The sequence below is a fragment of the Lytechinus pictus genome, chromosome 2 (assembly GCF_037042905.1).
Source record: "Lytechinus pictus isolate F3 Inbred chromosome 2, Lp3.0, whole genome shotgun sequence".
Classification (NCBI taxonomy): Eukaryota; Metazoa; Echinodermata; class Echinoidea; order Temnopleuroida; family Toxopneustidae; genus Lytechinus; species Lytechinus pictus.
Genome location: NC_087246.1, coordinates 20,287,156 through 20,405,744, shown reverse-complemented (window position 1 = coordinate 20,405,744; position 118,589 = coordinate 20,287,156). Strand labels below are relative to the sequence as shown.

Sequence of the window (118,589 nt, the reverse complement as noted above, 5' to 3'; positions counted from 1 at the left end):
GTCATTTGTCTATTGTATTTGTGATTAAGTTATGATAAATCATTGATAAATCTCGGTTTCGTTTTTTGTGGGACGCACTGTAGAGTAGATTGATAAAAGACCCACAAATACATTTATTACAGGTCCGACATCTCTCTCCATGGAGCTAGAACAGCTCCATGCTCACACGATGCCAGTGGCTCTCTAATCTACTGCGAAGAGAACAAAACTTTGACACAGAGCCAGAGGTGAAATGCCAGAGCTCACTTATTGGTGATGTCCCCCCCCCCCCATAGTGTAATTTAAAGGACAAGTCCACCCCAACAAAAAGTTGATTTGAATAAAAAGAGAAAAATCCAACAAGCATAACACTAAAAATTTCATCAAAATCTGATATTTTGAAGTGATGTGCACATCCTGGGTTCCGTTTCATAAAGGACTTGCAACTGTTGTAACTTTGCTACTATATGGCAACTACCATTGGTAACCTTGATTCTGATTGGCTGATGAGCCCTGTTACCATGGTAGTGGCAAAGTTATAACAGTTGTAAGTCCTTTATGAAACACGCCCCAGGTTGGTAAATGAGGTGACTAATGATGTCACCCACTCACTATTTTTTTGGTAATTTATTATATATGAAATTTAGGAAAGATTAAAATTTTCTTATTATCCTGTGAAACAAAGTTTTGTTCCCTTAACTTGTTGTATACCAATGTTTTAACCTTTAAAAAAAATTCATGGTTCAGTCAAGTTGGTCCTTATTGTCACATCGGTAAAAAATGAATATTGTATAATTCAAACAATACAAGACAAAAGAAATAATGAGTGAGGTATATCATGAACTCTGTTATTTGCATAATCACTCTCTCTTTTGTGAGAAATAAGCAACACTTAAAAATGTCATAACTTTCTTATTTTATAATCCGATTTGATGGACTTTACAGTGTTGTCTTTGTTTGATTTTTTCACTATTTGTTCAAATCAACATTTTTCTGGGGTGGACTTGATCTTTAAAGAAGGGAAGCATTTTCCCTGGTTGAATTACAGAGCTCATGAACAGACTGAGCACAGCAAAGATTGTAGAATACTGTCCTGTGTGAAAGGAAAAAAATGCAATGAGTGGAAAAGACATCACTGGTGTTGTCCATGTCATTTGGTTTCCTTTCCTTGTCATTATAGCTGGCAATGAAAACAATATCCTGTGCTAAAGTACAATGTTAGAGACCTTCTGGCTGGAAGAAAAATAGGCCACAGCTCAGTATTAGACTGAAAAGATGGAGTATTATTTGATTGTTATGTTGTGTTTATTGCTACATGTTTTATTAGATTATTGTTGTGTATGACATTATAATTTTCTCTGAAAATATTCAAAATACAGTGTACTTCTTGAAAAGAAATATGGCCATTTTACTAGGCCTACTTCCATGTGTATTTGAATAATTCTATATGAATTAATAATTTAAATTGTAGTAGCAGCATGCACTTACTTTTAATAGTGGACAAGTGCAGAATTCTAATTTTTTCATACAGAGTACATATAGTTGGCAAATTTTTGCTGATGACATTGGAAGCCACAACCTCTTCTCATTTGCAAAAAAATGTTGTTAAAAAGATGATTGTAAAAGAAAAGAAGCTATCATGTAAGTGTACAATATTAATCCTACATGCACCTACCTGTAAGACCCCTGTTACATCTGAGAGATTCCCTACCTCGGGCCGGCCCGGGGCCTACCTCGGGTCGGAAAGAAATCAGATGTAAACATCCCAAACCTACCTCGGGCCACCTTTTAGCAAACCTACCCGAGACCACATCAAGAGGTAGTCTCGGGTAGGTATCGGGCCGGCCCCGGTCCACCGATTCGTAGATGTAAACGCACACAAGCTTTCAAACCTATCTCGGTCCGTTCGCCAGCTGTCAAATTACGTCATAGCGCGCGCTATCCCCTCCCCAGCCCCGTCGTTCTTCGAATGTTTTGCGGCTTTTGACATGTGAATTGTGATTGATAAAGTCTTTGATTTTAGTGGAAAGAAGGAAGCACTTTAGACGTATTCTTTCCAAATCGATCATATCTTCAACGACTGCTGGGATCATCAGCATGCTTCCAGAATAACGAAATGTAAACAACTTCAATTAGCGCGCGCAAATTATTCAGAGCCTAGATCGAGAGTGCCCTTTGGTGTCAGCAATCGGATACCGCTCGAAACCGTACCGATAGGGGAGGGAATGAACGCTGTGATGTAAACAGACCACATTTCGGACTCGGTCCGTTCGCGAAGCTAATCCACCAATAATCCAGTCAAGGTTGCAAGTGGACTCGGTCGGGTCTCGGGTAGGAAACTTTCAGATGTAACAGGGGCCTAAGTTAAAGTGCATAATTAGATCTATGTACATGTACATGTAAAGCCCAGTGCACACTTTGCGACGGATTGCACCAAGATCCAAATTGCAATTCAAAATCACAGAGTGTGCGTGCCAACCTACATACAACACGTTACAACTGCGACCCGCTTTGTTGCAGTAGGATCTCAGACCAAATCTCAGACATTTGACATGTCAAATGTTTCTGCAATTTTTCTGCTATTTTGCTCATTTCAACCACTCAGATTTGTCCTAGACGATGATGTCATGGCCAGTTTGCTGCGCTACTGCAGCGCAGGCAAAGTTCTTGCGAAAGAAGAGTCGCCGTGAGATGCAACGTGCTGTAGAGCTGTTGCAAATGTGTGCGTTGACAGGTCAGCAATGCAGTTGCACGAACATGCGATTGGCAACTTTGTTCCTATCGAATCTAAGTGCAATCGTGTTGCATAATGTGTGCTGGGCTTAAAGGAGAATGAAACTCTTGGAGCAAGTTAGCTTTTGTGAAAGCAGAAAAATCAAAGAATAAGATCAACAAAAGTTTGAGTAAAATAGGACTAGCAATATAAGAGTTATGAGCATTTGAATGTCGAGATCACTAATGCTATGGAGATCCTCCCATTGGCAATGCGACCAAGATCTATGATGTCACAGATGAACAACTCTCCCCTTTTGGACACTGAAAATATACCCCAAAACATCTCTTTTTGCTCATTCTAATCATATGACAAACGATTCATCAATGATATAATGTTGTGAAACCTCTGTACTTGTCCTCTCATAAAGAGAACACCTCACCTTGTGATAGACTCTATAAAAATGAGAATATAAGTGAAATATAAGTACTAAAGTAATGAGGGAGTTGTACATGTGTGACATCACAGATCTTGGTCGCATTGCCAATGGGAGGATCTACATGGCATTAGTGATCTCAATATTCAAATGCTCATAACTTTCTTATTATTCATTCGATCTTCCTCAAACTTTCAACAATATGTTTCTTTGATATTTCTCTTTGATATGGATTCAGCTGGTTTCAAGGGTTTCATTCTCCTTTAAGGTTCATGCATTAAAAGAGACGAATCCATTTTGTGAATATTGTAGAGGGCACATGTACATGTACATGGAGGTCTTTCAAAATGTTGCTCAAATGTACCTGTAAAAGTATTATGTTCAGTTTTTCAGTGACACCAATTGTTTGTGTGGGCTGACGATCTTACAATGTTTTCATATTTTCTTTGATTGCTCTCTTTTTTTAACTTCAGCATCTTTTCTTTGCTTTCGGCGGGACTAATAAAGGAATTACTTTCAAGGATCTGTTTTGTGGACTTGTCTTGCTGACAAGAGGAAGGCAAGCAGAAAAACTTAGATGTAAGTATTATCCAATTTTCTTCTGAAAAAAAAAAGTAAAGAAAAACTAATAACTTGGTATCTGTGTGATTTTTGGCTCAAAATGTTTTTTTTAACACTTTTGCAGGCTTGGGAGAAAGTGGCCTAATTGTTTTAGTATTAAAAGGAGTTGAGAGCACACAAATTGTGCAGTGTTTATGTACATGTAGGCCCAGGTGCATACCGTACAGGCCTATGCCTTGAATTGTTGTATTAAAAAGTGATGTCGCATCAATACACTTTCCTATTTAAACAGGCATGTGCTTCTTTAATTGTGTGTGTTAATGAGGCCAATATATGAAAATGAGAAAGATTGTAAAGTTATGTTTTTTTGAACCTGAAAGGATATTAAAACATTACACCATCTTGCCCACCCCCAAGTTGAGGCAACACACGTGTACTCAACATTACCTTTACTGAGCAGCAACTCGTTCTGTAGCTTTTTGAATCAAGGGATGGAAGGGAATGACAATGCAATCACTTGTCTGCAAGCGTCCTTTGCACACTGACCACTTATCAGACCTGTCTGATCATATTGACTACACGACTTAAGGCCTACACATGTATGAAAACAGGTACAAGTCTTAAACGCTCCCCATAATATTCCATGTTCTCACCTGCCTGAACAAGAAAAGTTTTCATAAATATGAGGAAGCAACGAGATTTGGATTCCAATAGCATTGAGGTTCATCACTCTTCTCTCACATGAAAACTTCTTTTTCCCACTTCAAATATCCCCACAAGTTTGGAAGAAAAACCCCTGCAGAAGTTCTTGTACTTTCAACAAGTAGGCTGACATGTACGTGTAGGCCTACCTACTTTCATTAACATTCATTCAGGGATATTGCAAATTATACATGTAAATAATATATAAACTCCCAAGATAAACCTGTCTCATTGTCAGATTTTGATAAAAATACTGATAAAAAATTATCAGGTGATTTCTCTTATTCTGTATCAATTGGATGTGAATATAAAAGTAATTTTTGTGTCTAAAAACTATGATAGTTAATTATGGTGTGCACTGTGCAGAGAAATTAGAATGGTCTTGCAGATTGCGGATGCTTTCTCAACAGTCACCCAGGTGGGGATACTATTAACATTCCTATAACAGAGGACACTTCCATCTTGCATGATAGTTACTGTATAATATGTAGGCCTATATTGACTGCCCTCACTGCAGACTGATGGATCGTGTTGACCCCACCATGCCCCCTTTTTGGGGGTCACTTTAAAATCTTCAGGTGTTGGGTATTGCTGGGAGTATGATTTTGAATCCGGGGGGGGGGGGGGGGGGCGACTTTCATTGACGAGTGGATACCATGCGCGACGAGAAAAACATGTAAAAAGGATGTCTTTTTCAAGATAGGGCATGTTACGTACGCAACGTAATAAGGGTGTCAAAAACACTAAAATAATGAAAAAAGGGTATCTATTTTCGCTAGGAAAGCTACGTGTTTAGGGTCGAATTTGCGAGGGTGTGAAAAATTAAGACTAAAATGTTTTGTAAAGGATGTACTTTTTGCCCCAAGATTTAACACTACTTTACGTGTTTAGAGTACGATTTTTGCGCGAGATGTGGGAGGTGGGGCTGTACTAAACCCAATCAGGTATAGGTAAATCCGACGACAGTGACATAATAATAAAAATATCATTGTACTTGTTTAGGGGGTCAATTCAGGGAATACTTGCCAAGAGTATCGTTTTGTTTCCAATACTTGTTAAGGGTAGGGTTTCACACGCCAATACTTGTTAAGGGGTGCATTTTCTGAATATGGAAAATATGTGTTTAGGGTGCTTTTCAAGACCCCATGGTCGCGCATGGTATCCACTCGTCAATGGAAGTGGCCCCCCCCCCCAGTTTTGAATGTAAATTTTACCCTTAACTATCTCATTTCAGGTGCCGTTTTTATTGTACTCTTCATCATTTTATCTGACAATTAATTAGAAAATGAATTTTATCTTAAGATGTTTTACAAAAATATAGACCTACTTAGTAGGCCTGCAGGCTTTTTGACAATCATACATGTACATGTACTTGTAGGCCTAAATGTAAAATTTTATGCAGAAAAGTTAAATGTTCCTGTTGGATACAAACTGATGTTTGTGCAAAAGAAAATGAAATATTATAAAAATTAACCAAGAACAGAATTCTCTTGGCCATACTGCATCACTGATTTTTTTTTTTGCATGCAACCCCTAGAATAACAGGCAAAACTTGTATTGGATTTCTTTGGAAATGTACTGCTTCTCCTTTTTATAGAATATATATGCTCTTTTCCGCTGACCTTTTCGTTTCTATTTTTGAAAGCAAACACATTATGAGGGTGGGCTTCACCTTTAATTGGGAACCACGTTTAATTGGCCCGTCATATAGTATCACAGCTCATCATGACCTTCGATGAAGGAATGGGAAACAAACTGGCAGTAATCCATGGGATTCCATGCTGGTAGCTTGCCAGGCTTTGAACATGGAAATCCCAGCTTTCAATTTCACCCTAACTCTAATCCATGCTTCACAATTCCATGTACTGTACGTACAACGTTTTACCATTCTGCATAACAAGATCACTAGGTCCGTCTGCACCAGCCTGAGTTTTCAAATAATCATGCTATTTCTGATCCACCAAATTATCCCGATCATGGGATCTGAACAATCTCGAGATTATTTGTAATGGAGATGCAATCATCGGGATGTTCACTGGATTAATCTAAAGATTGCAATCCCAAGACAACTTAGGATTATTTGCATAATAGCGCGGTATTTTATGAAATATCCCGCTGATTCACAGGTGCAGATGCACTCGGGATTATTCATTCATGGCTTCAGACCATAATGCATTGATGCCTCGCTCGAGCAGGAATTGCTCTTCTTGCGCTGGTGGAGATGGGGTTTCTTGAATTCAATTCAATTCAATTCAATTCAATTTTATTTTCCACATATTGAGTAAAAAACATGCAATCTCAAGATTAATCGCAATGAGGGCTGATCGGGCTAAAATCCTCGAGATTGAGCAAGCTCGGGCTGGTGCAGCACCGCCTACTATGTTGTGGTAGGACTGTACTAATGTGGATCTTGGACATGTGCATCTGGCCATGTTGTGATTTGAATTTTTGTGAAACGTGCACACACTGGAAAAGTCAGGTTGGGGCTAAATTCTGGACCACCTGTAATAAGGATTGGGGAGGAAGAGGAGGAGTTAGGAGAAAATGTGGTTTGTGAACGAAAAATGTATTCTATGAATGAGATAATGGGATTTTATAGCAAAACAGTACTTTTAGACATTTCTTCTCCTTGTTTCACGCAGTGTTTTTTTAAGACCATTTTGGACTGCAGAATGTACAGATCGCATTTTGTTGAACATGTACAAGAATAAACTGGGACACATTCTTTTAACAATGGAGATGCACCCTGCGTTATGTATTGTGTCACGTTTATTTTTAGACCAATTCTCTTCAATTGCTCTCATAATCACAACACAATACTCATGTGAGAGTCTACTGTACATGTTTTAACATTTCTTGCTGTGATATATTCATTAGTTAATTAAAATGTGGTCTCACACTTGATCATTCTCCAGACTTTATCTTCTTCTGTGCCTTTTATCTTGACACCATGTTGGAGGCCATAAATTATTATATTTTAAGGGCGAGCTTCCACTTTTTTGTCTGCTGACACTGCATGTATAGACACTCTTCATATAATCACAATAGGGAACAACAATGACACAGTTCATTCATTTTCTTAAAGTAAAATACAAATGAAATTGTGAGTTAGTGACATTATCTGATGTTTATATTTGTAATTCATGTTTAATTCATATTAAAAGAATGAACTGCAAGATGTGATGTTTTCAATAAAATCCATTTATCTAATAGGCCTATCTCCCGGGGGGCCTATCTACATGTATAATCTCAGCAGTTCCCTATATGCCTGTAACTGTTATTTTGATGAAATTTTCAGTGTTAAGCTTGTTTGATTTTATTTTCTATTCAAATAAACTTTTTGTTGGTATGGATTGCCCTAAAAAAATAAGTATTCATACTTGTCTTCCAGCTTTATTGCTTGGTGGAAAAATACTGCTAAGACTGGCTTTGAGTAATATCAGAGTTTAGGCGTGCAAAAGAGTGTCTTGTATACTTTGAAAAATAATATCAAGAATATGAAGGGATCTCTAGACCTTGCATGCCCATAATCATCAATATTTGGTCCTTGAAAGTGTGTTTTTCACATTCTAATTTCATACCGAACACATACATGTAGGTCACAATGGATTGGAATATTTCAAAGCATGATGAATGTTGGTAAAACAACTCTAGCATGGTACTCAAATAGACAAAACAAATGGGATTGTCAAGTCAAATTACACCGACCTTTGATCTGCTACATGCCATATTGCATAGTGTTCGTTTGGTTTTTCAGGAGTGCTCCGTGTATAAACTCCAAAGGTCGTTGGTGGAAGTAGATTTTTTTTCTTTCTCTTTTCCTTTGAACTGAAATAGGAAGGGATCTCATTTTGAATCACTGTCAAAGACAACTAATGCATTAATTTGTTGTACATGCACTAGTATTAAAGGGAATGAGATTAGTCAATGTTGTTTTTGGCAACCAGAGCTTGTTTCAATGGCCTGTATTCTGAAGTCGGGTTTAACTTAAACCTAGGTTTAAAGTTGTGGTTTAAGTATGGATAGCCAATTGTTACATAAATCACTAACAGTAGAGATATCATATTTCAGTTCATTTGGCTCTCAAATCATTCATAATTGTCTATAAAGTATGAATAAATTAATATATTCACCATTGAAGAATCAGGAAAGAGCACAGTAAATATGATAAACATACAACTTAATAAAATTTTGACACTTTTGGCTTCCCATAAGTTTAGCGCAGAGTTAGACCATACTGTGTTAAACCTGACTTCAGAATACGGGCCAATGACTCTAAAGAGGTCAGTCCAATCTAGAAAATTTGGTAACTGTGCATTTGTAGGATCTTTTTCTTAGTAGTTTTATGCAGAGCTGATCACACTGCTCCATACTTGGGCCACCAATTAACAAAAGTTAATCTATACTTTCCAATTTCCATGTCCCCTATCATACTGAGCAAATTAGAAAACCCAAATTGTGTGTGCGTTTGTGAGAATTTTATCCAATGAATAACTTTAAACTGATATCAACTTGTATAGCTAATCAAAGACCAAGCATCACTAAACACCATTGTGATTTACAAGGAACACTTCCTCTGCATATTATTGAATAGAATGTAATTATGCCTTAAAGAATTTGCTATTTCAAGGTCAACCCCAACAAAAAGTTGATTTGACAAAAGAAATTATGAATCAGCTTAATGCTGGAAATTTCATATCATTTTAAAATGGGAAAGATATGAGATTTTAAAATTTCACTTATTTTTTATGAAAAGATTATATGTATGCACAACATGATGTTTATTAGAGAGTCAATATCACATACTTTAAAATATTTTGTATTTTATTGTATGAATATACTAGTATTCTAATTTTGCAGATTCTGTTTTAAAGGACAAGTCCACCCCAACAAAAATGTGATTTGAACAAATAGAGAAAAATCCAACGAACATAACACTGAAAATTTCATCAAAATCGGATGTAAAATAAGAAAGTTATGACATTTTAAAGTTTTGCTTAATTTCACCAGGGAAGTGTTCCCTGATTTCATAAAACAGTTATATGCACATCCTAGTCGGTATGCAAAGGAGGAGACTGATGACGTCATCCACTCACTATTTCTTTTGTATTTTAGTAAATGAAATAGGGAATATTCTATTTTCTCCTTATTGTCAAGTGAAACAACGATTAATTCCTCCCTAAACATGTGAAATGAGCATTGTGTAATACTACATTATTCAGTCAAGTTGGTCGTCATTGTCAAATCTAAAAAAAATGAAATATTGTATAATTCAAACAATAAAACACAAAAGAAATAGTGAGTGAGGGACATCATCAAGTTTCTCATTTGAGTTGTGCATATCAAAGTTTTGTGAAAATGAGCAAAACTTTAAAGTGTCATAACTTTCTTATTGTATATCCGATTTTGATGAAATTTTCAGCGTTTCGCTAGTTTGATTTTTCTATATTTAATCAAATCAAAATTTTTCTGGGGTGGACTTGACCTTCAACCACGAGTTTAAAACATATTGAATCACAATAAGTCATCACAATGGCAATAACACAAATTAAGAAAGCTATCAAAGTTTTTTTTTTCACATTGTAAAGTACAACATGAGGAAAATTGAAATATTTAATACTTCATATAATAAAAATATTAAAGAAATATTGGGTGATTTCATTAGTTCCTTCATTTACAAGATGTGCACACAAAGTTCTGTTATTTTGCTTTTGATTTTGATGAAATGTGAAGTTTAATTCTTTCTCTATTTATTGTTTTTGTTGAAGTGTACTTTTAAAACAAAAAAGAATATTTTCAAGCACTTTGATTTAATTTACTCCATGTACAAGTATGTTCAAATCAGAAATACTATTCTTGAATAAAATACAAGACATGATGGGAAATATACAGTCTTTATTCCTGTAATTTTTCAATGTTCACAAAAAGGCAATTTATTAATGGAGCCTGTTGTAGAAAAAAAGTTATACTGAGTCTCACAATCCCATCCCTGACTACATGGTCTTAATTTTGAATTATTGTTTTGTAATTTCTCATGAAAGAAACCTAAAATTGGAATACCTCAAGTACATTTGGACCAGGTAGTAAGAATCTTCAATAAACTATTTTTTTATTTCATGACTTGTGTTTAACAAAATAAGTTTGACTTTTTTTATATTCACTTCACTTCTTGTAGGCCTCAAATACGTACATGTATGTGACTGTATAGATTTTTGTGTGAGAGTATGAGGCTATCTTTGTGGCTGATAAAAGCTTAGTCAGCTTATCGCCTCCATCTTAAATCAGTTATCACCAAACAGTGATGTGAATCTCGAACACATCACCCCTATTCTCCGATCACTTCATTGGCTTCCGGTTCACTCTCGCATAACGTTCAAAATTCTACTCATTGTATACAAAATTACCCATAATATGTCACCCAAATATCTCCAAGACCTTATTTCCCTTCGTTCTTCCTCTTCTGTCAGATCCTTACGTTCATCATATTCCAATAATTTAATTCACGGCCCTCGCACTAAGACCCGATATGGTGATCGTGCATTTTCTGTAATTGCTCCCACCCTCTGGAATAAACTCCCAATTCATATCCAAAATGCTCCCTCCGTAGAAATTTTCAAATCGTCACTTAAAGCTCACCTTTTCTCATAACTTTTTTTTTTTTTTTTTTTTTTTTTTTTTTTTTTTTTTTTTTTTTTTTTTAAATGTATATTATTATAATCTGCCAACCTGTGCGCTTTGAAACACCAGTATAAAGCGCCCTACAAATGTTATTATTATTATTATTATTATTATGAATCTTCATCAAGAAGGGAACTCGGTAAACCATCCAAAGCAGTGTGCACAGCGGAGAAGACAAATCGGCTCTCTGTCTGATATTCGATCATGAATGTTTAACAGTGGCATATTGAGAATCTGATTTTGGGGAGTGTTTCACAAAGAAATGTATGTAACGTGTCGCTGAAGTCACACTCCAAGTAGCCTTCAGACAAGGCTCCATGTCTGTTTAATATAATTTTAGGCCTAGATATCAAATGCCTACCGACTATTAAAAAAAAAGACTTATCGCAAAAAGCTGGGTGGATGCTAGCTCAGCCACATGGCCTTTACGAACCCGTTTTTTATTCAAAGATGTTAACCATTGTTTCCGACTGGTGATCGCTACGTGAGAGGTAGCGGCCAATCAGTGAGCATATCAGTCTCATCAATAAACCCTGTACCACAGAAGCGAACATACATGAATACCAAATTAGACCAAATGATTTAATTCTGCCATCTGGTATTAGAAAATCTTTGAATAATCAAATATAATATTTCTGTAGTACTACCATTGTATGAGGTTTTATTAGGAAAATGTCATGATTTGCAAAAAATAACAGGTATAGTCTCCCATCGTGTTATTGATGTGATGTAAAAATGGTCAATTGATGTTCAGTACTACTGTATTATTAAGGAGTAACTTGAGGGGGTAGGTCTGTGTTTTAAACTATCAAAGAGTACCGACAAGCCTAAAATTGTAAACAAAAAGAATGTGTGGTATTAGACAATCTTTTGATATTTCTGTAGTATGCAGTACCATTGTATGAGGTTTTATTAGGAAAATATCATGATTTGCAAAAAATAACAGGTAAAGTCTCCCATCGTGTTACTGATGTGATGTAAAAATGGTCAATAGATGTTCAGTACTATTATTAAGGAGTAACTTGAGGGGGTGGGTCTTTGTTTTACACTATCAAAGAGCCTAAAATTGTAAACAAAAAGAATGTGTGGAAACATAGCTGGAATAGTGTTTTCCTTTAATAATAGCTTTCGGTCTTATTTGCTTATCCGTCTGTAAGTAGGGGAAAATTTGTCCCCCCCCCCTTCCCCCTTGCCTCTCTTATCCCCTTGGTGGCTGAAATGAATTCATCTGCACTTCCGCAGACAGGATTGTATTGATTCAGGGAGATTCAGAATGGATGTGAAAGAGACGAAAGGGTTTGTGACTGGAATTGATGGTCGGAATCTCTAGGCTAGATTTTTTTTCACCGCTCTCCTGAGAATATGACTGTACAGCATTGAAAATCATACAGAGCCTAATTACAGGCACCAGAAATTTGAAAGAAGTCTGTGAGATTTCTCCATCTCTAATTCAAATACTGCTGCTGTATTGAAGCTATTTTTGGTTAATAGTGATTGATGGAAACACTAGTCAACACTGAGTAATGCATCTCTTTATGAAACTTCAATTAATGATATCAAGGTCTAGTTATATTTGTCCTACAGATGCCCTGATTACATATCCTTTTCATTGTAAGTCATTATGTGACAGGGGTTGATTTTCCAGGTGAAAAACATACAGCAATATATTACTTCGCTTCACAATTTTTATTTTCATTGCCACAAAAGTGTACACTCTATATTCATTTTCAATTCTGATGAATGCATAATCCTTTGAGATAAAAAAAAGGAGAAATTTTAGGTTTCATATAATTTTCCAAATTAGATTGGTCCTAGATATGACCACAGTCGATCTGGATTATATTAACATGTAAAAACCTAGAGTTCTATAAAGCGTTAGCTATTGGTCTGTAGGCTGCAGTGAGCTCTTTGTATGGAGGATGTAGGCCTACAATGTACACTCAGTCCTTATTTTGCTTTTAAGGGTAAAGTTCATCCTGAAAATGCATGAATTTCAATTTTTTAATGGTCCATGGTGACTAACATATTTTTGTATATCATAAGAGGATGTGAAATGAATTGTCAGTTGAAATACTGAAGGTAAATAAAAACCATAGTAAATTTTTTTAGGAAATTATATTTTATTGATATTTTTAATTCGCCATACATGGAAAGCTGCTAGCATATGGCATCACAAATCAAGAAATTAAACTTCTAATTTTTGTTTAAATCTTTGATGGATTTTCCTCAGACCCTCAACAATATTCTGTAATCATTTTTTCCTGCTATTTTTACTATAAAATTTTACTAGGGGCCCAGGGTGAACTTCCCTTAAACCTGTGGGAATTGCCATAAGTCTAGCACATGGTTAGGAGGGTAAAGGCCAAAGTACTAGTACATGTTTCTATTCAGCTCCAGTAGTCTGTAAATTCAGATTATATTGTTTTGGGGCTTTGTGAATATAAAGTGCCTTTGCTGTGAGCAAAATTTGTAATTATTTTGTTCAGAAATGGCATCTATTTATAAAACACATGCAGATTTAAGTATTAATAAGATAGCCTGTGTAAACCAGTTTAGTTGTTCTAATGCATTTCAGCCTTGCCTTCTGAAATACATGTAGTTAGGACAATACGATAATTGTTTTTAATACAAATACATGTACAGTGTACAATATAACATGAAACGTTTCAGATGATATACAAGTACATGTATAGGCCTACATAATGTATTAATACCCCTAATGGGTACACAACAAACAAGTGGTGTTTGATTGAATGATAAGAAAAAAAGGCTGATAAAAAAAAAGATCAAAATCACACATAATCACACAAAATCACACATAAGATAAGAAAAGTTGTTTCAAGACATTGTCATGCATGTATCTCTGGCAAGATGGATATCTGATGGGATTCATCTAAGAAGGGGGGGGGGGGGCTATATGCTCAAGAATAAATATATTAGGTCACAAGAGGTCTTCACCAAATTAACCAGCACCCTCCAAGGCATTGGGGTTGACAATAAACCAGCATCGCGGTACCTATACGCTGGTGAGGGATGGAGCCTGATCGTTATTGTCGCACCGCTCTCCGGTTATTGTTAGTCGGGGGGAAAATTGAACGTGGTGTTGCCCTCAGCTGGTCGTTTGTTGACAAGTCCGCTATTGATGTAATGACAGGATCAAAAAGCTAATAATACGTGTGTGTGTGCTTGTATGAGGGAGAGATCTCAGGGTTTTGAGTCCTGACTGAGTGATAGAGATTCCACCAGTAAGATTGAATTCTAGATTCTCGATCTCTCCCATCAATATTGACTATGCATTTGATTACTTGTGTATGTATTGATTGTGTTTCCAGATAGACATACATAAGTATGATTTATTGTATTGAGGAGCAAAATATTTTGGAGTTTGATTTATTCTGAACATTGCACTGAGTACAATACACATTTAAGCCAACATTACATGTACATGTGTATGTATCATATTCCATTATATTAAATTTATTGTTTGTTGCCATATGGTGACTCCTCAATTTTTTAAATGGAGTTATTGAGGATCCTTATATCGGGATAGTTCTTATGAAAGGAAAAGGATGCTTTTTTTTGGGTGATGAAAAAAATCAAAATGAAAATCCACAATTTATTTTTCAGAATAGAAATCTTAGAATAGCAATATTCAACAAATTAATTTTGTCCAATTGATCGTGGGCATGGCAGCCACTGTGCAGCACCAGTTCGACGAGGCTCATGTCATGTGATGCCATGTGAACTGCTCTCTGGTAGAAAATTCCATGAATGTTTTCAGAATTTGAATTATTCGTACATATATGCGCAAAATAAAGCACAAATTATTGTTACTATTACAAAAATACCAGCTCTCAAAATACCACTAAAAAATCATCATTTTATGGAATGTGCAATATTTAGCCAAAGGGAGGTAGACAACATAAGTGATGTCACAGAAATCTAGAACAAAAATTCATAACATTGTTATCCTTTGATGGATATTTTTCCAGAATACCATGGATTTTTTATTTATTAAATAAATATATAACTACTCAACTCAAGGGTAAACACGGGTTTTTAACTTTACATTGTTTTTTTTTTGTTTTCAAACATGAAAAAGGCAAATTCTTTCAGTTATTTTATAATTTATGAATGTTTGCTATTGATTTCCATTTTTTGTCCAGTTATATTTGGAATGTGCGCAAACCAGGAGAATGGCCTGTATGTTACGAAGATGGATCTCAACAATTTCATCGCAGCCTGTGACGGTAACACCCCTGCCACAGACCTCATGGGGTTATTCAGAGAGGTAAGGGAATGGTCTTCAGGGCTTCTTTACGTATTATTAAGATGAACCTACATGAATGACATCTTTGCTATCAATAGAAAGTTCATGCAATAAAACTTGACATATTCTTCGCGCTCCCTTTGACGATAAAGACATGAGGTGGGTCCTTATCGGCCTAAGTTTATAGCCCATGCTCGAGATTCTAGTCCAAAAGTCTGGATTTACATCTCTGTGCTTATCAGCCCAAGTGAGGCAATTCTTTATCGAGTGTGGGAAGTGAACTTGGGCTGCAGAGCAATTATATTGTATGTAGCACGATAGTGATATGCCAAATTACTTTATTATTTTGCAAAAATACTTTGGCTTTAAAATTTTTGAGATACTTCCCCCCCCCCCCCCGGCATATGCCTTAATGATATCTTTCCAATTTGTGTCAAACAAAGTGTGTTGTGACCTAGTTCCAGGGGATCGAGTTTTGACATGGGGAGCGGTGTGATGGACTGGTTTGGTCCTCATCGCTAGGATTCAGTAATAAAAAATCCCTGAAACTTGATGATGAGGACTTGGTGCTCGCGCCCTTGTTCTCAGAGATGGTCCATGCTCAAAACTTGATCTTTCATATTTTGTTATTATTGTTTGGGGGCCGTTTTATAAAGCTGTTCGTAAGTTAAGAGCGCCTATAAGAATGACTGGTGATACTTTCTTATGCGCCAAAGCATTGCCAATGAAAATACCATTTATCACAAGAAAGGATCACCAGTCATTTTTAAAGTCGCTCTTAACTTGTGAATAGCTTCATGAAACACCCACCTGGGTTTATTTTCTTTTTATTATGTATGCACCTATGTTCCTTTGTTTGATTTTGAGTATTGAATAGAGTGATGATTAAAAAAAAATCATTACAAAGCAGCTCAAGGAAGTTCCAACAGCGTTGGTTGTCATAGATCAGGGGCATAGTTTTGAAACCAAAAAAAATTTCCACTGACTATTTGTAATAATGTACCAAAATTATTGTCTCTGATTGGCTGAGAGTAAATTAGTCAGTAAAAGTCACTGATATGATGCTTTATGAAACTCTCCCAAGTCCCAAGGGGAGCTTGTCATATATCTGTTGTCTGACAAGTCGTCAGAACTGAAGACTCTCCCTGGTCTTGATTGGCTGAGAAGCACGGTGACATGACATTTGCTCCTGCAACATTTGCCCCTGCGACATTTGCTCTGAGGGAATAGAGTTAGAGGCTTTAGGATTGTAATAGAGTTTCAGAATAATGTGAAGATAAGGATGAGGGTTTATTTAGTTTTGGAGCTTAGGTTTTATGTTTTGCTTTATAACGTGCATTCCTTTCTTTGGAGCAATTGTCGCTGGAGCAAAAGTCATGGAACCGATGAGCACGAGACGACAAGTGTCTGACTCCTACTGTGGTAACTAATTGGATAATGACAACTTTCATGAACAGAAATAGTGGACTATCTTTTGGAAAATCAGGCTGATGAGAACATGCCAAATATCAATTATCAGATTGCCCTTCAACTTGGCCAGGATATGCCAGAATTTCCTCCCATGCCAATACTTCTTAACCACAGTGAGCAATCAAGAACTATTACAAGACACTTGTTGTCCCATTTTCCTTTAACCTCACACCAATTCATGTTTAGGTTGGGAACTTCAGACGCTTCCATTCCCACTAGATCACAAAAATAGCATTAAAGTTTAAAGGTAAATGCTAGTTTTGGTAACGATATCAAAATGAGTTCGTACAGAATCCAATGAAATGACCACCAAAGTGTCTGTTTGTATAAAAAAAACGCATGTGCCAAAGGATTCTGGAAGAAATTGTGTAATTGCTGAGAAATCAGCAAATAAGCACAGGATTTGGGTAGAGCCTCGGGCCCGACGCTCAAAGCAATAATTATACACAGTCCCATGTGCGCTTATCTGTGTTGGGGAAGTTCAGTCTGAACATTTTTCAGCGTAGATTTCAAGATTTCACAAAGTTCAGTTTATGTAACTGTACCAGATCTAGATCCTCGATGATATACTGACAATTAAGCCTGGTTTTACAGACTTTCTCATGAAATCAGTGTTTACTGCAACTACTGGAATTTCTCTTTAATAGAGAAAATAATTGTTAGGCCTCAAAATACCCGATTTCATTTTGTGCATTCCCAGCCTTTTACATGTATCTGAGCCAGAAACGGCCTCATGCATGGACCAAGAATGTTCCTTTTTTTGCATCATATTTTTTCATACTTGTATCAATTTGTCTTGTTCCTTGCATCAAATCTTTCATTTCATTTCAACGTTTTTTCACAAGCCAACTGAAAAATCTCTTTAAAATAAAAATAAGTACAACTTGAACATTTTAATGATATAATGTATAGCAGCTAATTGCAGAACATACCGGTACATGTTCCATAATGCAGAGAGATACGTGTAAAACAAGATAGACTTATCATTACAATGGAAAAATCACAAAAATGTTTTCTGAAAATGAAATCCATCATATCTTATTAAAGGGAGTACCCACATTCATTTAATACTCGTCCAAGTTATCATTTTCTTTTGGTAATTTAAAAAAATTCATAACATAATATGGTGCAACAAAACTAACTTGGGTATTTTGTCCACCCCTGATAAACCATCTAGTGCAACACCAGTTGTTTTTTATGGGGTGTATCACAAAAGCATCTAGAGTACTTAATATTTGGTAGACTACTGTATGCAACAAGGATACTGAGTTGATTGGTCGTTGTGCATGTGTAAGATTGAACTTTGCACAGTAATATTTCAGTTATTAATGAATAAGGACTGACTATTTGAAATATCTCCTTCATTGGTACAAAAAATATGTCTTCATTACATTGCACTGTACTACAGTTTTTCAGGCAATTAGAATTGTGCTCTTATTAATGAAAAACAAAGCCAAACTTTAGGCTATTAAAAACATGATTTTTTTTTTTTACATTTAGTGCCTACTATACAAACCTTCATGCACAGCAATGCATATTTTCTCCCTCAATCATGTAGTCATATTGGAATGTATACATGCCTGTACATATGCAAGCGCATCGTATTATTTACACTTGAAGAGGGAATATGACAAGTAATATTGATGTGTTTTTGAGTAGAAAGGGAGCCTAATGTGCCTGAGATGTATCACCAAAGTATAAAGCCATCAATAAGAATCCAGCATGTACAGTACACAAACCTGACCGATGCAAAGGCAATAGATGTAGATAAGAATCTTAACCCATAAAAGGGAAATGATAACTTTTCTTAGGTTTGATTGGCCTTTACTCTTCAAATGAGCCACAATTATGATTTTTTTTTACCAATTTACATTTAATATACATGTAAAGTAATTTATTTGTAGGGGGGAAATAAAACAGATCTAGACCTACACTGTATGGCAGTTTTCATTAAAATTGCCAGTTTGCATTTTCAACAGTGATTTCATTGTTTGTATTGCATTTCCAATTCAGAAAAGTGTGATGATACTCAGTTTTCCATTCAGCATGTGCAGGAAATTATATGTGATTGATTTCAAAGTACGGTAAAAATTTCACTTTGATTCCATCTAATATTTAATACTGTACAATTATAGGATGCATACATGTACAGGAGGAAATTTTGGGGAATGCTTTAGTTTATGATCCACTTCCTTCTTGCAGAAAATTAACCAGAAGTTGTACACATACATATGTATTGTAGGCTTGTTTACTCTTTCCGTCTTTAAAATGTTTATTTTTGACAATTTTCACAAAAAAAAATCATGAAGAATTCAGTGTACATTTGTGATAGCTTGCTATCCTTTTTTCTGAATGTATGGGCAAATACTTTGTCATGTGACAAAAATTGAAAACTCTTGTAGGCAGAAATTTACATGTGTAACCCTACAGGCTAACATATAGGCCTAATGAAAAACTGCACCTGCATGAAATACATCATTTCATGAAGAATGTTTCAGTTATTTTCACGGACTAATTTGCTCTCCGTCGATAAGATGCAAGGATTTTCAATACCTTATACCAGTCATCAATGAAAATTACTGACAAATCTCTTGAAAATGAAATGCATACTCTCTTGGAATCACCCTTTTACTATCTAAGGAGCGAGTTGATGCGGTAGAAATTGTTGTTATTCCAAGTTTGCCATTTTTGCAAGTGCATGAATGAGGATATTTTATAACAAAGTAAAAGAAATAACAAAATAATACACCTTTTGAATTTTAAAGCAGAAATATTTCATAGACAAATGGCAATGAGCTCAAGATGAATGGTATCCATTGCTCAATATATCCTGTTACAGATCCTTCTACTGCGTGTATAACCACAACATGAAGAAGTGATTGCCTATTTCAACAACCTGTTTCCAATTTACTATTCACATTGCTAGTGGTTTCTTATTGAGGCAGTTCAATCTTCTATCTGTGCTAGCAATGTGTGTGTGTTGATGGATATGACCTTTTGGAAGTGCCACAAGTTCGTCTCGACCACTCACGATTAGTCATAGTCTAAATCCCATGTGTGGAGGAGATCTTTCTCTCACTGATGTTTGTTTACATAAATTCATAAGAAGCATCATTATATACTATTCTGTAGATTGCCATACTGAATCGTAAGGTCTGAAATATACTTTGCATACTATTTACTATTATGTGCATGCATTTGTGCAGATTGCTGATTATTCGGTGACATGACATACGTTCCTGCAACATTGAATAATCAGAATACATTATTTATTAAAAAAAAAACAATTTTTACATGATTGCAAATTACCCCAATTTTTAGAATTTGGGTTTAATTTTTAAGTGACAACTAACAAATTATTTGTCCTTTCTTGAATTTAATTTGAATTTAGTGGTTTGAAATTTCACCAATTATTAGCTCATTCACTGATATAATTTGCACCATGATGAATTTGGTGTTTTATGAAGTTTGTAGTTGTATGAAATGAAATTTAAAAAATGGTTTGATTTCAATTCAATTTTGTTTTAAAGTCAGCAAGTTGTGATAAAACATTAATTTCATATTTTAAAAAAAATATTCAATATAATAGATTAAATATGATTTCATACTATAGATTTTGATTTTATGAGCTTTATCCAAATATTTTGCCTTTTTGATTTGTTTTATCCAATAGTCTGACCGTGTCTCTTATGAGCAATTTTGTACCTGGCTACTGAAGAATAGTGATGTTATGAAGTTGTCGGCATGGTTACTACAGGACAATAGCAAACAAGGTCTGCGTCTATCTGATGAGAGTGACACACCCACCTTTTACCAGACACTAGCTGGAGTGACGCATTGTAAGTTACATGCTGTTCCATCTCATTTTTATAATAGATGTACATCATGTACTATTCTTACCAACATTCTATGATCAGATATATAGAATTTCTTTCCAGATTATTTTGAGCCCTTATTTTAATACCCTAAATTCCAACCCGAGGCCATAATTGCTGCTCAAAATGGGATGTGGCAAAGAAAGTCAATTACCTACAGTTTTTATTTATTCTTCATGTAAAACATATATGTAGTGTTTGACTTAAAGGAGAATGAAACCCCTTAAACCAGTTGAATCCATATCAAAGAGAAAAATCAAAGAAACATATTGTTGAAAGTTTGAGGAAGATTGAATGAATAATAAGAAAGTTATGAGCATTTGAATATTGAGATCACTAATGCCATGTAGATCCTCCCATTGGCAATGCGACCAAGATCTGTGATGTCACACACGTACAACTCCCTCATTGCTTTAGTACTTATATTCTCACTTTTATAGAATCTATCACAAGGTGAGGTGTTCTCTTTATGAGAGGACAAGTACAGAGGTTTCACAACATTATATCATTGATGAATCGTTTGTCATATGATTAGAATGAGCAAAAAGAGATGTTTTGGGGTATATTTTCAGTGTCCAAAAGGGGAGAGTTGTTCATCTGTGATATCATAGATCTTGGTTGCGTTGCCAATAGGAGGATCTCCATAGCATTAGTGATCTCGACATTCAAATGCTCATAACTCTTCTATTGCTAGTCCTATTTTACTCAAACTTTTGTTGATCTTATTCTTTGATTTTTCTGCTTTCACAAAAGCTAACTTGCTCCAAGAGTTTCATTCTCCTTTAAATTGCATTTTTGTTTTATGTTGGTCTTTTAGTGGGTTTTTCATTTTTTGTGAATTGTTACATTATTATTTTACTTTTAATTCCTGTTTTGTTGTGAACATTATTTTCTTTAATAGATACTTAAATGAAAAGAAAAAAAATATTTCACATTCTAATTTCTTGCATATGATTCATTTGCAGGTCAAGGGTGGGGGTAAATTGAAATTCAGTAAAATACTAAAAATATCAAAATTTGAATGTACATCTTGATTGCTTTCAAGGAATAAATTTGAATTACAGTAAAATTATATTCCTAACATTTATTTCCAATTTGTCTAATGCCAATTTGTCCAATTGCCAACTCGTCTACAACCATTTGGTCTATCATCAGTTCGTCTTCTCACCACATGGTCTACTTTCATTTAGTCTAATGCCATTTCGTCTAATAACCAGTTGGTCCAATAGCCATTTAGTCCATATACCATTTGGTAAAGTGTTAATTGTGCAAAATGAATGAAAAGAAAATGGGTATTTGACCAACTGGTTATCAGATGAAATAGACAAAATGGCGATTAGACGAAGTGATGATTAGACCAAATGGTAATTGGACCAAATGGTTATTGGACCAAATGGTTGTTAGACGAAATGTTGATGGACGGAATGGTATTAGACTAAATGAAGGTAGAACATGTGGTGAGTGGACAAGTTGGCAGTGGACGAATTGGCAATTTACCTACTTGGGGCCTGCATATTATCACCTACACAACAAAAGCAGATGACAAAAATAATGATTGCTGTAAATAAAAGGAACATCTTTATTAGGATATACATGTTTAGGAAATGTGGTGAAACATTCACTTTCAGTTTTACCAATATACATTGTACCTGTACCTGTATTTTAATGTTCAGTTCGACCTATCCAACTACATGTATGCATATTACTATATAAAGTGCTCTCTGTGTTTGTATTTGAAATGAGCAAGTGAATTGAAATCCAGTATATAACTGAATTATGTTGGTTTTGTTATGAATACCTAGTCTATCCCAGCAGTGTGTTGTCTCAACCAATAAGATTAAATCCAGGAGTGGAAAATGGAAAGAGACGTTACCATGGTTACAATCATGTGCATCAAGTGGGGGTCATCATTGTCTGTCTCGGAGGCTCAATTATACTATACTGTTCTAAAAACAGTTGCACTGAATTGATAGGATTTTTTTTCCTGTTGGGTTAATTACCTTACTTTGCCAAAAACATAGTTTTGCAAAATCTTGTTATATAAAATGAAAATCATGAATAAATTATTTTGAGCCTGTCCACGGCCTTGGGTTTATTGATATGAATTATATCGGAGTATATTCCAGTCTTTAAAAAAGGTGAAATGATCATTGTTAATCTTTTTCCCCAACTGTTAATTGATCCTTTGTGAAAATTGAAATTGAATCTAGTTGAGGATAATATGTCACTTGCCCTTTGCATATTGGATCTTGGTTTGGTGTGGATTTGTTCACTATGCGGTCATTCAATTGAAATTTTGTATGAAAATTCCTCTGCAGTACATGCACCTCTACCATTGCAGTCACTTTTAATAGTGATGGCCGTGTGTATATTGACTCTGTCCATGAAATTGGATTTATCATGAGTGTGTTTGAACAATGAAACTCGTTTCTGGTGATGGCGTTAGCTTTATCAATGACAAATTAATTATGTGTTACCAGGAACAGTACTGCAATCATTTTATTTATCATGCATACATGTACTTGTATATTGAATTTGTTATAAATTCATTCATTGCAATTGTACAAGCCTCGCCTCATTAAACCGATTGTAATAGGACAATGCATTTTTGTAGCTTTATGGGATCAGCTTTTGTTCCTGAAACTGGCAACAGTCCCGGGCAACAGTAATATTTAGGCCTACCTTTTATCCTTCACTGCTGTATTTTTTGTATTATTTTTGTTTGCTTTAAATTGAATCTAGTGGATTTTAATAATAAACAGTGCAGTTCAAAATTTGGAAAGTTTAGCATTTTCCTGTTTAGTCACATGTAATTGTAAAACTTACAATTTTATTGCTTGTTTTTATTCATATATATTTACCATTGACTGCAGAAGAATGACACTTTGTACAAAGTTGCATGTGGGGGGGGGGGGGGTTACAACTTATGAAGTTCAACAGTGTATGACTACGTGTATACAAATAGCTTTATACATGTGGTCAGTATCCATGGGTCCTGAATAAGATGGAGCTCAAATCAATTTTTTTATTATTATTATTTTATTTTTTTGGGGGGTGGCTTTGTTTTTTGCTGTTCAATAATGTGAACAAACATGAATAAAGAATGCTGAGAAATATTCTCCTTAAAATGAGACTGTGAGGTAAAGTAAAGTTTTTTCCCCACTTGGCCATTATCTATAAGGACGTCAACATCTATTATGCATGCTTGTTCAAAATATTTTCTAGCTAAGATGTATATTAATGCATTAATTCTCTTTGTTTACAAAAGACATTGTGCAAATTTCCTGTAGAAAAATGTATGACCCTGATGGATTTCCATAGAGTTATGATTGATTGGATCAATCGTAACTCTTTGTAAGACGGGCCCCAGACCCGGGGGGGCCACTTACATTGACGAGTGGATACCATGCGCGACCCAAAAAACATGTAAAAAGGATGTCTTTTTCAAGATAGGGCACGTTACGTACGTAACGTGATAAGGGTGTCAAAAACACAAAAATATTGAAAAAAGGGTATCTATTTCGCTCTGAAAAATATACGTGTTTAGGGTCAAATATGCGGGGATGATAAAACAAAATCAAAATGTTTTATAAAGGATGTCTTTTTTGCCCCAACACTACGTGTTTAGAGTACGATTTGCGCGAGGTGTGGAAGGTGCTGGGGCCGTACTAAACCAAAATAATGGTGTCTAAAGGTACGACCGCTGACGCGTGACATAACAATAAAATATCTCTGTACTTGTTTAGGGGTTCATTTCAGGGAATACTTGCTAAGAGTATCGTTTTGTTTCCAATACTTGTTAGGGGGTGCATTTTCAGAATATGGAAAATACATCGCTGTACTTGTTTAGGGGCTCAGTTCTGGGAATACTTGCCACTAGTATTTGTTTCCAATACTTGTTAAGGGGTGCACTTTCAGAATATGGAAAATACGTGTTTAGGGTGCTTTTCAAGACCCCGTGGTCGCGCATGGTATCCACTCGTCAATGGAAGTGGCTCCCCTGGGGCCCCAGAACTAAATTCACACCTTCTTTAGGCTCATATCTACAATTACATGTAGATGTATTCAACAAATCAAATTTACCGATCACTTTGGGATTGCGTGAAGGGTAGGGTCAGTTTCTTGGTTAAAGTACTGTTTTGTGTAGGAATGATACCATAACTTTATACCGTAACATGTAAATTGTATGTTCATAGTCTACAGAAATTATGAGAAGACTGCATGTAGATATTGGCTGTGATCCCAATTTTTCAAACTTATTAATCTCAGTTTCACAAGTTCAAACTTCCTTATTTTTGGTGCATTTCTGCAGTGACATTACAAAATTGCATGCCATAGCCAAGAACTATCTGTTGTTTGGGATCGGTACAGCACAGTATGCAGATTATTCATCAGATTCTGTACCTGTCCAGTTTGTCTACAGTATTGTCAAAGAGTTTGAACAAACCTCTCAATCACATGTCCCGAGGTGTCAAAAATGGCTGCCACAAATGTGAAGTCAATGAGCTGTACTGTTTCGAGGTGGGAACCACTCTGGAAATTTACTAGAGCAGAACTGATGTCGCTGGGATGGTGGATATCTGGGGGGAGGGGGCATCTTGGGGTTGGATATCTTGGGGGATCAGTGGTCAGTTGTAAAGTGCATGGCAATGTGGCAATTGGCTAGTAGATATCACTGTTGCATGCTTATTTTGAACAATAGATTGATTGCAATTCATTGCAAACGTTTATCTCATCTCACAAGGTTTCATATTATAAAAATGTGAAAACAATGAGATAAAGGGCTCTTACGTAGAAATGGTACTAATGTAGAAAGGAAATCTTTTTTTCTGGAATTCAAACTCAAAGACCCGTATTCCAAACTCTGGTTTAATTTAAACTCTGGTCTAAAGTTGTGGTTTAAAATTAACTATGGATAGCTGATTGTGACATCAAATTTCTGACAGTACAAGCTCAATTTGTAAACTGATTCGACAGCCAAATCATCCATATCTGGCTGGGAATAATTACTGAAATACAGTAGTTCTCCTCTTCATAAAAATTCAATGAAACAGCCAAGTAAAGATAGGAAGCACAATTGTGTGAATGCATTTTTTTAAATTATGGCTTCCCATAATTTTAACTCAGAGTTAGACCATGGCCTAGTTAACCGATCTTCAGAATAATGGCCTAAGTGATGAGGGATGCTAGTCCCTGTTGACCCCTCCATGCCCCTTTCTCTTTCTCTCTGATATGTACATGTACAGTGTATAGTACAATTTGGTCAGAAAATATGAAAGTAAGAGTGTGATACAAATTTTCTTTTACTTTTTCTTATTGTTTCCCTTACATTTATTCTCATTTTCTTCATCTTACATGTATGGAACCTTGATTCTGCAAAATTTTGAAGATATTCCCATAGAAAAACTTGTTACATTAAAGAGATTTTTCTATACAATTTCTTCTTTTTCATTTTTTTTTATTCAGTGGAAGAGGCAGATATAATTGAACTAGAAAAGAAATATTGGGTACTACAAGCACAATCAAAGTCAGGAAGACTGGATCTTGATACCTTCACCCCGCTGATTGCACCACCCATGCCTGCAGAACTTGTGGAAGGTAAGTCGCTAAAAAAAGATCACCAGTCTTAATATACATGCATGTGTTTGTGTTTTTATAGAAGCTCATTGATTACACTGACATCAGCATGATTGTAATTTTTACTGAAAAGGAATAAAATATCCCAAAACAACAATGAAGCGAATCAAAATTGAATATAGGTGATGTCAACAATGTACTCTCATTACATATACTATACTTAGGATTAGCTGATTGATATTGGTGTGTGTTTATCTTGAGTTATTAAAAGATTATATTAACATTTGTACATATCAGCTCATGATGCATTGAAATCTTGGAACAAATATTAAAATGCATACTCCAAATTAATACAGATTTTGACAATTCCTAGTCACATACATGTATCACATCAAATATGCAAAAGCATAATAGCACTACAGGTATGTACAATACAACATAGACATGTGCATGTATGTTCATTAGTGTGGAGCGTTGTGGCCCAGTGGATTAGTCTTCGGACTTTGAAACAGAGGGTCGTGGGTTCGAATCACAGCCATGGCGTAATTTCCTTCGGCAAGAAATTTATCCACATTGTGCTGCACTCGACCCAGGTGAGGTGAATGGGTACCCGGTAGGATTTATTCCTTGAATGCTTTAGCGCCTATATGGCCGCTCAGCTACAGCCGGGGTAATAATAATATACCAAGTATATTTCAGCGCCTTGAGCACATAATCAATGTGGATTTGGCGCTTTATAAATACTCTATATTATTATTATTATTATTATTAGGTTTTTGTAATTCAAATTAGATGGCAGGTATTAAAAACAGAACGAGTTGATTACCCTGAAACTAGGCTCATGGCTCTACTTCAGAAACCGCCTCATTACTGATTTATTTTCCCAGTAATGAGATTTTTATCCAGACCTGTTAGTATGACAGTCATTGTGCCTCAAGTAATCGTGCCTTTGAGTTCATCATAATTGGATTTATGGTGGAATGAAATGGGATTGATAAAATATAAATGAGCATTGTTCATTGTAGATTTAGCTTTACTGATATAGGCATATATAAACAAAAAAGATTAAAAATTGAGGCGACGATAACTCTTTTATACTGTGGGATGTTGGGTCATCATTGTTTTATGTACTCTCTATTATCTTGAAAGTTCATGCATAATATACATAATAAACCAAAAACAAGAACTTAAGATAGAAATCAAATAATATATAAATTTATTCAGTTATTGCACCACAGTGCACTATGGGACAGGATTCTATTATTTGATTATTAAATTAAATTTGGTGTATGCATTGTAAAATTTCAAAGTGGGTTCTGATTTGACTATATTTATGTTTGCATAGAATGTTTACAATTAGTTGGCCATTGATGATTGGCACTACTTCACTTTTATTTTCAAATGAGAATTAGCTTTCATAAGCCCTCATAGACCTTCACTATGAGTTATCAAGTGGGAATTTCCCTAAAAACACGATTTGTACTTGTGGAAAAACCACACATCTAATGTTATTTAGTATTTTCGGTCTATTTCAGTCTTACATCCGGCTCTAACCAATCTAGTCTTTTTTTTATTTCCTTCCCATGTTCTTAATCTTCTTCTTCTTCTTTTTTTGTAAAATGCTTCTTCTTTATTCTTCTTTAACTATTCTTATTCTTCATCTCACTCTTCATCTTCTATTTATTCTTCTTTTTCTCTTTCTGCTCCTTATCCTTTCTCCCCCACTCTTCATTTTTCTTCTTTTGATAGATAGAAAGTGACTTCCGGTAAACCACAAATCTACCCCCCCTTTTTTGTTAATTAGATATTGATGAAAATTTTTAGTGTTACACTTGTTTTATTTTTCTCTATTGAATCATATTCACTTTTGATGAGGTGCAATCGCCCTTAAAATACGAAAGGCATGCTATCACTATTTTCAATCACATATACTTTGCTCCCAAATACTTTTCATAGGCTTTAAGGATCAAAACCAACTTTAAGGCTCTTCATGATGGAACATTTATTTTATTTTACTCGTCAGGCAAGTGATAATCACAATGTATTGCAACTATCATTGTATTTTCAGGTGTATTTAATGCTTTTGATGAGAATCAAGACAACCACATTGACTTGAAGGAAATGGCATGTGGACTGTCGGCATGTTGCAGAGGACCACTTGCAGAGAGACAAAAGTGTAAGTTCAACCTCTCGTTCAGAATATATCTAAGGGTGTGTTCAATGTCGGTTTCAATATTTAAACAGCAACATTGAAAATGTGGCTAAAAAACGCAGATATAATGAGAAATAAAGGGTGTGTTCAATGTCCACTATTCCCAGTCGTAAAAGTAAACGTCTTTCAAGTCACGATTCAGAGAAAAATTTTAACGACGAAAAAGATGCGTTTGTAAACGCGATCAGCTCAAATTTACGACCTTGAGCACCGCGAATGCTACATTTAACACAATTGCGTTTTGAAACGTCTTTAAATTTGCTTTCGCAGTGGAAGCCTACATAAACAGGTTCCAGAAGTGACCTTTCTTGTGATGGGTCAAACTGAGCACTAAAGCTGCGCTAACGAAAGCGGGAAATTTAAAGACGATCAACATATAAACGGCTTTATATTTTCGACACTGACGGTGCACCGCTGATCGTGTTTGTGTTCGGTGTTTTGGAATTGAGTTTTCAATCATGATTCATGTTGATGTTTAGATTTGAAAATCGACATTGAACACAGCGTAAGGATGTTATCTCACTGAGCCATGAATGCTTGTGACTGTCACTGTTGTGATGTTTGGATTCTCCAACTTTACTGATGTGTGTTGCAATCTCTAACGGATGTTTGTTAGTGACATCAGAAGCTATTTGCAAGCTGTTTCGTGATGGACAATAATATGTTTTCAAATGTTTGACACATACTTTCTTTGTTGGTTGAGTTACATGTAGGAGCTATAGGTACATTGTATTTGATTGATTGTACATCGTCTTATTGAACTGTGGGAGCTGTATATGTACCTATTGCAGAACATCAAAATACAATTTTTAAAAATTCAAGCATTTAGATTCTGTAGGTTTGTAGTTTCCATTAAGTATGTACAGTGTACATACTTTTTTGTTAATTGACCAACACTCTTTGTAATAATGTATGTACATGTAATGTATTTGTGGAATAGTGGTAGCCATTCATGAGCACTTACATGTATCTCTGATTGGACGAGAGCGCTGGCTCCATTGCCCCTAAAACTTACATGGCGCGCTATCCTTGACTTGGCTGAGTTTTATTTTCTCACGATAAGTCTTAACCTGGACTTTTATGTTTAACTCTACAACTGCTCCGCTAACCCTGCTATTTTGCTGGGCCAAATAATCCTATACGAAAGGTGGAGTTAGCTCATTTTGCCAAAATGTTGTGAGAAAAGAAAGTGAGCTAATCCTAACTTGCTATTTAGCTCCACCGATCGTACAGGGTTAATGAAATTTTTCCTGTGCATGAGAAAAGGTGTTCTGAGTAAAAAAAAGATTTGTATGTGATTATAAAAATTCCTTCAGATATATCGGATGAACTTTGAATCAACCTCTAATTTTTTATACATGGGCAATTAGGCATGTAATGACCATTAATCATTGCAGTTATTATAAATAATTACCCATTCACTATTAAAATAAGGTTCCTCATCAAAATTCATGGTTTGGAGTCAATACATCATTAGTAACATTTACATGTAGGTTGAGGTAATAGACATTGTTTGTTTCGCAACAAAAAGTTCTTGACTACTCAGGATGATGATGAAACTTCATTTCATGACGTTAATGATAGATTATGATGCAAGTGCCAAGTGGAGGTTAATCAAATCATATTTGTGTGTACTGATTGCAGAGAATAGAGAAAGATCTGTAACCTCTCACTTTCATCCACTCTGAATTTTGAGTCATTTCAAAGGTGATTTAAAGAAAGAATATTGACACTCCCTTCACCTTAACTATGAAAAGCCTGTCCTTTGAAATAAAAGAAAAAGGATCCATGTAGGATCTCTTATTTCTCTTTAGAAATCCAGTCACTATGAAGAGAATAGACTAAGAGATGGTCCGTCTTTCACTTTCATATTATGAACCCCATTCTGAAATTCAGTAGTTATAAAGAGAATATAAACAGGGGATGGTTAAAGGTAAAAGACAGTAGTTGCATCAAACAATTATTTCATGAGAAAGTCTTTTAAATCAAGGTTAATTGTCAAAATATTATCATACATGTACATCTAAATCTGGTACATTAATGTAAACTTATCTTTGTAAAATCATGAAATCTTAGCTCAAAGTCGATAATTCTGATAGTCACTAACACAGAAAAGCCTATGTGGGATAGTGTATTGTATTATAAAATTTTGCTTAGAAAAATACCCGGTATTTGATGGAATTCCGTGCCTTTTTTGCTCTTTCCTCAGCAATTACGCATATTCTTCCAGAGCTATTTGGCACTTTTTTTTATTTATCCATCCAAACACTTTGGTGGTTATTTCATAGGATTTTGTTCGAACTCGTTTTTGAGATCGTTAGCAGAACTGGTATTTATCTTTAATTAAAGGTACCATAAGTTCAGCAAAAGATAGAGCTATTTTTTTCAGCAGGAGTCCCACAAGCATTTTTTCACCATTAATCCTCACATATCATAGACCACACGATTGGGGATGTTGTAAGGCAGGTGTAATCTGTATAAGTTGCATAGCACCTCTATAGCAGGATGTGGTATAGAATTTGGTTGAAGCAGGTCCATGGTTGAAGTGCTCAGCTATTTCTCTCTCTCTCTCTCTAAGAACCCAGTTACAAAAACAATTAATACCACGGTCATATTTGCTCTATGGCAGCCGTACGGCGAGTCGAAAACAGCCGTTTTATTCATATTTAAACCACCTACTAGTATATTCAGCTGGTACAAAAAATATTAAAATGGCTGTTTTCGACTCGCTGTATGGCCGCCGTAGAGCAAATGTGACCGGAGTATAATACCCCTTTCAGACTGGCCTCTTCATTTTTCCCCGGCGAACTTCTGTGGCACGCATTCCTCTCTTCCCCGGCGAAGAAAAAAATGTACCCTTTCGCACTGACATCTCTTCCCCTGCAAAAGTCGACGGGTGATTTTCTCAGGAGGAAGTAAGTGCAAATGAAAGCGCGTGTTTTTTTTTTTTAAATTTTAATCGTACTATTCCCTTAATAATTGCAGATACCTAATTACTTTAATCAGTGAAGTTTTGGAGATGACAGCAGGTAGACACTTCTCAGCAGCTGCTGCTGATCAGCTCACTCGGCACGTCCATGCAGAATTAGAACAAACGAAATGAATATTGTAAACATTGCTTCTTACTGATTACAAAAAGGTGTAAAAAAATTACAACATATTCTAGAAATATTAGAAGCAAAACAAAAAAAGAATCAAAGTATTTTGATATATTAAGCGCATTTTCAGCATGTAAGTAACGCTTTTATAATAATAAATATCGTTAGTGAAAAAAAAAAAAAATAGTATGTTCGAGGGTATTTAACTCTATGGAATGATCGAATCGCTCATAAAGCATGGCCTTCTACATTTAGCCACGGAAATAATAGCTAGCTAGCGCGCGAATTCTCAGTTCAGGGGATTTCGGGGAGGGGAAAAAATGACCTCTGATGTCATTAAAGAGGAGAAGTTCTCCAGTTTGCTTTCATACTGGCTGTTTCACCGGCGAACTTCTCCGGGGAAAAGTTTCACCGGCGAACTTCGGCGGCGAAGTTCTCCTGTGTACCTTTCATACTGGACACTTTCCCTTTCGCTGGCGAAGTTCGCCGGGGAAAAGCGCAATATGAAAGGGGTATAAGATAGAGATGGATTACATACTTCTTTCACTTTTTGTCTCTCTGAAAATCCAGTCATAAACAGAACCCTGAAAGAAATGGGCTCTCATTCGTTTCTCATTGACACTAGCTATGCTGGCGTCTCATCAATAGCAAGGATGCACATAGCCCCGGGACGCTATGGGAGCTGTATCAGGCTTTCAGCTCATATCCATCTTTTCAGTGGAAGAAGGGCATTCACAAGCTTTCAATGAGATGAGGTTATGCCCTTCTCGCAATGAGCGGATCTTAATGATGTTGCCGAGCTGGCTGATGACTGTCTGACCCTAATGATAGTGCTTATTGGGGGGTGTTTAGACTTGATTTTCAATGCAGGATCTTAGCGTTTTGAAAGATGCTTGCTAAAATTGGATAGTACTTAAAATCGAATAAAAAACTGCAGTTTCAATGATCATAAAGGAGTTCTGTTTCTTTTTTTTCATCAATCTTTATTGACTCAACAAGTCCAGAGAGTTTTGAGATCCCACATTACTAGATATTTTGAGCGATATGATAAAAAAATAATGTCAAGTGAAGACATGAATGCATAAACTTGATGCTTTTATTTATATGCCTTTTTTTTACACAATTGATTTTATATTTGTGTGCTATCTTATTCATAGATTTGTATAAACAAGAAAATGTTTGTTTTTTAACTTAACAGAGAAACATTTTATAACAATATCTACTTTGCCATGTAGTATGAATGTACCCTTTCACATACATGAATGTAAATGATCGTGAGAATGAGAATGAAATATATTACTGGAGCACCGACAGAGCAATCAAAGAGATTGCACTGCTTCATTACCATTAAGCTGGATCAGGCACCAAAGAGCAGAATGTTGAGATAAATCCATCATGCTAATTAATGATTCATCCATGGAGAGTAAGATAGGGTAACTTTCTCATGTGAAATGAAGGTTTTCAAATTAAAAAAAAAAAAGAACATGGAGATGTGATGAGATTGTAAAAAGGGTAAGGTTGAATGATAACCTGTGAATTGATAAAATATGGTAATTTGTGTTTCTTATTGTAATCACTCAATTGTCAGTTTAAGTTAAAGGAAGTACAATTTACTTTTATTCTATATCTTATAGACATGTAGACTATGCATTATGAGATAAACTTGCTTCAGATATGCATACATAATTAAATCATGTTTTGTAGGATATGATTTCTAAATTAAATGAAGGAAATTCACTCCAGAAAGAAAAACTGATCATGTATTTGGTAGCATGAATCTAATGATAGTGAGCTGAAAAGCAAAACGAATGCTGAAATAAAGAATCAGTGCAGAGAAATCTGTAGACTTTGATTGAACATTCAAATTGGCTGCCAATACATGTACTGTAATTATAAAGTTTAACATGAAGTTTGTCCTTCTACATGTACATGTATAAAGTACATTACATAATCAAGATATATTCGCACAGTGAAAAAAAAACTCATCTGTTGAAGGCAAGGAATTTTGTTCTTGTAATGCATTCTTTTTTTAAAATGAGAAACCATTGAAAATAATATCCATTGACACAGGTTTTTTGAGATGTTGTTAAAGACACTGTACAGTCCGTAAATTAATAGATATTGGAAAATGTGCTTCATTTGTTTCTTGTAGTTTTTAGTGTATCGTGTGATGATATCTGTCTTTATTAAGCAAATGAATTTATTTTTCAGTATTTATTAATCCTTTATTTATCTCTTTTCTCTCTTTATCAATCCTTATTTTCCCCACTATCCTGTTATTCCATTCTTATTCTTTCATCTACCCGGTCCATTCCTCATTATTTTTTAATACCTCTACCATATTTATTGTTCCATCTATCTATCCTTGTCCTTATTCCTCCTTATTACTTGTCTCTCGAACCTTATTCATCATTCTAATCCTGTTCATCAATATTTTCTGAATCATCCCTCTATCCTGTCAATCCCTCGTCTTTTATTCGCTACATCCTCCCTTTCCACTTTTCCCCCTCTGTATTCTGTTTATCTCTCCTTTCCATGTTCTATCCTCCTTTTCACTCCATCTTCTTCAAATCCCTCCATCTCTCTATATATTTCCTCTTCTGTCAATCCTGTCCATCCCTCGCTGTTCTTCCATCACTCTTCTTCCTTCCTTCCCTTATCTACAGTCTACTTCAAGATCTTTGATGCGGACCGTGACGGGAGACTGTCCAAGACGGAGCTGGAGAAGATGTGCACGGCTCTTCTCAACGTTCGTCGAGAATCCAGGGTGGGGCTTGAGATTGTGAGTTTGTTATATTCCATGTGTGAGTGATGATGATATGGGGAAAGTGGATGAGGTCGTACCCCACTCTGGTTTAGCCTTCTAAGATTCAACCTCCCCCTGCAAAAAAAAACTGAATGTAATAAATATTTTAAAACAAATTTATATAAAAAAGAATGACAAATTATTAAGCGAAGCAATCAATCCGTGAACAATTAAGTACGGATTACAGAATCTTGATAATCTTTCAAAATCAGTCTTCTGTTTGCCTTTCCTATTGAAATTACATAAAGTATATAATACAAACTAAATATAGTTGTTTGGAAAATGAATAGAAGAATAATTGATTAATAAATAAATTAAGAAATGTAGTAGGGTTTTTCCAAGATGCTGATTTTGTCAAATTTTGAATTATGCGGGTAGAGAGGTAAAATATATGATAATATAATGACCACGATAGAAAAATCAAATGCCCCTGCTCTTAGTTTACTGATGTATTCCACATAAACATTCAGTTTTAACTCAACCATATTACTTTCTTAGTGTGATTAATGCATACTCAACCATTCTAAAATCCATAAATTTCATCTGATTTCATTGTTCAATAACTTTAACTAGTCAATTTTTTCCACTCACTACCCCACTAATCCATAGGTTGCACTTTTTCTTTACAAAGTAAATTCCAAAGAAAACAGACTAAACACAAGGCCAGAGTGGGTGAAAACCTTTATTCCTTCCCCTATAAGCTAGATACACTGTATGACTGGCTTGGAATTCTGTCTGCACTACTACTACTAGTACCATCATGGTGCTTTCCTTTCTGGGTTGCTGAATTTGGAGAGTGTGCCTTTCTCTTCTAATTTTCTCATGACCACTACCATCACTATCACCATGGTAACTGTCATCTTCATGGCTTCAAAGTCCTCTTGAGCATCTGTAGATTGCGGTGTAGCATCTGATACTACTTCTACTACCTCTGCTGTTTCTCACTCTGTTATAGTCTTGAGGTCCATATTCATGAAGGTGGGCTTTGTGGCGTGTGCCTGTAATCCAAGCTATGTGAGCAAGTTACAAATTGATTCAGAGGTTCGAGGTTCAAACTCTGGTCTTTCGGATGGTGATGTTAAATTTCGGTCCCAGACATAAATAATTGTAAAAATTAAATCACACATATCATGAAGGTGAATCAAGTGTTTCTTGACCATCAGTAAATGCTATGAATTTATGACACATTTGCTCCCCAGCAATAGAATAAGAATAATTTCATTTTCATTTTAATTCATACATTGGAATAATCATCTTGTAACTAATCATTGTGAACATTTTATATGAAGGAAATCGCCAGTGACACTATTTCAGTCATTAATAATATAAAATCACTTGCTTTTAACCTTTTTTGTGCACAGGGATATCAATGTAAAAAGGATACCAAGAAGTGAAACAGGAAAAAAAGGTTTAAGGATGTGGGCTAATAATTAGATGACCTTTACTTGCTAAAGTATTCAGTATATAGATCTCTAAAAAAAAAGCAAATTTATTTCCTTCAGCTTTGTCTTTCTATAGTAGAATCCATATTATAACATCCTTTATTACAATTTTCAACTCACAACGAACCTCGACAGTGCAGTGCAAATAATGCTACCCTTTTTTTTAATCAAAGACAAAAATTTAGTCTGCCTTCATGAATAAGGGCCTTCTATAATGTGAGTGGTGTAAGTAAAGTGCTTTCACAGAGCGTCTACCAAAATTGTGTAGTATGGTGACATCTGCATTGTCATTCAAATGGTTTGTCTGTCAATGTACATGTATGTGTGTGTCTGTTGTATTTGTAAGTTGAAGTTTGTATGTCTGTACATTACCGATATTTGTGCCTTTTTTTGCTTTGGTGCCATAAAGTGGAATCCAACCCCAATAGGTTTTTATTTCAAAATAAGAAAAAAAATCAGATTGGAGGTGAAAATCTGAACAAAGATAGAAATAAAGGAAGTTGTGGATATTCAAAAGTTGTAATCTCCATACATGTGAGCTCACATTCTATATAGTCCTAGAGTTCTTAATTCTTATTCCAGGGCCTGATGCGTAAAATTATTATTATGCTAACTTTCATGAAATCCTTGGTATCTTTTAATCATTGTTACCAGGGTAGTTGGTATTTATTGTATGTTAAACTTAATATTCATTATTTTTTTATGGATTCTGCTTAAAGTGAAATTTATAAACCACTTTGTAGTACAGGTTGTAGTGGGATTGCTCCCCGTGTCATTTTCCTACCAAATATTATTTCTCCATAGTTCACACAAATGGGATAAGGGTCCCATAACACAAAGCTCAGCAATGGTCGTAGCACAGTGTGTAGCGATCAATTGCATTGACTACAGTGCGCAATTAATCGAGAAAATCAAGTTTACGATTAATTGCCAACTTTTGTGTTGCGGGACCTGAGAGCCCATAGTGAAGTCCTTTATTGCTACCAATAGATGTTGGATCTGGCTTTTGTTAGTCACCCTAAAGCACAAATTAATATTACAGGTAGTCCTCACTTTCAAAGGTGTAGTGTTAATTTCTTCTTTTCTGTTAAGGTGCAAAGAAATTCTGTTCAGTGCTTTCTAGTTATAGTAGAAAATAACAAAATGTAGCAAATGCTATTCATATTGTCTTCAAAGCTGTAACTAGATTTCCGTTTATTTATCCTTTTAATTCATATCATCTTTTAACATGACACTTATGTTTTCATAGAAAGTACATGTATGTTTAGGTTTATACATGAACCATCACTAACCTTCAGCAGCATATTAATTCTTTTTTTTTTCTAAAGGCAAAGTATTGATACTTTCAGACCGTTTCAGGGGACTAGAATTACTTTATTGATCTTTCTCAACCATATCCTCTTTAAATATCACTTATAACTCATGTAAAGTTCATATAGAATTATACCTAAACCACCACTTATAGGAGGCATTTATACTTAGACTTTTTTTAAGGTACTAGAGGGCTGATCCATGAAAATGTTTGTAAAGATGCAAAAAAATGTATGAATGGCTGGAATACGTTAAAATGCATGTCTGAAAATTAATTTGAATCACTTACCTAAATTTAAATTATGTGTATATTATTTAATATTACTTGGATCGTTATAACAAAAGTATATAATTTGTGGTAGTGTAAGTTGTAAGCTACATCGCATGGCTTGAAATAACTGCATAGCATTTATATTATATGTAATGAATTTGCTTTGAAAACCAACATCAGCTTATGTCTTGAATGAATGCAAATTTCAATATATAAGGCAACAGTAATAAAAATGTTAGCAGTGCTCAGTCAATTACTAAATAATACTTGATTGATATTCTAATATGGTATCACCTCTTTCTTTTCACAAAATGCTTCGGTATCGTTGCGGCGGTCAGGACTTCAAAGCCGTTGAGAACCTGAATCCTGTGGATATCGCTGGAGACATCCTTTCAAAGCATGCTGGAGACAGTGATCAAGGTATCACCGCCGAAGAGTTCCAGGTGTGGGCCGTCAAGAACAGCCTCCCAGATGACTTCAATAAGTTACTCTTTCAGGTAGGTTGCCTCGTTTGGCGACTGGCTGGAATGCTCCTAAGGGAGTGGAGTATGTGCGTGCGTTGTAGGCGGGAATGACTGATTGAATCCATGACAGGGGTAATAATAATCTGTTGGCGCTATAATATGTAAGTGCCTTGCAGATAACCAGCTTATTGTTGTTATTTATAAAGTGATGTCTTTGGAGATCAAGAACATGACTGTATATCATGTAGGGGGCAACCCATAAACATAAAAAAGCCACCTTTTTGCAATGGAAAATATGATGAAAATCCATATAAATTCTGTTTTTCTTAAAGATTCCATTTTTGTCTCGCCTGCGTAGCGGAGCGAGACATAGGTATCACTATTTCCGGCGTTGGCGTCGGTGTCGTCGTCGTCGTCTTCGTCAACAATTGTGTTGTACACCTGATAACTTTCTATAGCTTCGAGGTGGGATCACCAAATTCATACCAGAGGTCCATCTCCTGAAGGCACAGGTCAAGTTCGAATATGAGTCAAATTGGAACAAGGTCAAAGGTCAATGAACTTTCCATGACTGGCACTGTGCTGTGTTGTACACATAATAACTTTGTACACCCAATAACTTTCTATAGCTTCGAGGTGGGATCACCAAATTCATAACAGAGGTCCATCTCCTGAAGGCACAGGTCAAGTGCGAATATGAGTCAAATTGGAAGAAGGTCAAAGGTCAAAGGTCAATGAACTTTCCATGACTGGCACTGTGCTGTGTTGCACACATAATAACTTTCTATATCTTCGAGGTGGGATCACCAAATTCATACCAGAGGTCCATCTCCTGAAGGCACAGGTCAAGTTCGAATATGAGTCGAATTTGAATAAGGTCAAAGGTCAAAGGTCAATGAACTTTCCATGACTGGCACTGTGCTGTGTTGTACACATAATAACTTTCTATATCTTCGAGGTGGGATCACCAAATTCATACCAGAGGTCCATCTCCTGAAGGCACAGGTCAAGTTGGAATATGAGTCGAATTTGAATAAGGTCAAAGGTCAATGAACTTTCCATGACTGGCACTGTGCTGTGTTGTACACATAATGACTTTCTATATCTTCGAGGTGGGATCACCAAATTCATACCAGAGGTCCATCTCCTGAAGGCACAGGTCAAGTTGGAATATGAGTCGAATTTGAATAAGGTCAAAGGTCAATGAACTTTCCATGACTGGCACTGTGCTGTGTTGTACACACAATAACTTTCTATAGCTTTGAGGCGAGATCGCCAAATTCATAACAGACGTCCATCTCTTGAAGGTACAGGTCAAGTTCGAATATGAGTCGAATTTGAATAAGGTCAAAGGTCAATGAACTTTCCATGACTGGCACTGTGCTGTGTTGTACACACAATAACTTTCTATAGCTTCGAGTTGAGATCGCCAAATTCATTCAAGAGGTCCATCTCTTGAAGGTGCAGGCCAAGTTCAAATGTGAGCCGAATTTGAATAAGGTCAAAGGTCAATGAACTTTCCATGACTGGCACTGTGCTGTGCTGTACACACAATAACTTTCTATATCTTCGAGTTAGGATTGCCAAATTCATACAAGAGGTCCACCTTTTGAAGGTGCAGGTCAAGTTCAAATGTGAGTTGAATTTTATAAAGGTCAAAGGTCAATGAACTTTCCATGACTGGCACTGTGCTTTGTTGTACACATAATAACTTTTTATATCTTCGAGGTAGGATTGCCAAATTCAAACAAGAGGTCCATCTCTTGAAGGTGCAGGTCAAGTTCGAATGTGAGTTGAATTTGATTAAGGTCAAAGGTCAGTGAACTTTCCATGACTGGCACTGCTGTGTTGTACACACAATAACTTTCTATAGCTTCGAGGTGGGATCGCCAAACTCGTAACAGAGGTCCATCTAAGTCATATAGCATACATGTAGTTTTGACATGCAGTCTCTTCATGACTGCAATATGCAGGCGAGACAACGCTTGGCGTTTGCCTTGTTTTTTTATTGACACTTTCTTTGTTGTTGAAAATATAAATGTGGAAATATTCGAAAGCATGCTCATGTAATTTTTATTTCTTGTTGTTCCAGATCTGTCATATCATACTTGGTCTAAGACCGCAGAGTACGGTGGAGGAGAAAGAGGTGATTATGGGATGGGTAGAGAGAGAAAGAAGGAGAGGACTGAGGCCGGCTCAAACCTGGTACCTCATCTCAGCCCAGTGGTGGAAAAGCTGGAACGACTATGTCAACTACAAGGTGAGAAGATTCTCTGTGATTGCTGTTGCTTGTGAATGCTGGGAATAGTTGGGCTGTATTCACAATGTGTTAACAAAGTGTATTGTGCAATATAAATGTATGCTTAGATTACCTTATCCCTCGCATTGATCATCATGTGAGACAATTAACTAAAGGGCGAATAAAGAAATATTTCTTGATCTTCAGTTTTTATTTTGGAAGATTGCTTTCCTTTGGGAGTTTGTCTTTCTCTGTCGCTTGAGCCTATATGTGAGCAAACCAAAGTTTGATTCAATTTTGATTTGATTTGATCTGATTTATTTACAACACTCACTCAATTATGGGTTATAATAAAGAGATTACAGAAAGGTTACGCATATTAATTAGTGATTAAAAGGACTTCTTGTTTTTACTTTCCTGTAGGTAGGAACTTCTCCATTTCTATGTGTACATGAACTGACTATACATTCCTTTGTTATATTTCACCCTATACATATTCATGATGTCTTTTGTTTGCAGCCAACCAGTAGTAGTGGCCAACAAACCTCAAGACATGCTGGTGTCCAAACCAGCCTATCTGCCCTCTCCCCAAACCACACCACCCCGTCCTCCTCACCGTCCTTTACGCGTCGCACCCAGGGCAACGGCAGCCAGGCTTGGGGCGACTCCCGCCAATCCCGCTCCTCCCCCTCGTCCCCGTCATCCAATCAGAATGCAACCACCATCTCGCGGCCGGGCACGTCGCATTCGCTCCCACGCCACGCCTCGTTGGGTGGATCTACCAGCAGTGTGAAACCTCTGCAGCATGCGTCATCATTCAACAGTGCTAGCCCGTCTAGGAAGAGACCTGGACATGCTGTAGCCGTTCCTACCAACTCTATTCCATGCAAGCCCGGCCCTATTGATAATACATCTCTTGTAGCAGCTGATAATAAAAAGGTATGTCGATCTTTATTAACCTTTAGTCTTCTGGAACTGGGTGATCCCTGTACAAAGCCTATGGGAATGACAGAATTCATTAATCAATGGGTTTGCCATTGCCTAATATATCTGGGTGGCCATTGTTCAAAGCCTCCATGAATTTAGTAGGTAACAGATTAATCCATTGGCTACTGGAATTGGCTGATCTCTGTATGGAGCCAAAAGGACTTTTTGAATTCAGTAGTGAACAAAAGCTAAAGAACTGCCCTATGTGTAGGCCATGCATCTTGGCTCTGCAATGAAAAGTTATATTTGTTTCAAGTTAAAATCTAATGATGACTAGTGACCTTTTGGATGCTTCATCAGATAATAATAATTTTGAATCCTGTCGCAAGCATTTGATTCAAAGTTTGCGATTTGTAGAGATTTTATTAGGTTCATAGAAATAGAATATTAACTCCCACTATGTTAAATGGGAATATTTTTGTATCTCATTTAGCACAAGAACAGATCACCAGTTGTGCGTAAAATTTATGAAACAACTCTGGAACGTTTCAAATGCCTTCTTTAAAATAAATCTTGCTTCAACTTTGCTTTCTCTCATCTTACAGCAAGTATCTACCCTGACTAACGAGGGCGGTAGACTAAGACGGCACCCTCCAATCGCACAAAACAAAGACTATGAAATCATTCCGGACCCCGTCTGGAAAGCCCTAGCTCTGTGGTATGCTGGAGGACCTGCTCTCCCTAGAAATGTAAGTACATTCAAATCTGCAGTCAAAATTTGTCTATAAAGACTGCATCTTGATTCGAAGGGAACGCTTACATTTAAAGACCACCTTGTGTCTTCTTTGTGAGATTTTTTGAGATGGGTCACTGTTAAGTATCTTTACATGTGCCGTTCCCTGTTTATTTGGCCCTTTGACTTTGGAATTATGTTAATAATCCATACTTTCCATGTAGGTAGTGTTTAAGATGGCAATGATACATGTATATTTCATCACCTTGCTGACAGAAGTGCGGTAGATTGGGCATGCATGGCTATTTTCCGTTCCTGTGCAGCTTGAAAAAGTGTGTTCCTAATGGAGTGCTACGCAAAATGTACAGTGCATGTGAGACTTATCACCCTTCTGCTAGCCAGGTAATGATTTGTCATCCTAAAAACTGAGGGAAGGGGGGGGGGGGCAGTCAACCCCTTTTTTCCAATTGCAACATGTGAACTTTTCACTGTGATCCAGTCGTCATCAAAATCTGATAACAATCTAAAGAAACTGATCATTTGCTCTCATCAATTTCTGTGTAATCTGATACATGGGATGATATGAAAGATCACATTGTCGTCTTGTATTGTAAATTGGGCCATTGTACTTGACTATGTTTTTATTATGTATTTATATGACAGTGATGCTATCACATTTATCTTTCTCGTGTGATCAGAGTCATGGATGTTGTGATTTTTTAAAGGTTTGTATTTAAAGCATGATCCATTGATTCACGGAGACTTCATTTCAAGAAATAATTTTTTGTCATCATATAGATGGGAGAATCATTAAGGAAATTTTCACCATTATCAGATCAGTTGCATGAAGGATTTCAGATATATGCAACCCCCAAAAGTCAAACACCACTTTAAGTACATCTGTTTGTACAACATACTCAACTGATTATATCTGAATAAAACCCCACATAACATGTGATTCATTTTTTATTTTGACAGGTGATCGTTCAGACGTCGTCGCAAGGAAACACGTCCTGCAAGTTAGAACTGTACCCTCTGTGTGTAAAGTTACTGAGACATCAGACCCCTCAAGCTAAGCAGAATGGGTGGAGTGGTGTTAATCTTGGATTAGGTAAGGAATCCTTTCCAGTCAATCAAGTATTTGGTACAGCACCTTTTCCATGTAGTTACAAAGCACTTCACAAGTTGCTCTACCAAAGAAACACTCTAAAATCTCAGCTTTTGAAAATGAAAATCCATATCTTATTTTTCGAAATAGACATCAGAAATGAAATACTCGGAAAATTTGTTTTGCCCAAATGATCATGGGCCTGGCAGCCGCTGTGCAGCGCCAGATCGACGAGGCTCTATCCCTTTAATGGTTGAACGCCAAACAGGGTAGCAGCAACTCCCATCTTTTAACGTCTTTTGGTCTGACGCGGCTGGGGTTTGAACTCCCGACCTCCCGTTTGTGATACGGACGTTCTACCAACTTAGCCAACACACCGGTCTACAATTACATACACTAACATATTCATGGTATGTCAAAAAATAAAAAATAAAAATAAATAAAATCAGAACTCTTTATCAAGATTTTTTTTAAACACCATCTTGTCAGACTCAATGTAATAATCAACAAACTAATGACTCTAGTTATATCTAGGAATATCTTTAAACATGCCCCCTTCACCTTGCACGTAATTTATTGCGGGTTGCCCAGGGCTCTGTGTGCACTTCTGTTTAAACACACCCACCCTTCTCTTTACAGGCAATATATCACTAAGTTCCTCTGGACTCGGTATCAACATCTCAGGAAACAGCGGTACACCCCAAGCTCCCAAGCGCTACGTGGCGTACATGGCATGCTTCAGCAAGATGCACACCCTTCAACAGGTCCATGAATTCTTGTCGGCGAGGTTAAGGGTCAGGATGGAGGAAATGAGGTTATGGAACCTCAAAGATGAGGTAAGATGGCAATACTGAGGCCTGACTTCACAAAGGTGGTTTTGAAAACCATCGGTGGAACCCATGGTTTATGCAGATCTCTTGTATAAATTATGCCTCATTTGATTTCATTAAAAAATGGCCAATACCGATGCGCATTTTTGTCACAGTGCGCAAATTGGCGTCTGTTGCCATGGTTAAGCACGCTATTTTATTCATGAGTCCATTGTTTTATAAGAGTGGATTAATTAATTCATGCATTTTCCCTTCTTCCCTTCATTCAATTAGCTATCAATTTGCTTATCTCTTAAATTTATTCCCTACCCCAGAACAACCCTGTAGTTCTTGAAGACGATTCCAGCGCATTGGATCAGCTTGGCATTGCCGATGAGCAGAGTTTACTAATAGAGATCAGGAACAAGGATCTTAGCTGGCCGGAAGAGATGTCATTATTAGCCAAGAAGAAAGCAGATAGGCAACAGAGTAAGTATCAGGAATTACCCACATTCTCAAATGTTTACATCATTAAAATTTATGGTTTAACTTTGGGTAGCCATTTGTGACAAATTGTTCTTTTATGTCCATCAGTTTAACAATTCCATAAAGTCTGTACAAGGCGCTAACCTCAATAGCCTTTGTGAAATAACAGATAAATTAGCATTTTCCTCTATTCCATATTTAGGTGTGCGAACAGATAAAGGTGTTACCGGTCTCAGTAACCTTGGTAACACGTGTTTTATGAATTCTGCCGTCCAGTGTATCAGCAACACTCAGCCTCTCAGACTCTACTTCCAAACAAAGTCTTACCTCTACGAACTCAACCCGTAAGTTGAAAGTAGAACCAGGAGTTCTTTTAGAAAGAATTAAAGGAGAAGGTCATCTTGACTTAGATAAGAATATTTATGTTTGACAAATTCTATCAAAGAATAAGAGACTTATGGGCCCGAATTCACAAAGGTGGTTTTGAAAACCTTCGGTTGAATCCATGGTTTATGCAGATTTCCTATATAAATTACGCTTAATTTAGCATGTATCGGGCGCGTGTATCAAAAATGTCCCATGGTGATGCGCGCTTTTGTCACAGTGCGCCAAATTGACGCCTGTTACCATGGTTAGATACACTATTTTATTCATGAGTCCAATGTTTGAAGAGTGGACTCATGAATAAAAACAGTGGACTCATGGATAACCACGGCAACAGGCGTCCATTTGGCGCACTGTGACAAAAGCGCGCATCAGCATTGGACATTTTTTATACACGCACCCGATGAGCGCTAAATTAAGTGTAATTTATATAGGAAATCTGCATAAACCATGGACTCAACCATGGGTTTTCAAAACCACCTTTGTGAATTCGGGCCATGATGTTTGTGAATTCATTGTATATGTAAGTGAATGTTGAAATGTGTTGGATAAACACAAGAACTGTATGAATACAAAAAAAAAATAAAGTGCGATGCTTTGAAATACAAAAATCTGTTTGAATGGCATATCCCTTACGCTAGATTTAGCCATCGTTTAACACACGTTGCAATAGAGATTCCGATGTTTGATGAACCACAAGGAGTGATTCAACATGTTTAATCACAATTAGACAGTAAGATTGTGGCACAAAAACATCCCCAAAACTAAATTTCAGGGTTGGTAGCAAAATGTATGTTAATCTGAAACTGACTAAATAATGTCAGATTTGTTATTTTCCTCCAATTTAACTATTATCTCTCCAAACAAGTATTAGGTGATGATGTGTGAAATAGATTTGGCTCTTGATCGATATATACTTTGAAATTTAATCATGAAGTTTTTTGGTTGGAAGTCCGAAAGGTTCGAATACGAAGTCTTCATTATCTTTGTTTATTTTCTGTATCTTGTTCACAGGACAAATCCACTGGGGATGAAAGGTCATCTTGCCAAGAGATATGGTGACCTTGTCAATGACCTTTGGTCGGGTACAGCACGGAGTATAGCACCTCTTAAACTCAGGGTGAGTATATTAAACCCATGTCATACAGCGAATGTTTTGTGAAACAAGCAGTGATTTTCACGGAATATTTGTTGTAAGCTACTGAAATCCTTAAATCTGATTGGCTGAGAGAAAATTAATCAGTGAATGATACACTCCCCTGGTTTCATTTTTTTTAAGCACATTTATATGATAGAAGAAAATTTTGTTTACATAAGATTGAACACACCTTTTGAGCTTGATTCATTTGTTGCATTTAGTCTTTTAATGTAGAATTTGAATTGATGACGTGTGTGTATTTACGTTTTCTGATGAGTTTAGACAGAGACCCAAACTTTATAGTGAGAATTAATCATTCATTTGTATGATTTTTGGCTAAAATCACAATTTAAAAAAATATTATTTATGAAGTAGTGTTTGGAACAAATTTTAGCCTGACATTTACTTTGGAATGTGCCTTGATTTCGAATCTTGTGTCTGGAATAAGTGAATTAAGTCTCAAAAGAGGTGCGAAACTTGACACTCCCTGCCAGCTGTGTTTTTGTGTTGTGAAAATATTCCACAAGATGTTTGAGGGGGTTGATTCTGCCCCCCCCCCCCTCTCTCTCTCTACCATACTGTATTTGGGTCAACAGAAAGAGTAAAAAAAATTGCTTTTAAATAAAACATCTAGTGTTCAAGATTGTATTAACATTTTGCCAACCTGAGTTAGACCATAGATCAAAATACAGGCCCCAATACACTCAAATTGTTAACCTGTTCTCTCTTGCCTTCTGTACCCTTTTTCTACAGTGGACAATAGCCAAGTATGCACCTCGCTTCAGCGGGTTCCAGCAGCACGACTCCCAAGAACTATTAGCTTTCTTACTGGATGGTTTACATGAAGACTTAAACAGGGTCCACGAGAAACCTTATGTTGAGCTGAAGGACAGTGATGGCAGGCCGGATGAAGAGGTCGCAACGGAGGTGAGTTTTGTTGTGCTTTTAAAAAGAACTTCAGAGTGAATTAAATTCTAGATGTAGAGTCTTGAATGATTTACTTTCTTCAGAACTTTTCATATAAAATTTAGAAATGTGAATAAAAGTCAAATGTCTTGGGACCAAGAAATATCTTCGACCTAAGTGAAATTGGACTCAGAAAATGTCATTCATGTAATATTATGGATGGTCAGTGCATGCAGACCCTACAGTATCACAAAAAATTTGATGTCTTTTGAGTTTTTACACATTTTCACTTTATCTTATACATCTATTTAATGCGAACCTGTACCTATTACCTAATCTTTTAAATGTGCAGGCTTGGGAGAACCACATGAAGAGGAACAAGTCTGTGATTGTGGACCTGTTCCAAGGCCAGCTGAAGTCCCAGGTCCGGTGTAAGACCTGTGGTCACATCAGCGTGAGGTTTGATCCCTTCACCTTCCTCTCATTACCACTCCCGATGGAAAGCTCCATGCATGTAGAGATTGTTGGTGAGTAACGTTGGATGCCTTTCATTCTCAGATCAAAGTAAGAGAGGTTGATGAATATAATGGCACTATCAAATTTTATGATCATGATGATCGTGATGAAGAGGAGGAGGAGGGATGGGGGGGGGGCAGAAGGGATGAGAATGAAGCTCCATGTACATAGGGATTGTTGATAAGTCAAAATAAGAAGCTTTTAATCTCACCTTAAAGTAAGAGGAGAAACTGAAACTTGATGATGGTGAGGAGAAGGAGGAGGTAGGGGAAGGGGGGGGGGGGAATGGATGAGAAGGAAGCTCTGGGCATGTTGTGAATGTTGGTTAGTAACATTAAAAGTTTTTAATCTCGGATCCAAGTAAGAGGAGATTCAAGATAGGATCACACAATGAAACTTGATGCAGGAGAGAAGGAGGGGGGAGGAGGAGGGCACAGAAGGGGTTTAGAACGAAGCTCTCTGCATGTTGAGATTGTTGGCATGTATAGTTGGAAGTTGATCTAAAAGGAGGAGGGGGGAAGTTAATGTTGTGCTTGTGGGTGATGTTGATGTCATTTTGTCACTTTGCTGTTAAAAGCTAGTAGCAAAGTTTGTTTGTGAAAAGTAAAAATAAAGATAATTGACAGAAAATTACAGGATGACAGAATAAGAGTGAAATAATTCTAATATGCATTGACTCCTGGTTGTGATGGGGGGGGGGGGGATATTCAAAATCATATTGTTAGTAATAAATGCTGATGTCCAGATAATGTACAAATATTAATGTCTCCTTGTTTTTTTCTTGTATAGTTGTTCGACTTGATGGAAGTGTACCTGTGAAGTATGGCCTCAGATTGAATACCGATGACAAGTACAAGTCTTTGAAGAAGCAGTTAGCGGATCTTTGTGATATGAGATCAGATCAACTTGTCTTAGCTGAGATTGGAGGAGCTATGGTTAGGGTAAGTAGAATCTTGATTACTTACTATGATTACGCCTACGCAAATCTACATTATAGTTGTTGGAAAGATGACAAAATCACTGTGAGGTTTTAAAATTCTGATTACCAAGCAGAATTTTTGTAAACTGTTTAAAAGACTAAACGTAGGAAAATATTACACAAATAAATAAATATTTTCCACTGATTTAAGTTGAAATATATAGATGATTTTCTTTTCATGTTTGTTCTTTATCCTTTGTCTCCTGACTCATATGTGTTGTCCATTTTGTTGCCCATTTTGTTTCTTATAAATTGGATGACAACAACCAATGAGGAAAACCTTCAAACAGACTATTTCTTTTAGGTCAACCTCGGGCATTGGTACTTAATTTTTTTTTTATGCATATTGTCGTTGTTTCTGAAAAAAGATATGTTGTCATGTCATTTTACGTTGCTATGTACTTTCATAAACCTAGAATTTATTGTCTCTGGATTGCAGAGTTTTCCGTCCGAGTCCCAGAAGATTCGCACAATGCTAGGAGGCATCCTCTACGCTTACGAAGTTCCGCAGACGTCGTCATCAGGGATCTGCAAATCAGCAAGTCAAGTATCGATTGGCTCAGAAACTAATGCTAGCCAAAGTAAGTCAAGATTCATTCCCAACTTCAGGTTGATCTTGTTAATTCTTAGTGGGAAATTCACCATGACAATAGAGGCATTTTGATAAAAGAAGCTTTTATGTTTAGTTTGTGATGTCATATCACAACATTAACAGGAAGTTCCCTCCTAAAAAAGCATCAATTCTTCCAATGTAATAGATTGTTCAAGTTTGAACCAAGCATGGGGTATAGCTAAGGTTGTTAGGAAGCGGTTTTAAGAAAATAAGCGACGTACTTGACATAAAGGTCAAGTCCATCCCAGAAAAATGTTGATTTGAATAAATAGAGAAAAATAAAACTAGTTAATCGCTGAAAATTTCATCAAAATTGGATGTAAAATGAGAAAGTTATGACATTTTGAAGTTTTGCTTATTTTTCACAAAACAGTGATATGCACAACTCAAATGAGACAGTCTATGATGTCCCTCACTCACTATTTCTTTTGTTTTTTATTGTTTGAATTATACATTATTTCATTTTTTATAGATTTGACAATAAGGGCCAACTTGACTGAATCATATAGTATTAAACGATGCTCATCCACATGTTTAGGGTAGAATTAATCGTTGTTTCACTTGACAATGAGGAGAAAAATAGAATATTCCCTATTTCATATAATAAAATACAAAGGAAATAGTGTGTGGATGTCGTCATCAGTCTCCTCATTTGCACCCCACCAGGATGTGCATATAACTGTTTTGTGAAATTAAGCAAAACTTTAAAATGTCATAACTTTTTTATTTTACATCCGATTTTGATGAAATTTTCAGTGTTATGCTTGTTTGATTTTTCTCTTTTTATTCAAATCAACTTTTTGTGGAGGTGGACTTGTCCTTTAACAGCTGAATGAGCACTACATGAACAACAAAATATTATACTCTTTCAAAAACTGCAAATGTGCTGTAATGAAGTAAATATATCTTTCGGCTTGGTTTGAAATTTGGGCTTCAGATGTTTTCATCATTCTCCCCTAAGATATCACAATGGAAGTGCATGATTTGGGCGGTATATTTTTTACATAACTTTTTATTACTCTATGGTTTCCAGAATTTTGTATGCATATTTTATAAAAATTATACATTTCTAAAACCTGTCATCTCCCAATACCTTGTCAGCTGCCATAATCCATTCCGAATCCAACCAGCACCCTCTTCCTCCTATCAACACGGTGACCAAGGAGAACTCTGGGGTACACAGACCACCTGCCAACGGGGACATCCCCAGGGCAGGAGGGGTGTCACCAGACCCCTCGACCACTTCAACGGGGGCACTCGACAAGAGGAGAAGATTGGAGAATGGAACAACTGCCAAAGATGACAAGGGTAAGGCTTCAGTTTGGTTCTTCGTCTGGTAAATTGCCACTTGGTCTACACCCAATTTCATCTACTTTCCATTTGGTCTCATCCCACGTGGTCTAATCCTAGTTTGTTTGTACTGAATTTTGTCTACACACCACTTGGATTAATTGACATTTAGCCCACTTACCATTTTGTCTAATTTCCAGTTAGGCTATACTCATTTTGTCTCATATTTACTTGGTCTATTAACCCTAAACTGACCGGGGGGGGGGGGGTTGAATCAACCCCCCCTCAACATTTTCTGCGATCATTCCGCCGCGCGAAATTTTTTGACCGCGCCACTCACAGAGTTTATACTTTCAAGTCTCGCGCATCTTTTGAGACCAAATTTGCGATGCCCGGGTACGCGGTTCCGAAATTACGCAACATTTTGTAAGGGACCGTATTTTTATTATTGAGGTCCGTTCGCATGCAGGAGAACGCTGGACAGTTTCAAGAACGGGTTCCGACGATTTGTGGGCGTGGCAATGAACTTGTGGGTGTGGCAATGAACTTATCGGCGGAACGAAGCGGAATGGTGATCGGCGGAATGCAGGAGAATGGTACCCAGTCACATCCTGGCGTCAGAGATGTGAGAATCGGCGGAACGAAGCGGAATAGGACCTAGTCACAGCGCACGAGCAAAACTGGTGCGCCGAGGATCTCGGCGCCGGCCGGTATAGAATGCTCGCTCAGCTTAGCTCTCAAGAAAACAGCGGCATGAGTACAAGTGCGCTTGCTTTAATTTAATCTAGAAGTAAATTATCAGTTGATGCTTTACCACCATTATCAATATCCTTTCTTCCCTTATTCCCTTTCTCGTGCATGTGATATGTGTGACACTTGACTGAGGCCCGTATTTTGTTTTGGATTCGAGTACTAGTATGGAGGCGAAGTGTGTTCGAACATCCAACCTCCATGGTTCAAAGTAACTACCGGTAGTTGTGTCGCGTCGGACGTGATTTTGGTTTGTTGATTGATAGTATTTTTTGCAGAGGGGGGGGGGGGGGGGGGGGGGGTCATTAATTTTTTTTCTCCCATTGCCTGCATTGTGATATGAAATGATTTTGTTACAATTATTTTCTGCATTTGATGAATCATTGTATGCCTTTCTTCAATTATTATTTTGACATGAATTCATGAATTCTAGATTTACTGTACTCCAACGGGTATGAATTGAATTAATTACCGTAAGATGAAAATGGGCCATTCCGGTTAAGGAGAGAAAACGGCAAGGTCAAAATCGAGCCCCTCCCCCAAAAATAGATATCAACATAAGAAATTTGTAGTGAGTGAATTATTATTCACCAGTCCTGTAGAGATAGCAGTGATAACTTCAAGACGGAAATTTTTTTCATTGTTGAGAATCTTACGATTTAAGTATGAATTTCTCCCCAAAAATGTACTGAAAATTTGGACAAACAGAATATATACTTAAACAAACTGGAATAAAACAAAATTAAAGACAAACGTGATGGAGTTGGATTACCATAAAGAAGTCTGATGTGTATGTTTGTTGATAATTCCAACTAAATTGTTGACATGTTTTACGTTTCAGAAATATTGCCGTTTGAAAAACTAGTATTGAGACGTTACCATGTCCGTCCCCTGATATTAGATTCATTAATCTCTTATTATATCGAGCCTGTAAATCATCTTGTCTTTCTTAACCTTATCATATTATACACTCATGAGGACTCTTTCAATCCCATATGGTATGATCAGATATTCCATGTACGAGAGATATGAAAATGTACTTTCAAAAATCTGATATTTTTGTCCGTCCCCTTCGTAACGTCCCAACTTTCAAGTTTCTACCACACACACGATACGAGATTCATCTCAAAAGTTCTTGAGCACGTGCGCCGGTCAACCCTGTTCATACACATACAAAATTTTCCATGTGTGTTTTCAGTCACGTAGTCCCAGGGAGAAAAAAAGCATGTCCGTCCCTTCAATATGTTTGCCGTAACGTCTAAACTTTCGTGCTTTGTCTTGGGTGATTGTTATGTTTTGGTGTTGATTTCTCGTATTTTGTCGCGGTGTGTTGATTGATTAGTGATATTTTTCCGTACTACCCTCATTTCTAAACGTATTTGTAAAGATATCCAATGATTTTCTTTCTTTATTAGAATATAATTTGCATTTACTTGAATATATGTTATCAAATTACGACGACCTAAATATTGATGATTATTACAAATATTAAGGAAAAATCTACGTAATTCTAAAAATGGCCGGGAATGTAGTAATCAAGAGATGTAGTCTTGTTGGGAGTTTCATTCTGAACAAACAAATAAAAAAAATATATATAGTTAAGGAGATAATCCGGACAATTATATAGATATCATGACGACGTTACTCATTTGATGTGGACATGATTTGAGGGTGTCCACCGTCGCGTCTCAAACTAAAAAAGTTTACTTACATGCATAATCGATACTTTTATTTAATTCTGATCTACAATCATATCTAGTTGGCAAGATTATCGAATTCTTATTCTTCATAATACTGCAAAATAAAGCAAGAAGTTTTCTTACCTTTTTGCCATGCTTCACCTTCGCTAGGACGTTATTCTGAATCACAAAGACATGTCCAATATTTTATCCAATGACGTCCAAATTGTAAAAACGGCACATCGTACATTATCTACTCTTTTATAGATAAAATGTGTATTTCCATAATAAATCTTACGACTGCCCATACCTTCCGAGACACTTAAAAAGGTTTTATAAATTTTACATGTAAACAAAATGATGTAAAAGGCACTAGAACAGACTAGACGTTATGATCTCCATGAGGACACTGTAGAATTAAATGTCCGCAATAACGTCCTCGTAACAATTATGTATTTTACCATATTTAGTTTTATATTTATTTCAAAAACATATCAAAATCTTCTAATCGTTCTCAGAAAAAACGTTTAAATCACAATCAGGCTTTACGTTTATAAAGTGATCACCGTATGTGATGTTTATGGCTGCTCTCTTTACTTCAGACGTTATGATTTTAAACGACAATGTCTTCCGTAACGTCGCACGACTTTTACACCATAATTTGTTGCTGGTGATTCTTTAGATTTAGGTGGTTGTTTTATTCACATGAATTCATGAAATAGTGCTTTCAAGCAACTTTGATTTTCTGTTCTAGAATTAAAAAAAACAATCGAAAGATATAAAAACTACAAATTAGACGTTACGACTTTGACGATGGACATTGCCAAAAATGTGTCGCATATATAATTTTAATAATGCTTGAAATTGTCTTTATTTTCATTTGTTTTACCTCGCAATAAACTAGTATTCAAGAGTTGAAAAAAAATGTTAATTTAGGCATACAGTATCAAGCGATGCACGATGTGACAAGTGTCCTTTTAAGACGTTATTTATTCTTTTTAATATTCCACAATGTCTCATATAAAATTCAGGATTTTTGGAAAGTGGCGGCTAAATTTTTTGACATCGAGGGCTGTGAAACGGGATGAAAGTCGGGGGGGGTGGTCGACCATGCAAAAAAAAATCAAAATCAGATGTTTTTTTCTGATGGGATAAAGCCATCCCAGCGCCCCCCCCCCCCCCCCCCCCCGTTCTGGGACCCCTGGTATCAGCGGCGGTTTGGATTTAGGTGCCCAAATTATGTCAATGTTGTGTGGCCAATGTTGTAATTCGAATTGTGACAGAATTCCATTTTCTTCTCTTTTGACAATAAAATTATAATCTTGCTTTAATCAAATGTATTTTATTTTATTTTATTTTGGATTCTGAAACAAATGTATTGAATAAACATATTTTAATGGTTCGCTACCTAAAAAGATATTTTATACGGTTTCATTTGTTCCTGAATGTACCATGCGGCGGATCCGGATATGACAAGGGGCTCAAACTGATGACTTCCCAACAAAATTGATATTTTTTAATGTTCTAAAACTATTCAAGTTGGTTTTTGGACGTTTTGTGTAAACATTTTATGGACGTCAACATGTGGTAGGTTTTAGACGTTTTAACACCTTTTTTTAAACGTCAAAATAACCCCCTCCCCCAAAAAAAACATTTAAAAAACTTTCGGAAGTTCGATGAGATGATGATGGTGATGATAATGATGATTGATGGTGATGATGATGATAATGACAATGAAGGTAACAATTTTGCACAATGGAGATCCGATTAATGGTCGTAATGACAAGAATGATGTGAAATCATTTTAACAAGCTTTCTGCCTTTTTATTGCATCCCCGATTTCCTATCAATTATCTTTCAATTTGTATGAAATATGTGCCAACAAATAATATCACTTTTGTTTAAATTTATTAGATTTTTATTCTCATTGTTATATTCTCGATCTTTGTCTGATGATTATTTTATCACCCAGTACTTTTAATGAATTTGAAATAAATGCTGAATTGATATTGACAACTCATTGTAGCATGAATAATCGGCATTATAGGCCTACGCAATAAAAAAGATGGTTCATTGAGGGCAGAAATTCTGTCAAAGGATGCATTTATAAACGATACAAGACACAAAATTATTTTTTTAAAGACACATCACGCGAGACTTTTTACCTTTTATTATTTTCTTTTCCAATTTCATTCAAGGATTTCATCACGAAATTGTTATTTAAAAAAAAGACACATCACGCGAGACTTTTTTCCTTTTATTATTCTCTTTTCCATAATTTCATCACAGCATCAATCAATCAAAACATTCACAACCTAAATTATAAAAAAATAAAAATAATTCTTATCAGGCGCTTTTCCAAAAGTTGAAAAGTGATATACATCAGCCATTAAAAACAAATTGATTGCATGGATGTAACCACGTTATTTTGATATTGTTCCTATTTTCAATCAAATTTATTTGTTTATTCTATACATTATATTTCATTAGTTACTTTTAGTTCTTTCGTTAGAATTTATCTATTTCAATTTTATGATTATCAATTCTCCCCCCCCCCCGTAATGTTACCGTGTCATTAATTTGCGTTGAAACAGTCACATCGTTTGTAAAGCCGAGAAAATTTCCTTTTCTTTTTTTTTTTGAAAATTTGTTCCTTCATTAGCACCGTAACGTCTCAACTGGGGACACGCGAATTGTCTTCGCCACAGCGAAGAATTGCTGCACAAAACTCGATGTTTCTGTCTTTTATTTACTGGTATTTCATCAAATATCAGAGATGTTTGTCATTTAAAGGCACTTTCAAGTCATATTTTGGAATTATGCAATTTATTTCGATATCGCTTAGAGTAACGTCCCAACATACCGGCGTATCGAAGATTGCGCTTGCTACTGAGCTTGGCAGCGCAAACTAGTGCTTCGATCACCTCCGAGTTTCTTCTATGATCGACTTTATGCGTAAAAACAACGAAAATTTTCCTTATTTATTCATTTTTATGCATGTCCACTCGGGAAGAGTAACGTCCCAACATTTTTAGAAATCAGGTGATATTGTGAAATAGACATGCCAGCTTATCTTTTCCTTATCTGAACCAGTTTACCGATGTGTTGGCCTATCTAAAACACATGAAAAACCAAGCCTAGCGAGTACTTTATTTTTCGACCCCTTTGTCCAAGTCTTAACCGGAATGGCCCAAATACGAATTGGAATATAGCGAAATTCCATAAAGATTTGACCCAACATACCGGTACTAAGAATATCTGGCTTCCAATGCCTAGAAATGGGCCACATCACGCGTCTTCCAAATGAGTGCCAGTTGGTAAACTGTCATAAAGTCATTTTCATAAGGTGTTAATTATTTTGAAGTCCACCTATATGTTTTAAGCAACCTCATAATAGAATAGCCTTTAATTAAAAAAAAACCCAAAACAAACAAACAAACCGTTCGGCAGGAGGCAAGGTCATGCAGGGCGACCTGACGGAGGGAGAGAGATTAGAAGAGGGAGACGGGTGGAATCGACTAGAAGTGGTGTGATTTATTGATTAAAAAGTGAACTTTTCTGATTTATTATATTTTGTGTGTGTGTGTTGGGGGGGGGGGTGACTGAGGTTGACCAACGAGTATTAGACCCTTGTACTATTTTCGTTAAAACGTAGTCCAACACAACTGCAGGCAAAAAAAGGCTATCTACGTATAACTCGACAATGAAAAAAACACCAAAGAATAAGTAATTTCACAGAAGGTTTAATGGCAATTTGACAGATTTATTAATTTCCTGATAGCATACATTATCCCATCAAATGACAATGTGTTTATTTTTTTCAACTGTTGAACATGTCGCTCACAACCCATGAACGAGGCATGAAGACGGCATATCATATATCAAGCCATTTTCCAGTATAATCTGCTCATCCCCACTCTCTTTCTCTCTCCCATCCCTCCATGGTTTGGAGATCGAGAGGCTCTTATCACCTTTGCATTACTAACTTACGCTCCAGTGGGACTTAGAATTTGCACAAAAGACTACTCTGGGATATCGGAGGCCGAGGTTGACTAGAATTTTGTCAACCTGGGGGGGGGGGGGGGGGGGGCTGGGGTTCATAGGCTTATTTTGTCTTACATGTAGAAATCAATTTACATCGCCAGAATGTAATCCAACGAGAATAGGGGAACGGAGCTTTAAGAAAAGATTCCTTCGTGATATTAAACAAAATTATTTATTCCTTGATAGCAAATTTAACGTTTCTAGTAGTTCCAGCATAACCATGGAGTAAAAGTAGTTTTATGAAGACATCTCGAGTGGGAATTTCCACCCCGGCCCCCTCTCTCTCCCTCTCTTTAATACATCTTCAGCTCGCCCCTTGGAGTACGGCTGGGGGTGTGTATTGACGCAAAAACTCTTCCACACTCCGTCATGAAAAAGAGAATCAATGATACAGGTTTGTGTCGAATGAACAAAACAAAAATAAACATTATTCGGCCGATCGGTCAGACCATAGATAAGCATAGCAACATACATTTAACAATACTAAATCATATTCAAGAAATGCATGCAAATGAAAAAAAAATTGACAAAGCGTCACTCAATTATTATGACAGCAGCAGCCGGGGGGGTACCCATTCTGCTGTGTCCGAAATTCGTCGAAAAGTCAGTTATAGAATTGATCATATTCTGTCAAATGAATCTAAAACTTCGAGATAATATATTCAAAACGCGACAAAACCCGAGTGATCACAATGAGAGGTGAAGAGGTGGGGGGGGGGGGGGGGTACGTGAGATCGAGTATCAACGAGAAATTAACCCCTGCGAGTGTGCTCCACATGCATTACTAATAGTATGCATTACACGTATCGTGTGTGTGTACGTGTGCATACAGCATGCAAAGCTGTGTATACGCGCTCTATCTATAAATAGAAAATATGAATACTAATTAGGTGAAATCGTATGCGCGTACACCGTATACGTGCATGCTATGATTGCATACATAAATGCATACACGTAGATATTCTATATGGAGCTAGGGCCAGGGGTTTGATTTTAGTGCCCATGTATATATGGGCATGGCCTGCATGTATTCGCCCTAAATTTAATCATCTATTATATTTTGTGTTACCCTCATACACTACATTTCCTAGTTTTGCAATAACCAAGACGTGCCATTTCACTAAATAAGACCTTTGTATATTTTCCCTTTATTCATTCATTGAATTAATTAGCTTAATGCAAGTTTTATTACCCCTACAAACTGACACTAAATAATGTTCCTGTAACATGATCATTAATTTATGCATTCTGCTCTTGCTTCGCTCTAGCTCTCGCATTATTTATTTGAGGCTATATTTTTTGGGAGGGCAGTTAAAATCTCAAATTTTCATAAGACATAACAAAAAGCCTTATATGCTTCCCACTTGATCATTAATTTACTTTCTTAGACTTTCTTTAATTAATGCACTGTATGCACAAACGTATTCATGTTTACCGTTTTTCAATGCATGTGAATAAAAATGATTTAGAATTTATATTTTATTAATCAGGAATGTTGCACGAACAGTCCATCTACATTTCAACCTTCATTCATCGTCACTCCTGTATAATTGGAAAATATGTCAAATGGTTCAGTTGTCATTTTAAAAGATGTAAAACTAAAATTAAGGACAACCCAGGGCCTTAGGCCCTATCTTTATTTGCATACTTGTTCTTATTGATTTAATTCATTTTCGATTCTTGTGAGATCTCATTTCATACCATTATCATTGTTGCCATTATTACACGATGGATCATTGGTCTTAACTAAGGCCCGTCGATGGATCATGAACTAAAGGCCCGACGAAGGATCATTGGTCTTTTATAAGGCCTGACGAAGGATCAGATTGCCATTGATAAAGTAAGTACATGTACCAAAGGGTGGGGGGCTGGGGGTGACATTTGTGTAATAAGAATTCACGTACGTTTTAGGGGGCAAGATGGCATATAAAGGGCAAGATCTGGAAGCTTGGAGCGCGCGATCATGAACATCATCAAAATGGAGATTCACGATCGACAGTAAATTATAATTGGGGGGCCGGGGGGGGGGGGGGTATGATAGCGCAGGCCTTTCCGTGACCCTTTATGATCGGAGGGTCGTTAGTCGTAAAAGTAGAGGGTCGTATCGTTCGTTTAAGGACAAGCCTACCCCAACTAAAAAAAATATTTGAAAAAAGAGAAAAATCTAAAAGCATAACATTGAAAATGACATCAAAATCGGATATAAAATAGTTATGAAATTTCAAAGTTTCGCTTAATTTCACATAACACTTGTATGCACATCCTGGTCGGTATGCAAACGACGAGACTGATGACGTCATCCACTCACTATTTCTTTTGTATTTTATTATACGAAATATGAAATATTCTAAATTTCTCCTCATTGTCAAGTGAAACAGTGATCAATTTCTCCCATGTGGAATTTGCATTGTTTATTACAATATGGTTCGGTCAAGTCGGTCAAATCTGTAAAAAAAAAAAATAATTATTGTATAATTATTCAAACCATTTAGTGAGTGATGGACATCGTGGACTGACCCATTTGCATGTCACCGAGTTGTGCACATCACCGTTTTGTGAAAAATAAGCGAAATTTTAAAATACCACAACTTTCTTATTTTACATCCAATTTTGATGAAATTTTCAGTGTTAGGCTAGTTTGATTTTTCTCTATTTATTAAAATCAACATTTTGCTGGGGTGGACTTCACCTTCAATTATAAGGAAAGGAGTGTCGCTAAACAAATAGTAGAGGGTCGCCGGTCATAAGAGTGTCGCTATAAAGTACGAGAAGACTGTTACATAGTCATCATCATGTTAAAGGGGGTCGCTATTCATAATCAAAGAAGAGGATCGCTAGCATACAGTTATAACATGGAAAAGCTTAGCTAGGTTTAATATTCATAAGGGTCGCCAGTAGTAAAACATAGACACGATAGACTCGTAATATATAGTCATAACAGAAGAGGGTCGCAAGTAGAAGGGGATCGCAGGTCATTAATAGTATTAGTAATGCCAGAGGTCACCAGTCACAATATTTATGGGGGTGACTTAAACTATATTTTCCCCAATAAGACATCTCAAAAGGTCTAAGTTAATTACAAATGCAAGGTCAAAGCGCGAGCTCTTTTTGGATACTTCATTTATTCAGACCTGAAAATTTGAAACAACGCAATTGGCCGTAAATTCTTATTCATAGACTTAAAGACATTATGAAGAGAATAACCATTGATATGAGCATGAAGAATAATTAGGGATGCACCATTAGATATCCAGGGGGGCTGGAAGTTAAAAAACAAAACTTGTTAAATGAGCAAAAAAAATCTTGACTCGCCATCAGAGTAAAAAAAAAATTGGTCCACTGATAAATCATATGAAAGGGGCAAAAACTGCTCGTGCTTCGCGCTCGCATTATTCATTTATTTGAGCCTAGTATTTCGGGGGGGGAGGGGGTTACTCAGTGTGTTCCTTATGTAAAGGCGCTTAAAATCTCAAATTTTCATATCACATAAAAATCGTCTTATAGGCTTCCCATCACTTGCATCAAGATATCAATCCTTTTCATTACAAAAAGTACATAGAATGTCCTGTTTGGGGGTCTAAACCTTAAAAAATAGCACACACTTTCCGCTCATATTAGATCATGGTTACAAAACTAAGTGTTTAGAATGTCCGGTCATGCAATCGAGTTTTCAAAGGAGGTAAAAAAAAAGGTAAATTGCCGATTCGTCCATTGCCAACACATCTTCTCACGTCCATCAACATTACGTCTAACAATCATTATAGGTCAATGACCATAATGTGCTATCAACATTTAGTCTAATCACCAGTTAGTCTATGACCATTTCGTCTAACCAGTTGGATTAATACTCGTTGATTTCCATTTGTTTTGCCGAATAAACATTTTAGACCAATTGTATAAAGAAATGACTTTTGGACCAACTGGTTATTAGACGAAATGGCAATTATACCATGCGTATATTTTGACAACTGATGGTAGACAAACTTCTATTATACGAGTTGGTAATTTGACGAACTAGTATTTGACTTAATGAAATTTTTTTTTGACTAAAGCTACTTAGCGCCCCTCTTAGTATAATGAGCAGTGACCCTCTTCATTGATTATTATTAAAGGTCAAGTCCACCCCAGAAAATGTTGATTTGAATAAATAGAGAAAAATCGAACGAGCACAACGCTAAAATTTCATCAAAATCAGATGTTAAATAAGAAAGTAATGACATATTAAGGTTTCGCTTATTTTCACAAAATATAGTGATATGCACAATTAAGTGACATGCAAATGAGACAGACGATGGTGTCCATCACTGTTTTTTTATTGTTTGAATTATACAATATTTATTTTTTAAACAGATTTGGCAATAAGGACCAACCATATAGTATTAATCAATGCTAACTCCACATGTTCAGAGAGGAATTGATTGCTGTTTCAGTTGACAATGAGGAAAATAGTTCATATAATGAAATACAAAATAGTGAGTGGATGACGTCATCAGTCTTCTCATTTGCATATCGACCAGGATATTTTTTTCGTAAAATTAAGTGTAACTATAAAATGCCACAACTTTTTTTTTACATCCGATTTCGAGGAAATTTTCAGTGCTATGCTTGTTTGAATTTTCTCTTTTTATTCAAACCAACTTTTGTTGTGGTGGACTTCTCCTTTGAATAAAGATCATTATTAATTTCGTCTCCCGAAAAATTCCCTTTAAAAATGTCAAGCTCATCAGAGAGAGAAGGGAGGGGCAACGTCTTCCGTCCCAAGTGATCGCAGTTTTGCACTCGAATGGGGGCCCGGGAATGGGTGTATATTTTTTTCCTTCAAATTTACGGGGTGTGCCTCCCCCCCCCCCTCCCCCTCCTTTGATCCGTGCCTGCAATGGAATTTGTCATCTAGGGCAAAAAGATGTTGAAATAATAAAAAGTGTTCCTGTCAGCTGATGATTCCGAACAGGAAAATGACAAGCCTTCATGTTGTTTCATGTTGTTTCTTACCTCAGAATGTCCAGTGGAATCTGTTCCTTCCCCGTCGTCGAACCAGGGACGTCTGTTAGTCCCTGGTCTCATGTCCCCGGTTACATGTAAATTAATGATCCATCGTAGGGCCTGAGTTCAAGCCAAGTAGATAGGATAGAATTGGATAGTGGACAACATCCGCGAGAAAAAAAAAATCATGAACAAGGCTTATAGCTGTTTATCGTTGTTAGGCGGGTGCACGAATTCAGCCAAAACACAAAGAACGAGAAAACAGCCCCGGGCTGAAAATATTTAGATCTAGATGAATAGAATAAAATTCAGGGCCAAATGCTGAAAAGTTCATTAGAATCGGATAAGTTATTGAACTTCAACGATTTGCATCCCCCGGGTACTCTGGTGAAACAATTCTTGGCATGTCTTCATGAATATTCATTCGGTGGGCTGATTATGTCACATACTTTCCTTTTTCTTATGTCATTACATGAAATCATAATTGTTTCATTTTTCATTATGTAAATGATGTGTCTCAATTATTATGAAATACGTTGCAGTAAGAAATACATAATGCACGTAATCAGTTATCAGTCCAATTGTTTAAGTCCTTGGTAGGAAACTTTTGAATTTATAGTACACCTAATTTTCATATAATAAAATACAAAAGAACAAGACAGTGGGGATATGGCATCATCAGCCCAAGGCTAATGAATATTCATGAAGACGAGCCTAGAGCTGTTTCACCAGAATAATGCAAATCTTTAATTGTTATCTGATTTTGATCAAATTTTCAGCATTTTGCTATTTGAATTTTATTCTTTTTAGTGAAATATGTCCAGCCTGGAGCATCCCTTCAATCACGAAGGCCTAAATTGTAAATAGAGGACGTCATTTGCAAAATTGATGGAAGCGTGGCATTTAGTTTATTCTATCTTATACCTCGGTCACATTTGCTCCACGGCGGCCGTCGAGAACGGCATTTTTATTCATACCACATATGTAGCTATTCCAAAAAAATGTGACCGAGATATTAATCGTAATAATGGCAAAAAAATGTGAGGTACTAGTGATAGGCCTGGGAGTAAACATCGATTGATCGAATGGTTCGAATGGCTTGCCGCCAATCGCTAATCGATTAGCAAAATTTACACGAATCGAATGTAATCGAATTTAATCCCACCTGGCCTTCCATGCCCTTGATACACAATGTATGTTGTATGCATAGGTGTATAATAACTCTATGGTTGCATGTCTATGTGCTTAAAACAAAAAGTACACACACACAAGGAGCTGACTTGAGCCAATATGTGATTGGACATTCAATGGCCAATGAAACTTCTGGGATCGAGGTCGTGACTCCAGAAAAAATTGACCCCTCCCCCATCTCTGTGTATGGGTGAGCATGGTGTGAGTGAGAGAGAGAAAGGATAGCGGTGGGAATTCTTTCACGTTTCAAAACAATGCAATCTCTTTTAGCCTCTCCCTCACACAATCAAAATAACATTCCAACACGCGCCATCACCTAATTCTAGATGTCGACTAGTTTCCCAAAACAGACCCAGTTATAGGTTTAAATGATCAGAAATTGTAATTCTGAGAGGTATTTCAATTGAAAAATATTTTGCAAAATATTTTGAACATCATGGGCAGAGTACCACATGTGAGGGTTGGGGCGAGGTATGGGCAATGAATGAAATTTTACAATAAGTAAAAAGCACCACATGCGTGTCTGTCTCAAAGAATACTTCATGAATGAGTTGTTTACAGAGATGTAAATTGGACCCAAGACTATATAGGCTGATTCATTCATATGCAGGGGTGTTGCACTTGGAGGGATGCATAATACAAGGATTGATTTGGGATAGATTTTCATTGGAACAATAAAGTGAAAGTTTTAATCTAATTCCATATAGTTTCTTTTGAAATAGAAATCAAAGAGAAGGGGGAATACTTGGCTTACTTTAATTTATAAGGAACAGATGTACTCTACCCTACATCAGATGTTCAATAATTGAAAAAACCTATTCGGGAGGTCTTCACAAGTAGGTCAACTAACTATTGGCTTAGAAGACGTGATTTCCGACGAACAATCGAATGGTTCGATTGTTTTTTCAGGAACTATAAATCGAATACTAAAATTGACATTCGTCCCAGGCCGAAACTTGTGGCTCGTCAGAGTGCCCCCCTGCCCCCCCCCCACCCCCGTAGGTACGCTAGTGATTACGATACGTAGACTGCAAAAGAGTAATATTCAAAATTCAAAGATAAAATGCCAAATTCCAACGAGGATATACCGGTATTTTAGAGTCGGAAATTAATAGAGGAGTGATTGCATCTTGGCCTGAGCTAACAAAGTCAGGGAATGGTAGGCAAGTTTCTTACAATTGCTTTATTATTGGTATTCGAGCCAAGCGATTGTCATCGCCTTTGAATTGATATGGATTGGGGAGCGACTACATAACAGTGCAGTACTACGAACTAGCTATAGCGCGCGCTAGCGTCGAATCCATCGGTACTGCAGCGCTAGCGCTGTGCAGCAGGCCTGGCCTCCCGCTGATATCTGCTCAGTGCAGTGCATGCAGAGCAGATCGGCGGATCCGGAACGAAGCGGAAAAAATTAGTGCAGTAGCGTACTACGAGCTAGCTAGCTAGCGTGGAATCCATCGCTACTGCGGCGCTAGTGCAGCAGGGCTGGCCTCCCGCTGATACCTGCTCAGTGCATGCTGTGCGTGCAGATCGGCGGAACGAAGCGGACAAAATTAGTTCTCCATCGTTCCGCCGATTTTTGGCTCCTCCCACTTTTCGACTCTGCCAAGGAGGTGGGGCTAAAATCGTCCACCGTTCCGACGCAGGATCCTGCAGGCGGATGGAGGAGAACGCCATCGATAATAAAAATACGGTCCCTAAGTGCATGTCAGACCAAAAATTGTTCCAAAACGTGATTTTGTGTACAAAGTCAATGCAAATTGAGTTTTCTCATCTTATTCATAAAGATATGATTATTTTTGCTTTAAACAGCTGAAATCAATTGATTTTAGCATGATTATTCTTCAAAAAGGTTTTGCAATAAATCTGGTGAAAAAAAAAAGGAAAAACAAAAGGTTGAAAAACAAAGAAATACATAAGAAATTCATAAAACAATAAAATACATAAGAAATTGATTTCCAAACTGAAGTTTTTTTCAATTGCGATTGTTAAGAATGCTACAAAGAATATTTTTACTAAAAATTAGCATTCTAGGAGCTTTATTTAGTGAATTAGAGCAAAAAGTATGATTTATGCATAAATTAGCATAATTAATTCATATAAAATAAATCTCATTATTTTGGAAAATTTTACCAAACAGCCTTGTAGATTACATCACACACTACCAGCGTGCAAATTTTTGCGGTGCTCGCGCGATCGGCGGTCGAGATCTCAGGGGGGGGGGGTTGAATCAACCCCCCCCCCCCCCCCCCGGCCACAGTACAACCAAAAAAGCCCGGCCTAGTTAGGGTTAAACACCACTTTGCCTATGTGATGAGATGAAGTGTTAATGAACTAAATTTTCATATCATAACGTGTAGTATACACAGTGGATTCCAGACCATCTGGGAATTATAGTAAATGAAAGTACATGTATGACAAAGTGAGTATTAAAGTGGTGGCTGGATCAAACAGTAATTATACCAAATTGATAGAAAAAAAAACAAGACTTATCCACTGATCCACACCTTTTTCTCCATATTTTTCTTTTAATTTTATTAACTTTTTTTCCATGAGTATCAACTTATTTTTACCTTCATTTAGTAATTGATGATTCTCTAACTCTTTTTAATTAAATATGTGCACAGACAATGACACACCAACAAGCAGTACCCCCGAGTCTGTGGTCAGTTCCAGTCACTCGCCGTCCACTCCCAGTCAATCCCGAGTCCTTCAGGCCCAGCACAGCCGGACCCCAAGCACTGCCAGTGGTACCAGCGCAGTCACCACCTCCCCCGTCATGCCAGGGGCAGAGTTTGATGGCTTTGTGGTGGCAATGCATCGGAAAATGGTATGAGAGTCAGCCTGTTTTGACATTCTCAGGAGGAGGAGGATGATAATGATGATGATGAAAGACAATGAATAAGATGATGATGAAGACGATGATGGTGATGATGGTGATGATGATGATGATGATGATGATGATGATGGGGTGTTGATGATATTGATATTGATGGTGATGCTGAGAAATGATATGATTATGACAATGTTGATAGTGATAGCAATAAATATAGTTCTAATTGAAATTATGATAGTATGAAATGCAAGGTGGGGTAACTTAACAAAAAATGCATCCAAAGCTTTGTTATACACATGAATTAAGACCGTCTTCCCTAACACCCCGACTGTTTTGACTATGTAGAAATTGGAAGATGCGAAGAGAAAAGTCAATTAATGTGGTTTAGCCCTTTGTTAACACACTTTACCCCGCTTGAAAATGGACTGGTAGCTGTAATTTGCTGTATTGAAGATGCTATTGATCTGTTTCCCAACTAGATACGAATGGATATGTACTTCCTAGCCTGGCAGAAGAGTCGGCCATGTCTCTTTGGCTTGCCCCTCATCCTGCCCTGTGTGCCCTCGACCACCAGGGATGACCTGTACAAGGTGGTCTGGACCCAGATTTCTCGACTGGTCAGCCCCACCAAACCAACTGACCACAACACCGGTCATAACAAGAATCATGCGGAGGATTGGTGAGTCACCAGTGTTCCTCTTATTCCATGTTTATCTGAGTAGATGTGTGACTTTAAAGAAATATTATTTGGATGGGAGAAAGATGTCTAGGAAACCTTGGGGGTGTTCCACAAAGATTTAAGTATGACTTAGAGTCGCATTTAAATGCCTACGTGTATAAATTGCGATATGCAATGCACAATCTTATTGATTAATATGTAATAGTGCACGTCTTCTTGGCATGATCTGACTGATGCTGTCATGCCTTTTATAACGCACGCAACTAGGCATTTAAGTGCGACTCTAAGTCATACTTAAATCTTTGTGAAACACCCCCCAGAGAATGATCTTGAAGAGAGGCATGCTGAAGATTTTATCTACACTCGGCAGTGTGATCCGCAAGAATGAAAAGAAATCTTACATTGAACCATATGAATAGAAACTAAGGGAACAAGTGGTGTGAAAACAAGATTCAAAGTTCTGATTGGATATCTGTTGTGTGATTTTTTTTTTTTTTTGCAGGAGTTTCTGCATTTATTGTAAAGTCAAAATAAATTTACAATACATAAACATAATCGTACGTAGTATAACATGAAAGTACATTGTAATGTGACAAATTTATAGTAGTGTCATAACAAAATTTAGACATGAATACAATTTAAGGATAAGACAAAGTAGTGAAAAACAAATGCAGTGGCAAACTATATAAGCAAAAGCAGCCAAAGGGGGAAAGGGATATGAGATGTTTACTTTATTTAAAAAAAAAGGTAATATATGACCTTCACTTGTATTTTACCCAGTGACTTAAAAGATATACAACCATTAATCAGTGGTAACTCTTTAGCACATGGTTCAACATGGATGTATGTTGGCTGTCAATCCTAATATTACTTGTATATGTTATGTTTTAGGGTATAGAATATTCAAATCAATACTATGTTTATATGAAACTTAGTACATCTGTTATAGTTACAGTTAATAAAACAGTTTTACTTACGTGTAAATAATGCTAATAAAGATAAAATCGATAAAGTCTTCAATCGATAACATCAGTTATCTTAGTAATAGAATGAAGTGGATTTCTAACTTAGAGCAAGTAGACTATTGCAGTATTAAAAAAGTTGAATACAGACTTGGGTTCCGTAACACAAAGGTTAGCGATTAATTGTACGCTTGATTTTGACAATTGATTGTACATTGTAGTCAATGGAATCAATCATAGAAAAATGTTCTATGATCAATTGCTAAGCTTTGTGTTACGGGCCCCAGTACAAATATAAAGCATGTATTCTTATCATCCCTGTTCCATAGGATGAAAGAAATTTAAACTTTCCCAAATTAAAGACAGTATATACCTTGAAGTCTATTTTGTATTCGAAATTCATAGGACCAGTAATTTCGATATCAAGAATATGAATGTCAGATTATCTATTTTCCATTTTGAAAGTTTGATTATAAGCTAGGGATTTTGCCTTGACACCCTTTTGTATTTAAAAAATTTACTGATTTTGACTGGGTATAGTTGCTAAAGAAAAATTCAACTTATTTGAATTGTTTGCATGAAATGAACGACTTGACCCCTTACATAGCACTAGTTGTAGAGGTAGTTAGGAAAAAGAGGGTGCCCATGAAAACCCCCCAAGTGCAATATAAAATATGTCATTTGTGTTTGCTAGCGACAGCCCTCGTCAGAAGTACCCGTTTACACTGAAGGCAGTGCTGAAGGACGGCTTGACTTGTGCCTGGTGCCCGTGGTATAGGTACGTATCACCTCCAGACGATAACAGGTTTGGCTATTTTTTACATATCATTACCAGCATTGTATTCAGTCAATTATCTAACATCTTATGTTATCACTTCTATCTCTTCATTCATGTTCTGTATATATATTTTCTTAACGTTTTCTCCCATTCTTATATGTTTCTGCATCTGAAGGTGGTGCTGTTCATGTGTTTAGGGTATTTTAGGGTCAATTTTATTCCTTCAAATTATCATGTATTCATGATGATTTTTTTTTTGCAATGACAATGCATGTTTGTATATTAATAATTATATGTTTATATTTATGGGACTGTTTGGGTCATTTGTCAAGAATCACAGACTGACCAGAATAACTATATTGCTTGATTCATATATAGGTATTTTGATACAAAGTGTTTGATTTATAACACCTTGTCTCTACCAATAGGCACTAGGCGTGAATTAGTCGATTTTGGGCCTGTGACATTGATACATAAATTTTAACGATTATAATAATGAAATCAAAAGATAGCAATTAGAATCCTTAATTTTGATTGGCTGATAAGACCAGTTGCCATGGTATTTGTCATTGATGGAAAAATTGCAACTGATAGTGAATTTTTGTTCAAACTGAGTCTTTCCAAATTGCATCAGGCTCATTAAGAAACTAGACATATCCCACTTTGATTTTTTTTTGTCCATTATTAGAGTTTTATGGGGGGGGGGCTCTTCTTTTGAGTCAAACCAAATTTGCAGCACTTGGATGACATTGGTTGTAATAAGGAAGTTGAAGATATTTTGCAATCATTTTCCAACAATACCTTTTGCTATTACCATCAAGAGCAAAGATTCAATGAAAAACTATATTGCACATTCATCTATCAGAAACAATCGCATAACTACCACTCTCTTTTGTTTCACCAATTGTTTTGTTTCTTAGGTTCTGATCAACTCTATTGTTCTCTTTATCTTTTAATATTATGTTAACCATTCTTCTTTTTGTATTCTCTTTCAAAGTTTATCTAACATGAGCATCTTTTTCACTTTTCTTCAATCAAAATTTGCATGTAATTTTTCTGTATGTTTCTAGTTAAGTTATTCTTACATACGGTATGGTCTTTTGAAATGTTTTTTTAAGAATATTGATCAATTTGATCATCATTAATCTGAATTGAACTTGCTATTCTGTGTGCATAACGCTCATTAAAATCATAGCTTGTAACTTGCATGTTCTGTGGTTTCAAAACAAGAATGAGCATGAGTAATTTACGCCTTTTAGAATTACAACACGTTATAAGATGTATTCTAGTTATCCTGTCTGTATTATATGATTTTGATACATATTGTGGCTATGTTTGTGATGTCATTCACAGAAAACAGAGCTTATTCATTTAAGTGATTTTGCAAGTTTAATGTCTGTATATTCATTTTTCATACACTTACCCCCAAATAGTGTTATAGCAATCCAACTGTTCTATTAAGTCTGTTGAAAATAGCCAATTTATATTACTACCCTTTAGTTCAACTGCTTTTCAATATAAGCCAAATGTACTACATATTGTCAGTGAACATGAATTTCATTAGGTGTTCAAATAGATTGCTCGAGTGTAAAGGTACGTTTCAAAATATATGTATTTCACTAAACAGCAGAATTATTCAATTTTGTTTAATTAGTCCTGTACACATTTCTCCTATTCAATTGATTTTTAGATAATGTTAATTTTAGAGTGTTTGCCCTTGAAAATATGCCTTCAAGAATATTGTCCCCCAATATTATTTGGATGGGATCAAGCTGGTTGCTTTTAGTAATGATGGTCTAAATAGTTCATAAGCAGTAGTGTGATTGTATGCTCTAAATGCTTATTCCCCTCACTTTGTATATTTTGATTGTGTTTTTTTTGCATGAAATTGTCTTTTCCATCAATTAGATCATTCAATTTATACACTCATTTTTATTAGACAAAAATTAATGTTATTCTTGTTTGCCACTCTCGAATTGTAAAATGAATGTTTAGTTATCGTAAATATATGGAAATGGCATTTGTACAAACATTTATTGGAAGAAAAAAAAAAGATACAGCAACAAATAAGTTTGGAAGATTCCTCGTTATTTAAAAAGAAAGAGACAAAAAGTGTACCTTTTTGAGAAATAAAATAAAATTGAAATTGTGATAAGTATTTCATTTGCAAATGAATTTATATCTAGCAAGTGTAGGATTTCATATTCCATATGGTATGCTTTCCATTATGTAATTTTGATGTCTATTAAATGAAACAAAGAATGTTTTGAAAAGTGTTTATTTCAATCTTTTGGGGTAGCACTTAAGACACAAACATCAATGATGTACATTCTTTGAATGAAGTTTTGCTTGCTTGCACACAATGTTTGTTTAATTCCATCCCTGGAAGAATATTCCAACAAGCAGTGTAAGTTATTGCTGCAGGGCAAACACATTTATCATAAAGCACCCCACAACATTGCATATTACGTATCAATTGTTGTCCCTCTATGAAAAACTGCTTGTTTGTTCACATGCAATGTTTTTTATATGTAGCTTTAGCTAGCATACCGATCAGGGCATCGTAATACATAGGTTATCAATCGATAAATGGCAATGGCCAGTTAGCACCATCTTTGCAATTACATTTTATTCAACATCACCATTATCAACCGATCAGAGTCAATGTTTGAAAATCCTTTCCTTTGGACCATCTTGAGTTTGATTTGGATGATGTGGATTATATCTGGGTTTTATAGATATATCTCACTGAATTTCAATAATTTTATTATTATATAATGTTATTAGGGGTGATATACCATGTAATCACAGAACTTAAGATCGTTTATCTCAAGTCACAATATTTTTTATATTGTTGTTTCATGCAGCTGTATAATTCTTTTCTATTTCTCACATTTTTTTTGGATGAATTCTTCAATGACTTTCATAGATTCTGCAGAGGATGCGACATACCATGCGACAGTGAAACTCTGAGATCTGGCTTAGCCTACATTGCTATTGAATGGGACCCTACGGCGCTTCATCTGAGGTATCAAAACTCACAAGAAAGGGTGAGTATAACTATGTGAAAGGGTGTTGGGGTCCAACTGTATTTTTTTTCAATTCCATCCATATGCACCTTTTGTTCTCTAAACTTATGATTACACTTCACTTATTAGAAATGAATCTTTGAGATTGGCAGAATATGAGTGAGAGAGAGATGGAGAAAGGAAAATAAATAAATAAATAGGAGAGAGAGGGGAGGGAGAGAGGGAGGGGAAGCAGAGACAAAATTGAATAAAAATTACACGGATTAAGCAGATTGTTCTGTGAATCATCCAAGTACCCGTATGCAGAGAAAGTTCCTCCAGTTATGCACGCTATAGATTATCTGCATGCCTAAAATAACTCTATCAGTGACACTCATACTTGTATTCTTTTTTGGTCAGTATAATGATATTGAGTGCCAATGATTGAAATTGTAAAAATATCAGTTCATGAACTATTGTTCTCTCTCTCTCTCTCTCTCTCTCTCTCTCTCTCTCTCTTTGTTGTTGTTGTTGTTGTACCCTGCTGTGAAGTGTATGGTTCATTGCAAGAAACTTGTGATCAATTGCAAATCTATCTGCGGACTGCAAATCCATCGTATGTTTTGCATTAATTGCAAATATGCAAATGTTGGCCGATATGCTTCTTGCAAACAATGAGTACAAAGTGATTGGTAGTATTGCAACAGGGGGTCGTTTCGTAAAGCTGTTCATAAGTTAAGAGCGACTTTAAAAACGACTGGTGATCCTTTCTAAACCATCGCCAATGAATATATCATTTACCACAAGAAAGGATCACCAGTCATTCTTAAAGTCGCTCTTAACTTATGAACTTTAAAAACGACTGGTGATCCTTTCTTAATCATCGCCAATGAATAAATCATTTACCACAAGAAAGGATCACCAGTCATTCTTAAAGTCGCTCTTAACTTACGAACAGCTTTATGAAACAATCATCTGAAATGTGCAATTGATTGCATTATTTTTATAATTGATGCAGAGATTCAAGGTGCGAGCCCTGGTCACGTCTTTCAGATGGTGAACACTGATGTTAAAGTTCAGTCCCAGGCAGAAATAATCATATCTGATACTCATCGGACAAATCTCAATTGCACACACATTTTCTTGTAACACATCCATTAAGACTCGGTTGTTTTGAGGTTCATAAATATTCATTCCCTTTAACTTGTACTCTCTGTTCCTTGTCATGTATGCAGTTTGTAACCGAGCATGCGAGCTGTGAAAACAGCAGACGGCTACAGACAGAGCCGATCAATCTTGACGACTGTTTACGAGCGTTCACCAAGGAGGAGGAGCTAGGAGAAGATGAATTGTACTACTGCTCAAAATGCAAGCAGCACCGGCTAGCAGCCAAGAAACTAGACATCTGGAGGCTTCCGCCCATACTGGTAAGATAGGGAGGAAAAGGGTTAACAGAGGGAGAGAGGGGGGAAAATTTCATTGTTTGATAAAATAACTCAGTTACTGTAGTTTGTTTCTGTGCTGTTTTACTGTCTTAGATCCAATGAAATTGTCTTGGGATAGATTCAAGATAAGATGGCGAGGAGACAACGCAGCAAGTCTTGTCTGACCAACTGACAAAAATAAATCCAGAAAGATTCAAATCTAGATTCACATTGATAGAATTGATTTTTTTTTCTTGCTTAATCTCAGTAATGCTGAAGAGAAGTCTTTAATTTTGTTCTTTGCTGAGAAAGAAGGTTTGGGAGATGTTTATATGATATTTCAATAACATTCTTGTTGCAGATCGTACACTTGAAGAGATTCCAGTTTGTGAATGGCAGGTGGGTGAAGTCGCAAAAGATTGTGAAATTTCCGAAAAGGAGCTTCAATGTTAGTAACTTTGTGGTCCCAAGAGAGGACAGCGAACCCAAGATAATTGATGTGACGAACGATGTATCCGCAGGGACAGAAGGCAATCCCAAAGATTCCAATGTACTAGGTCCCCAAGCAGGCATCAGCATCAATGCTATCGAGATGAGTAGCGAGGGGCATACGCACCGGCAGACGGACAGTGGGAGGGGGAGCAGCGTTGTCGTCAACGGCGATACGGACCTTTCAGATACGGAAGACCGCGCCCAGTCGGAGGATGGAGGCATGTCATCATGTGAGAGACGGGAGAGACCGGCTGCACTTCGTCTTGATACACCGGGCAGCGCTTTGCCTCTGGTTAATGGTGACTGCTCGTCAGATGTAAATGGACATGTGAAGGGTGAGGAGGCGGAGGAGGGGGAGGAGGGTGGGGTCAAGGACAAGGACAGTGGGTATGGAACCCTTGAGAGTGGACAGGGGGATGGGTCACACACCCAATCAGGGTCAAACTCACCGAGCAAACCTAAGTTAAAGAAGCAGGCTTCGTTGTTGACTCCGCCCGTTGATGCCACAGAATCTCATCCGCTACTTCATCCACAAACTAAACCCGAGGAGGAAGAGGACGACAGTCAGATGTACGACCTCTATGGAGTCGTGGTGAGTTCATTCTCTACTCACTTTACATTGGCAAATATGGAGTTAAGACAAACTTGTAGTAACATAAGCCCACTGCACACGACATGACCTGTCTGTCGTCTGATATATGAAGAAAAAATGTGATTTTGTATGAAATACAATTTTGACAAATAATACTTCCAATGCACATAGATGTATCTGTATTAATAATTATTGTAATTATGATTATGTCCTTATTTCCAGAGTCATACTGGTATTCTTGGAGGAGGTCATTATGTTTCTTACTCTGTGAATCCAAACAAGAAGTGGTATTGCTACAATGATAGCAGTGTCAAGGTATGAAATAATAGTTAGATAGTAGATAATAATCACAGGATTCAAGTAGTTTGCACAGTATTCTGATAATTCAGCCCGAATTGAACAGTAGATTAAGCAATAATCTTGGCTCACAGTTTGATGAAGTGTTAGTTGCTCCTATTTCATCAATGGTAGTGATTTATAATATAAAAGTTTATAAGTGCTTTACAATATACAAACTTACTACTTAAAGGACAAGTTCACCCCAACAAAAAGTCGATTTGAATAAAAAGCATAACACTGAAAATTTCATCAAAATCAGATGTAAGATAAGAAAGTTATGACATTTTAAAGTTTTGCTTAATTTCACAAAACAGTTATATGCACATCCTGGTGGGTATGCAAATGAGGAGACCGATGACGTCATCCACTCACTATTTCTTTTGTATTTTAATATATGTAATAGGGAATATTCTATTTTTCTCCTCATTGTCAAGTGAAACAAAGATTAATTCCTCCCTGAACATGTGGAATGAGCATTGATTGATACTATATGATTCAGTCAAGTTGGTCCTCATTGTCAAATCTATAAAAAAATGAAATATTGTATAATTCAAACAATGAAAAACATAAGAAATAGTGAGTGAGGGACATCATTGACAGTCTCATTTGAGTTGTACATATCACTGTTTTGTGAAAAATAAGCAAAACTTTAAAATGTCATAACTTTCTTATTCTACATCTGATTTTGATGAAATTTTCAACGTTTTGCTAGTTTGATTTTTCTCTATTTATTCAAATCAACATTTTTCTGGGGTAGACTTGACCTAAACTAACCTATCCCTGAACTTTAATAATGGGCATAATGATTTTGAAGAATGATTACTTAACTTTATACATGAGCATTGCTGAACTTCATAACGATTTATGGAAAAGGTATGTTATAGGTGCCAATTCAATGGAACCGAGATTGTGTACCACAATCTCAGTGTACCACAATTGTGTACCACAATTTCAATTCATTGAAATTAATTGCATTCTCATTTATCTCTTTTTCTCAATAACATAACAAATATCACCTATAGACAACTTTTCACAGCAGAGTTAGAATTATTCTTACTTGCTTGAGTTGAAAACTGGCACTCAATGAAAGTATGTTCTAACTTAACCTGTGATTTACTGAAGCATTGCTATGAGGATAACCTATGAAGTTTGCAGCAACAGCATCATTATATTATATTAAGGATGTTAATAATTTGAAACCATGTAGTAATGATGAAGAATCTTTTATCTCTCCCAATCCATCAATGTGCAGGAAGTAAAGGAAGAGATTGATATGGACAACGCCTACATGCTCTTCTACGAATGCAGGTCCATGTCTTACGTACAGTACATACCCGACACGTCGGGCAAGCACCCGGATATGACGCCCATCGAGGACGAAATCGAGGCAGACTATCGCAAGTTCTGCGTCATCCAATGACTAGTGGGGCGAGGCAAGCTGGGGGGAGTGTTGGGCACGGGACTATTCTGGCTCTGGACAGCTGCCCGCGAAGGTATGAGGGCAGTGGGTACCATCAAGAAAAACTAGATTTTCTCCTTTGGGGTAATCATCAACATAGGTCAAGTCCACCCCAGAACAACAGGGAATAGGTGTAATAGCTCAATCAATAGAGCAGTAGCCTTGGAGTGTGGTGACCTTGGTTCGATTCCCACTTGGTGCGGTAGGCATTAATTCACACCAGATCCCTTGGAAAGGACCTAAATCCATTAGTCCTGTGGTTGTTTGCTCACATGTACTCATGCTTTCATAGCAATCAGGTTAAACAAGATTTCCACCAGCAATAAATATGGTATGAATTAGATTAGAAAAATCAAGCGATCATGGTTTTGAAATTTTCAATAAAATGTATGGCGTTTCATATTTTCGCTTCGTTTCATGAAATACTTATATTCACAACACAGCCTGTTTGCATTTTTGAATTTCATGATATGAAGTATTCATTATTTATAGATTTCATGAAAACGCTTAGTGAATCACATTAACATACAACGAAGATCATTTGAAATGTGGACTCAAAGCATGTTTGGAGGTAAAATTTAAATATTTGAGATTTCATATTAAAAATACAAATAATTAGTGAGTGTGACATCACACCTGTCATTTGCATACCCTCTTTTACTTTTCTGCATAAACTGGTTAATTAAAGCAAAACTTTTCGTAAGTGGTAACTTTGCTACTTTTTATCTAAATTGATGACAATTTCAGTGCTTTGTTGGATATTTTTTTCAATTTAAGCTTATCACCTTTATATTGGGGTAGGCTTGGCCTTTAAAGTGTAATTTTCTCATAAGATTTTATGAAAAAACAATTCAAACTTCCATGTATGCCTGAATTTTTTTTTATAGATATTCGAAAGCTGCTGCATGTAGGTTAGACAGATGGAAAATTGGGAGAGGAATTGTGGACTTGATAATTGCAATATGATAACACTTTTCTTTGAGAAAATAAAAATGCGTCCGAAAGTGTAGAATCTTTTTGAATCTATATATGCAAGAAATTTCATTCAATATTAGGTGATGACTGCAAATTTGCACAGTGATACAGTGAACTTTTGTTGGGATCTCGTAGTGAACTTGAAGAAAAGATATGGGAATGATTGGAGAAAAATGGAAATAGATATATCAAAACCACAGGAATAATTGTAAAATACTCTTATGATCCCAGAACCTTGTATCGCGGCATAGCCTTGTAGTTCCAGGTCTGATGAAAAATGAGTCCTACGCCCCACCCATCCAGTTTGCCTCGCAGTAAATGCCCCTCTGACAATCCTATAGGTCAAAGGTCACCAAACAGGTGGCTTCGGGGAAGAAAACATGTCTTCCCGATGTCGAGCAAAGAAAACAATACTGTACTTAAGCTTAAAATAAAACCTTTTTTGTCAGTTGATGTTGTAATTTTCATGACGGTATATTTTCTTGGTGATTGAATCGCTTTCTGACGTGAAGTGAATATCATGCTAGTTGTTTGATGTGGATTCTGGTGTGACTGTTGACAGTAGAGTTGAAGTATCCAAACCAAGGCGTGTTCTTTCTGTTGCATGTCTTGATGTCATAGAATTATGAATCATATGATAAAAATCTTGAATCGACATCTGAATCTCTGTGCAAATCTCAAAACATGTTTGTAATATTCTTCTTTACGTTGGAAGTGTTTTCTTTTTTTTTGTTTCAATTCCATCTCATAGCTTAGAATTCTTACTTGCTCTATCATCTATTTCAGGCATTATGTGACTGCCCAGCTTAAGCCCCCATTGTGCATGCGATTTAAAATGCAGTACTCATATAGGCTGCAAAATCAGAAGTTAGAAAATATACTTATCTGAAAGAATAATTTTTTTCTCTACCTACTCTAAGTCATGAAATTCATGTGTAAAAATGCAACATGTACGTGTGTGTGGGTTTGGGTTGTTTTTTCTTTTTACTTATTTATTATAAATCTACATTGAATCAAGAATTCATGCTGGTTATAGTTGATCAATTTTGATATCTTATATATGTTTTTAAATTTTGTAAACTTTTTTTTGAAACACTTCATAAAAATCTCATAATCAATGACCCAGACTTGAAATCGTCTAAATTTGTTTAAAGCAAGGTAACAGGTGTTCAGTTAGTTAATAAAACATTATTTGAAGTCATTGAACAGTATATTGCAATCATATTCTTTTGAATCATTCCCCTTTCAAAATTGCCAAAAATGTATGCTTTTAGATTTTACATGTGTACCAATTTTGGTATTTATGGGGCTCATATAGTCATTGTTTTAATCTTAATGAATACAGATTAGATGTCATAATATTCACCATGTCAATTCAGGTTTGTATTTTATATTTGAAAGAAGATAGGTTATCTATTCTATCATTAAATTTTGTCATAATGTTACATCACTTGAATCATGATAATGGTTGTTTAATGTTTAAGTATTAAGTCTTTCATTAAACTTTATTCATTCAGTTTAGGAAAACACATCTCCGTTTTGGTTTAATGGTACCAATTTAGAAAATACATGACACATTGAAAATGTAAGTGTGTGTCAGAGAGAGAGGGGAGGGAGCAAGACATATTAAGAAGGTACAGTAGGGTAATTATAGGTTTAGGATTTAGAAGAAGCAATTTAAGATTTACAAACTCATCAGAAAAGAACACTGAGCTATCTACTGTTACAATTGCATTTTTGTGATATTGTTCCTTGTTTACTTTTTTTATTCAGTTAGAAATCATTTTATACTGCATCATTATATTTTCTTTATTGATTCTTTAAGACAAACATTTTAACCAAAGAGAGGCACTCCAAAATGGATTCCCCCTTTTTTCCATTTCTCAAGCCATTGATTGTCTTTTTGCCACATATGAAATTCAACAATGTTGTACTGTAGAAAAAATGTGAGTATTTTGGAATATTGTTTTACCTAGGTTTGAACAGGGCATTTTTAGCATGCATTGGTGAATATATGCTGTTGGTTACATTTGTTTAGCTGTTACCATCACAAGTGAGTTCAAATAGCTATTTTAAATGTACTTTGTAAAAAAAAAACCCACTTCTATTCAATTAAAATCATAACCAATGAATGTATTTCAAAAATCCCTAAGTCAGCGAATCTTAATAAGGCAACACAATTGTTAGTGTAAATGGTTGGTCTTTCTTTTCATTCAGACAAAAAAATTGATCATTGTTTAGTAAATTCATTTCTTATTCTCCAGGAATTTGGCACAGGAAGGGTCATTTGTTATAAATGTGTCGCAAGAAATGTGGTTTCTAAAGCACTTGAAAAGTGCAACATTTTCTGACTCGCATTGTAGTTTATTTGTATGAATGAGACTAAAAGATTTAATCTTCTCCCATTTGTTTAAAAAAAAATGCAACTCCTGATATGCAATATCTAAGGTAAGAAAATGAAGAAGTGGTTGTACAAAGGACAGTGATGTTTCATAAAGCTGTTTTGTAAGATAAGCAATGACTCAACAGACAACTGATGACCAGGGTCACGTTTCATAAAAAGTTGATATGATAGCATCATAGCAACTCTTGCTGGAATGTCAACTGCCATGACAACAGTGCACAATCTGTTTCCTCATTGGCTCTTCCAATGAAAATTGACATTCCAACAAGATTCGCTATCATAGCAACTTTTCATGATATCATCACCTTCCTGCACAAAGGCTATTAGCGCACACTGCGTGTCGCCTTCCCGCACAAAGGCCTTTAGCGCGCACTGCACGTCGCCTCCCCGCGAAAGGGCCGTTATCGTGCAGTGAACAGTGCGTGCTAACGGCCTTTGTGAAGGAAGGAGACGAAATGGGACCTAGGAGAGCACTTCATCAACACTTATTGGCTGATAAGTCAAGCAGATCTGTCAAATTGCCTTGGTGTTGATTGGTTGAGAAGCACAGGTGGATGACTTGTTCTATCATGAAATGTTCCTATATTTTTGCTTATGCTGTAGTCACATTTCCCCTATGGTGTCTGCACTTGAGTCGAAAACTGCCTGGTGCCAAAATGAGAAAAACCACTGTTTTCGACTTGTCATACGGCCATCTTAGACAAAATGTGACTGCACCATAAATAGTATCCTTCATCATTTTTGTAAAGTTCATATCAAATCTTTGTAGGCTGAAATTCTTGCTAACAAGTATCTTAACGCAACTTTAAAAAGGTAAATTAATTTGGATCATGGGAAAGCTAGTCACACTTTTTTAACTGGGGTATTTCAGTTAATATGGTAAGAATAGGTCACTGGTCATTTGCCAGGTCGTGCATCAAGTCATTTGTAACTTACAAACAGGTTTATGAAACACTGTCCTGGTCATATAGTATAGATTATGTTGAGTAATTTTGTTTGTATAATGTTTTTTTATCAACTCCTATTGTGAAAGTTATTAATCTATAGTTTTTCCTTTAATTAAATTGTGAAGTGGCAATCACAGGTAAAAAATTAGAAACATACAATATCCTCTAATTAAATTACCTTTATATTCATTATTCTGAATTTTATATATTTCATTTTTATAGAATCAGATAATAGAATTTTTACTTATGTTTGTATATAATGTTGTTTTCATGAGATGAAAATTACATTTTTAATTAATGTTCCTTTCATGTAAATTAAATGTAAGAAATCCCCCTCCTATATGCAAATTACTATATGAAATGTACACAGATTTTTTAATGGGCAAGTAATGTTCATTTGAATTTGTAGGTGATGTCAGATGATAACTGTCTGCATGCTACTTCTACCAGGGCCCCATCTTACAAAGAGTTGCGATTGATCCAATGGATCTCTTTTCAAGATTGGGCATGTTAGGTACGTAAGGTAATAAGGGTGTCAAAAACACTAAAATACTGGAAAAAAATGGTATATGTTTTGCTAGGAAAGCTGCTTGTTTACGGTCAAATTTGTGAGGATATAAAGAAGACTGAAATGCTTTATAATGGATGTACTTTTAGCCCCAACACTACATGTTAAGAGTCCAACCCAATGTAAGTAAAAGTAAAGCCGAAGTCTGTGACATAATTAAAATACCACAGTACTTGTTTAGGGGGTCAATTCAGGGAATACTTTTCAATGGTACCATTTTGTTTCTAATACCTGTTAAGGGTAGGGTTTCACACGCCAATACTTGTAAAGGGGTGCATTTTCAGAATATGGAAAATAGTTGTTTAGGGCGCTTTTCGAAACCCCATGGTCACGCCTGGTATCCACTCATCAATGGATGTGCCCCCACCACCCAGATCCAATCAACCACAACTATGGAACGCCAGCAACGCCAACATCTTAAATGCATGTTTGTTCAAGATATTTCCTAGATAAGCTGTTTACTCATACATTCTTGGCTTTCTTGAAAAGTGAGCGTGCTTCTCTTTGTTTACAAAGGAGAAAAAAAATACGACACTGATGGATTTCCATGCATTTGAGGTTGATCGGATCAATCGTAACTCTTTGTGAGACGGGGCCAAGGCATAACTTTGTAGACACTTCATATCACTGCTGGGTGATTACTCTAAATAGGTATGGCCTGTGCCCTGTATGATTCATTATATGAGATAGAGTGATGAAATTATTATACATTATCCATTCATTAAACCAAAAGTGGTTTCTTCTCCAAAAATTTGAAATACAAATTTGTGTCATCCAAACAAGTGGTAATACAGTGCGTTTCTTCTTGTGGTCAATGTCTGGCCAAATTTTTGGGTTTGTTTTCATGAGCATTTATCAATTATTCTGATTCTAGTTCTTTCACTTTTCATATATGATGTATTTTTCTAAAGATGAATGTGTTTTTATTATGGTTTTTGGTTTGACATTGGTATTATTCATACCACAGAATATTGAATGATTGTGCGAATCTTGGAATAATTTTTTGTGTCATAAATAAGGAAATTGCATTACAAGGCATGGATGTATCTAGAAGTTCCCAGCTTAACTCTTGCGTAAAGTCTATATTTGGTAATATTCAAAGCAGATAAAATCCATGGAGCTTGCTTTCAGGCTAGCTAAAAATTCCACAGAAAAATGAATAAATTGATAAAATTTGAGAAAAAAATCATGAGAAAAAAAAGTTAAAAAAAAGAATTGAGAAAAAAGATAAATTTGGCAGAAATGATAAAATACAGCAAGATGATATTGGAAAATCAGGCAGAATCAGATAATCAAATACATTTATAGTGTGTTAGCCAAACTTTAAAACTGAAGTTTAGATTTGAATTATGAGTTAAATGCCTCAAATAAATGATAAACAATTAACTGCTGATAATCACATACTCTACACACAGAAAGAATACATGAATAGGTTTATTTACACACAGTTGGTCAGCCTGATATTTTCATTTTACTTCTCATAATACGTTCATGATTGTGAGTGTATTTGAATCTCACTTTTGCATTAGACCATATAAATCTCTAAGGTATCCCTAAATATTATTAAATTAATTTGAAAACACAATATTTGTCTAATCTTCCCCTTTTCTTAAATAACACTTTAAACTGCACAATGCTTTTAAGTACTCCAGTGCCCATGTTTTAGCCTTGCAAATTTTATTTGGTAATGCATTTTCACAGTTCACTATATATTTGTCATATTTTTGTTGCATGCCACAAAGAGCACAGTTCTTGGGGGAAAATGGAATACCAGAAAACAAATTTGTATTGAAAGAAAAACAATAGAATTGTGGATGTTGCCCAAGCATTTATATTTCACATGATTTGTAATATTTACTGATAGGAAACAGTTTGGAAGAAATGAAGGAAATTATTAACATCCGCACAAAACATTTAATGATGAAAAATGAATCAGTAAAGTTATTAATGCCATAGTATTTTGATATTTAATATATGTAGATCATTGGACAGATGACAGACTGACATCTTTGAATAGATTTGCATAAAATAAAAAAGGGTGCGAATATGAAATGAAAGGATGTTTTAAAACTGAATAGTTGTAGAATCAAATCACTTGTTTGCAGATATAAAATATGACAAGGAAAGGAATTTTATTCAAAAACTAGTAGATAATGAAGGCGAATTTACACAGTGTAGGATAAATGATGAATTGGATTGTTTAAATGGAGAGATTATATACATTTATTTATATTTTAAGAGAAATATTGTTTGTTAATGATTTCAAATTGAAAGGAGTACTCTTTATCTCCACCTCTCAGGAAAATTGATAGAAAAGATTTATATTGCCAAGAAATTATTCTTATCCCCCCCTTCCACTCTAGACATAAGTAGGAGGGCCCTGAATAATTACACACTGTCACTTATTATGACATTGTGCATTAAATACAGTATAATGTCACGGTTCCATTAAAATTAATCTCTAATAACGTATTGGTTGAATATAATAATATGCCATATTGCTCGATTAGTAGTACATTTTGTAACAAAATAAGCTTGAACTATTTGTATTTTACATGCCATGTTACTTATTTGAATGAACGAGAATACAACAGTAGTATTCTTTTTTTTCTCTTTTTTTTTGTGTGGGGGGCATTGAGTTTTTAAAATTGTAGAATGTTTTCCATGATTGCAATCATACTACATTTCATATGTCAGAACTTTACTGTTCACTGCAATTATTTACAAAATCATGCTTGATGATACCATTTGATAAAGATATTTCTAACTAATAAGAGAGTTGATTTTATTTTGATTTTTTGTACAGTTGTGTATAAGATGATAAAGAAGAATCTATTATCTATTGAAATATTGTACTTCATTTCATTTTTTCTATATGGGATATAATATAAATATGTTTTTTCTTACATGGAATGAATTGTACACAGTTGTGAATGGTTTGCAATTGTATTTCTTGTGGCTGTGTACTGTATTTCCTGTCTATTTGTACTAATTTACCAAATGTATAGGTAGAAATTTCTTGTCATATTTCGAGTGATTTTGTTGGAGATTTGTACATTTTGCATTCGGTACGAAAATTAAATGTTCCATGAATTAGAATGTTGAGCTAGATTACGTCACAATCCAAACCAATCGAGTGCAAGTGTTTGATAAACTTGTGTACCCAGTCATATATATTGTTACCCTGTACTATTTTGATATGTATTACTAGAGAATTCTTCATGGAACAACTGATTTCTCCTCCACGAGTCTGTGCAATCCTATAAGGGGATATTGTTGTGTTTTTTTTTGTTTTCCTGATTAATTTTTTGGTCAGATATGAGAGGAGAGCAAATATATTTTTCCTTCTTCTGTTTTACAAAATTGATATAATGATTTTCCGAGATTGATTAAACTTGTATGCACAATGTTACGCCGTGTCATCATCCTGGTTTCTTATTGTTTTTTTAGTATGGTATTACAATGGGTGTATGGAAAAGGGAAACCTGATTTAACAGAGAAAAATAATTAATTTAGAGATGATCAAACTTATATCACTTTAATAGGTTGTCAGTGTTCATCAGATACTTTGATGATTTTTCAATTTCAAGGACCATGCACCCTATCGAAAACTTGCATACAGTGTACTGGACATAGACAAACCATGGAGCTATAAACATAGCAGACTACGTCTGCAGACCTCGCAATCATCGTATGACTCATGGTGCAGAATGTTCCATAGCGGCTTTATGGGGAAAATAGCATTACAGAGGGATAAAATGTATACACAAAAAAATGTTCCAGCGGTGATTCGCAATATTTTGTGTCAATTTCATGAATTATCATTGTTCGAAAATTATTATAAAGTGAAAGGTACAAACAAAACTTAGTTTTGAGACTTACCTATGCAGTGGTAAGCTAGGACGCACCCCTGGTATACATAATGGCCCCTTCGCAATATTCAGAGACATATCCAACTTTCAGAGCATAATATTGATTTGTGTTGGCAAAAATAATGGTATCTGATATATTTATATCTAGTTCGAACTGAAAATGTGTACAGTGCGTATCAATAAAAATGAGACAGTTTTGAAAAGTCTATAAAACTTTAGTTTAAAATTGAATTGAATTGAATTTATTCAAACCAGTCAAAAAGGAGAACAAAGTACAAGCAAAATAAATGGTTACATTATAACGAACTGAGGAAAATGACAGGTTTGGGACCCCAAAGAAGCACATCTTGTAATCAGGGGCCCCTGCATATGATGTCTATTTTTTATGTTAGTACATGCTCTTGAGTCTTATCTTTCAAATGCCATTTTGAAAACAAGTTTCGTTCATGCTTGAGCGAACACGAAACGTTTTTGTCAGGGGTTCAAAAAAGGCTTGCGCCAAATGGCAGAAAATGAGAATAAATTAATGATCAGACATTTAGCTAATCAGACGCCTCCTAGCATTTTCATTATATTTTCCATGATTTTTTTATTATGCTGTTAAAATTCATTTAAAAAGTTACATTATTGATTTACTTTAGCCAGGAAAGGGATAATTTTTTATTCTTAGGGGCTATTTTTGCCATATTGGGGCGATGGCTGAATTATTTCTTTAATTTCAAGGGGTACTTTTTCCCAATGAGTAATTATGCTCTGAAATCATATCTAATTGTTCTGATGTATGTAGAATATTGATTTTCATACTTTTCTTGAATATTGATGGGGCAGATATTGCAGCAACTTTAGATAAGTTGGTCGCCCCAAAGCATTTAATTTTGCACATTTTAGGGCGATTTCGGCTGTCATGAGGGCGAAATTGCCCTTCGCCCTCTTATTTTCCCTACACTGACCAACATTGTTTTGTGTTTTCATTTAAATGGGTTATCTTTTAGCATTGAAAGATTCATAAGTAAGAAAACAACCTTTTTTGTCATCCCAAGCTAGGAGGATTGTATTGTTTATGGGGAGAGCTTGTAAATTATGAAGAAAAATATCATTTTGTTATACGTGAAACAAAGATTATGATACCTTTGAAAGACATGAATCCTTTTGTCAAGGGAACATTGATTACTTGAATAAATTAAAATGTGTGCTTGACAGGACAATATTAATTAGCAGAAAAGGATTCATGCTTTTTCAAAGGCATCATAACCTTTGTAGCACATAATGAAATGATTTTGATAAATAAATAAGCTCTTCCATTAACAAAGCGAATCCCCTTACCTGGGTTAACAATTTTATGAAGGAATGTTCAGTATTAAAAGATATCATGTTAAAACATGATAGTTTTGTAAATGAATTTTGACAGAATAATTCAAAATTTATGACAAAGATAATGAAAAGGTTAAGAGGAGTCTGCTGATTAGCAAGAAGTCTGATGATCGATATTTTCTAATTTTCTGCCATTTTGGCGCAAGCCTTTTTTTTTTAACCCCTGACAAAAACGTTGCGTGTTTGCTCAAGCATGAACAAACCTTGTTTTTTCTAATGGCATTTGAAAAATAAGACTTAAGAGCATCTATTAACATCCAAATTAAGACAGTATGATTTCAAACAAAATTTTGATATACTTTTCAAAACTGTTCCGTTTTTATTGATACGCACTGTATAAATATATTCCTCATACAATGTTCAGTACAGCCAGCAATGGAGAGAGCTCCAAAACCGCTGTGACTCGAACAACACTGTACGTACACAAAAGCTCTGACCAGCCCTATCACTGTTGAATGCACGTCGCGTGTGCGGGATTTGCTCTTCGGACATCACTATCACAAAGAAAATCTCATCTGATTTGATGATAAAAGTGCCATACTTCCTTATTAACCATTCCCCATGGTTATTTCATGAGTGTTTGCCTTACAATGTGCCTACCATAATCCCAACGAAAATTCTTGATACCATCACCTCAGTGCCGATGTGACGACGGATATAATCCACCCCGGTATATGTCCCCAAACCATCCAGACTTTGGATAGTTTTGAGTGATTTTAACGTGCCACATTTCCCGCCCATTGAATGTAAAAAATTATAATCATCTGATAAAAGAAGTTGTTAACGTGTTAACGTTCATTTAAGGGGGACGGAAACTCTGATTCAATTCTTTATACACATTTGTTTGTGAAAAGGGTATGATACAAGGAAATTCTGCGTGTTATAAGGGTGCGCGCGTGCAGCGAGGACCTTCTGTCCGCTAGTTTTCCATATGTACTAAACACCAATCTAGAAAAGAAAGAAAAAAAAGAAAAGTACACACTAAGAAATTCTGGTTCAATTTTACACCCCTAGGGATGCACAGGTTTGCCCTATACGAGTATAAACGGGTCAATATACGACCAAAAGTAGCCGTACCCGGAACAAATTGCAACAAATGATTTTTCTACGGTATTTTGTACTACTAGACCTCAGTAATAACATTAAAAAGATACCAAAATCCGCAGCTGGGAAAGTGGTTATTTTCAAGATGGCGTCCAAGATGGCCGCCATTCACTGAAAATGGATACAACCGCCGGTACAACTGACACATTATCCACCTTAGAATCCTAATTCGGTTAATATCACATGGTCTAGGGGGTAAACAAATGATTTAGGCTAGAATAAAGTATATGCCCTCCCGGGGGAATCCTCAGTTGTTTTCCACCAGTCACTTTGGCCCTTTAGAAACAACACTCGCTCTCGGTGGTGGGCCAGCAGTGCAAGCACCACCTTCCCCACTGGTTACAGAAAGAAAGGAAAGAAAAGAAAAGAAAGGAAGTAAAAAATAAACGACAAGAAAAAGTTGCTTAATTGCTGGTCACCCTTTTCCTTTCGACATACTTGGTCCAAATATAAGCATGCTTGTGCACCTGAAAGCGGAGGGGGGGGGGGCTGGGTTTTTCCAAAATCGTGTACAAAAACTAAAAAATGACCATAGTATTGTGATTTTTTGCATGGTCAGCCCCCCCCCCCCCCCCCCCACTTTGAAAACCGTTCCGCGGCCCCTGTACTATGATATCAGTAGTGTTCGTCTTTGTAAATTAACGGCGATTAATTTTCATTGTAAATGAATGTTAATTTTTTTTACAGTTATCCAGTATTTTTGCATTTTTACAGCCCATCATAATTTAAAAGCTCATATTGTGTCTTACTGTTTATTGACGACACGACAGTCTCCCATAAATATTCGCTCCCGTAATGTGTTTTTTACTTAATATCCTTTATCACCCTCTAAATTAAAGTGTATTTCAGCGTTTTAATTAGTGTCTGTCTCCTTATTGTGCATACAATTTCTAAAGACAATGATATGGACCATTATGGTTTGAAAGATTGTGTAATGATCTTGTTCAATTTGATATTAGGAAGAAAGGTGCCAGCTTCCACCCACAACAAAAAGATACAAAAATAGATTAGATCTTTTTTTAAACGAGCATGTACACCACGGTGGATTACAACATCAGATCAAAAGCAAAGATTGAATATATGTTGGACAGTGATCATTGGTCTTGGGTCTTCTTCAAACACTTACTGATTTAGCTGCTGAACTTTGACGAATTTTCAGAATGTCTGTCTTTTTTATCGTATTGGCCCTCATTCACTGCCCTGCGATACGATCTACTGGTAATTTCTGTTGTTGTTTTTTAATGAATGAATGTGTGATATCAGTTGATCCTGATTTTTGCCTTTTAGAGGGGTGGAATGCCGGGGTCGAATGCCAGGCATTGTGTTGATGTCTTTCACCAGGAAATTCATGCACATTGTACAGCCGGTCGACCATGCTTAGATCGGACCAGGTACAGTGGTATTCAACATAGCTTCAGATGGGGTAGTATTTAGTAGTAATAATGCCTAATGTTCCTATTACCAAAAATAATGTTAAATTCATCAACGATAATGGTGATAATAATTTACCATGGGAATATAGTAGTATATGCCTTCTATAGTTGTAGTAATAGCAGCAGCAGTAGTAGTAGTATTGGTAGTGGTAGTAGTAGTAGTAGTAGTAGTAGTAGTCAGTGGCGTACCGTGAGTCACGACAGTGGGGGGGGGGGGGCACCAGCAAAATTTTTGAGTCACTGAGTCACTAGCCAGGTATACTGACCTAATAGGGACATTTTAAGGACAGTGCCATTAAACGGATATGTATCTCACTGCTCAAATAATGCGAGCGCGAAGCGCGAGCTGAAAATTTTTGATATACAGACCAAAAAAAGGACATTATAAGCAAATTTTTGTAATCATGATACATACCTGTCTCGATAAACAAACAATGCGAGCGCGAAGCGCGAGCTGAAATTTTTGTAAATATTGACCCCAAACAAGAACATGTTAAGAACTATATTAGGAATCCATTAAGAGTATACATATCTCACCATAGTCATCTAATGCGAGTGCAAAGCGCTTGCTGATTTTGCTACATCTAAACACATGAATCACTTTTTGTAGTCAATGTAACCATGATAATACGCATCTCACTCATCAAATATTGCGAGCGCGAAGCGCGAGCTGAAAATTTAGAATATTCAGACCTGAAGAGAGGCATTCTAAGGCCTGTTTGTAAGAATTCACTAAGACCATACGATACGTATTTCACTAACCTAATGATGCGAGCGCGAAGCGCGAGCTGAACATTTTTTATATTCAGATCAGAAAAGGGGACATTTTAAGGACTGATTTTTAGGAATTCATGAAGAGCAGACATATCTCACCAATCTACTAGTGCGAACGTAAGCACGGACAGGAAATGTTTTATATTAACACCTTAAAATGGGGCAATCACTTTAAGTTTTCATGAAAAAGAACCATATGTCACTACATAAAACAATAATAAGTCGAAGTGCGAGGAAATATATTTGGTGTATATTGACTTAAAAACGTTAAACAGACAATGCGAGTACCGGGAACAATGAAGACATCTAGGCCTGAGCAAAATAAAGTTATGAAAAAAGTTTCTTATGTATTTTAACATAACATGATTATAATATAACATTATAATGAACAATTATTTCTTCATTCCCACTATGCCCCCCATGCCCCCCGTAGTTACGCCACTGGTAGTAGTAGTGGTAGTAGTAGTAGTGGTAGTAGTAGTAGTAGGTGAGTAGTAGCTAGTAGTAGTAGTAGTAGTAGTAGTAGTAGTAGTAGTAGTAGTAGTAGTAGTAGTAGTAGTAGCATAGTAATAGTAGTAGTAGTAGTTGTAGTAGTAGTAGTAGTAGTAGTAGTAGTAGTAGTAGTAGTAGTAGTAGTAGTAATAGTAGTAGTAGTAAAATAATAATAAGACGGAGGAGAAGAATAAGAATTGCGATGTCTTCGAGACGTCCTAATTAGTTGCAGTGATATCGTGAAATCTAACAATCCGCGACTAACGTCGAAGGCCCCCTAATACACATACAACGAGTTTGAAGCCGCCTTCACGCCTGCAATTTGGGTGGTGATAAACAGACGCCGAATTGGACTGAAGACGAGTCGAGATCATTATCCTCTTGATACACATAAGCCGCGGTTTCACGTCGCCTATTTAAGGCCCGGTGTTGGAGAAAAATACGTCCGGCCAGTTCAATCCGTCTGCGCGGACGAAAAATCCTAGAGTATTTCAGGGTTTTTGTCCGCGGGCAAAAAGACCGTGTTGAGTGGACGAATTCTCCGCCGAGGGGCGGACGTTTTCTCCATGCGTAGTCTTTGTTTTTCAGTCGTCATAACACATAAGGCTTCATGTTTCGCACAGCCAGTCAGCCTCTCCTATTTGACCTCAGGAATAACATACTAAAAATCTACCAAAATCCGCATCCGGGAAAGTGGTTATTTTCAAGATGGCGTCCAAGATGGCCGCCATTCACTGAAAAAGGATACAACTGACTCATTATCCACCCTAGAATCCTATTTCGATTCATATTCCATGGTCTAGGGGTAAACAAATTTTGGATACAGTGAATTATAAGCCCTCCAGCGTACCTGGCAAATCCAAGATGGCGCCCCAAAAGGCTAAAATCCACAATATTTCATCTGAGTGGCTTTTATTTGGTTTTTATTCAGTAGTTTTAAGGGTGAAGTAGTACAATGGAACAAGTTACAAGGTCAGCCAGTGGTCTGATGGGTCCAAAGATCCAAGATGGCTTCCAAATATTGAGTTTAAAATGGCTATTAATACTTAAAATGGACATAGCTCATATCATTTCCACCTGGGAGATATGATTTTGGTGTCTAGACCATGGTTTCAATAGTCAAATAATACATTGGGACAAGTTACAAGGACAGTCAGTAGTCCAGTATGTTAAAAAATCCAAGATAGCTTCCAAAAATGGAGTCTAAAATTGATGTTGCTACCTAAGAAAAAACCGACATAGTTTAATATCCAGAAATGTGATTTCTGTGTCTATACCATGGCTAAATGGGTCAAATAATACATTGGGGCAAGTTACAAGGAAAGTCAGTGGTCTGGTATGTGCCAAATCCGCGATGGATTCCAAAAATTGATTCTGAAATGGCTGCGAATACTTAAAGCGGACATAGCTCATTTCATTTTGGTCTGGAATATGTGATTTTAAAAACCACTGGTTTCAAGGGTCAAATGATATATAAGGATAAGTTACAAGGACAGTCAGTGGTCTGGTATGTCAAAAAATCGAAGATGGCTTCCAAAAATTGATCTTAAAAATAAGCTGCTGATACTTGAAGCGGACATAGCTCATTTCATATCGGCCTGGGATATGTGATTTTGGTGTCTAACCACTGGTTTCAAGGGTCAATTAATACATTAGGGCAAGTTACAAAGACAGTCAGCATGGTCAGTGGCCTGGTATGTCAAAAAATCTAAGTTGGCTTCCAAAAATCGATTCTAAATTAAATGCTGTTACTTAAAGCGGACATAGTTTATTTCATATTGGCCTGGGAGATGCGATTTCGGTGTCACTGTCTAAACCACTGGTTTTAAGGGTCAAAATAATACATTAGGACAAGTTTTAAGGACAGTCAGTGGTCTGGTATGACCAAAAATCCAATATGGCTTCCAAAAATTGACTCTAAAATGGCTGCTGATTCTTAAAAGTGGCATAGCTGATTTTATATCCGCCTGTGAGATATGATTTCGGTGTCTAAAATATGGTTTCAAGAGTCAAATTATATATTAGGACAAGTAACAATGACTGTCAGTGGTCTAGTATGTCAAAAATTCCAAGATGGCTTCCAAAAAAGGAGTAAAAAATGTCTGATGTTGCTTATAAAAGGACATAGTTTGTTCATTATCTGTCTGGGGAATATGAGTTTGGTGTCTAAACCATGGTTTAAAGGGTCAAATAATACACTAGGGTAAGTTACAAGACCAGTCAGTTGTCTGTATGTAAAAAAAAATCCAAGGTGACTTTAAAAAGATTGGGTGTAAAACCAACCATTAACCAAGGTCAAAGTTTTGAAATGTCATCATATCTTAAAAAGTATATGAACGTACTTCATGAAACTTGGACATAAGGGTAATCAAGTATTACTGAACATTCTGCCTTAGTTTCAGGTCACATGATCAAGGCCAAAGGTCATTTAGGGTCAATGAACTTAGACCATGTTGGGGAAATCAATATCGAAATCTTAACCAAGGTTAAGTTTTTGAAATGTCATCATAACTTCTAAAGTATTATGGACCTAGTTCATGAAACTTGGACGTAAGAGCAGTTAAGTATCCCTGAACATCTTGTGCAAGTTTCATGTCACATAAGGTCATAAGTCATTTAGGGTCAACGAACTTTGATAATGTTGGGGGTATTGTCTTAGGTCACATGATCATGGTCAAAGGTCATGTTGGGTCAATGGACATAGTATTCTTTTGTGAATAATTATTTGATAGCTGTTTTCGAAGTCAGCACTGCTGCTATATCGAATCGCGTAATGCAAGCGAGACTGCCAGTTGTTAAGCACACGGAATCAAACAAAAGCCAAGCAAAAACCTAGCAAAAGCAATTGCTACTTTTTATGCATCTGACCCAGTACTGGTGCGAAAACGACTCACAGAAAACGCAGGACCCGAACGTAAATGTGTGGCAGTGCAAATTACCGTTTCTTGCATTATAACATATATTTTTCTCAGACGTGGTGTCAAACTAACTTGTTTCTTTTTTATAATATTTATATATTTGACTATTGTAGAGTTAACTGCAGTTAACTCCTGGGCCTCGAACCTCTACAAAGTATGGTGACCGCGCTTATTCTTCAATATTGCCCCTTCCCTTCAGTGGAATGAACTACCATCTTACATTATTTTTTATGATATAACGCCAAGTCTGTGAATCAGTTCAAAACCCTACTCAAAACCTACCTGTTTAACAAATGATTCACAGTTGTGGGTCGGTCAATTGGAGGTGCACACCAGTTTTGATTTTTTAGTATAGTTGCATTAGCTGTGTCATTTTCCCCTGCCACATTTTTTTCTTTCTTTTAATCCCAAGTACAAGACATAAACAGAACACAATGCGCTTAGAAACAACAGTAGTAAGCGCATTTCAAATGTTATGTATTATTATTATTTGATTTGCACTTTTTGGGAAGAAAATATGTACATGTAGGCTACGGTTCACATTGGGGTTCTCTCTCATGTGCATAAACATGATTAAAAAACGCGAACGCCCTGATAAAGCAAACGCTCAAGCTGCTCTGACGGAGCTTGAAAAAAAAAACCAAGCAAGTGCCTAAACACACAAGCGAAATGTTCGCTATACGCTTTTTAGCAATATAGCTTCATCTTCAAGGAAATGCTAGCAATCAGTTAGCGATTGCTTGAACATACTAGCAAAAGCATTTGCTCGCTTATTATCTTATGCATACGGAATCAAGCAAAAGCCTAGAAAAAGCATTAGCTACTCGTTATGCATCTGACCCATTATAATATATACAACCTTACACGCACAAGCACCCCTACATGCACACACCAACACATGCATACATTTCACCTATAATAATAATAATAATTAGACTTATATCGCGCCAAATCCACTCTGTAGAGTGCTCAAGGCGCTTGAAAAATATATCATGAAGTTTTCTGATTTTTTTGATGAAATCATATGTCGTTATTGCTATAGATACATCATACAGGAAAGAAAACACCATAGATATCGTAATGCAAATTATTTGTTTCTTATCTAACTTCGTTTTATTGATATACGTTATATTAGCGTCATTTATTTCCTCCGATTATAGTACAGTTTGTAATTCAAAGTCGCTTTGAATTCAAGATGATCCAACCTCAAACTCGGAATATCCGTTCACTCGATTTGCATTTTACTATAATGTTAGCTCCAATTACTATTTTTGTCCGCTCTTATTTGATGTATTGTTTCATAAATGTACTTGACAGTGAGATTTGGTAAAAAAATTCAATTCAATTCAACTTTATTGTCCCCCATTCTGACAAGGAGACCTATATAATTCTTCGTTGTAGCCGGGCTTTGTAGCATTTCTCCGGGCATTTCTATTCCTCTGTTCCTCTGTTCTGAGACATACGTCCGGGTCCACCTGCCTGTGTGCTTCTCAGTTGACAATGCTGCAGATCAGGTTGGCCAGTCTCGATGTAAAACGTCGGAAAGCTTCTAAACACAGTTTTCTCGCCTCTGAATTCGTCACCAAGTAAACAAGAGGGCATAACCACGTATAGCATGATGACAAAATATCAAAAGTATTGTTAAGGTTTGGGTGTAGTGGTACTAACATCGTGATCATCGTTGGTGTCCAAACGGCACAAAAGATTAGGGTTATAAAGAAAATAGTAGTGAATCCTCTCATTCTTCGTTCGCGTGGCCGATAATAGTTCAGGGGTTGATGATGAACTACGCCACAACACTGTGGATCGGCTGTCAGTGTTTTACCGTGGCTGTGCTCCTGAAAACTCCGATCAACTAAATCATTGGCAGGGATAGTCCTACTGCTAATATTTTCTAAATGTCTAACCGAGTTTCTTAAGTGTCGGGCGATAAAGAGCAAGCGGATATTCAAAACTGATGTGAAGACAGCTGTTGCGCAGATGGGAATTACTTGAAAACTTGTATGAACTATCGACGTCCAATTCGTTGTGGGGGTTGTGTGGTCCTTGAGGCAGCGCTCCGATAAGAGCCTAACCATTGGTGAGTTTGGAATTGGTAAATACATTGCACAGACAAGCATAATCCCTATAAGTGTTCCTGTGAGAGTGAAGTAGAATCTTCTCGTGGTCACGATCGTGTAATACCTTAGTGGTTTCGTAACGAGGAGATAAAGATTGAAGCACGCTCCGTTAATGCAAGTCATAACAGATATGTAAGATATATTATACAGGAAAGAAAACATCATAGTAATAGTGGTGCAAAACCGAGTGTCCTTGTCGGGTGAAAACCATAGAATAAGCCAAGTATTCCAAGTGATCCCCATCAACAGATCAGCGACTGCTAGAACCTGGTGAATGATTCTCATGTATTCCTGGAGTTCGCTCTGATGTTTGATAACGACTAATACTGTTGTATTCAAAACCAATGAGAGAAAGATCGTTAATATTCGAACTAAATTTGTATCACCAACCTTCGGGTCACCTGCATCGGCTTTATATTCAGTATCTTCTAGTCTTTCCAGTGCTCCTGCAGTCGACATTTTGAATGATGTACCTGTCAAGTATATAGGCTACTTAATTATGATCCGCCTTTTACACCAGGCCAGGCAAACAGGGGAAGACTGAGGAATTGACTGATTTTAATTTTTCATCTGTATCTCAGTGAACTGCGTATATACGAAAACTTCAATGCTGAAAACTGAGTTCCTTCTTCGTGGCTGAGTGCGTTACGTTCCACTTAGTTCCATTCATATGATAGCAATTTAAAATGCAAACATAGTAATCGGAAGCAATAAGATGGTGTTGCATCATCCTTACCACAAAAAAATTGAAGAATTTACAGGGGAAAAAAATTGTGTTGATCATCTTTAATGACAATTGTGCTTAGAAGAAATTGAATTGTACATTACTGACTGACAGATGAAATCTTCCCGTCGAAATATAAAACTGAAGAGCAAATATGATGTGACTATTAGAATTGAATGTGGCAACAAGAAAGTGTTACTTGAATGATAAAGTAATTGTTGGATTCATCGCTAAAAGGACATCAGTCACGGCATCTATCATGAAATAATTAATTTGGCGTTTAATTTCGTTTAACCTAAACCTAAATTCGAGTGTAAAATGTGTTATCATTGAATAATATAATGACATCACTTTCTGGGCACTGAGTACAATATGATATTATGGTTCTCATATCATATGAATATATCCAGACACGTTATGCAAGTAGGACAAATGAATAATTCCCGTTTTTTATATAGTAAACGTGACTTTTCACTCATTTTATATAAGGTAATTTGCCTTTCTTTTTTACCTTTTTTACTCCTTCTTCTTCTTCTTCTTCCCTCCTCTTTTTTTTCGAAATTTTTTAGTTGGAATTGCAGTCTATATTTTCTTACCAATCGACTTTAACTCCTTTTATTTCTTTCCTTCTTTATTCATTTCATTTATTTATTCATTCATTCATTTTGGTCTTTAAGAAAAAAAGTCTACTATAAACTGTTTCGAGAAATTGCCTCTAATTTTCCCATTTATCTTTATTTCCCCTCTTGCGTCTTTCTTTTTTCCATGCCAAGGGCATAAAATCATGATTTGAATCAATCCTTGAATGTTTTTAGTGTGATCGTTATAGCCACTTCAAAACTCTTTTCTGGCATATCACTCATCGGCCCACGGTACTCCTTCTGTGTGTAGAGTAACCATTGTCCCATTGGGGGTCGCTGATTAATTAATAAATTGGATGCGCATTGATCGCTTAACCGTAAAGCTATACGGTCATTTATGCATATTCGCCAATTTATGACTAATGCTGATCTCCTTTTTATTACGTTGACGTCGAAAACGGCAAGGGTTTGGTATATTTCAAAAGTTACAGTTTATATAAGTGTTAAGAACTCCAGGCATCAATGTGTCGTGGCAAAATATGCAAGGAAAATAAGTTTTGCTGACTGCAAAGTCCAGTCAAAACTTGATATCTTCTCTACAGAGAACGTTGGTATCTTTATATGTCTTGAACATTTAGTAGTGTTTCAAAGTCTTCAGGGAAGAAATTCAGTTATTGGTTTTGATCAAAACTTGGACTAAAACAGAAATTTCGTCATCTTTTAACATAAGACATTTGACAGTTTTGGCATCAGTGGTGCAAAGATTTTGAAGTGGTACATCATGGCGTATGGGGCAATTTCGCGAGAGAGTGGAGCAAGGGAGAGCAATGATTTGACCTTATCAAAGGGAAATGAAATCTATTCTTGTGGTAGATTTTGAAATAAATGTTCAGAAATGTTCAGAATGTTGAGTATGTCAAGTAGAAGATAGATGGGTGTGGCATTCCTCTTGTGTGTCACGTTCACGTTTTATTGCCGTTAATAAACAAAAAACATCCGTTGCATTTCATTTATACATAACATTGATAAATTGTGTGTTACATAAAACATCATAAATAAATTGTTCTGTAATCTGTACTCAAAATAAGTTCAAATTCAAATTCAAATTCAAATTTATTTATTTCACTTCCATCAAACAAAAACAAATTGTATACCATATATAAACATAAATATTTGTATCCGTTGCAAAAAAATAATAATAATACATATGTTGTGAAAGAAACACTTAGACAATTTGGGCAACACATTGTAGGTTTTAAATATGTATACTATTTTCAAATAGAAATTAAATTAAGATGGAAATGGAGGGACCCACTAAAAAGCAATGCTTGTACAATGTGGGCCCCTCAAAAATAGATAACACAACAAATAATAAAATAACAAAGTACAAATACAGATATATGTAATCAAATGAGAAAAAAAAATAATGAGAGAGAAATAATACTCACAAAATAAATACGAAGTTATCAAAAAATATAGTGTGGTATAGGACAAAACAACCCATCCTAAAATATATCCACCCTTCCCCACCCCAACCCCCCCCCCCCCAGAAAATAAGAGAAGAAAAAGGGGAAAATGCCCTGAGAAGATAGATGGGTGCTGCTGGACGTAGGTAGAACACATGCCATCGTGGACTCAAGCAAACTTGATTCAATGATGTGTATAAAAGGAGAAAAAAAATATATATAAAATAACCTGGAAAGAATATAATGCGATTGATGCCGTAAACAAATAACCGGTAGGAAGGCGGATAAGCGGACAGGAAAGAAAGAGAAAATAGAGGAGAGTATAGACACAATAATGTATGAGGTTCAACAACGAGCAAATCTGAGAAGGACCTGTGTCAGATTTTTTTTTTCAATAAAAAAAGGATAATGATTATTTTATGTTTTAATTATAGTCTTTATAGTAATAATGATGACTTGACAGAGATGATGAATTAGACTTAATTTGGGAGTATATTAAAAGATTTTAATAGAGATAATTTGAATTTAGTCTGAAAAGAGTTCAAAGATTTTGCAGTTGTTATATCATTATGAAGTGAGTTCCATAACTTCGGTCCATCATATATAAATGTGTTCTGAGCCAGCAAAGTTCTTAAAAGTGGTAAATGGACTTCACCCAATCGCCTTGTTGGATAGTTATGAATGGATTGATTTCTTGGAAACATTGAATTAAATACATTTGGGAGGTTGTTGTTGTTATAGTTATACATAAACTGACCGAGGTTAAACAAATATAAGTCTTTAATTTTCAATATTTTATGTTAAAAAAATAATGGGTCAGTATGAGACAAATATGCTGTGTGACATATGATACGAAGAGACTTCTTTTGTAATAGGAGTAATTTGTCTAAGAGTGTTTGTTGTGTATTACCCCACGCTAAAATTCCATAATTTAAATAAGGCAATATAAGGGATTCATTTCCTTTTCATTTAGGTTTTATTTCCACAAATCCGTTATGTTACAAAACTTTGATAACTTAACTGACATAACTAAGCTGAGCAACCATTACACACGTGTACTATAAAAGTATAGATAGCAAGCATTCTTAATCACTACATATTAATACATGTTTAAGTACATACAAAAAACGGAAAAGTGGAGGAAACCTTAGAAGCAGAATGCTTTTAGATAAGGTTCCCCTTTTTATACATTACTTTTGATATTACTACTTAGTAATAATAATATAAGGGATTAATATAATGTAAGCAGGGACGATAATGGTAAACAAAATTTAAGCTTGTTAATTATACCAATGTTGCGTGAAATAGTTTTACATATGTTATCTATATGGAATTTCCATGAGAGCTTATTATCGACTGTTATTCCAAGAAACTTAATATGGGATACATTTTCCAAGGGAGTTCGATCCAAAATAATATCAACAGGAAGTGTATTTATAGAGTTGCTCAACAACATATATTTTGTTTTTTTGAAGATTTAGTGACAAGTTATATGCTCTTATCCATTGGGTGACATTTTCTAGTTCAGAGTTAATTATATAAGCAAGGTGAAAAAGATTTTTATGTGAAAAAAATAAGTTAGAGTCGTCCGCAAAGAGAATGAAAGAAAGAACATCTGATGATCTACAAAAATCATTAATATGAACTATAAACAAAATCGGGCCTAAAAGACTACCCTGTGGAACTCCACAATTATTTTTTTTCATTTGAGAATTGCACCCGTTTAAAAAGACATATTGCTTCCTATTCAAAAGTTAACTTTTACCCCAGTGCTGCCGACAAGACGATCCATATAGACCAAAGTGAAAGGGGGGTATTTATTACCCGATGGTCCATGGTCGCCCTGGCGGCACCGCAGCAGTAGGGCTGTAGTGCAACAAAAATATGATATTTGCATATATTACATTACCGAACGTATGACATAAAAAAAAAACAACGCTACTACAACATGAACAGAAGATAAAGCAAACTCCCAAAAGGCAATTCCAGAAGAAAATATTTTTTTTAAGTACTAAACTATAGTGATTACAATTTATGCAATTGAAAAATATTTATTTATATTTTGCCATTTCACATTGTGTTTATTGAGTTTGCTTTTCTTCTATGCAATAACTTCCTCAGTAACTTTAAGATAAGATATAATAATTAAATTGTTTCAAACTAGGGTGAGTCTCTTTAATTAAATGCTGAGGTGGCTTAACTTAATGGTTCAAATAATCCAAATAAAATAAAAAGGAAATAATTAGGATTAAAATCAGTCACTCTCATACGCCAGGCATTCCAAAAGGATGCTATTTTAGGACATGCAAACACCAAATGATCCAAAGTCTCGGGTGTCGCATTGCAAAAAGAGCATAGTGCACTGGTTTTCTTTCCTCTTTTTGTAAGCCATTCATTTGTAGGTATTAACTTATTCAAATGTTTATAGTGTGTGTTTCTAAGTCTGTTGTCAATAATGATTCTTAATGGAAGCGTAAACAATTGGATGTCTGTTGCCAATTAATGTTGTAAAGTTGATAAAAACAAGTAAACTCTTTGGAAGTTTCAGGGTTATTGATATTTAAAAGTACGATAAAACTGTTTCATCGATATATATGAATTTGTCTGTAAATGCAGATTCGAAGCAAGAGAAGGGAAATATCCAGGATCCTTTACAAGATGATGGTAATTTCGTTGTAAAAAGAAAGCTTTCAATTTTCCTGGCATCATTTTGTAGCAATCCAGCAAATAAAAATACTCAGTACACTTTAACCCCTTTTCTTTCTTGTCCCTCCATCGCAGTGGGCGTCCAAATTCATCTAACATATTAATAATTTTAGTGGATCCCTTTTCTTTTATGTCTGGTTTACATATATATTTTACTTGTAATGTGATATATTGATTGTTCCATATAAACTCATTGGTAATATCTATTCTCTTTCAATAAACACCATATATTTGTAAAATGTCTATCAACCAGTTTGTCACTTCAATATCTGATTATTTCACATCAAAGTTACAATAAAAAAATGTATTTTCCTCCGACCGGTGACAATTCTAGGCATATGTCTTACCAACCCTTCGAAGTTGAGGAAAAAATTCTCGAAACCAAATTGATTTTCTGAATTTGAATAATAGATTTAATACATGTCATCTTTAACCCATCGTCATTGTATTCTTTCAACCAAAACTCTACGTTTTACTCTATAATGGCCTGTATTATGCAAATCATTATCATACACTTCAAAAACAGTAAAATGTGCTATAAACAGATACAACAGGCTTATGGTAGACCTGACTTGAACCTCCGGGCATGTAACACGTTACATTTAAAAATTATATTGGATGTAGTAAAACGTGATGTCAGCCAGTATATCACATATGCTTCATCAATAATGTACTTCGTATGGTAATCAATATAAATATTACCTTTTTATTTCAGGTAATTCGTTCTCAACGTACACCAATTCGTTAACTATACTATATTGGATATTCTTTTTCAGTAGTCGGTTTTTATCTTTCATTGTCTGGCTAGAATTGAACCCTCGCATAAACTGCTTTTACCCTGGCCAAGATCATGATGAATCTTAAATATGATTTTGCCTTATTATTTCCGTGTAAACAGTCATCATGGTCATCGGTGTGACCTGGGGTTTAGACATTACCATGGTATAGGCATTTAGAACACATTACTGACAAACGCTTCATAACTATTCTTCGCAACTTGGCATCACTGACAACTAGAACACTCACTTTACTCCACCATAAAATATTCGCAGCATCACAAAAAATAAACCAAACGTCAAAATCAAAAGACATTGGCTGTAGGTAAACTGTCACGCCAAATATACATGTTCCAAGGAGAGGACAAAGCACTAGATTTACCACGTAAATAATGTTAATGTATCCCCTAAGTTTGGCACGATTTCGGTCATTTTCTGCTCGAGCTTGCTCTCCACTTTGTTCTGGGTTTGGGTGATCAGTGGAAGCTATGCGACGATTAGATCTCACTTGCTTTATGGCAAGAATGAATAACTTGGTGTTTATGAAGGCCACTATGACGATTGGTATTGAGAATCCAGTTACAAGTACTCCAACTAAGTAATATGGGGAATTTGGTTTGGGTATGTTTGTCGGTCTCATCGCCTCAAAGACGGTACATTCGGTGATTCCTGTTAAAGGGAAGTCTCTGATAGGTAATAGAATGATGACATTCAGAGACAGCGTCACGCCAATCAGCAGAAAACCTATCATCCGACGTTTAGTGACCATGTTGTAGTATCTCAACGGATTCTTGATGAACAAGAACTTGTTCAGGATAGCTGCACAGACCAGCCACGCAGAAAGTTCGTAAGAAAAAGCGAACATGGACAACAGTATCAAACAGGCAGATAAATTCACATCATAGTATTCTCCAAATATCCAAGCAGTGTATACAGCTTTATGGACAGCAGATGATATGATATCATGAATTGCGATGAGTTTGTAGAGAAATAAATCATTCTCGTTGGTATGAAGGTCACGGTCACTTGCGATAATTACGATAAAAACTATGTTCACAGTCACTTCAATCAAAAAATAAATCGGTAGACTAACCAGACGAATGATATCGATCGTGTTCAAATGACTACCGCTTTTGAGTGAAGCATGTGCATCATACTCAAAGTTATTCATACTTAAGTTCATATGTACATCCATTTTACTGTATGAATTGTTCTCAACTTTACGAGATGCGAGACCTATTGAAATAAACACCAAATGAACTTTAAAAAAAATTACTTTTAGCGCAGGAAGATGAAATTATGTAGGATATGCCTCTTAATGTCTGTTCAGAAATCACAATGATCTTCGTTCTGTGCATCGCCTGGGCTTGTCTTCTGCTTATGCCTACTAAATTCCACAAGCTGTGAGGTAAACTATACCATCCCATCAGTTTCAAACAGAAGGCTGCACCTTTTCTAATTATTTTGATTATCGTTAGAATATCATAAAATATATTCCTTATTACTATAGTTCCACTTCGATGCATTGTTCATTAAACCACGAAAGTACTATATTTGACTAATGAATTTGCTTCATTATTAAACCGCTGATGAATAATGATAATGGCTTGCTTTATAAAGCGCTTTTTGACTGAGAATACAAAGTGCTGCTATTGCTACCTCGGCTTTAGCTGCGCTACCCATATAGGCTCTCAAGCATTCATGGAATTTCTTCCCTTCGGGTTCCCCATTTATCTCACCTGGGTTGAGTGCAGCACAATGTAAGTAAAATTCTTGCTGAAGGAAAAAAACCTTGACTGAGAATCGAACCCACGTCCCTGAGATTGAAAGACGCGAGTCATAACCACTAGACCACGAAACCCCCAAATGTCTTAATGTGTCGTAAATTTTACCAGTTTTATAGTACTCCAGGCTGAAAATAATATGATTTTAATAGATCAGACAAACGCAACACTAATGAAGTTCTGACATTTTAAAGAATTTCATTATTTCGTTGATACAGTTCTATATTATGTCTTCATGAATATTCAATGAGCAAACTGTTCATTACAGTATCACGAAACGGTGCGAGTTCCAGTTCGGTGCATTGTCAATTACTAAACCACGAAATAGATTAAGGAAATTACCTTATGATTAAAAACGCTGATCGAGTTCGTGTAAATTTTGACATTTAATTTGCTCAATTTTCATAGATTATTTTAATTAAAAGACCTGACAGTTTTACAGCGCATTGGTAGCAGATTTTGAAAAGGGGTAACATCTCCATCAAAGACCAATACTTTCCAAGGACTAGTTACTTTATTCCGACTGTTTGAAGCACTTGTTTAGAATCTTTATCTGAGATATTTTTCCAGCAAACCTCATTCAGCTTCGATTTAATCAAGTGGGAATTGAAAGTAAGCAATTATGAAATGATTATATTATTAATGAAGAAAATTATAATTTCTATTCCTTTTGTCGGGTCACTACACATGTCCTGTCCAGTGGAGGGGACAAGATCTGGCTTTGTGGGTTTAAAGACTCCGGAATCCTGCTCTTTGGCAGTGCGTGGCTTTGGTAGGAGAATGCAGACCAAAAGATGTCGCAACGCCTGATCCTCCCCACAGTTGCAGGCAGTGTCTCCATCCCTGCTACAGCCCCATTTTTCATAAGGACTTTGCACCGTCCGTTCTAGACCATAGGGTATCCTTGGTAAGACATAGCCAGGTTGGCCAATCCTAACTTGAACCGGTGGAAAGTGATTCATTAGGTCCATAAGAGGGCTTGTGCGTCACAAACTGGAGGTAGTTTGACCATAGGGTGATCCTTTGTGTGCAGAGCAACCAAGGAATTCAGTCGAGTGAAGGACACTATGTCTTGATTTGAGTCTATTTTGGCAGGTTCGTAGTTAAAGAGAGGATGAAGAGGAATGTCTTGGGGTTTTTTCACCATGCTGATACCTCCCTTTGATTTGTAGAGGGGCAATACCGCACAGTAGGTATGTACGTCTACTCTTGTTGTTCGCAGACAGCCAGTTATTGTTATGCAAGCAGCATTCAGGAATAGGTCAATATTTGCAGCATGGGATGACCTACACCAGACTGGGGCTGCATACTCATAAGTTGATGGATGGTTTTGGCATCTGTTCCCCATCTCGATCATGTCGATCGTGCTGGCAAACTTCTTCCTTGTTCTAGCTTTTGCCTTTGTCTTGGCAACATGTCCTTTGTATACGGGAGTGGTTCGTGACGCCGTGGTAGATTGGCTTGCTGGTGTGTGTCAACCATTTCCCATACCATCTAACCCTCAGTTGCCGGTCTGCATCTCTGTTGTCAAGGTGGAAGAAGCTGAGTTTTTTCCTCTGGATGCATCCGGAGATGATTTGCATCCTATGGGAAAACACAACGGAAAGTGGTATATGTTTATTTAAACTTTTTTTCCAGCAGAGTATCTTGTTAACCGGATACTTTAATCTTAATTGAATTACATTATGCCAACAATTATCATACATTTCACAAATAGTGAAATATGTTACAAACAGTGACAACGGACTTGTGGTACCTCACTCAAACCATCGTAAGGAGTCCGGTCTGCCAGATCATTACTGAGTGCTTTTTCCATATATTCAAGGGACTGCTTCTGCAAGGCAATGTAGAGGTCATCAGCGTCCATGTAGCTCGTTGTACTTGGGGGGATTGGTTAGTCGTTTGAGTAGATGTTAAAGAGGAGTGGGGCGATGACGTTTCCTTGTGGGAGACCATTTTTCTGCCCTCGCCATCTGCTGCTGGAACCATTAAGTATCACAAAGAACCGCCGCACAGTGGGCCAGAAGGAGTTGAAAGTGCGCCAAAATTATATTCCGTTTTATATTTTTACTTTAACATGTTGATTAAGGGTAATTTTGGGCGTAGAATCGACTGAACATAATTTAAAGCCGATATGACGTCACTTTGATACCAAACTTTGATTGGCTACTTAAAACATATCTGTGAAAATACAAATTACGCTAAACAATGTGTAGTATATAAACTTTTGTGTTATGTGTAACTTTAAGATTGACCAGAGTGAATGTTGGTTTATGCTTCTCACTTGCCAAAAAAGTGTGTATGAGATCCTGAAAATAATTTATGGCATCAAAATGATCATTAGATTTAAAAAATGCTTAAAAATCTGAAAAATATGAACCGTGCTTTATCAAGCGGGTAGACTTGGGTAAAACGCAGAGTATATACACCACGAATGTTTTACTATGAGGAGGGTTTTTGGGTGAAATTATCCTACAAGTAACTTTTATCTCTGGAAGAGGGGCGGGTAGCCCTTATATGAGTTATTAACCTTCATTTTGTTTACATTATGCCCGGAATTCATGTCATTTTCATGGAATAGAAGGGGGATCGTCCTCGCCGTGCAAAAATGAACGGCAATATACACTCCACACGGTGCGCTGCGATGACTGCGCGGTATAAAAAATACCCGTTTTATAACAGGTTTTGGGGGTGTTGTGTCAAGTAAAATCGGCTCTAACATGAAAACGGGCAAAAACGGGCAGCTAAATTTGGTATCGACTTAAAGCTGAGACATCTCGCAAAATAATGATGATAGAATTTAAACGGAAATCCAAACGTTTCTAATGTAAATGCAAAAAACATGGATTATCAGCCAATTTCGAGGAATAATTATCCTATAAACCTCCTGAAATGTGTCTTTTATCTACTTTGAACCCTTTCACATAAAAAAAAAATATATCAGGATTATGTGGGTGCCATTTCAGATTCCTACATGAAAAACCTCCTGTGAAATGGCTTGTTTTTCAACTAAGTTGTCATTTACGCGGCATTTCGCAAAATGTCACATTTTACGATTTGAGATAGGAAATTAACATCCTTTATGCAAATTCCCGAATGAAATATTTTGCTGAAGTATTCTTCAAAGTGTTGTCTTTCAGCTGGGCATGACAAAAATTGAAAATCTGAAATTGCCCAAAATGACTTTTGGCGCACTTTTGTTTCGCCCCGGCCCACTGTGCGCCGGCTTGAGAGCATGTTCTGGATCAGCAGTGTCAACTTGATGTCCTTCGTCACCTCAAAGACTTTCCTCGTAAGTACCCTATGGTTAACTGTATCTTAAGCTGCAGAAATGTCAAGAAAGGTTACTCCACTTATCAGTCGTTTCTCAAAGCCATCATCTTCCATGTAATGTGTCAGATTCAGCAGTTCACCAGGAAAGGACTTTCCTGGTCTGAATCCTGCCTTTTCCGGAATAAGGAGCTCATCCACAAAGTTAGCAATGTGGTTAAGTGGGAGCCTTGCAAGGAGCTTGTTGTTCTTTATTGTCAAATATGTATTTTAAAAATGAAATATTGTATTATTCAAACAATAAAAAGCAAAAGAAATAGTGAGTGAAGGACATCATCGACTGTCTCATTTGCATGTCACTGAATTGTGCGTATCAATGTTTTGTGAAAAATAAGCGAAACTTTAAAATGTAATAACTTTCTTATTTTACATCCGATTTTAATGAAATTTTCAGCGTTATGCTAGTTTGATTTTTTCTCTATTAATTCAAAGACAATTTTGGGGGTGGACCTGACCTTTAATTAATAGTCAGCGCAAGCATGATGCTTTAATACGACCATGTGACGACTAGGTTTCATTGTCTGTTAATCAATGATCTTCTTTTCTCACCCACTTCTTGGCTTCTTTAGAGAAATATTTTTTTGATGACAGTTGTTTTTCAATTACAATGTGGTACTTATTTCAATAAGAGTGATTATGTACATGAACGCGTGAAAGAACCTCAGGCAGTCTCAATACAATGTAAAATGTAAGCAACCTCTGACAATATTTGTCAATATAGAAAAGCTTACAGAATGACAGCGATTGCCCTGTGTGGTGTTTACCCAATTCCATTAAAGAGATGATTGAAAAGATATGGGGACGGTAATGAGGAAGACCGACCAACATGCGTGGTCGTGATCGAAGCACTCGTTTTAGAGAGAAGCTCTTAACAGCCTTACTATTGATGGCATTAAGCTTTGAATTTAATCATGTTGTCAATTACTCACTTATTACGCTTAGTAGACAACAGCTAGCTTAATGATACATTTGCTCTCTGTTACCAGGGCTATTTATACTCCAACTGACAAAATAACCAAAATGAAGTAATTTTCTTCAGAAACTGGTTCCAGATTGTCCAATTGAGGCTTAGTTTACATTATCTGCTTCATGTATCTATGATCAAGGTAGGAGGCTTTCTCCTGACTTATATTCATCTTAAAGTTACATGCAGCAAGGTTGGCATAATGTGGCATAAACAGAATTCATCTTTTTTAGTATCTTCTACAATAGTGCCGACCACAGAGACAAGCAGTTTAGACCATGAGGTTTTTAAAATAATTTCGGCTTTTCTGAGCGTGATTCTCAATGCTATTGTATTGGTTGTGATCAGACGCCAAAACGGGATCCAAGCCTATATGCGAAATCTATATCAGATTCTTGCGGTAGCCGACATGGTTTTGGGAATCAATTGGAATATTTGGCTTCTTCTCTGGTTTTCACTTGACAGCACGAACCTCTCTTGCTACACCTTAAGTATGGCTTTTCCATACATGTTCCATGTTCTTTATATAGTCGTAATGGCCTGTCTCTGCGGAATAACTTTAAATCTTTACCTCCTCGTCACCAGACCGCTACGATATTACACGATCGTGACTAGAACAAGGTTTAACCTCTCGCTGTCTGCCACTTTTCTGCTGATACTGCTTCTCTGTGGAATTTATCTGCCAATTCCAACTTCACCGTTCGTGAAACTCTTAACAGATCGTTGCTTAGCTCATGATCTCAGCGCAAAGGCAACGTTGACGTCAACAGTGCACACGGTTTTTCAAATCATTCCAATTTGCCTAACAATTGTCATCACGTCAATACTGAATATCCGATTGCTTCTCATTGCGCGTCGGTTGAGAAACGAAATAGAACGATCCAAGCATCGTCCCTCTACCATCTTTAAAATCAATGCAGACATTGGGCCGCGCATTTCTAATTATCTTGTAGCAGGAGAATCGCCTGGGAATCGTCACATCGATGCCGCGTGCGATCACTACTTGGATCGTAGGCCTAGTCATTCACGGAGGAGTAAAATGAGAGGGTTGGCAACGATTGTTCTCTCCACGTCCACATTCTGTATTGTATGGGCACCTTATATCGTATACTATGTTACACCATTGCCTTCTGTTTGGACGAATGTATTTGATACGGTTTCTGGAAGCTTTCCTTGGGTACAACCAATCATCTATCTCCTCACCAACTCAGAAGCTAGAGGAATTTGTTATGTGGCTCTCAACAAATGTCCAAGAAATTAGAGCACAACTATTGTGTTAGTTGAAGTATCAATAATGATCTGAAACTGATAATGATAATTTTGGCAACGCTTTGCTCATTCTACAAATTATTAAAAAACTATGGCTTTCGAAGTTACATTAGCCTATGATAGTTAAGGGGCTGCCGAAAGGGCCCAAATGGATTATACTTCAAGGTGCAATGACTATTAGAATAGAGAATGAGGGGAAGAAAATAACGAAGAAACGTATTTTTTTTAAAGAGAGGTATGAATGGTATTACCCTAATCATGGGTGTCAATCCGGGGGGTGAATGGAGATATATATATCCCCCAATACCTCAGGTGGGGATGGCCTGTGTTATCATCCCCCAAATAATTTAAGGCCGAACATTATATTTTAATACAATGAATCATTAAAGTATGATCATAATACTAATATTATCATTATTATTATCATCATCATATTATGTTGTGGCCCAGTGGATTAGTCTTCTGACTTTGAAGCAGAGGGTCGTTGGTTCGAATCCCAGCCATTGCGTAATTTCCTTCAGCAAGAAATTTATCCACACTGCTGCACTCAACCCAGGTGAGGTGAATGGGTACCCGGTAGGAAGAAATTCCTTGAATGCTTGAGCGCCTAGGCAGCCCAGCTAAAGCCGGGATAATGATAATAGCAGGACCCGCTGGGAGAACAGTTTTCAGAACTTAAGTGGCTTCCCTGGGTTAATATACCTATATTAGTATTATCATTATCTTAGTAATAATAATGATAGTAAATAAAATGATAATATTACTAATAATAACAATAATGATTATCAGCGTGATGGTAGCGATTCCCATAAATAAGGGACTCATTCATTGGTATCGATCACGGGGGTGGGAGTGGGCGATATATCTCCCCATTTCAGATGGGGAATATCGTGTGTTATCAATGGTAACATTGATTGTCTTATGTACGCATGATGACAATTTTTTTCTCTGAATCTACGTATGTATTGTATATTGTTATTGAACGAAACTATTCCTTTCAGATATCATTAGAAACAGATAGAGAAATTGAAAAAAAAATCAAAGATGGAATAGAATAACATATTGATGTTTTTATACATGATATTATCTTTTTATAATTTACCCCTCCCCACAACGTATCGCTTGTGGTGTGACTCGTTTATTTTACCACCCTTTTGAATGTCACCTCATTTTTTTGTCAGTATTGAGTATTATTTATCCCGATTAATGATGTAAAATAAAGGGAGAACATATAAAAGAAATGAGAATTGAAATTCAAAAGAGTGTATAAGAGCGTAATAACCCTAAAAGCGGAAACAAATCCTCAAAATGGCTCATTTTCAGGTCAATGAAATAAAATATAAAAAAAACGCTCGCGCTTCGCGCTCGCATTGATCTCTTTCATGTACATAGTACTTAGTCTTGATGTAGAAATACAGCTAACTATTTAAAACCGTAGTCTTAATGATTATCCCCGCTGGCGTGCAGACGTGGAGCATAAAGGGACCCCACAAGAAAAAGGGTGAACTTGATATACATATATGTATTTTTTTCAGATATCTGTGACGAAATTAGATTTTTGCATTGATAAATTTTGCCTATTATTGTCATGTCTGGCCCTCTAAAAAATTTAGAATTATTACGTAATACCCCTTCAAACTACCCCCCCCCCCCAAAAAAAAAAAGATCCCTCACAGAGAACAAACGTTTGGTCAGTCACTATCCCTTGGCCGTATGCGGGGGGTGGTAGAAAGCAGTTATTTCCCCCCCCCCCCCAAAAAAAAAAAAAAATATATATATATATATATATATATAATGTGTGAAATTATACATGTATAACATGTATAATGTGCAGAGACATTTTTCGGCATTGCCAATTTTTCCAAAGGGCAGATAGCTCTGGGGAACCTTGATTTAAGGTACGCCTACCATTGTTCTATTCATCCACTTCTTTCACAATATATATACATGTATATATATATGAAATAAATAAATAAATGAATAATAGAATAATAACAATATGAATAAAAGTTTTTAAAAATGAAAATTTTCACAAAATTAACCATTAGTGTGCACGAAATCTTTCAATTTAATTTCAATTTAGAAAATGCGAAAGCATCCCAATTGAAAGCTAGGTTTCTTCGCTTCGCTTTCGAGTTCATCAAAAAATTTACGCGTCTCCCCCCCCCCCCCCGAAATCAGCACTCCGAAGTGCAGTCACTATGCGCTATACACACTCTTTAAGAGCTAAATTAGCTCTTCGTTTTTTAAAGTGAATGCGTACTCTCCCTCTACCTTACAAAAAGGTACTGAGCTTTTTAACCATGTTAACGTCTCGAAGGTGCTGTATTAAGATGCTGAGCTAATGGGTAGAAATTTGAAATGGAACAAATAAAATCCTGGAGAAAAAAATGAATGGGAGAATCATTTTACAATCTGCATTCGAATCTTTCAAATGAAATAACCAATATGAGAAATGTATCCTAAAGTACATGAAATACATTACCGTTGACATAAAGGGATAAAAAGTTGGCAATTATGAATTAGTACTCGTTAGTACTTATGTATGGATTCAGAGCGTGCAATTAGAGCAATTATTTTTTTCTCCTGAATGAACCTCCGCACAGAAGTTTCAAAGAAAAATGACCAACTAATGGTTTTTTGCTTGATCCATTTGTCACAATTCAGTAACCATGGTGACCACAATTTAAACACATTTTGGAGAGGTGTTTGCGTGCTTGCTTTTTATCAGTGTTATTTTTCATGATTTTGTGGGAATAATAAATTACATTACACCTAAAGGTTAGTTTTCCATCTCAGATCACTTTGTAAAGTTCCATGTTTGAACTGCAATTGTGTATTTATCAAACTATATATACGAAATTTCTGAACGCCTACGAAATATTTGAAAGTTCTTATTATTGCTGTACGTAACATATGTTTAAAAAATAGACAATAGCAGTTATCACCTTGAAATTTTCATTGAAATGAACAGGGCAAGCTTTGGTCAATTAGATCATTTCGTATCATTGAAATCAAGTTGAAGAATCAGGGTATAATATTGGCATCGAGGATAAATGCTTATATTGATGAAACGCAATATAGTGATGTCTTTGTCATATCTAATGGCATCATTTTTAGACAGAGACGTTTCATCAGGTTCGTACCTCACCACACGATATTCAAATATATAACAAATAACGAACTGAATAATGCGAGTCGTATCATCAATAGCTGACCGACGTCTTCGTCGTTCAGTCCATTAATAGAGCCATGGGTAGATCCATTACCATGATGACGGCACATAAATGACCATTTACATGTATATCAAACACAATGAATATTGTTGAATACTGTTGTTCACTTATATTTATCACAGAAAGTACATAACTTTAAAAGTCATGAAACCAGAGGCTCATCACCATCTTGATGATAAATTTCTTGATCTAACCATGCTTCTCTTAACATCTTCTCACATTAAGTCAAAACCATGAGACCTCCTTCTTAAATTGGACCCTGTCTTTTGGGTTTGTCCAGTAAACTGGCAACTGCCATGATGAACAATACGAATCAAACGAGCCTAGGAAATCCTGACACTGATCATGTCGGGATTATTAGCTATAAGGCAGCAGTAACTTTCTTATGTGTGGTTTTCAATACTGTCGTGTTAGTAGTCATCAGACACCAAAATGAGCTCCAGGAATACATGAGAGTCCTCTACCAATGCTTGGCCATATCCGACATTGTTATGGGTGTCAGTTGGAACTTGTGGGTCATTCTGTGGTTTTCTCTGAAAAAGAGCCGACGATCTTGTGCCGCCATCAGTCTAGCATTTCCATTCCTATATAATGTTTCGTTCATCTCCGTTATGTCTTGCCTTTGTGGAATCTGCTTCAATCTTTATCTTCTCGTTTCAAGACCCTTGCGTTATTACTCTATCGTGTCTCGGGCACGGTTTTATACAACGCTCACAATGACATTCGTAATAACGATGCTCATCTGTGGGTTTTACTTCCCCCTACCGGCTTCACCTATGATGAAACTCTTAATCGAGCGTTGTTTGGCCCAGGATGTCAGCGCAAAAGCCAAGTGGGCATCAATTGTGCATACGATCTTCCAACTGTTTCCCATCTTCGCCACAGTATTCATCACGTCACTATTGAATATAAGATTACTGCTCATAGCGAGACAGCTGAGCAATGCCATCGGCATCGACCGTTCGGGGATTTCCCGCCCTACTGTACAGTCACGTCGTGGAGATGATGATGACACGGGCCAAGTCAGAGTCGATCGAGACCCTGGCATGGGCCGTGGTCGACCAGGAAGACGAAGAATGAAGGGGTTTGTCACTATTCTTTTTCTTACGGCGAATTTCTGTATAGTGTGGACACCAGCTGTCATCAATGCGCTTGTACCACTGCCTCCTATCTATATCAATGTCTTTGATACGTTATCTGGGAGCTACATATGGGTGCAGCCAGTCATTTACCTTCTATCAAACTCGGAAGCTCGTAAACTCTGTCTGGCAGCCTTCTGGTCGTGCTTTTCCAACCTCAACGACAGAAATTAAAACGCCTACAATCAAAATGAAAACCTGTTATGGTCGACTCATAACCCTATAAATGCCAATTTCTTGATAACCATGTGTATGGACACATACGATGTACTCACTAACATTATTACACCCTTCTTGATGATGCTGTGATACTCTACTTTAACTCCTTGTGTGATTCTTTGATAAACAGATATGGAATGGATCAATAACTGTCCTTCATCTACTCCTGAGATGTATCCTTTCCTCAGGTGATTTAAGCTGCCCAATGTGAAGTCACCACAATTACGATGAAACCTTTTACAATAGGACATTGCCCCTATAATAGATCCCGTCCGTTTCTCTCCTACAGTAAGCAAGCCGACTAGTAACCATAACTTTAAAAAAACATTGTGCAATAATTTACTTGATAAAAAATAACCCCAAGTGTTTAACGGTGTTTTGTCAGCAAAACAGCAAAATTGCAACAATGAATGAAAAAATGTTGTATATGATTGAAATTTTTTGATAAGTTTACCAAGGTTCACCCTTTAACTTCTTTATTACCGAAAAACATGACTTAATCATGAACCTTATACACTGTTGGTCATAATGGTGGAATAATTATTTTTACCCCAGTTTAGGGAAGGATTTAAAAAAATTATTTATTTCTAATAGATCTAGATAATGGCATACATTCTCAGATTTTATTGAATATTGATTTGCGAGTGTTTCTTTTGCGTGACTGCTAAATCATATGTGTGCTACTATGCTAATCAGCTAGGGAACCTACGTCCTTAAATCATAATTGACAGTAATGAGGATTAATGCCTCACAAAAGGGCACTTATATAGCTAATCGACACGATTTTTATCCTGGGGCCTCACAGTAACGAGGCCATTACTTAGCCCCTGAATCATGACTGTACGCAGTGTTTGCTAGGGTACGCGGCCGCCCCCACAAATCCCCCAAAACGAAGAAAATGCAATAAATTGTCAAAAATTCATTGCAATTTCCCCCCGCCCCCAACAGGAAAAATTTCTCTGTGTGGCCATGCCTTGAACCATAATGCATGGCCCTACAGAGGAATTTTTCCTGTTGGGGGCCGGGGGAAAATGCAATAAATTTTTGACAATTTATTGCATTTTCTTCGTTTTGGGGGATTTGTGGAAGGGGCCGCGTACCCTAGCAAACACTGCGTACAGTCATGATTCAGGGGCTAAGCAATGGCCTCGTTACTGTGAGGCCCCAGGATAAAAATCGTGTCGATCAGCTATATATCAGTGCCCTTTTGTGAGGCAGATCCTCATTACTGTCAATCATGACTTAAGGACGTAGGTCCCTTAGCTGATTAGCATAGTAACACACATATGATGAAGCAGTCACGCAAAACAAATACTCGCAAATTAGTATTCAATAAAATCTGAGAATGTATGCCATTATCTAGATCTATTAGAAATAAATAATTTTTTAAAATCCTTCCCTAAACTGGGGTAAAAATAAATATTCCACCTTTATGACCAACAGTGTATTTGGTATAACTGTCACCTTTCACTGAATTACAGGCACTCGCCGCAATAGCATATATATATATATATATATATATAACGCCTACAAATAATGGGATACGGATTACAAATCACAAAATCACAATAAAGAATAATAACTGGCCTTTTAGCCGAGATCTTCAAACAAATATTGTGCATGGACACACGATAGATCCTTAATGAATCCATGCATTCTTTACCTATCTGCTCGACTGAGGGCGGCAGGGTATAAATAAGCATTGCGCTTGTGTTTTGTACCCGTTTAGTCCAGGATAGGCCCCATAGAAACCTGACCAAACCTTGTTTTTTTATATATACAATATTTTTTGATGGTTTCTTGTCAATTCGAGGGTGCTGATTACGAATCTGGATGATGCCACTCGTGTAACCTTGAGCATTTTCTGCAAATTGGCAAAATCCAATATGGCCGCCAAAATATGCAAATTACCCATGAAAATCCTAAAATTGTCCGCACATTGGCTATGAAATCGTGTGGCAGGAGTGAAATACTCTCTAAAAAAAATGTTTTTGACAAAATATTTATTTTCCTGATATTCAAAATGGCCGCCATAGGCCATTGTTTACTCGATTATGTACAATATGAATAGGGAAAACTAATTTTTACAAAAATTAGCACTAAAGTGCAAAAAAATCGCGATGTATGAACGAAGTAATACATGCAAATCATCATTACTAACGAGATATATCATATATTATGTCATATATGGGGATATTGCTGTATTTTTATATCTAAAATAGCCGCCACTGGCCCAAAGAGTATGTACAATGGCAATGGCCGGGGCCCAAAAAATGACAAGAGTGAGCACTAAAATTCATACTATTAAGATAAACAAGTGGAATGCTGACCAAAAACATAATTGCCACCATTGCCATTAATATGCCATTTATGTGATAAATACTGTATTTTGACATTCAAAATGGCCGCCAGCTATAGGCCCTATATTTATCATGTACAATGCGAATGGAACTAATTTTTACAAGAGTGAGAATCATAAAATGCATATAACTGTGATATACGAGTAAAAATATTGTCTTAAACATGATTTCTAACTAAATACATCACATATTGGTCGTGGAGGTAATAAATGCTGTACTTTGAAATCCAAAGTGGCTGCCATAGGTCCTAAAAGTATTGTGTATATTGTAACATGGGACATATAATTTTGACAGAATTTGGCTTTGCTTGACTCTAAATATTGCATATAATTGTGAATTGTGAAAGGGTGAAATATTGTCTAAAACCATGGTTTCTACCGAGATATATCATATCATGTGTAATTAAGTTGATAAATGCTGCATTTTTAAATTGAAAATGGCCACCATAGGCCCTTATCGTATAATATACAATTTGAGTGGAGATAAACAATGTTCACAAAATGGGCATATGGCAGCCATTTTTAATGTTGAAATACAGTTTTTATCACCTAAATTACATAAGATATGATATATTTTGTTATAAATCATGTTTTCAGACAATATTTTACTCATACATCACCATTTGGCCAAGCAAAGCCAAATTGTGTTGAAATAATTTTGTTCCCATTCACATTGTGCATTATACCATAAGGGCCTGTAGCGGCCATTTTGACTTTCCAATAACAGTATTAATCACCTAACTGGCAGAATAAATGATATATCTTAATAGAAATTATGGTTTCAGACAATATTTTACTCATTGATCACTATTACGTGCATTTATGGTGCTCACTCCTGTGAATATTGGTTTCCCACTTTGCATTGTACATGATACTGTTAATGTCTATGGCGGCCATTTTGAAAGTCAAAATACAGTATTTAACACAAACTTGAAACCTGAATGATATATTTTGTTAGAAAATATGTTTTTAGACAGTATCCCATTAATTCATCACATATATATGCATTTTAGTGCTCTCTCTTGTCATGCTCCTATTTCTCATCGTGCATAATACTTTTTAGGGCCTTTGGCAGCCATTTTGAATATCAAAATAAAACATTCATCACATACATGGCATATTAATAATATATTTTGTTAACAATTATGTTTTTAGTCAGTATTCCACTCGTTTAATCTTAATAATATGCATTTTAGTTATCACTCTTGTGAATTTTTTGGCCCCCATTGCCATTGTACGCAATACTGTTTGGGCCAGTGGCGGCTATTTTAGATATCAAAATTCAGAAATGTTCCCATATATGACATAATAAATGACATATCTTGTTAGTAAAGATGATTTGCATATACTACTTCGTTCATACATCGCGATTTTTTGCACTTAAGTGCTAACTTTGGTGAAAATTAGTTTTCTCTATTCATATTGTACATAATAGAGTATACAAGGGCCTTTGGCGGCCATTTTGAATATCAGGAAAATAAATATTTTGTCAAAAGTTATTTTTTCAGAGAGTATTTCGCTCCTGCCACACAATTTCATGCATTTCATTGCCAATGTGTGGACAGTTTTAGGATTTTCATGGATAATTTGCATATTTTGGTGGCCATATTGGATTTGCCAATTTGCGGAAAATGCTCAAGGTTACACGAGTGGCATCATTCAGATTCGGAACCAGCACCCTCGAATTGACAAGAAATTATAAAAAAATATTGTATATATAAAAAAACAAGGTCATGCCTCTTCTATCCTGGACTAGTTGTAATTTCATTTTCAGTCGTGCATCTAACTCTTATGTTAGTGGTGCAAAATCGGTTGTCTTTCCGAGGGCTGATTCATGGTGATTTTCATTGTCTCTTTCACAATAGGGCTAATTGACTTTTCTGTAACCAGTGGCGGCGCTATAGGCAGTAATGGGTTGGGGGCGACTACTCTATATGACTTTGCAACAAAAAAAGAAATTAAATTACGATAGGAGATGCTTAAGAGTTAGAAAAAGGGAAGAAAAAGAAAGGAAGTGTATTCGTGTAAGTTTGTGTGAGTGACCGTTCACGGCACCATTAACAAGCCATAATGCAGGGCACTGTTTATCTGAAAAGCACTTTAACTATTAGTAGTACCGACAGTCAACCAACGTTTGCATTTTTAATGTGTGTGTGAGTGAGTTGAGGAAGGGTGTGTGACTGTGTGCGCGCGGGTGTTTAAAAGATGTATGTATGGTCGTGTGTATATGCACCTGGGATGGCGCCGGGATATATTTTCGGTAGGGGGCTAAGACATATAAGATGCCGTAACATTTTTTTCCATGTAGAATTATTGGGGTATGGAGTTATACGACCTAGATCTTTTAAATTGCCGTTCTTAATATATATCTCTCTCTCTCTCTCTCTTTTTGTCATTTTCCCCTTTTCACTACTTCAAGAACCACCTGCTCCCTGTCCTACCTTTGTGGAGCGGTCCTTACATGTTTTTATTTATATGTACACACTTAAAATGTTTGTATTGGGTAATGTATGTTCGTAAAAATATATATATTCTGGGAAATTATTATCCGATTGAGCATATTCAATCCCCAATTATTAGTATTTATTACCCCCTTTGGGCAGTTTTTAACCAATAGATGTGTTGACAGTATGTCGCCCAGTGATGGTTAAAATTTTTGCCTTTTTCGCCCAACCTTTTGTGTAGACAATGGTAGAAGTACATTACAACAAATGTTATGTTGATTCTACAAATGAATGTATTCATATTTTACATATTCTATTTGTAACTTAGGACGTGTAGAATGTGGCTTTTATGACCTACTTTCTTTTATGCTGTATTTCATTGTAATTTATCAAGTACCATTTTATTTTTTTAATGATTGATGTCTTGATGTTATTAAATCTTTGTATGTAATGTATTTTTGTGAATCTGCACTAACAGATTAAATTGAATTGAATTGAAATATTTTTTTTTCGACTATTCTTTTGAAGTGATTGGTGTCTTGATTTGATTTTGTATTTGTATTCAATATTCTGTGAATTTGCAAAAATAATTGAATGAAATCGAAATATTCATTATTCAATTTGGTAAAAAAAAAAAAATATATATATATAGTCTGATTATCGTTTTCTTCTCCTTTTAGAACATTGCCTCGAAAAGTAAAGAAGCAAGGATCGAAATAAAAGCAAAACTATACAAAAGAAATGAGAAAAAAAAGTGTATTTCATTTCCGAACAATCTTTAAAAATATATATGTAAGAAATATTTAGGTTTAGTAGTTAAGTTTGAAAGCCGGTGACAGTGCCCCCGAAAGATTCCTAAGCTAGGGAATGTTCCAGTGAACGCTCAATACTACAATAAGATTGAATGTAACCAAACTGATCAACCAAATATCTTCCCCTCCCAAACATGCGGCAACGATACTTCAGTCCGTCTTCTGCCTTTCATGGGTTTTATTCAGACTATAAAGTAATAGCGGTGGTTCGGTGAAGAGAACGAGGTAACATATCCCTCGTCTACGATCACAAAGTCCACATGGCTCTTACGAACGATGCGTTCGTATGAATCTCACTGGTCGTGCAAATCGTGGAGATCGTAGAAATTTGTAGATGGGGCATAAATTCTTACAGCCTTCTTACGACTTCCGCTTAGATCGCAAGAGCGACTTAAGAACTTCTTGAGAAACAATATTTTTTCGATAACAATGGCATTAGAATTCGTACTTTTTCGTAAGAATGTCTTGAACTTCGCGTACTTTATTCCCCTTAAAACTCAACAGTTGCACTAATTGTGTACCTACCTCTATACGATTCCCTTTAAACACCTTGCAAACAACAACAGTTCTTCGTAAAAGCATCGTACGAATCT

The 118,589-nt window shown here is 36.2% G+C and overlaps 2 protein-coding genes across 3 annotated transcripts; both read left to right on the top strand.

The window, feature by feature from the left end:
- Positions 1 to 3,605: 3,605 nt before the first annotated feature.
- On the top strand, positions 3,606 to 50,812 carry LOC129254596 (ubiquitin carboxyl-terminal hydrolase 32-like). Of its 2 annotated transcripts, none has more exons than XM_064112569.1 (20): positions 3,606 to 3,707; positions 15,236 to 15,360; positions 20,483 to 20,648; positions 26,151 to 26,282; positions 28,330 to 28,437; positions 34,238 to 34,338; positions 37,740 to 37,898; positions 39,958 to 40,125; positions 40,624 to 41,043; positions 41,637 to 41,780; positions 42,743 to 42,875; positions 43,512 to 43,708; positions 44,017 to 44,170; positions 44,370 to 44,511; positions 45,566 to 45,671; positions 46,443 to 46,616; positions 46,948 to 47,122; positions 47,901 to 48,052; positions 48,530 to 48,671; positions 49,805 to 50,812. In XM_064112569.1, the coding sequence occupies exons 2-20, from the start codon at positions 15,247 to 15,249 to the stop codon at positions 50,041 to 50,043; spliced, it is 3,126 nt and encodes a 1,041-aa protein (XP_063968639.1). In that variant the 5' UTR covers positions 3,606 to 3,707; positions 15,236 to 15,246; the 3' UTR covers positions 50,044 to 50,812. The 2 variants fall into 2 exon arrangements, with proteins under 2 accessions (XP_063968639.1, XP_063968633.1); XM_064112563.1 differs by having other exon boundaries at positions 34,238 to 34,353.
- A 14,445-nt stretch (positions 50,813 to 65,257) lies between these two features.
- On the top strand, positions 65,258 to 76,620 carry LOC135155953 (ubiquitin carboxyl-terminal hydrolase 32-like). Its single transcript, XM_064106562.1, has 8 exons — positions 65,258 to 65,470; positions 65,956 to 66,155; positions 67,812 to 67,895; positions 70,825 to 70,945; positions 72,139 to 72,330; positions 72,689 to 73,411; positions 73,634 to 73,726; positions 75,003 to 76,620. The coding sequence occupies exons 1-8, from the start codon at positions 65,258 to 65,260 to the stop codon at positions 75,168 to 75,170; spliced, it is 1,794 nt and encodes a 597-aa protein (XP_063962632.1). The 3' UTR covers positions 75,171 to 76,620.
- The last annotated feature ends 41,969 nt before the right edge of the window (positions 76,621 to 118,589 follow it).

Excerpts from the sequence above, each read along its gene's own strand:
- LOC129254596 (XM_064112563.1), top strand. The coding sequence starts at position 15,247 with ATGTGCGCAAACCAGGAGAATGGCCTGTATGTTACGAAGATGGATCTC. Across the intron at positions 40,126-40,623 it reads ACGACTATGTCAACTACAAG|CCAACCAGTAGTAGTGGCCA; the intron begins GTGAGAAGATTC and ends TTTTGTTTGCAG. Across the intron at positions 47,123-47,900 it reads CATGCATGTAGAGATTGTTG|TTGTTCGACTTGATGGAAGT; the intron begins GTGAGTAACGTT and ends TTTCTTGTATAG.
- LOC135155953 (XM_064106562.1), top strand. The coding sequence starts at position 65,258 with ATGTGCACAGACAATGACACACCAACAAGCAGTACCCCCGAGTCTGTG. Across the intron at positions 65,471-65,955 it reads TGGCAATGCATCGGAAAATG|ATACGAATGGATATGTACTT; the intron begins GTATGAGAGTCA and ends TTTCCCAACTAG. Across the intron at positions 67,896-70,824 it reads GCCTGGTGCCCGTGGTATAG|ATTCTGCAGAGGATGCGACA; the intron begins GTACGTATCACC and ends TGACTTTCATAG.